At 30.8% G+C, this 136,826-nt stretch overlaps 21 protein-coding genes and 1 pseudogene across 43 annotated transcripts in view; 12 read left to right on the top strand and 10 right to left on the bottom strand.

The window, feature by feature from the left end:
* The window catches only part of LOC103482792 (respiratory burst oxidase homolog protein A), a 9,691-nt gene extending 3,590 nt beyond the window's left edge, over window positions 1–6,101 (bottom strand). The window contains exons 1-5 of the mRNA XM_008439126.3: window positions 5,206–6,101; window positions 4,924–5,083; window positions 4,680–4,728; window positions 2,999–3,112; window positions 233–655 (exon numbers count right to left, since the gene is read on the bottom strand). Of these exons, the coding sequence (XP_008437348.2) occupies window positions 233–655; window positions 2,999–3,112; window positions 4,680–4,728; window positions 4,924–5,083; window positions 5,206–5,827 (1,368 nt within the window). The 5' untranslated portion in view covers window positions 5,828–6,101. The remainder of the gene's footprint in view (window positions 1–232; window positions 656–2,998; window positions 3,113–4,679; window positions 4,729–4,923; window positions 5,084–5,205) is intronic.
* Window positions 6,102–18,297: 12,196 nt separating this feature from the next.
* Window positions 18,298–27,435, top strand: LOC103482791 (E4 SUMO-protein ligase PIAL2). Of its 2 annotated transcripts, none has more exons than XM_008439125.3 (16): window positions 18,298–18,635; window positions 19,609–19,687; window positions 20,271–20,336; window positions 22,022–22,087; window positions 22,288–22,364; window positions 22,614–22,665; window positions 22,768–22,839; window positions 23,230–23,297; window positions 23,405–23,453; window positions 23,543–23,627; window positions 23,724–23,825; window positions 24,122–24,173; window positions 24,569–24,620; window positions 24,904–25,020; window positions 25,119–25,967; window positions 26,386–27,435. In XM_008439125.3, exons 2-16 carry the CDS (start codon window positions 19,634–19,636, stop codon window positions 27,043–27,045), a joined length of 2,421 nt encoding a protein of 806 aa, XP_008437347.2. In that variant the 5' UTR covers window positions 18,298–18,635; window positions 19,609–19,633; the 3' UTR covers window positions 27,046–27,435. The 2 variants fall into 2 exon arrangements, with proteins under 2 accessions (XP_008437347.2, XP_008437346.2); XM_008439124.3 differs by lacking the exon at window positions 19,609–19,687 and adding an exon at window positions 19,536–19,608.
* Window positions 27,436–30,280: 2,845 nt separating this feature from the next.
* On the top strand, window positions 30,281–34,045 carry LOC103483071 (endoglucanase-like). Its single transcript, XM_008439502.3, has 8 exons — window positions 30,281–30,636; window positions 31,126–31,338; window positions 32,000–32,200; window positions 32,320–32,397; window positions 32,498–32,650; window positions 32,735–32,843; window positions 33,021–33,187; window positions 33,565–34,045. Exons 1-8 carry the CDS (start codon window positions 30,412–30,414, stop codon window positions 33,883–33,885), a joined length of 1,467 nt encoding a protein of 488 aa, XP_008437724.1. The 5' UTR covers window positions 30,281–30,411; the 3' UTR covers window positions 33,886–34,045.
* Window positions 34,046–34,406: 361 nt separating this feature from the next.
* Window positions 34,407–38,814, bottom strand: LOC103482790 (G-patch domain-containing protein 1). 2 transcript variants are annotated; one of them, XM_008439121.3, is made up of 11 exons: window positions 38,609–38,814; window positions 38,426–38,510; window positions 37,754–37,830; window positions 37,635–37,659; window positions 37,469–37,559; window positions 37,299–37,365; window positions 36,870–36,963; window positions 35,819–35,997; window positions 35,381–35,617; window positions 35,183–35,299; window positions 34,407–34,741 (listed from the first exon to the last, which is right to left on the bottom strand). In XM_008439121.3, the coding sequence occupies exons 1-11, from the start codon at window positions 38,684–38,686 to the stop codon at window positions 34,676–34,678; spliced, it is 1,116 nt and encodes a 371-aa protein (XP_008437343.1). In that variant the 5' UTR covers window positions 38,687–38,814; the 3' UTR covers window positions 34,407–34,675. The 2 variants fall into 2 exon arrangements, with proteins under 2 accessions (XP_008437343.1, XP_008437345.1); XM_008439123.3 differs by having other exon boundaries at window positions 37,469–37,553.
* A 386-nt stretch (window positions 38,815–39,200) lies between these two features.
* LOC103482788 (meiotic recombination protein SPO11-2) lies at window positions 39,201–43,101 on the top strand. Of its 6 annotated transcripts, none has more exons than XM_051089895.1 (13): window positions 39,201–39,615; window positions 40,123–40,181; window positions 40,353–40,477; window positions 40,560–40,643; window positions 40,738–40,867; window positions 40,974–41,111; window positions 41,201–41,289; window positions 41,550–41,678; window positions 41,792–41,886; window positions 41,977–42,039; window positions 42,115–42,191; window positions 42,271–42,398; window positions 42,479–43,101. In XM_051089895.1, exons 3-13 carry the CDS (start codon window positions 40,391–40,393, stop codon window positions 42,611–42,613), a joined length of 1,155 nt encoding a protein of 384 aa, XP_050945852.1. In that variant the 5' UTR covers window positions 39,201–39,615; window positions 40,123–40,181; window positions 40,353–40,390; the 3' UTR covers window positions 42,614–43,101. The 6 variants fall into 6 exon arrangements, with proteins under 6 accessions (XP_050945852.1, XP_050945851.1, XP_008437338.1 ...); XM_051089894.1 differs by having other exon boundaries at window positions 40,350–40,477; XM_008439116.3 differs by having other exon boundaries at window positions 40,120–40,181.
* Window positions 43,102–44,008: 907 nt separating this feature from the next.
* LOC103482787 (DET1- and DDB1-associated protein 1) lies at window positions 44,009–46,659 on the top strand. Of its 2 annotated transcripts, none has more exons than XM_008439113.3 (4): window positions 44,009–44,282; window positions 45,855–45,915; window positions 46,094–46,155; window positions 46,274–46,659. In XM_008439113.3, the coding sequence occupies exons 1-4, from the start codon at window positions 44,199–44,201 to the stop codon at window positions 46,361–46,363; spliced, it is 297 nt and encodes a 98-aa protein (XP_008437335.1). In that variant the 5' UTR covers window positions 44,009–44,198; the 3' UTR covers window positions 46,364–46,659. The 2 variants fall into 2 exon arrangements, with proteins under 2 accessions (XP_008437335.1, XP_008437336.1); XM_008439114.3 differs by having other exon boundaries at window positions 44,058–44,282; window positions 45,858–45,915.
* A 1,123-nt stretch (window positions 46,660–47,782) lies between these two features.
* On the bottom strand, window positions 47,783–48,980 carry LOC103482786 (heavy metal-associated isoprenylated plant protein 39-like). The gene is made up of 3 exons (XM_008439112.2): window positions 48,564–48,980; window positions 48,383–48,458; window positions 47,783–48,274 (listed from the first exon to the last, which is right to left on the bottom strand). The coding sequence occupies exons 1-3, from the start codon at window positions 48,567–48,569 to the stop codon at window positions 48,012–48,014; spliced, it is 345 nt and encodes a 114-aa protein (XP_008437334.1). The 5' UTR covers window positions 48,570–48,980; the 3' UTR covers window positions 47,783–48,011.
* A 1,734-nt stretch (window positions 48,981–50,714) lies between these two features.
* LOC103482785 (heavy metal-associated isoprenylated plant protein 39-like) lies at window positions 50,715–51,818 on the bottom strand. The gene is made up of 3 exons (XM_008439111.3): window positions 51,612–51,818; window positions 51,437–51,512; window positions 50,715–51,319 (listed from the first exon to the last, which is right to left on the bottom strand). The coding sequence occupies exons 1-3, from the start codon at window positions 51,615–51,617 to the stop codon at window positions 51,012–51,014; spliced, it is 390 nt and encodes a 129-aa protein (XP_008437333.1). The 5' UTR covers window positions 51,618–51,818; the 3' UTR covers window positions 50,715–51,011.
* Window positions 51,819–53,950: 2,132 nt separating this feature from the next.
* Window positions 53,951–55,060, bottom strand: LOC103482784 (heavy metal-associated isoprenylated plant protein 39). The gene is made up of 3 exons (XM_008439110.3): window positions 54,834–55,060; window positions 54,504–54,579; window positions 53,951–54,385 (listed from the first exon to the last, which is right to left on the bottom strand). The coding sequence occupies exons 1-3, from the start codon at window positions 54,837–54,839 to the stop codon at window positions 54,093–54,095; spliced, it is 375 nt and encodes a 124-aa protein (XP_008437332.1). The 5' UTR covers window positions 54,840–55,060; the 3' UTR covers window positions 53,951–54,092.
* Window positions 55,061–56,556: 1,496 nt separating this feature from the next.
* On the bottom strand, window positions 56,557–57,806 carry LOC103482783 (heavy metal-associated isoprenylated plant protein 39-like). The gene is made up of 3 exons (XM_008439108.3): window positions 57,641–57,806; window positions 57,453–57,528; window positions 56,557–57,210 (listed from the first exon to the last, which is right to left on the bottom strand). The coding sequence occupies exons 1-3, from the start codon at window positions 57,644–57,646 to the stop codon at window positions 56,954–56,956; spliced, it is 339 nt and encodes a 112-aa protein (XP_008437330.1). The 5' UTR covers window positions 57,647–57,806; the 3' UTR covers window positions 56,557–56,953.
* A 2,282-nt stretch (window positions 57,807–60,088) lies between these two features.
* Window positions 60,089–66,191, bottom strand: LOC103482782 (monodehydroascorbate reductase, chloroplastic/mitochondrial). The gene is made up of 17 exons (XM_008439107.3): window positions 65,959–66,191; window positions 65,702–65,882; window positions 65,509–65,608; window positions 65,312–65,389; window positions 65,101–65,172; window positions 64,374–64,492; window positions 64,174–64,258; window positions 64,007–64,096; window positions 63,086–63,187; window positions 62,894–62,983; window positions 62,358–62,438; window positions 61,838–61,909; window positions 61,654–61,748; window positions 61,460–61,548; window positions 61,315–61,377; window positions 61,178–61,218; window positions 60,089–60,551 (listed from the first exon to the last, which is right to left on the bottom strand). Exons 1-17 carry the CDS (start codon window positions 65,966–65,968, stop codon window positions 60,417–60,419), a joined length of 1,503 nt encoding a protein of 500 aa, XP_008437329.1. The 5' UTR covers window positions 65,969–66,191; the 3' UTR covers window positions 60,089–60,416.
* A 10,455-nt stretch (window positions 66,192–76,646) lies between these two features.
* Window positions 76,647–79,312, top strand: LOC107990318 (transcription factor MYB86). Its single transcript, XM_017048239.2, has 3 exons — window positions 76,647–76,864; window positions 76,992–77,121; window positions 78,184–79,312. The coding sequence occupies exons 1-3, from the start codon at window positions 76,732–76,734 to the stop codon at window positions 78,893–78,895; spliced, it is 975 nt and encodes a 324-aa protein (XP_016903728.2). The 5' UTR covers window positions 76,647–76,731; the 3' UTR covers window positions 78,896–79,312.
* A 2,255-nt stretch (window positions 79,313–81,567) lies between these two features.
* LOC103483069 (40S ribosomal protein S10-1) lies at window positions 81,568–83,279 on the top strand. Its single transcript, XM_017043398.2, has 5 exons — window positions 81,568–81,708; window positions 82,021–82,069; window positions 82,169–82,448; window positions 82,737–82,866; window positions 83,062–83,279. Exons 1-5 carry the CDS (start codon window positions 81,706–81,708, stop codon window positions 83,137–83,139), a joined length of 540 nt encoding a protein of 179 aa, XP_016898887.1. The 5' UTR covers window positions 81,568–81,705; the 3' UTR covers window positions 83,140–83,279.
* A 2,210-nt stretch (window positions 83,280–85,489) lies between these two features.
* LOC103482781 (mitogen-activated protein kinase 4-like) lies at window positions 85,490–89,809 on the top strand. Of its 2 annotated transcripts, XM_008439106.3 has the most exons (7): window positions 85,490–85,626; window positions 85,745–86,172; window positions 86,924–87,053; window positions 87,208–87,345; window positions 87,912–88,244; window positions 88,953–89,136; window positions 89,232–89,809. In XM_008439106.3, exons 2-7 carry the CDS (start codon window positions 86,000–86,002, stop codon window positions 89,423–89,425), a joined length of 1,152 nt encoding a protein of 383 aa, XP_008437328.1. In that variant the 5' UTR covers window positions 85,490–85,626; window positions 85,745–85,999; the 3' UTR covers window positions 89,426–89,809. The 2 variants fall into 2 exon arrangements, with proteins under 2 accessions (XP_008437328.1, XP_008437327.1); XM_008439105.3 differs by having other exon boundaries at window positions 85,514–86,172.
* A 744-nt stretch (window positions 89,810–90,553) lies between these two features.
* Window positions 90,554–93,459, top strand: LOC103482780 (beta-carotene hydroxylase 2, chloroplastic). 5 transcript variants are annotated; one of them, XM_008439103.3, is made up of 7 exons: window positions 90,560–90,985; window positions 92,044–92,103; window positions 92,190–92,261; window positions 92,338–92,472; window positions 92,753–92,878; window positions 93,074–93,130; window positions 93,239–93,459. In XM_008439103.3, the coding sequence occupies exons 1-7, from the start codon at window positions 90,650–90,652 to the stop codon at window positions 93,308–93,310; spliced, it is 858 nt and encodes a 285-aa protein (XP_008437325.1). In that variant the 5' UTR covers window positions 90,560–90,649; the 3' UTR covers window positions 93,311–93,459. The 5 variants fall into 5 exon arrangements, with proteins under 5 accessions (XP_008437326.1, XP_050945849.1, XP_016898855.1 ...); XM_008439104.3 differs by lacking the exon at window positions 92,338–92,472 and having other exon boundaries at window positions 90,554–90,985; XM_017043366.2 differs by lacking the exon at window positions 93,074–93,130 and having other exon boundaries at window positions 90,557–90,985.
* A 1,496-nt stretch (window positions 93,460–94,955) lies between these two features.
* LOC103482776 (uncharacterized) lies at window positions 94,956–96,185 on the top strand. Of its 2 annotated transcripts, none has more exons than XM_051089891.1 (2): window positions 94,956–95,117; window positions 95,609–96,185. In XM_051089891.1, the coding sequence occupies exons 1-2, from the start codon at window positions 95,045–95,047 to the stop codon at window positions 95,779–95,781; spliced, it is 246 nt and encodes an 81-aa protein (XP_050945848.1). In that variant the 5' UTR covers window positions 94,956–95,044; the 3' UTR covers window positions 95,782–96,185. The 2 variants fall into 2 exon arrangements, with proteins under 2 accessions (XP_050945848.1, XP_050945847.1); XM_051089890.1 differs by having other exon boundaries at window positions 95,591–96,185.
* Window positions 95,863–96,021, top strand: LOC127151071 (U2 spliceosomal RNA; annotated as a pseudogene).
* A 60-nt stretch (window positions 96,186–96,245) lies between the features above and the next one.
* LOC103482777 (uncharacterized) lies at window positions 96,246–100,320 on the bottom strand. Of its 3 annotated transcripts, none has more exons than XM_008439100.3 (6): window positions 97,428–97,935; window positions 97,235–97,349; window positions 97,068–97,146; window positions 96,927–96,978; window positions 96,704–96,758; window positions 96,246–96,612 (listed from the first exon to the last, which is right to left on the bottom strand). In XM_008439100.3, exons 1-6 carry the CDS (start codon window positions 97,770–97,772, stop codon window positions 96,434–96,436), a joined length of 825 nt encoding a protein of 274 aa, XP_008437322.1. In that variant the 5' UTR covers window positions 97,773–97,935; the 3' UTR covers window positions 96,246–96,433. The 3 variants fall into 3 exon arrangements, with proteins under 3 accessions (XP_008437322.1, XP_008437324.1, XP_050945846.1); XM_008439102.3 differs by lacking the exons at window positions 97,068–97,146; window positions 97,235–97,349; window positions 97,428–97,935 and adding exons at window positions 99,499–99,577; window positions 99,666–99,780; window positions 99,861–100,320 and having other exon boundaries at window positions 96,271–96,612; XM_051089889.1 differs by lacking the exons at window positions 97,235–97,349; window positions 97,428–97,935 and adding exons at window positions 99,666–99,780; window positions 99,861–100,320 and having other exon boundaries at window positions 96,271–96,612.
* A 4,780-nt stretch (window positions 100,321–105,100) lies between these two features.
* Window positions 105,101–108,301, top strand: LOC103482775 (uncharacterized). Its single transcript, XM_008439097.3, has 3 exons — window positions 105,101–106,249; window positions 107,370–107,915; window positions 108,010–108,301. Exons 1-3 carry the CDS (start codon window positions 105,359–105,361, stop codon window positions 108,109–108,111), a joined length of 1,539 nt encoding a protein of 512 aa, XP_008437319.1. The 5' UTR covers window positions 105,101–105,358; the 3' UTR covers window positions 108,112–108,301.
* Window positions 108,302–110,993: 2,692 nt separating this feature from the next.
* Window positions 110,994–115,771, bottom strand: LOC103482774 (homeobox protein BEL1 homolog). 4 transcript variants are annotated; one of them, XM_051089887.1, is made up of 6 exons: window positions 115,578–115,771; window positions 114,700–115,097; window positions 113,818–114,587; window positions 113,124–113,506; window positions 112,525–112,585; window positions 110,994–112,090 (listed from the first exon to the last, which is right to left on the bottom strand). In XM_051089887.1, exons 3-6 carry the CDS (start codon window positions 114,460–114,462, stop codon window positions 111,353–111,355), a joined length of 1,827 nt encoding a protein of 608 aa, XP_050945844.1. In that variant the 5' UTR covers window positions 114,463–114,587; window positions 114,700–115,097; window positions 115,578–115,771; the 3' UTR covers window positions 110,994–111,352. The 4 variants fall into 4 exon arrangements, with proteins under 4 accessions (XP_050945844.1, XP_050945843.1, XP_050945845.1 ...); XM_051089886.1 differs by having other exon boundaries at window positions 113,818–115,097; XM_051089888.1 differs by lacking the exon at window positions 114,700–115,097 and having other exon boundaries at window positions 115,578–115,743.
* A 13,276-nt stretch (window positions 115,772–129,047) lies between these two features.
* LOC103482772 (phosphoglycerate mutase-like protein AT74H) lies at window positions 129,048–130,950 on the top strand. The gene is made up of 5 exons (XM_008439092.3): window positions 129,048–129,557; window positions 129,995–130,114; window positions 130,241–130,454; window positions 130,581–130,661; window positions 130,758–130,950. The coding sequence occupies exons 1-5, from the start codon at window positions 129,134–129,136 to the stop codon at window positions 130,849–130,851; spliced, it is 933 nt and encodes a 310-aa protein (XP_008437314.1). The 5' UTR covers window positions 129,048–129,133; the 3' UTR covers window positions 130,852–130,950.
* Window positions 130,951–131,766: 816 nt separating this feature from the next.
* On the bottom strand, window positions 131,767–135,578 carry LOC103482773 (BTB/POZ domain-containing protein At1g63850). Of its 4 annotated transcripts, none has more exons than XR_001761844.2 (3): window positions 133,995–135,570; window positions 132,725–133,859; window positions 131,767–132,249 (listed from the first exon to the last, which is right to left on the bottom strand). XR_001761844.2 is itself a non-coding variant. In XM_008439095.3 (3 exons), exons 1-2 carry the CDS (start codon window positions 135,087–135,089, stop codon window positions 132,918–132,920), a joined length of 2,037 nt encoding a protein of 678 aa, XP_008437317.1. In that variant the 5' UTR covers window positions 135,090–135,570; the 3' UTR covers window positions 131,767–132,249; window positions 132,869–132,917. The 4 variants fall into 4 exon arrangements, 2 of the variants coding, with proteins under 2 accessions (XP_008437317.1, XP_008437316.1); XR_536509.3 differs by having other exon boundaries at window positions 132,760–133,859; XM_008439095.3 differs by having other exon boundaries at window positions 132,869–133,859.
* Between the last annotated feature and the right edge of the window lie 1,248 nt (window positions 135,579–136,826).

The raw sequence follows: 136,826 nt of genomic DNA, 5'->3' as shown, positions 1-136,826 counted from the left end.
TACTCTATCATCAAACTAGTTTTTCACGTGTCAAACTCTTCCTTTGTAAAATATTTTTTGAGTTTTTCTATCGTCATAGGGTAGTTGGGGTAAGATGAGTGACTATGCATGGTTAAATAATAATGCTTGATTCAAGAAACACACGAGGGTGACCACTATACTAAAAGTCTTCCTGAATAAAGCCAAGTAATTGTGAGGGAGTTTATAAGTGAGGAATCTGGTTAGTGTGTACCTTATGAAAATTGATATTGTCGTCGAATGGTACAAAAAATCCCAGCCTGGTCGACCTTATCCAAGTGATGGTATTTCTACATACGGGCAGCAAAATGATAGCCATGTTGAACTTCAGGGTCTCAGCCGCACCCTTAGCCGTTAGGAGACAGTAACCCATGACGTTGTAGGCTTGCTTATGCTTGTACTGGAAGAACTTCCACGTGAAAAGCCCAACCAATATCATGATCCATAACGTTAGCACCCATATTCTCCTCCAATTCTCCTGCAAATAGTAGAGCAGTTTTGTTCTTATCCTTGTTATGGGGCTTTTGTTCCTTAGTCCCTGTATGTTCTGGCTCAATGCTTGGCTAGTATAGCTGAGGGCTTGACTGTAGTTCAGATACGTATCCTTTTGTAGCAAAAGGGTTTCCAATTGCCACAGCTGCACCACCATGATCAACACAAAAATTGAAAATTCGTAAATATTTAAATTATATGATAAAAGGGGTATTTGAGATTATATGAATCTTGGACAAAACCCATTGTTATTAATGTTTCAAAGCGCCAAGTTTTGGTTTTGATCTGTAAACTATAGAGGGTATCTTGGCACCAATTGACAATATTGCAATATTATGGACTCACGTTCCTCAGTAAGTTAACCATCGTTTACCCATCAACCCTATGATTGCTGACAATATTCCATTTACAAGCCAAAAATAAAAAGAGTAACATTTGGGCACATCATAATAGACTACACCTACTAATTTTGTGCAGCCCACTTCAATAAAAAATAAAAAAATAAAAACTCAAAATATTTATAAAAAGAACAAAAACAAAGAGTTTGTCGCATGACAAACTGAAGTAAAGTAAGTTCAAGCTCTCACTGTTAACTCAAATTATTAGATTTTTCAATGTGTACAAGGGATTTAGGCAAGGCAACCAACTATGCTTTGAACTAATTCGTGTCAATAATCTGTGTTATAGGCTCCTAAAAAATGTTAATCTTGACCAAAGAGACACAAAGAATCATACTGTTCAGGTACCAAAAATACTCACGTAGAACAACCAACCTAATACATGTTAATGATCTCTTTTATAGGCTGCTAATGAATGTTAATGACTAAAAGATACAAAGAACCATACTGTTCACTCACGGGCACGATATGAGCATATTTGTCAACAACGAGAGAGTCAGATTATTATGCGGTGTGCTCTATCTACTTGATATTGTTGAAAGATGGTAAGGGCTCAAGAGTAGCACAGAAGACTTGGGTACTGTTTGAGAGTGCTTTTTGGAGAAACAGTTGTGTTGAAGAATTCTTTCAATTATTCAAGGATTATTGAGTACTTATTCTTATTACTTGTCCCCACTTATTTGTTGTTTTGATAGGCATTTGAATATTCTATTTCAAATCAAACGCAATTTTGAAATACAAAACCAATAAACAAAAGTTCAGCATCCAAACACGTCTTGTTGAAAAAATAAAATTCTGTTTTAAGAAGTCAACTATAATTGTGTTTACAGCATATTTGAACAGTCTGACATACACCAAGTCCATCAACAGGGTCGGTGGAAATATTTTTCTTTTCCTATGAGATAAATGGGGGTGTTTTTTAAACTAACGTTTTAAAAAAATATACTTCATCTGATAATATTTTTATATTTTTAAAGGAAAAAACTACTTTTTTTTTTTTTTTAAACAAAGAAATACTCAAAACACTTTTATAAACAGTGTCCAAGATGGTTTCACTCATGAACATAACTTAACAATTACGATACTTACAAGACTTTCTATGATCAAAAGTTTAAATCTAACTCCCACATCTTGTCCTTAAAAAGATAATAAATATTTTTTTTTATCTTTCACGCATTTATAGAAAGAAAATTGCAAAAATTTACTTGAACAATTTTTGGAAATTTTGAGTTATTTACAGATATTAATAAAGCGTATATGAAGTAGTTAAATGGGTCAAATCATTAATGCATCCATTAAGTTGGTTATTCATGCAATTCTAGACTCAAATTATTGTTTATTTAACTAGGTAGTTCTAAATTCTCTTTAAATGTACAAAAAAAAAAAAATAAACAGAGAAAAAAGAAAGAAAATTGAAGTCCATTTTAAATATATAGACATGTCAAGTCAAAAGGATGTGCATCTCAAATCAACAACCATAATTATCTTTGGCATATTTTTGGAAAAAAAATGTCAAAAGTATGACAAGTCAAATTTTTATTAAGAAAACTACTCTGCAAAAATATTCCTAAACGATTTTTTTAAAGAACAAATACTTGTCTTTGATATATTCTACAGTAGATATCTATATGCAATAATTAAAGATATTTCCAAAAGCATGAGGTTTCAAATATAAAAGCTTTAGAATTTATCAAATAATATATAATATAAATACTAACGTGTTACTATCCGTGTCTCTCAATGTCAATAAAAAGACACGAATAAATATTGAAAGAATTTATTAATTCTAAAATTTTAACATATTTATAAATATTTTTAGTAGTTTTATCGTCTAGAATAATATTTCCGTCTTTTTCTTTACTTAATTCTTTTTAATAATTTTTATAATATTTTGTAATACAAAAATCACTTTTAAAAGTGTAAGAGATTAAACTCAATTCAATATGAGAATTTGTTAAAAATAGAAAAATGACAAAAAATTTAACAAAAAATTTAAGAAAACTAAATGTAATGCACTTTTTTTTCTATAGAATGTAGATAGTTTTATTTTTTTTCTATTTTTTCTATTTTTTTTTGGATAAAACACCAACCTCAATATAGCCTAGCCTTTCGGGGTCCAACTCCTCCATGATGAGGGCCGCATATTCCTCTGCCTGTTCCTTCAACCTTGATAGCTTGTTTGCGGAAGCACTCAGCATAATAATCTAACAGAAAAAAATTAATTTATATATTAAAAAAAGTCCCTACCAACCCCACATAAAATTTTGAAATATTGGCTCTATTTGATGTTCTAAGTTGAATTATTTTTTAATACATTTTTTTTACATCCATAATTACTCTGAAAGTGTCTCTTTTTTACCATTAGGTCAATCAATGATGGTTAAAATGATTTATAATAATTTGAAGGTTATATACAAATTAAAATAGAAAAAAAAAATTCTATGAAAGATTCACAACACATTAAAAATTTCAATAATAAAAGCCTAGGAAGAGTAATGAAATAAGTATTCAACAATTACAATACTTCACTATACCATTGCATTATTTGGAGTGGTTTAATTTCGGAAATTTCAGAATTGAGATTACCAAATCCCCTCCTACCATTGATATTATTATAAGGAAAATGACATGCTGTTGGCCAAACCAAAAAGAATTAAGCTAAGGCAAATTATTATATATATGAAGGCCATTTTTTCTTTTTCCTTCCAATCAGGGAAAGAAAGTCAGCCATCTCCTTTTCTAAAAAGAAAATAGAATCATTTTCGGGAATCTTGACGTGGAGTAGGCCAATTCGTGTTAATAGATTAGGTTAATAATATTTAATTTAATCGCAGCATGTTGATTATGCTAAATCCATGCAATTTTTATATGCACACGGTAGATGACAAAAAAATGGAGGCAAAAACTTTTTTCACCCCACTAAATTAGAATATTAAAGTATAAACCTTATTTGGCAAGTGAACTTTTAAACACATTCCTCCGATCTCTACACTTTTTTAGTGCTATTTAAAAAATAAATAAATCAGAAAAAAGAAAGTTTAATTGTTTTTACGCTGTATATCTTCGTTCCTAATATATTATATAAAACTATAATTTTTAAATATAAAAATATTTACAAAATATAACAAAATTTTGATTATCATTAATCCAAATTTAGAATTTTGTTATATTTTATAAATATTTTAAACAATTTTTTCATTTATAATAATTCTCTTTATTTGATTAAATGATACTTAAACTTTAAAAAATATCTAATAAATTTTATAAACATAAACAATATGAAATAGGTTATTTAACTTTTGAATTTATGTCAAATAAGTCTTCAAAATATTTTTCAAACTTACTAAATTTGTTAAAATTAAAATTGATTGTGTTGTTTAACATGACATTAAACTTTTAATTTAATGTCTAAAAGATATGTAAATTTTAAAAAATGTATATCAAACTTATTAAGCATAAATTAAAATTTTGAACAGTTTAAATAACTATTAGATACATTGAAAATTCGATGGCTATACTTATTTACCTAAACTATAGGAATTAGAATATTTTTTATACAAAAAATACCGATAAAAACTATATATTATAGAGTCCAAGTAGTAACTAATTAATTAAAAAATAGAATTTTTTTTTCTATATAACTATGTAAGAAAAAAGGAGAAGCAAGGACAAGGGCACCTAATCATATGTCCCAATGAAGATACCAACCGGATTAAAAATAAATAAATAATAAAATTAAAACGAAAATCAACCGAGTTAAAGTAGATTTACCTCTTTCACTTCTTCTTCGGTAATTCGGCCGTCTTCGTTTTTGTCGACCCTGTTCACAGAATTCGTATCGGTAAAAAGGAATAATGAAAAAGAATGGCATCTACGAAAAGACATGAGTTTGTTTCATTTCTTGGTGGTGACGGTGTCGTTTTGGATTCTTGCTTTTCGGCTTAGTACAAAAATATAATTTCATTTCCATTAACTTGAGATTGAAGTAAAGAGAGATGGATAATAATGATTGTACATGTCAAAGAAGATCTGCAGCCGCGAATCGAAACTTTGATCGGTGATTTGTGACCAAAACTCGAACAGTTCTTCTTTACTGATTTTCTCGACCTTCAATCTCCGTCTTCGACTCAAAGCATCGAACAGTTCCAGAGCAAACTCCTTCGAATCTTTCATTCCTAGCAAACGGAACGGAGATTAAGAACTTGATGAGCCTCAAATTTTCCAGAGCAAAGAAAATTTTACGGACTGAGAGAGATTGAAGAGAAAGCGTTTCAGATTAAGTAATTAATGAACGAACCTATACATTGTGCAAAATCGGAGCGGTAGAGGAATCCATCCTTGGCGAGCTTATCGAAGTTGCTCTGTATTTCGTTCCAAGCATCAACGCCATTGCTCTTACTACTAATGAATCTCAAGCCGCGAAGCGCTTTATGAGCACCAGAACGAGTGCGATCAAGCTGAGCTTGTCGCTTCCTCAAAGCTCGAGCAGCCAAAGCGGAGTCAAATCCATTTCCACCACCAGAAGAATGTCCATGACTCCACGAAAACCGCTTCAACTCAGCCTTCAACTCCTGCGAGAACTGCCTCGCTTTAGCAACCGCTTCCGCTTTCAATTCCTGCGAAAATTGCCGCAACAGACTCGACGAACTCCGTTTAAACGTCGGCGATCTCGAAATCGAAGCAGACTTAGGAGTTTCAGAACCAACAGAAACAGCGTTATCAACGTTTATAACCGTAGCCGGCTCAACACTCCGCAAAATGATTCTATCGTCATCTTGTAGATCAAGAGTAACCTCAACAAACTCCTCCGCCGCACTGGATTCGGTTCCTGGAGATGATAATCCTGAGCTCATAATCTTGGCATTTCCAGGAACCGAATCGGACGCCCAGCGCCGTTCGTGTTTCGGCGCCGCTCTCATTGATGGAAAACTAGTATTCCACCAACAACAAGCATCTGCTGAGAAATGCAAATGATCAGAGTAAAGGGAAAGAGAAAAGGGGAGAGGGAGAGGTGTGTGATGGTGGTCGTTGATGAGTGAGTTTGTGGTGGATTTGTTTGGTTACGATTGGAGAAGGTTGATTGTGGCAGAACGCGGAATGGACTTTGGGGGTTCGAAAAAAGGTGAAGTGGTGGAGCCAAGGGGGAAAAGAAGAGGACGAAGCGAAGAAACGAGAATAGAAATGGAAATGAAAAAGGGAAAGGGAATATGTATTTATATATACACATATTATTTATATTTGTGAGTCTTTTGGAGAAGGAGAGTGGGACCCTATTCAGGTCAGGCTCGACCGCACAGATTTGTTCGTATTCGACTGAACTCGTAAATGTACTTCCCTTCCTCTAAGTCCTTTCTTTTCTTTTGCGACCGTGATTAAATTCACGATCTCTTAATTTGGTATTAAAACTATATCTTATTTTTTAATTTAAATAATATTGATATACGTGTTCTACCGTTAGTTTAATTTAGTTGATATTTGAAGAATATAATTGTTCTTTTGGTAGGTTGGTTACTTGAAAATAATTGTATCGTTTTCATCCAAGAATGATTTTATCAATTGAAGGCACGTTCCACACCTATTTTCGACCTATAATTCTTGATAACATTCCTTTGACAAAATATTTCTTGTTTTTTTAGGGCTAGGCACCAACTACCAAAATATCAAGAAATGGAAAATTGAGCTTTCATAAAAGCCAAGAAAATTATTTAAAAGAAATGGAAAAAAAAAAAAAAGGTTATAGCTTGTTTATAATAGAGAAGTGTATATATAACAAATGAAATAATTTTTATACATAGCAATAATAATAATAATAACTTTAATGAAATATTAATTTTTCTATAAGCATTTTCAAGAGATGTTTAAAAAAAAAGTATAGGTAATAATTTTTTTAAAAGGAAATTACTAATTTAAAGTGGGTGTTTGTAATAGTCTTAAAACAAACAAAAAATAAATAAATAAAATAATGCTTTAATATTTTAGGATTAATTTTAAAGTTAGTTTTAAATAACTTAAATAATGAACTAAAGTGATTAAATTATATTCAAAGCAAAAAAAAAAAAATAATTTAAAAATCAAACAAAATTATTAGAAAAATTAAATAAAAATAAAAATAAAAATGCATTAAACACATTATGAAGGAAATTTTGTTATAACAAGGGTTACAAAATTAATTTGAACATCATTAATGTAATAAAACATCCCTCACACCCTTTAGTGGCAAAGAACATCATCTTCATCTATATATATAGTATCTACAAAAATATATGAATTTCAAAAGTTACTCATCTTGATATTACGTTTAAGGAGGAAGATCGAGATGGATGAATATATTATTAAAGATATCTTTTATCCGTTTAAAATCTATAAAAGAGTTGTCTGCATTTTTTTTTAAACAACTTTCACTAATATGGTGAAAATGATGGAAACAATACAATTATTGATTTTCATGGTTAGATATCATTTACATCTATCATACATTTAATGACTAATTATAAAAGTGGTAGTTATATTGTTGTAACTAGCTTGAATATAATTTTTCTAAATTTAGACTATATTATATATGGCTATGGGATAAATTAAAGATTCCTATTGAAATTTTTGAATGTGAAATGGGCAGAAGGCAAATGGGTTAGGTTCTTCTATAGGAATTTTGAAAATAAATAATTATGTAGAAAGTTCAAAAACAAATATTTCTAGAAGAACAAGTGGGGTGTCATTTCAAATATGTTTATCTCATGAAATTTTCAAACACAAATATTTTTTAGAAAAATGCAACATTGGGTGATGAAGATTAGGTAAATTAATGCATCAAAAATGTTGAAAGCCAAATATAGCTTTTGGGGCCTCAAGAATGGTAATAATTACACAAATAATTACATTACAATTTTTAAAACTAAGTGAATAATAATAATAATAATAATACTAAGATTTAGACATTGCAACAAACTCCATCTCTTCTGCCCTCTAATTCTTAATGCTTTGATTCATTGGCTTTAGTTTGATAGCCTACTCCATATCATATATATAATAATTCTAAAGTTTGAAATTTGATAGACCACATATATATATATATATATATATATATATATATATATATATATATATATATACACACACAATGGTTTAATTAATTTCTTTAATATATATTGCGTTTGTTTATAAATCTCTATTTATAGAGATGTTTTTTAAATAAATTATTTGATAGAACATGGGAGATCTATGAGTTGTTATATGCTTGTCTTTTAGTTCAAGTTGAATGGATGGAAAATGAATAAATATATCTAATTAAAGTTGAAATCTTTCTTGAATTTCATTAGTTAAAATATATCTCAATTGGTCATGAGACCATAGGTTTCAATTTTGTTGAACTTAGTTAAAGATATTGATTCAAATAAATTATTAAAAAACGTCACATGTTTTTGTATTTGTTGATTTTCAATTTCTTCAAAGTTGATTTAATCTTTTTTTTCTACGGTATTTTCATCTCTCGAATTTAATTAAACTCCTCTGTTTAAAGAAGATTATTGTTATGAAAAGGTATTAATTAAATATAACCGTTTAAATTGTTTAAAATTTGTTTTGATGAAATTAAAACTTTAAAACTGATTAATAGAGTAATGTTATAAATTAAGTAGTGTAAGGCATAGGTATTATCTTTGATGTTATTGATTCGAACATAAAACTAACAGAATCAACAAAGTAATAAAACAAGAAATGATCATAATTTTTTTTTTTTTTTTTGTAGTTCATCTATACTTTACAACGATTATTGAATTTTTACAAATTTAGTAACCGTAGAGCTCATGAATATATTATAATGATGATCATTTATAGAATGAAATTTGGAACACAATATATACCAGCAATTTATGAAGAAGAATTAAACCTTCAACGTCTTCAAGTGCAATTGCTAGCCGATAATCATAATTACAAAAACCTTAAAGAAAAAACAAAAACAAAAAGTCGAACTTTTGAGTTTATAAGTCCAATAATAATACAAGATATCATTTGATAATTATAAAACATTTGTGGCAATGAGACCACTTTGTATCTGTTTTTGATCTATAATGTTTCTGTTTGTGATTTTTGGTTTCCAATCTTTTAGGGAAAAAAATAATTTTTAAACCTATGTTTCTAATTAGCTTACAATTTTAGAAAACCTAAAAAAAATTATTACAGAATGTTTGTGATTTTTCCCTTCTAATAAAAAAGGGCAAAAAAAAAAAAAAAAAGAAAAAAGAAAACGAAAACACCAATTGTCACATCCAATTATTCCATCATTCCATCTTTTTCTTAATGAAAATAGAGAGAAGAAAACAAAAAATTAATAAAACATAAAGAAAAGTATTAGGATTATTTTCAAAAAGTAAAAAGATGAATCAGAATATTAAAAAATACATTACTACGTATCTTTGATGATCACGTCACGATCACAACACAAATCTATCAATGCCGATTTGTAGTAGGTGTATGTCGTTATTTACATGATTCCATCAGCTTTCTTAACAAACATCTTAAAGGGTCGTTTAGCTCGAGGGTTATTACTATTGAGCTAGGTTATAGTCACCTAACTTTTGTTTGGGGGAAGGGTTATCATAATCCTTATTTTAGTGTTATCATAACCCCTCTTTCCTCTCTCTCTCCTTCTTTTTTAACATTTTTCAATTCTCTCATAAAACTATCTTTTTAAACCCCTCCCCCAAACACACCTTATCATAAAATCACTTTTTAAAACTTTTTCCAAAACACATGTTATGATAAAACTATGTTTATCGTAACACTAACCCTCCATAATCCAACTCTTCTTCCAAACAGCTCTTAAGTTTTTCCGAACCAAGACGTCCTGCTTACAAAACAACATTCAAAATGAATATATTAAAATTGACCGTTCAATTTTTCATGCGCGAATAGTGTTGTACTAAAGAAAAAACTACAAAAAAGAAAGGAAAAAAAAAAAGAATTAAAACTTATTGAAAGTAATAAAAAGGGAGGAGGGGGAAAAATGTGTGTTAAGAAAAAGATATAATTAAAAAGAGAAACGGGTAGCCGTTAAGCAGGCATGAAAAGAATATGGGAAAAGGAATATTAAAAATTGAAAGGAATTGTGGGCATTGGACAAACATCTCATCTTCACCAACCTCTAACTGAAAATAACATTCATTAATTAATTAATAAATATATATATATATATATATTCTATTTACTATAGATAAATAAATAAAATAAAATAAAATAAAATAATTGAAAAGAAAGATTAATAAATGAGTAAAATAAAAATTAAAAAGAAAAAGTCAACTCGACTTTAAAGCTGTTTGAGAGTAGAAGACGTAAAATTCACTCCTCCATTTAATTCACCAACTACGCCCTACGCATCATCAAGTTATCCAAAGAATTAAAAAGAAGAAGAAGAAGAATAGAAGCGAAAAAGAAAAAGAAAATCGAAAGTAAAAAGTTTTTGCTTTTATCGCCAAAATTCCTTCTTCCCCATTGTTTCGGTCAAACCACGCAAGAAAATTCCACGCTCCCAATTTTTACGTTTATGTTTAAATTAATTAGAGATAAAAATATTTTTTTTTTTAAAAAAAAATAGAAATAGGCATTGTCATTTAATTTATTTTAAAAAAATGTAATTAATTAATGGTAAAATTTTTAAAGAAAAATAGTAAAATTGAAAAAATATTTATTATTTACCATTAGTTTAAAAATTTTAATTTTAATTAGTTTTCACTCATTTTTAATCAACATTGAAAATTAACTATAATTTTCCTATAAGATATTGCGTTAAATAAATCAACCGAAAGCTGTCGACCAATATTAGTGAACATTAGTGAAATAGTCGAGGATTAAAGTGTAAAATGTTAAATTTTAACACTAAACGTAATCTAGACTCAAAACACAAAAGAATAAGATTTGAAACCATTGAAACTTAATCAACATCAAACTTTTTCTTAAAAAATAAAATTAAACCGATAAGAATTTAACATTTTAAAATGTAGAAGCAAAAATAATTTAACGGATTTTTTTCTATGAAAATTAATGTTATTTACAATCTAGAAGATAGACTCATTTGAAGATATATTAAAAATATATCGGGACTAAATTTAAATATTTGCAAATGCAATAAAAAGTGCCCTCAAAATTTGAATTTTAAGATTGTAATAACTTTGCTCGAGGAGTCTAAAGAAAGCAATAATAAAAAAAAAGTTATTGTAAATAACAAAAATATTAAAAATATTTATCAAATATAGCAAATTTCATCTTCTATCAATAATAGAAGAATATCGATATATATCAATAATATAGTTGAAATTTTACTATATTTAAAAAAACAACTCAGAATGATAATAATGCTAATTACTAAAAGAAAAGGTTACATTTGCTAAAGAAATTGAGTGAAGTGGAATGATTGAGGGGTTGTATGCCAAACAAGTGATTGCCTATTTGAAGAAAGAAAAGATTTAGAAGAGAATTGGTTGTGTGGAAAAGAAAAATGTTTCAGTTTCACCATGAAAGTCCAAGTTGATTGGTCTTGCCAATAACATCTTCAAATTATGTGAATTAATTGTAGACATTGTATATCAAAGACTCTTGCTTAAAATAGCTACATCAAATCAATTCAGCACTATATTCTAAAATTTCAATTCCTCGATTATAATTGTATTCAAAGGAAACATCATAATGGGGATTATATAATTACCCATTTCCGCGACACAATTGGAAAAAGATGTTAAAAACGATAACAACGAAAATAAAATTATTCTTTAATTTCACGAGATGATGTTATTGAAATTATTCGAAATGAGACTGTAAATATCAACGTCGACAAAAATATTACACTAATGAAACGTGGATGATATATCACGATGTCTTATTAATAATTTAAGGGAAAAAGTTAAATAGTTTAGGTAAAAAAAGTTATATAGTCTACGTAACTAACTAAGAAGTTATGAATTTAATTTTGATGATTGCTTAACTAATAATTAATCGTCTACGAGTTTTCTTTCTAGGATTATGGAAGTTGTCTTATAATAATAATCGGATTAACGCATAACTTGATCTTGACTCGAGCAAATATGAAAGGAGAAAAGAGGAAGAAAGAAGTGAGTAGGTGGGAACATAAAGACTTAGACTCGACTGGTTACATGTAGAATAATAAAAAGAAGTGGTAGAGTCAAGGAATGAAGAGTCACCGACCAACTAACTAACAAAGATAAACAATAGAGAAGTGTCAATGAAAGGAAAATTACCAAACAATTTCCCATGCAATAATGGCAGGTCAATGTGGAGAAATTTGGAAATCAATTTTATTTGTTGTTTATATATTATATATTATATATTATATATTATACATTATACATTATATATGTGTGGTATTTAATTATCTTTTTCCTATGGTTATTATTATCATTCCTTTATTAACCTTTCACTTCATAAGAACACATAAGTCAAAGTTGGTCATCCATCCATTACAAATGGCTCTCGCTCTCTGGATTTGACCACACCACATGTTAACTAGTCATGTATACCAATTCAGTTCTTTGCGTTTACTCAACGATATAGTTTAATTGGTTAGAATGTTATATTAACACAATTCAATATTTCAGTTACGAATCACGTTTAATATTTCGAGAATAGTCGAAGTTTTTTCAAGATATACAAAAAGAAATTATCCTACAAAATAAGGAAATTGTACATACTCTCGATCGGGTAGGTTTCAAAATGTCACTAAGTTTATCAGTAAATTTTAAGTTTTCTTCTGTAGAAAATAGAAAATTTATTATTTAAACGCCACTTAGTTCAATTAATACGATATTTGACCTTTCATATGTTAATTAGTGGAGTATACCAACTCAGTTTTATCTCTTTAATTACCTTCCTTTAACAATATAGTTCAATCGGTTAAAATGTTATATTAACACAATTCATTATTTTCAGCTACAAATCATGGGTATTACTAATATTTAAAGAATAGTTAGAGCTTTTTCAAAATATACAGAAGAACTTATCCTACAAAAAATGGAAACTATACACTCCCACATTTAGATCGTGTAGGTTTTAAAACGTCATCATGTTATCTTTAAATTTTAAGTTTTTCTTTAGAAAAAAAGTAAGTTATGACATGCAACCGATAATAATACATATAATAACTTTAATTAATTGCATCAATGCTTTAATATAAATAAAATAAAATTTACAAAATTGTAACATTTTAAAATCTAGTGACAACAAATTTAATACAGTGACGTTTAAACCATACCTCACAACGATTAGCATGCTCGATCTCACACGAGTCCTCGTGATATATATATATATATATATATATATAGTGACATATTAGTTAGAAGGAAAAAAAGAATAAAAAGATATATTGCATATTAGAAAGAAACGACAATATCTCAAATTAGCATGAAACTTTATAAAATATAAAAAAAATCATATCATAAATATAAAGTGGACAATATTCATGATTATATGAATATAGAATGAAAGACAAAATTAGCAACAGCAAAAAAGAAAAGAAAAGAAAAAAAAAAGAGTCAAAATTGCCCAATAAATCGCGAAATCGACCCTCCATGAAATTTTTAATGATGAGACTAAAAATGATTAGAGTTAGTGTAAAAATGTAATTAATTAATTATTAGTAATGGAGTTTGGTTTGTGGCTGAAAATTTGTTGATATTGGAAAGGCAATGAATGGCACCCAAAAAGATATATAAATGAAGAAAATTGAGGAAAAGACACGTGGAAATGGAAGTAATAATGGTGGTTGTAAAATAGGTAGGATGTAATGTATATGCAGCTTCTAGAAGGCCTTATTACGTATTAAAATAGCTCATAAACCCACCCGCCCCCACCCACACAAAATTTCCTCCCACCAACTCCCCCTTTACTCCCCCATTCACCATTCATTTCTTTCAAACAAAATATATCTTTCATCTATTCCAATATTCCCATTATATAAATAAAATTTTAAATTCCATTTTAATTTTATTCTTAAATTATAAACCTGACTGTAAATAAGGGTGATTTTTATTTTTCATTATTGTCATATGATTTAATTTTTATGGGAGGAAGTTAATGTACTCTTGCCAAACCTAGGATGAATGTTCACACCAAAATGTCTTTTGAGGGCTAGTTGGATTGGACTCATGATCAAAGTCTCTTCTAGTCTTGACATTGACTTAAACTTTTCTTAGGGTACCCTACTTTGAAATGACCTTCTGTCTTTAAGGGTCTCTTGACCCATTACCTCCAGGTTAAGATGCACGTTTGTTTTTATTGTAAGATATATCATATATGTGTAAAGATCATATCTATGCATGTTTTTGACATTGGAGTTCGGTACTTTTTTGTTGCAACTTTGTTCTTTTAGAAGTTTAGTTTAGAAATTGGGATCGAGGTAGCTAGGATAATTAAACCCGTTTGAGTTTGACAAGTAATTTTACTATTCACAACCCCTCGATCATTATTTCATTTTACTTTTGTCCTCAATAAAGTTGGTATATTGTAGTCTTGAGTCTTTCCATTATGTTTTCGTTAGATTTCTAAATTGAAATATAATCGATGATGTTATATAGTTTTCTTCCTTTATAATGTAGAGCTACGCTTCATTCTATTAACCAACTTGTTATTTTCACTTATTTGTGTTTAATCTAATTAACAATGATTCAACATATATTTGAGGAAACACGAGTTTGATGATGAAAATTATAAACATGAGTTAGAATATCTGTTTGGAATACAACTTCAAAAGGTATTTTTTAAAAGTAGTAGTTGTTAAAATACCTCGATTTAGGTTTTTTAAAATCAAACACTTTGGCTTCATTTGACGATTTGGGTTTTGAGTTTTTTTTTGTTTTTGAAAATTAAACCTATAAACTTTACTTTTTAACTCCAAATTTCTTCTTTTGTTATCGAGTCGTCGTCGGATTTCGAAATTAGTTAAACCTTTATTTAAAACTTAAATCCACTCATCAGTAATCACTTTTGCTCTATTATAACACACCATGGATGCATATCTTTTATATATATATATATATATATATATATAGATAGATGCTATATTAATTAGTGATGGCTAGTGACTTAGGGAGTATAGTTGACCATTCAATGTGGTCTAGGAGTAGACCTATATTTTTAAATTGGTAATTTCTTTACTGAAAGAAATTCATATATAAAGTTATTTTAATCAAATTTATCAACAGCATATTTAATTCAGTAATTTTAGGGCCGTTGGGTTAATTAGATATTATTCTTATAAAGTAATCACTATTTAAACTTTTTATAAATTAAACCAAACACATCCTTAATAGTTTAATTAAAATACCAACAACATCTGTGGTTTAACCTTAAGTTGTTATTAGTGTCGTAAACTAACACAAAGTTACACAAATTTATAGCAGTTTTTCTCTACACATCATTTAATGGAAAATAAAGTTAACAAATTGGGCCAATATTGCCACCAACTTCATTTTCTCACCAATTACAAACATATATGCCATTTTGATTTTCCAAATGGGGCTTTGGTCATTTCTGAAGCAAATACATTCATTCAATTTATGGTTTTGTTTTCTTTAATATTGATCATTACTTACTATAGGCCTAGTTTATAAATAATAACTGTGATTTTCTTCCTGATTTATACTAAAAGAAACACCATTAATTATTAATTGTGTTCTCGTGCTCTGCAAATAATTAATATCTAATGTAGATGATGATACATGCATGAAGAGTTAGGCAAGGACTAATTGTAAATACAAAAGGAAAAGTCTGTGTAGCCAAATTTCAAACTTGGGATTTTTATATTGTGTGCTAAAATTAGGTGATGAAATCCTAATATTTTCCTAGCATATTTCAAAGGGATGAGGTTTATAGTTTAGACTAAGACTAGAAGAAAATGAAAGATTACCCGAAGTTTGCAAAAAAAAATAAATTAAAGTTCTTTTGTTGATTTATTTTTAAGATAATTTGTGTACTAGTTATAGATGATCAACTCATGTTGTACCTTTCTTTTTTGTCTTTGTTTGTACTTTGAGATTATTTGATGTACATGTTGGAGACAAAGTGATCGAGTATAAGAGACTAAAACAAGAGCGGTGACTTGGAATAAAACGACCACATTGATGTGGGATAAGATGACTAATTTTGGTTTGGCCAAATTGAGTAATTGGGTCATTTTGTCCATAATTGTCTTGTTCTCATGGATTGGCTAGTTTATGGATTGAATTGTAGATCGAATTCACATTGGTGGTCATGCATCTTGAAGTTAGTTGATTTGATGCCCATTTTCCTTTAAGTTTCATCTTGGGGTGTTTTTCTTTTAATAGAGAAACAAACACGAAACTTAACCACGAAACAACAACCCTTTCTTCATACCATTGCTAAATGCATAAATAATCTGCTCATGTCCTTATTGCTAAAACTTGTAGACAATGAATTTGTAGGTTCAATAATTGTGCCCTCATTTATTACCATGCAAGCTCGGATAATGTGCTTGAGAGATATCGTCAAACTTAACGACTACACAAACATTTGATGATTAGGTGTTGGAATTATTCGACTCATTATTCCTATACACGAGTAGACAAGAAAAATAACTTCTTTACCACAAAAGGCCCAACGTTGCACCAATACATCTTCTCAAGTGTTGGAAACTAGAGTGAAGGTGGGACATTGAAAGAAAGTAAAATATATGAAGTCATGATATCGATTATTTTCTTCCCATCTTCCCCCTCGTGATTTAATGGTAAACATTTTTCTATTAAAACTTTAATTATTTACACATTTTTCAAACCACCCAATTTTTAGACGTATGAAAAGGTTTTTCAAAACAATTTGAAGACGAGAAGTATTTATAGATTATTCGTAACCGGTTGAATAGTCATATCTCTTTTTTACGTTGGTTAATTTTTAAAATATATGTTCATTTGTAAAACAATACAATCCTACATAAATGACCTTCCAACGCATATATTATTTTAGATTAAGACATATAATATTAAGCTAATTTTGGAAGAAATTGACAATTTTTAGGATCGTAATATTGGCTATATATGTTTATAAAATTTGCATACTCCATCTATATTAAATATTGAACGTGCACATAAATACTCATAATATATACCATATCAAATTGAACTTAACTCAACTGACATAAGAATGTTTTAGTTTAAATTTCCTCCGTCCCATTGGAAACTTTATTTCCAAAGTGATAAATTTTATAATTTAAATTAAATGACTCTGGAGGAATAATTAAGTATGAATTACTTAATTGGAATGAGGGTTGAAGGTTAATGATTTGACCTCCAACCAAACAAGGAGAAGAAGGGACTCCCATGTTATAATCAATTCAATTCACATTTTAATTATGCACACATTCATAGTTGGTAACATATATATATATATATATAAAACAAAATTTTGCAGACTAGCCTAATTAGAAAATTATTTTTCACAACTATCAAATTTTAATTTGTTATTTTTTTCTAATTTAAATTTTGAACATTCAAGGAGAGTTCATAGCCATCTCATTTTCCTTTGTTTTTCTAACAAGTTACCCTAAAATCCCTCTTTCAAGTCATAGTTTTCCTAATTTCTTATCTACATTTTAAATACGTCTTAAACAATAAAATCAAATTTAAAATGCTAGGAAAAAAACTTATTGAAAACGTGATTTTACTTTTCAAAATTTGTATCAATTTCAAATGTGTTTGTCCAAATGTAAAAATGTTTAGAATACTATGTTAAAAAAGACGTCATTTTTACAAATAGAAAATCAAAAAAAAGATTTATTATCCAAAGACATAATTTGCAACGGTGTCACATGTGTACACATAAATAAATACATATACATAAACACATTTAGGCCATTAAAATTAGAATAAATGAACCTAAAAATTAGGAAATTTTCTATTAGGATAGAATCTCAAATCAAATCCCTTGAAAAGTGCCTCTACCTCTCTAAATTCTAAATCAAATAAGATGTGAAAATGGAAAAAAAATAAATAACATTCCCTTTGATGGAAACAAATCTTTATTGATAAAATTTTTAAAATTAACTTCTAATATAAATGATGAGAGAAGTACGAGTAAAAAGAGAAAAATCCAACTTGAACCTAAACTCATCGATCATTTACCTAAAAAAAATCACATAATTCAGAATTAACTTTATCGTTAAACTATGTCGATTGATCTACTAATAAAAACAACGAACGAAATCTAACCTAAGGTAAAAGCTAACTTGGGTTTGGTTATTGAAGTTTTGAGGTGGGGTTTGAAGGCTACACTAAGAAATAGGTTTAGGTTAGTTTGTTGGAGTAATTTAATCAACCGTTAATTAAACAAAATTTAATTAAATTAAAAGAACGAACAGTTAATTGGAGTGTCTTTCCCACCGTTTAATTCAATTCCTCTGCAAAAGCCAAATAGCTTAGAAGAAAGGAACCCGGGAAAACAAAACCGCCCAATTACGGATTTTCCCTCCACTTCTCCCATCCTTGATCCGCACCCATCTCCGCAACTTTCAAAACCTTTTCTCACTGCCGGAGGATACGGGGGGTTTTTTTTTTTACTTCTCCGGTGACCCGCTGAAAAAATGGGGGCATCGGCGCAACAAGATACGAACTTGAATAAAATTATCGCATACATCGATGGCTTAACTTTGCTCATCAACCATGTCGCCCAAGTTGACCTAGCCCACTTATGCACTCTCTGCTTTTCCATTTCCAGGTTTTGATTTACTTACAAATCATCTAGGTTTCCAAGTTTGTTAATTGTTCTTTTCGTATTAACTTCGCTTTGTATGCTTTTTCTTGCAATGTTGTTAGTTGAGATGGTTTGAGACTGGTAAAACGAATGCATATTGTTGAGTAGTTTGTTTGGAAGATGGTGTGTGGCTGGAAGTTTTGTGTTTCATTGTTTGTTCATATTGTTTCTTTGATTTGGAAATTTCCTACGGATGGAATGTTGGGTGGGTTCATTTCAGATTTTTACTTAACTGTTATTAAATAATTGAAGAATCACATGGTTTTTCAGAGTCAAGAAGATGATTCTGAGAGTAGTTATTTTATTTTATTTATTTATTTATTTTTTTTGGGTAAGAAGAGATGCCTACAAATTTCGCTAATCAGTTTCTTCTTATGGAGCAAGACGTTTAAAGAAGTTGTTAAAAGATTTCTGCACACGTCCAGTAGTTTTGTTTTGAAAACTCAGTGGTCGCAAACAAAGGGAGTTAAAGTAACGTACTAAGTGAGCCCATCTATATTAAAACTGATTGGTTAAGGAGTACGGGTTATGGTGAGACAACTCAAAATAGATTTTTCCATTGTTCTTTAACAATTTGATCTCTTGTTCTATTCTAATGTCACTTAACGTCTTTAGCTACATGAGTATCATGTTAATTTTTAATTTCCTGCAGTGCAAGGTTACTACTGCAAATTCTTTTTCTTTGTTGATGATGTACTTTTGTTTTTTTCAAGTGTTTTTTGTAATTATTAGATCTTACTAGAGTGAACAAAATCGGTTTTTTTTTCCTCCTTAAATTTCTTTTATATGCGTGCTTTAGCTTCTGCTCATAACCATCAATTTATCATCTTCCTTGACTTTACTTGTTTAATGTTGATAATACAGAAGTATCGACTATGCAATTGCAAACAATGCCGTTCCATCTAAAGCTCACAGTTTACCCATTCTCTTTAAACAGGTACCGTCCTTTATTCTAGATATACATGAATTTCTGGTGTTTTAAATCTATTTGTCACTCAAGACACTCATTTCCAAAGGCAAGTACGTCATTTCCCATTTCCTTTAGAAAAAAAGTAGTTCATTTTCTATGTTTTTGGAAAAAAATCGATCAATTTGAGTAGCAATTTAGGATGATGTCATGATATGGCTCTGGCCAATTGAAGGCTTTTTGGGCATAATCTACATTATGATTAATTTCTTGCCCCCTAGAATGTCCAATTTCTATCACATCACACGTAGGTTTCATTTCTTGTTCTTGTACAATCACACAAAATGTTACTACCTTCCTAAAAAGTTCGACTGTGTCATCTTCAAATTATTTTGCATTCTTGTTTTGGTTCTAATCTATGCCTTAGAGATCTAGGAAGGACATTTGATAGGTTGGGAATGCAATGCCTATTAATTAGCTGAAACCTTTGAGTTTGTGGGATAAAGATGTTGGTCAAAGGCTTGATTGGATTTGGAAGATGAGTTGTTATCCCATATGTACAATATGTAGATCGGGTTGTGGTCTCATGTTAAATGATTTTATTCAGAATCTTGTATCTGGTTTGCTTGCAATGTCTTTTCTATTATAAGTTTGCTTTAGCATTAGTTCACATAGAATATCTTTTTGTCCAGTTATGTCAGCTGAAACATTCTCATCGCTCAAAAGCAGCACTCATGGTGCTCATGTTAACCATCAAGGTATGTTTTTCTCGCCTTTTACTTCACGTTTGTTTATGATATGACGTTTTCTTTTTATAAGACTCAAGGTTCGATTGAATCAAAATTTGTTTGACATGAGTGGTAATCTGTTAAAAGTAAGTACAACTTCAACAGTTTCTACTCCAAGAGATGGGAAGTTTGATAGTATTTAGGTGAGTAGGTCGCGAATGATGTTTATCTATGGGGTTGAGCAGCTGTAGTGTAGGAAGTATGATTTTTCCACTCAGTTTTTCTCTCGAGTCATGCAGCTTGAAGTTTAAATTGGAGTAGAAAAGGAAGTTTCATTCTTCTTACACCAGGTAGCAATGGCCCCTTTACCGCATAGGAAGAGGAAAGGATTGAATTAGGGACCTGCAGTTTGGAATTCTCATCACCAAACTAAGAACAATGATCGTCTTCGAAAAAAATTTAAACTTCTCTCAAATTTTTATCATCAGGAAGCTTATTTTCTATCGTGGACTGCAACTCTGAAAATATATGTACAAGGCTTGTTTCAAAAAATGAGTGATATGACTGGAACAAACCCATTATGTAGGTTAGAACTTCTAATTTTCTTCTACTGCTTAAAGATTGAATAGTGATTCTGGTAGGCAATTACAATCGAATGTTTGAGTTTGGATTTAATATCTTTTCTGATCAACAAAGGAGATCAAATTTTTCGGAATAGTATTGGAAGAGGATGGCATTCTCAGAATAAAAGAGGAGGAAGGAGCTGCAATAATTGTAATAAGCCACCGTGCTAATTGTGTAACAAGTATGGGCATACAATTTAAAATGTCATTTTCTATCTCATCCTTTATTTCATTGAATTGGTTATCAAAATGGAGGTTACAATGGTCAATGGGAGTAACAATAATCAACCTCAGGCTCAGATCATTGGACAGAATTCCCAAATGCAAGCCAGTGTGCCATCCAAATCTTGTAGATACAAATTGGTATCCACATAACCTCATGGAAATATTTTAAAAAAATTTCACTTATCACCTTTGTCAAAATGGAGGCCATATTCAGGCTGCAAGCAATGACTATTAGCCATTTTGGTTCTTCAACTCTTTCTACGCTGGATCAGAAATGAACTTTCCACTTTTATAATCTCCCTCACATGCCTAAAATTACAAAAAAATCTCTTTCATGTGCTAAATGAACTTTGGAATTGTAATTGCTTGCTTAATCGTTGATAGAGATCTAGCCGGATAAGATGTTCAAGTTGTGTATATGTTTGAAAATAAATGAAAGTTCATTGACAAATGAACCCTAAGTTTATAAATCTTCAGTCTTCATCTTCTGGTCAAGAGTTTACTTTATCGCATAAGGTAAGCATGAAATACAATTTTGGACTGTTCTACTATCTGATTGGATTTGATTGTCATTTTATTTAAAGATATAATTGAGGCTCAAAAAGCTAAAATACTGGGGAAGGTTTACTGCTTATGAAATATTAGACTTTTCTTTCTTTGGGGTGATATTGTCTCTGTCGCATAGGGATTGGGGTCAAACTTGTAATTGTCTTAATTTTATCTATAAGTCCCTAGAGTTGTTATTTTTTTTCCGTTGATGGTAACTTATGTAATTTATCTTCTTTTCTGTAAGCCTAACCTATTACGCAGGTAAAGATTCTCCTCTTTATACAATATCTTAGTTTTCTTCTATATTCTTCATGGTAGAATGCTTGCAAGGTGAGATGGTTTTCAGAAAAGGACGCAGAGGAACTCCAACGTCTAGCTAATGAGGTTTTTTCGAAGAACTTTTGTAACTATTCTATAGGCAACATTTTACTTAGTTGGTCCCCTTCCTTTAATGGGGTGGTTTTGTGGACTATTTTTTTTTTTTTTTTTTTGTGCGCCCCTATATTCTTTCATTTTTTTTATCAACGAAAGTTGTTTTCATAAAAAAAACATTTTATTTGCTGAGAAATTATTATGTTATGTAGATTGGTAACGATTTCTTTGGAGATATGAATATTGGACAGGCCAATTCCCTTACCACGATTACTACAGTTATGGAAAGGTCTGAATTTCATTCTTGGTTTATTTGGATTTCGTCATGTTTAATCTTCTTTCTGTAAAAGGAAGCATATCAATGAGAAGTTACAATGTTCAATAATCCAAATTTCAGAAAAAGGACCAGAACTCTGTCCAACCCCACTTTTTCTAACTCAAATTATTTATTACCATCGATTACCAACAGACTTATCCTTTAGTTACTAATATACCCCATAATTTGAGTTTTTTACTTTCTATTTGCATGTGCTCCCAGATATTTTCCTTGCTTGAAGCTGGGTCAGATTGTCGCATCTTTAGAAGTGAAGGTGGTTACTTATCTCTCTGCTGAACTCTTTCCTAAAGAGTTCTTTTTAACTTCTAAAACCATTTCTTGGATTCAAATGACATTTATGTTTTGCTCGTGCTAGCCTGGATATGGAGTGTATGCTCTTGATTTCAATATTTCAAGAACAATTCAATATGCACCGCAGGAGAAATTAGTAAGTTACTATGTACTCCAGAGGCTAGTGGAACTGGGAAAATTTTGTAACCACTGAGGGTTTTCTTAAATTATGTATTTAGTAGCTCGTGCTCTTTCATTTGACTGTCAGTATACATAAAGAGGAGCCTTATTTGTCTGAATTGTGGAATGGAAGATACCTTTGAGCCGAATAATATGTACTATAGTTTTTGGGATTCAAATGGATGTGACCATGTATGGCTTTAGTAGAATGAGAAGAGATGAGCTTAGTGACCGATATTTCTTGTTTACAGCACGTCACTGATAACTCTATCAAACTTCAAATATTTCTTATTGTTATTGATAAATGTAGTTTAACCGGTATTTTTCATCTCAAATTCTCTGTTTGCAAATTGATCTTCCATTGCAGCGACTGTTTGTGATTCAAAAAGATAACACTGAGACATCTGCATGCATGATCAGTCCTCCACAAGTTAAGTATGTCTAATACATAAATCCCTCCCCTTAAGATGGAATTAAGTTTCTCTATGCTAAGTAAATTCCTTTTTCTCTTTCTTAGTAATTATCATTTTTTTTATATATAGCTTCCTTGTCAACGGGAGGGGGGTCAACGGAAGGATAAATACACACATGGTTAGTTTAGATGCACTCAAGAAGCGATTGTTCAAGACTCCTCTATTAATTGAATCTTCTTACCAGCATCATTTCTTTTTTTAATAAAGGATACTGGACCACAGCTTCCAACAAATATAACTCATATGCTTAAATTAGGATCAAATCTTCTTCAAGCAATTGGTAGCTTCAATGGTAAGTTGAGGTCTAATTCCAAGTTTAAGCATCTTGTATTTACTATTTTAGTCTTTAGAATATATATCCCTAAAAGGGCCTTTAATCTTTGTTTAGGTCATTATGTTCTAGCAGTTGCCATCACTGGTACCGCACCATCGCCTAACTCCTCTGTTCTGCAAGATCATGTACAGCCAGTTGTTTCTACTTTGGATTCAGGTACAGCTACAAATCATGAAGGGCAGGTGGAAACTTCTTTTGTTCTTTGTTTTGTATTAAATTTATTTATCATTATAATTCGTCATTCAATTAGGATGGTATGTCTTAAATGCATTCACATTTCTTTATGCTATAGTTCTGAACGTTAGTAACTTATCTATCCTCTTGAAGATTATTGTACTTTTTACATTTGGTCTCCTTTCATTTTATTCACGAAAAGTTATGTTTCCTTTTTTAAGGGAAAAAATATTAATAATTCAGTGCTTTGCATAATATAATTTTACTTTTGTTTACAGATTCTGACATAATCGAGGGTCCATCACGAATATCCCTTAATTGCCCCATAAGGTTCTACATACAATTCTGATACTTCTAGCAACTGCAGTGCTTTAATTTATTAGTAAGCTATTTATATAATTTACTAGTAGCTATTTATATAAGAGCTATTTTTAAATATAGCAAAATGAATTAAAATATTTACAAAATATAGCAAAATATTACGATCTGTTTTTGATAGATCCAGATAAACACAGTAAACACCTATCTGTGTCTATCATATTTTATGTATGACAAAATACTAGTTTACTTGTTACTTGAATCTATACACACATGTATGTATCAATATATCTTCACTTCTACTTATACACACCAAACACCAGATGAAGTTTATGATAATTTTCAGTTTTTATGTATCCCAACTATTGACATGGTGATTGTTTCATCCTGTCCTCAATATAAAACAGCTATACACGAATCAAGATTCCTGTGAAAGGTTGTTCTTGTAAACATCTTCAGGTGAGTGTTCCCTACCTTGACATCTGAAAGGTGTGATGTACCTTGAATCATATCATGATCGTCTCAAGTCTTTTACAGACACTTATCTTTTTGTCAAGAATATGGGTCAACAATATTTTGTGCCAAGGCAACTGTACCATGCATCTTGGCTCTTGACATGAGTGCCTATTTGTTTTTTTAGTTAGACTATCTTGTAGTTCATATGAATTTACTGTATGTTATATGACATCTTTGTTAGTTTTCTTTTGGTTCAATATCGGTGTCTTTTTTTTGTATGCTGCAGTGCTTTGATTTTGACAACTTTATTGACATAAATTCAAGAAGGCCATCCTGGCGGTGCCCACATTGTAATCAGTACATTTGCTTTTTGGATATTCGTGTTGATCAAAATATGTTGAAGGCAAGTTTAGTGATGGCCTTTTCTAAATTTATTGTAGTATGTACTTGCAGATCTTTATTGTTTTGTAACATTGAATAAATCCATTGTATTTCCCTCAGGTCATTAGAGAAGTGGCTGAGAACGTTACTGAAGTGATTATCTCAGCAGATGGATCATGGAAGGCCATCCTTGAAAATGATAATGGGGATGGTCGGTCATTGGATGATTCTCTTAACCATCAGAATGAAAGAGCACAAGAGGAGTCTTCTGCCCCTTCTGATGTGTTAGATCTTACTGAGGTTGGTGATGATATGGACATCTTCGATTCAGAGATTGAAGACAGGAAACCTTGTCTTGGTAATAAAAACCAACCGGTTTCTTCAAGTTTAGATATGTCATCTGGAATGAACATGAATAGCTTCAGTCAAAATCTTTCTGCTGTCGTGGAGGATGACTTTTGGTCTAGACTCGATGGGGTTTTGATCTCGAGTGCTGGGCTAGATGCTCCAATGGTTAATAGCACTTATCCACCGGGTTTCACTAATATTATGCAATCTGCTGTCTTGACTGATGTTGTCCAACCTGTACTTAATCATGGTGTGGGTGTTTTAGGGCATGCCAACTTTTCATCTCCTGCATTCTATAATCAAAATAATATGCATATTCAAGTTTCAAATTCAAATGAAAATAGTCAGTATGGGAGGGTTACATCAATATCAATACCAGCAAGCAGGACGCCAATTGCAGTTCAAGCTCTTCCAGCTCAGTCCCATGCGGCAGGCCAGCAGTATAGTTCAAGAACTCCAATCATTTCCTCTCCTCAAGTTGGACAAAGCATTCCGATTAACAGAGATGGTTTAAATGCATTATCTCGTGATTTGGAAAGGAGACAACAATTTTCGAGACATCATGGTGATTCACATCATGCAACAAATCTAGCTTCATTTCACCACCCACAAACCGTGCAGGTGGTATTTTATTTTGTTTCCATGCTTTTCATCTGGTAATCTATTTGATGTTTTTCTTTCCAATGAACATGATTTCCGGTAGTGTGTCAACTTCTATTACGTTTAAAATCTTGGTGGATGCCAGGTGAAATTAAGTTCTCTAACACGATTTGGGATGAAATATTTGTTTTCATCATTGAGTCATGATCTTAGGAATTTAAATAGAAGCAACACATTTCTAAAGTTTTAGGCCTTTATCATTGGACCAACAACTTAGGAATATCTATTTACTTTTATAGTTCAATGGCCTTGGGGGAGGACCCACTTCTTTGTTTTTCATTCTCAATTTGTGTTCCACAGATCTCCGAGATGATATTATGTGCATGCTCTATTATTTTACTATGTATATTGACCTTTAATTTATCTGCTGAACTCCCAGAACCGGGATCCTCAAGATCGTTTCTTCACTACTGGTCAGTCTATTCAAACATCGAATGGTGCAAGGCCATCCACAGGGCTATTAACGGATTTTCAGAATCCTCACCTTCAGCAAGCTCTCAGTAGGATGCCGCACCTCCAGAATCAAAATTCGAGCAGCGTACGGCCATCTTTGTCATTCTCAAGGCCTATGAGTCAAGTAGGAGGTGGATATGGGGGTTCTACTTATACAACAGTAACACCTAATAGCCAACATTCAAGAATGATGGCTGCTTCCCAGCGAGCTGAGATGATGAGACAATCTCCATCCATGTCATTACAAAATCAAACTTCCAGATCCGCCCATTCTCTCCAAACTACTCCTGATGGACTTAGGAGACCATCTGGGGACCTGAGAAATGTTGGTGGAGTGTCTCAATCTGTTACCATAGCTGCGGGTTCAGTAGATTTGTCAGCAGAACAGAACTGGCAGCCCGCAGGCCGAATGCGTGGCAGTCTTTCCGGTCGAGTTTATTCTGATGCTTATGGTGTAATTATTCAGCCAACTCAAGCTGCACAGTCTGCTCGACCACCATCTAATTTGACACCCACTCAACCCATTGCACCATCCACGCAAGCTCAATGGTCCAGTGGATTGGATTCACACGTTTCAAGAACATAATATAATATTACACGTTGAAGATTTTCTTGCTCCTACAAGTATAGACCGGATGTACAGGTGCTCTTCCTTTTCCCATGGCTCCAAATTTTGTCCACTTCAGGTCAGTTACAGAGTTTTCGTTGTAATTAGCAAGTAGCCACCATTGTTTTATACAATCTGTCCTGTGTGGTGAGCTTTGTAATTGGATTTATTGCAAACAACCTGTGGCTCGGAATCCATGAAAGAAAATGAATCATGGAGAGTTTGCATGAATAGTTGCACAAAAAGAAATGTAGAAACTTTAGTCTAATCAGGTGTAGTTGAAATTCTAGTCCCACTACCTTGGAAGCAGCTAGTAATCTATGTTTTTCTTTCCCTTTTATAATATCTACCAGACCCCCATATTCTTTTTGTTTCCTAGTCTCAGTTTAGATTTGTTTGCTTCTTATAAATATCCATATTCTGTTCATTTTTAAAGAATGAAAACCATCTATATATATATATATATATTATGAAGAGAATAAGAATAGTTTTATTATCAAATGGTTTTTTAGGGGTGCATTTTTAAGCCTAAGTTGGGCATTTGCTTGTGATGTAAAAATATAAATGCTGAGAACAAAGTTCAATGAAAATAGAATTTTGGAGTTGGAGTTTAAAACATGGAATATTAGTTAGCCTCAACATTATAGTTCAATTGATACAAAACATGTGCCGATGGTTATAAAATTGGATGTTTGAATTCGAGCCCTTTTCACTTTTTGTTGGACTTAGAAAAACATAAAAGTTTGTCTTTTTTTATTTAACAAATTTAAAGTGAGGATATATTTAAAATATAAAAATGTTGTTATTAGTGTTTTCATTGTTAATAAACAGTTTTTAAAAAGCAAATCCAGCAAACACATATTTGATGAACTTCTAAATTTAAAATCATGTTTGTGTATTTAATCCAGCGAACACAGGTTTGAAAGTTCTTTGAAATTTAATGTTTGTGTATTCTTTGGAAGTAATATTTTGTTTTTATATCTGTCTATTTTAAATACCATGTCTATTTAATTTGGATAATTGTCAAAAATAATGAATCGTCATATAAAGAATCGATAAGTTGGAAAAAGAATCGAGAAAATTTGTCAAATGGTTTTAAAAAAAGAATGCTAGCTAGATTTGTAATGAAAATTCAACCGTGTTATTCATAATAATTTTCACTCTGCAAGAATATGTCTTTCTTTCACACACACAAATTCACATAATTTTCGAATGATTCACCCAAACAAAAAGTAAAAATAATAAAGAAACTTTCCACTAATGGAAAAAGTAAACAAATATTTTCATATGATCATAGAATGAAAACTCAAATAAGTGATCAGTGCAAAATCAACTAATTGTGTCCATTCTGTCTCTAAGTTACCTGTTTCATTTGTTTACTCAAATATATTTTGGAAATTACCAATTTCAATTTGCCATTCCAATCTCAGCAATTTGGCACACTAAGTTAAACATTTTATTTTATTACTTCTATTTTTTTACACTATGTTTCACCTAATTTTTAGGTAATTTGAGGTTGCTAAAAGTAGTTTTCACTGTCAAATCAAATTGATTTATGATTTTTTTTCAATATAGCTTAATAAGTAATTTAAATTTTTTAAAATCATTTTTATTGTTTACCCCCTTTTCAAAATGAGTTAGAGAAATTCTTTTAATCAATAAATTACATTTTAAAAAAAGTAAATATGTATTAAAGTAATTGCACAATTATTAAAAAAGGATGGTTTTTTTTTTAAATACAAAAAATTGACAAACTATTTACATCGAACAAAACCACTAAAATATAAAATTCATCATTGATTTTCCTATAAAGTGTAAACATTTTGTCAAATGAGTAAATATTTTGTTAAATATCCTATTTTTTACAAGTACTAAAGGTATTTTTATTTATTTAACTTCCCATTCCTTTTTAATAAATTCCAATTCCTTTTTTAATAATTAACTTTTAAAAATATAATATATATATATACACACAATATGTTGAATGAGTTGAGCGTGTTAATGTTAAGTTTTTTTTTTTGACAATATGTAAAGCAGGACAATCTAAACTTTGTGATTACTTTGAAATTGATAATATAAACACTATGTTAATTTTGCTACACAAATTTTTATACATACGTGTTGAACACATTAATATAATCACATATCTTAGATAGAACTACGTCAATACATAATTACACAATTAACTGTAAAATAACAATAAAAGTCAGATGATTATGTTTGTTGAAGTTAAGGAAATATTTTGAAAGTTTAACAGTAAGATTTCTTTTTAGTGTATATGGTTTACCTTCTACTCATTATCGTCATAATAATGCTTTCCCAACATACCCATTTTGGCATTATATGATCATTTTATTTTCGTCTTATCTCTTTCTTGTTCTTTTAATAAACTTAGATATATTTCCAATAGGTTTGTAGAGTTTTCGTTTGTATTTAGACAATGTATTGGAAATTAAATTTGTTAACATAGACCAACACAATCAATTTTTGAAGAGTTTTAGAAGCGAAACAAACGTTTGAATAATAGAAGGTCGGATCAAAATTGGATGGTTCGTTTCCAAAGACACATATGGATCAACATAGTAAAAAATTATCAGATAATAAAGTGGAAGTCTTCTTCCACTCACAGACAAACAGTGATTCTAATCCCAGAGATAGATTGAAGAATAGGAAAATAGAAACAAAACAAAAATGTGTTTTCTTTAAAGACATTGACTAATTAAGTTTAAAGTTTATTAAAAGAAATGTAATTTGAAGCTTGAAGACTGAAATAAAACATGTTTGAAAGTGTATATATGGACCAAATAAATAATATATACGTTACATACGATATTATTTTCATCCATCAACTTATGTTTTCGAAGTCAATCGGTGATTTGGTTTGCTTTGTAGTAAATTAGGTCTCATATATAAACATAGAAGTGAAAAGATTAAAGTGTTCGATGATATAATATTAAGTTTACCTTCACCTATTATATATTTGAGCTCTAGGTTATAGTAAAAAATAGTAGAAAAGTAGTAGAAAAATTGGCATAGAGTTGACATGATATGATGGATTAACATGGATGAGAAGACAATAAGATTACTACAATTAGAAAATTAGGTTTTTGTATATAGAAAATGGAAATGTATCTAAATGACGTTAAGGAAATGGCTTTGAAATTATGTATATACTCTCAAAATTCAAACATATCTTCATCATTCCCATCTAATCCCATGCCCTTCCCCTACACTTTCTTCACTATTCTCTATCCGATCTCAACCTTCTATAAATACTCTTCTTCCTTCTTTTATCTCTCTCAACTTCCTTCCTCCATTGACACTAATTATTATCTCTAAAACCCAATGGATCAGTCAGGTCGGTTAGTAATTTGGTGTACTTGGATCCTCTGTAATGTCGTCTTTACCACCTCTGATTGGGCTGCAGATCTCGATCGAACCTTCAACTATAGTGATGCCCTTGGCAAAGCTGTGTTGTTCTTTGAGGGACAACGGTCAGGGAAATTGCCTAAGACGCAACGAGTCAAGTGGCGGGGTGATTCTGCACTCTCTGATGGGAGCTATGAAAATGTATGAGAAAAACAAGTAATTTTTTTTTGTGGTGGTTTGTTTAATTATTAAGAGTATAAACAAATTATTTAACTTTTAAAAGTCAATGTTCTTTAATAAGAGCGTCATGGTAGAAAACTTGTGTTGAACTTTGCAAGACAATTGCATGGTGCATATTCTACGTTTAGGAATGTTAACAATTGGATTATATTGTACAAAGCTATGTTGTTTAATTATATGTTACGTTTTAGGAGATTATATTATTCTCGACCTTCACAAACAAAGTTAGCTTCTTAAGATCAAACATACCTAATTAAGTCGTCACTTAAACTGATCTAACCCCAAATATGGTGTCATGATCATGTGTCATTTCTTTTGATCCAAAACATTAATAAGTAACTAACAACATGTATAAATAAAAATGAGACAAAGCCATAGCTCATTAGTTTAAGATGAGAGATGGTAAAAGATGGCTTCTATTAAAATGTTTTGGAGTGTGGTCTTTGGCAGGTGAATCTGGTGGGAGGCTACTACGACGCTGGCGACAATGTGAAGTTCGGGTGGCCCATGGCGTTTACGGTGACATTGTTGAGTTGGACCACCGTGGAATATGAAAAAGAGATAAAATCTGTGATGCAGTTGGAACACCTCCGGAGCTCGGTCCGGTGGGGCGCCGACTTCATTTTACGAGCTCATGTTTCACCTACAACACTCTATACTCAGGTTTGCATCATATCATTGTTTCCTAATTTTAGTGCTCTATGTATATACACACACTTCAAATTTCTACTTGAAAGAAGAAAGGAAAAAGAAAAACAATTTTTTTAAAAAATAAATAATTTTGGTGAAGACACCTTGATCATAATCTTGTATACAATTTTTGTTTAGTAATACAACAAGGTTTAGAATTTTGAACATTTTGATTGGTTATATATATTCTAGTTGAGCTAAATTCATTTTGACAATCTTCATGTAATTAACGTCATAAAATATAACATGTCACTACATACAAGAATTAGGGTCTATCGAAGTAATTAACATCTTTACTTTAACACAATCTCTTACTTTTTAATTTAATCTTCTATGAAATTCGAAATATCCAATCATTTATTTTTTTAAAAAAAATTCAAAGATAATTTCTTAGCCTTAATTACATAACATAAAGTAGGTTTGTTTTCTTTTAATTTTTGAATTATGTAACATATGAATTTCTATCGAATTTAAAAAAAAAAAAAACTATATTTTTTTTTTTTAGTTTACATACACAACTTGTAGGAAAAATATAAAAATTTATAGATGAAATATTGTTTATAACTAAATTTTCAAAAACAAGAAACAAAATAACTTTTAAATGGAGCGTAAAATATTGCATGAAAACACACAGGTTGGAGATGCAAACGGCGATCATCAATGTTGGGAGCGGCCGGAGGACATGGACACCCCTCGAACGTTGTACAAGATAACGCCTGATTCACCCGGCACCGAAGCTGCCGCCGAGGCTGCAGCCGCACTCGCTGCTGCTTCCATCGTGTTCAACCATGTCAATACCAATTACTCAAGAAAGCTTCTTCAACACTCAAAATCTGTGAGAATTTTAATTCATAATCAATTAGGGTTACTTCATTAACGGCCACCCTAGCTAGTTATACTTTTAACTATTGTGTGTATATTAAAACGTTTTGTCGTTCTTTTGGCATTGGATAGCTCTTTGAGTTTGCCGACAAGTTTAGAGGATCTTACTCTGCTTCTTGTCCATTCTATTGTTCTTATTCTGGATATCAGGTAATTTATCAACTTCGCAGCATTATCACTAACCCCATCATTTGTAGATATGGGATCTGAGTTTAAAGTTGATTATTGATTGTTTTTTAATTTTTGGTAGGATGAGTTGTTGTGGGCAGCTGCTTGGTTATATAAAGCAAGTAGAAATATGAAATATTTGGGGTATGTTTTAAGCAATCAATGGTGGAGTCAACCCACATCTGAGTTTAGTTGGGACAACAAATTTGTTGGAGCTCAAACACTGTTAACAAAGGTTATTTTTAAGAACTATTTTTGTTTTTAAAACTATAGTTTAATTTCTCTTTTAATTCTAAAAGCTTTGAACGAAACTCTACAGGAATTCTATAAAGGAAAGAAAAATTTGAGCAAGTTTAAGAACGATGTAGAATCGTTCATTTGCAAGGTTATGCCTGATGGTGGCTCTTCTGAGATTCTGAGGACAAATGGTATGAATTACGTTACAACATGACATGACTGTGAATGAATTTAAATTGTTTAAAATAATTTATTTTTTCATTTTCAAAAATCTATCTAAACTGATATGCTTTTATAACATGTTTGGAAGTGATTTTAAAATAGTTAAAATGACAATCTCTATTGGAACACATGTTTCACTTTTGTAGGTGGACTTCTTTTCCTAAGAGATAGTAGTAATTTGCAATATGCATCGAGCTCTTCCATGGTGCTTTTCATGTATTCTAAACTCTTAAAACAAGCTGATATCCATGGAATTCATTGTGGATCCAAATATTTCTCTTCTTCTCGAATCAAAACCTTTGCTAAATCACAGGTAAGTTATATGAAGATTCTCGTTTGATTATTTTTCAATAATCGCTAAAAAAAATATGACTATAATGTGTGTAAAAACCTAGTTTAATTTATAACTATTTAACGAAACTATATGAAAATAGTGATTTTAACCAATATATATATATATATATATATATATATATATATATATATATATATATATATATATATATCACTATAAAAAAAAAAAACAATCGAGCATAATAAAGTACTATACTTTAATAATCTAAAGATACTAAAATTACTCTAAGATTTTATGAAATAAAGTTCACGAAGTGAAATCAAATGTCTAACTTGAAATTATAAAGTTTTAATGCGTCATAGTATTATTACTATCTAATTATTTCTTGTATATAGGTGGATTATATATTAGGGAAAAATCCGTTGAAGATGTCATACATGGTAGGATTTGGCAACAAATATCCGTTACAGTTACATCATAGAGCCTCATCCATCCCTTCAATAAAAGCACACTCAACAAAGGTTGGTTGTGACGATGGTCGCTCGAGCTATTTTTATTCGAAAGATCCGAATCCCAACATACATATTGGTTCAATAGTAGGAGGTCCTGATTTAAACGATCAATTCAGTGATTTGAGATCAGACTACTCTCATTCCGAGCCTACTACTTATATGAATGCTGCTTTTGTTGGTTCGGTAGCTGCATTAGTTGCATAAGGTGGAAACAATTACTAACATATATTACACATCATGTTTTAAGATTAGTAAGTCTTGCCTTTTGTAACATATATTTGAATAATTGTATTTGATTGTGTGTAGGGCACAAAGACCTCAAAATCTATTGTGGCCATATTGTTATGTTATATATTTGTGATCACGTGTTAATGAATTAAAAGATTTGTGTGTTATAGCTCCAAAATTTAAGAAAAAAATTATTGTCAAATTTAAATTATGAAAAATGATATAGGAATTGATTAGTTTGCAAGCAAATTAAAAATTATACTAAGAAAATAATGTTTCCCTGAGAAGCCTTATTTTTATTTTCCATATTTGAAGGACACATTATCACACGATTTTATACACGATTTTATTGATGAAAAATAGTAACTAATACAATTGTGATGTAAATGACGATGAAATATTTACAAAATATAGTAAAATTTCAAATTCTATCGATGATGGTCACTGATTTTATAAACTGTTCTTATATCGAATTTAACCTTTTCAACCTCTCAAGATGGGCAGAAAAAAAAATTCATATATGAATTAGAATCCAAGACCATAATTCAAAGAACATTACTAATACAAATAATCAAAGCTCTTTCTAACATAGCCTCTGCCTACTTTATAATCAGACGTAAGACGAGGCAGAAGAAATGAATAGTTGATGGGACAAAATTCGGTTTAGAAGAAAATACCACAAGAGAGCTTCATATATATGTTTGTCCTCTAATCTCTCTGCAATATACAGATCGCCATAGGTATTTCAGACTACACTACAAAATTGTCAACCACTCTTTGACCGCAGACTCACTCTTTTACCCTCTACCAAAAACTTCCCACTGCTCTCAAGCTGCAACCACAAACATGAAAAAGAAAATCAGTTTCCATGAACAATCACAGGAGAACTACCTATTTGATCCACCAGCTACATCTGGAAGGTTTCAGAATGTTACAATTTCACCTACGAGTTTAATTACCATGAGGTCTCTCCCTTAAGTGATAAATGGTTAGTTTTACCATTTGAGGGTTGAGATTAACTTCCACTTGTTCAAAACTTCCTGAGTTTTTGGTTAATACTCACACATTTGGTTTTTAGCCTTTACTATTCAAGGATTTGTGTAAACCTTGAAACTTAGGAATCAATTGTGTGATATTTTGGAACTTAAAAGATTAAATGGAAAACTGAACTTGAGTGAATGTATAATATTTTGAAACTTGGGGATGAAGAGATAATTATTCCCCCAAAAGTCAAGTATTGTCAAAATGCTTAGAAAAGGCACAAAAACCATACCTTCTGTTTCAAATAAGCAAGTGCATCTTTCTTAGATGAATAGTTGGCAAAAACTGAAGTGGTGCGTTCATCAATCAAAGCTTTCAGCTGTTTCAGCTTCAAAGATTCCCCAGTTACCTACACAATAACAAGATCACTCATGCCTTTAGAGAAACATATAAACAAGAAAAGAATCTCTTCCAACAATTAGTAACATACTTGGCCAAGAATTGTTTTACACAATTTTCTCAACTTCACTTTCTGCTGCCCATTGGGTTTTACTGTTCCTGTGCTGAAGGAGTCATCGTACTTCCGTTTCAAGGGAGGTGCAGCATCGCTGGTTTCTTCATCATCACTGTCATCAAAGGAAGTCTTTTTCCCTTCAAAGTAGCAGCCCGCTACTTTCTTTGGTCTACTCTTAATACCCAGTCCTTGCTTTCCAGTTGTAGATTTATCCTACAAAAGTTCCAAAATAGACAAGTTATTAGGTACCATCTATGAAAGAAATGCATAATCCATGATCAGAAGACAAAATTAACCATTGAACTCCAAAATTAACCATTGGATTTAGTCTCTGAAATATTACATCCAACTATAGTGTAATCATATGAATAATGATACCAAAAGTTCATTAAATAAAATTTGAAGACAACATACTTGGACAAGCTTGTAGAGATTCTCTTGATCATCTTCATGAAAGGCAATTCTCTCATGCACATTCTCCTTGCTTTTGGTTTGAAGGCCTTTTCTTCGTTTGGATTCAGCACCCAAATATCCTCCGGAAATAAATCCATACTTGTAGCCCCACCAATCAGAAGAAACACTAGCTTTGTTTTCTGTAAGATGCAGCAAGTCCTTTCAGAATATGATTTAACTTTCTTCAAGATAGGAAACAAACCAAAAATATTAGTTTTATACCAATTGCATCTAATATCTCCAAAACTAGCCCAGGACTAATTGCCTTAGAAATTAGTTTACAATTCAACGTGAGCATTTAAAGAAATTTAATGGGGTTTTCCTACTGTCGTACTCTGTGGCCACTTTTGCAAAGAGAAAAATGAGGGAAAAAAAAGATAGAAAGGTAAATAACTATATAACCCACAAATCAAGACTTCACAAACTTTCGCAGGTAAGATTAGAATTGAATACACAAATGTCAGGCCTATAAAGTATTAACAGGAAACTTTTAGAATAGAAATTGCACTTGTGGTAGGTCACTACACAGTTCCAAGTCCTAAAAATAGAACAAATAGTTCTGAAAATAACATACAACTAAAATTTAACAAAGGTGTAGCACTCGACACAGAACAGTAAACCATAATTTAGAAGTACATTAACAGTAACTGATAAATGGTAACCAAGAAAACAACCTCAATTACTAATTTACTCTCTTTATTAGGTAGCTTAAACTTCAAAAATACAAAATTGAGATTGCAACTACAGAAGGAAAAGAAAAAGAGTTAGTTCAATCCACCACTCTTCCACACCCTCCAAAAATGAAAATACAATATTATTTATCTTTTTTTAGTTCAACACATGGGGTAGGGGGAAACCATTACGGTACAAACCAAGATAGATATAATAATATTATGTTTAGCATTGGTGAACACATAAATACTTATTTCGAAAGAAGATACAAGTTTTAAGTAAATAAAATACAATTAGAAGACCAGGCCAAAATAGCATCACTTTCGAAAATTTAAAGTACCTTCAGTGAGAAGGTCAATTTCAGATTCCTCCGATGACTCCGGTTCCGTTTCTGCATTAGAACATGTTTGTGGTAACTCCTCCACCTTTTTTACCTGCATTGCAGATTTATTTTCAGATTTGTCCCACTACATTTGGACATTCATATAGAGAGAAGCTACAAATAATTTGACTGGCCTTCCACTATATCGATAAAGCTAGAAGAAATAATTATCTATGAATTAGTAAGCACCAACAGCAGAAAAGCTGCAATCCAAAAAGAGGTCTGGTAAAACTAAAAAGGACGATGAGGAAGAACAAAAGGGAAAATTCACCATTTCTATTTCAATGAACCAAAAAAAAAAAAAAAAAAAAAAAAGAAAGAAATACAAAAAAAACAAATGGGGAAAAAGATAATATGACGATTTTAGAGTTGAATTTCAACACTTACAAGGATCCCTTCAAGATCCTTAGAAGAGTATGCATTGACAAGCTTTCCCCTCTCTCTTCTCTTGTATCTGGCAAAAAAGAACATGCATCTCACATATCTAAATGGTCACAGGGAGGGAAAAAAAATCATGTTTTACAACCCATAGGTTAGCCAAATACAATGGGACCAACCTTCCTTGAGGTCGTGTTGCCTTAGTAGCCAGATCCCGATCATCAGTTGCATCATCCACAGTTTCCTTTGAAGTGTCATCTTTCTCTGCAGCTGAAAATCATCAACCCATAAACATCAGAAAATCCAAACTCTTGAAATACTGAAGCTATTTCCCAAAGTGATTACCTTCCTCACTGTTTTTTACTGCTTGCTGCAACAAAAAAGAAAAACTTTAAGCGACGCTCAAAACATACTCAAAACTAAAACAAAATAGGTTGAATTATAGAATGGAGAGAGGGAAATACCACTTTCAGTCTCTTCAAGATGTCGTCAAATTGTGTGGTATCAAAAGCCCAATTGTTCTGCTTCTCAGTGCCAATTCCTAATGGAAAATAACAAGTCAAAAAAATCTAAAACAAATTCATAAAACATCTGTGCCTGGGCCCAAGGCCTATGAAGACATCTACAGTTTTCCGTATGAAGCTCACCCAAACGGTAGGTGAGTAGCTCGACTCAGATGCAAACAACACTAGTACCTTGGATGGTTTAGACTTGACTTCTAGAGTTAGTTTTGACAAGAAAAATATAATCTGATCGTTGATGATTTAAAAGCAGGCTTTCAAAGCTTGATCATGTAATGTGAAGCCATTAGAGTCATTCCACAACCCTTTTCTTTTCAACTCTCCACCATTTCCAAATAACAAACTTGTCACCCAAAATCAAAAAACTATTTCAGTTCAAAATTATTTCTTGAAGACAAAAAAGTTAAAAAAAAAAAACAAGATTATAGTTAAACCAATTTAGCCGATTGATTGTCCACTAACATTGCACTAAATCCGAAAATCTAACAGAAATCAAAGTTCCTAACCCCAAAATTAGACATACAAATGTACAAAATCTACAATTTGATCGAGTAGAACAATAAAAAACTTGAATTAACGAAAAAAAAAAAAAGAAATAAAGAAGAGGGAACAAACCGGCAGTATCTTGTTTATTCTTAACTCTAACATGGCCTTTGATCCCTTGCTTGTCCTTGCCAAGTCCTTCTCCTTCTTCCCATCCCTAAAAACACATAAATTCAAAACACAGTTAATTCAACGTTGTAGAATGAAGAAAAATCCACGTTTTAAAGATTAGTGGAAAGAGAAGGAAGAAGTAACCATCTGCTTCATGAGGCGAAAAGCTGCGGATTGTCTAGCGACGCCGACGTAACAGAGCGGAGCTTCGGGAGCAGCCATAGCTTGTGGTTGGTCGTCTAGGAAGAAGATCCACGGCCGACTCTGTGTTTGTCTCCTGAGGTTGTGGAAGTGGAAGAGAAGAAGTTTGATCGATAAGCGCTCCCAAACCTAAAACAGGAGCGAAAATTTTACTACCCCGTTTTTTCTCATTTATATTTTCCACCCTTTTTTTAATATTATTATTATTTTTTTTTTCTTTTAAAGATCAATACATTAAGGTCTATTTAGTCATTTAACTGCCACGTTATTTCGTCGTTTGTTATCCGACGGTTTTAGTAATCTCATTAACTATCTAAAATCATTTTCCAAATTTCGAAGAAAAGTGTTTATTTTGAAATTCCAACTAAAATTATTTGATCAAAAGTAACTTCGAAGGAGATGAGATAACAAATTTTCATCTAGTCCGAAACATTTTTTCAGCCTTGTCCGTATTTTTATAATTCATCGATAAATTAGGAATCACGATCCCAATAAACATATGAGATATTCATATAAGTTATATTACAAAAATTGTAATTGCGTTAACGTTTACTTACCGGTAGAAATGGTGATCTCTAACGTGACGAAGGGTAAGCGCGGGATGCAACGGAATCGAAGGTCATCCGTAAGAAACCCGAGGTATAAATTAAAGGGGAGAGCCTCGCCTAGCCCAATGCTTTTTGCAACACTGTCCCATTTTTGGTTTGGAGGGAGTTGTGGACTTGATCATGAAATTGTATCATCAACGTACTCGCAAAAGAAAATGATCTTTACAATGGAACAATCTATAGGCGCTTTGATTTCTTCTTCTTCTTCTTCTTCTTCTTCTTTCTCTCTCTAGATTTCGAACAACCAACATATAATCAGCGGCATTTTCATTGGGTTTATGCACGGTGACCTGCCGTCACAACTTCAGCCAACTCCGCCTCTCCAGTCCTTCAACTCCTTCTGTAAGTGATCTGCTTTCTGTTGTTGTGTTGTCTTATGTGGAGTTAGGATTCTTGGAATTTTGGCATGTACATTCTTAATTTACCGGCGTTTGTAGAATACAATTGAGTTTCGCAATTTTGGAAATTCTTGTTGCATCCATTTTGGATATAAGACATGTAGCAAATAGTTTTTACATCGAAGCAAGATCATATCAAATTCTCCTCGTTATTGTGTGTACAAACTTGTGCTTATTTTGGATATATTACCCATCTTTAAATTGGTCTCATATCCGACACTTTCTGATGGGTGGCCATCCCTTGATAATTTTCCATGGATTTAGTGAACATGTTAATGGAAGGCTTTCGTTAAAAGTGTAACTGCGGTATAATGCAGCATATTTTTACTAGTGCAGTTGCTAGGTGCAAGAAGTAAAGTAGAACAAGCAAATGAGTTAACTATTTGTCAATGTAATGAACAAGTTCATGACGGAATTACTCTGCTAAGTTGGTTTTATTTTCATATAGGAGATGACTTCCTGCAATACATCATCTAACCCACAGTAGAACCCTTTCCCCAGCAGATTAGGGTAAGCATGTAAAGCAGTTTCTTCATTAGTCTACTGATAAATAAACTTGTTGTTTAAAGTATTTTTTTAGAAGAAAAAAGGTTTTGCTTAAATTAGACAGGTAATATATCCAAAGCGTTTTTTATACTAACATCCAACGTCCTCTTTTAATTTTGTTATTTGTTTAAGAAGCCACAAAAAGAATACAAGAGCAACGAAATTCAAGTTGAATGGAGCCGGCAGGTTTATTCGAATCCTCCATGAGATTTTTCTCTGATCAAGAACTCTGCTATGCTGATATCCTCACTCCTCAAGAGGTATGATGATATTCACTTCATCATACTTATCTTTAATCTTCAATTAGTGTTCCATTATATCTCAAGCATTGATTTTGAATAGGTCGTGGCTAGAATTCAAATAGCCGTCCTCAATTTTCTCAGAATTCTCAACTCCTCCTCTCCAGCCATCTCAAATCTTCCTTTGGTATGCTTCCTTAACTAAGAAATGAACATATATGATAGATGAACTTCAAATTTGGATACAGTTAGACGGTATTAGTGTGTTAATGATTGGACAGATTGATCGAAGATCGAGCAATAGCCGAGTGAGTCAAGGAATTTTGACAGATGATTCGTGGATATTCCTTTCGCATTCCTTTTGTACAAGGTCTTTGATGAGACCCAATGCTTCTAAGGCTTTTGTCAGAGGTATTGTAAATGGAGTCTAATCTTCTGACGGTCAGGTTTTTCGAATGATCACTTTGTTAGCCTCTGTTTTTGTCTACTTTTGAACTTCCCTTATTTTGTGATGTAGTTTGGAAGCTGATGGAGATGTGCTCTCAGATTTTGATTCAGGATAAGCGAGTGACACAGAGGGAGCTTTTCTACAAGCTGCTCTGTGATTCACCGGCTTATTTTTCAACTCAGTTGCATGTCAATAGGACAATTCAAGGTGATTTTGTTCAACGAAAACCAGTTTACTAGTTAAGAACCTAAAACTATATTAAGCATAATGATCAAAGTGGAGTAGTTTCATTGCAGATGTTGTAGCCTTACTTCAATGTAGCCGTTACAGCCTTGGAATTATGGCATCTAGTAGGGGACTTGTCGCGGGCCGTCTACTGTTGCAGGCACATTGCGCTGCTTTTCTTATCGGTTTGGTTATTTACGTTGCACATCACATATATACGCATGAAGTGATAACCGGCTTGTATTGACCCCTATTATTCTACTTTTGCATCACAACTACGTTGTGAATCCTTGAAATCAGGGTATTGATTTGATTATACATTGTTTTTTTGTTTCTGGCCAACATGCACTTTTAAGGTATCTTCTACTAAACCAAATTCTTGGACGTTATGGCCTTCCTGAACAATTTTGATTCCTATAGGAGCCTGAGCAAGAAGTTGTGGACTGCACTGCCTGTGGGTCTTCTGGATATCCCATTTCAGGTGACTTGGACTTGCTGAAGATGTTGACTCTGAAGACCGACGCTCGTTACATAATTGTAATTGAAAAGGTAACTTTTCTTAAATTATGACCTGCTTAATTATACTTTTGTGAAAACAATATTTCAAAAAATGCAGTCTATCATAATGTGTGCAAATGCATCAAACATTATTGGTTATGCAGCATGCGATATTCCAACGATTGGCAGATGATCGCGTTTTCAATCACATTCCTAGTATTCTTATCACAGCTAAAGGATATCCAGATTTAGCCACAAGGTAAGTTTGTTCAACAGTTGTATAAATTGTCATTCCTTGTTGCCTTCTTGGAAGTCGTAACTTAAATATATGTATGAACTGCCTTCTCAGGTACTTTCTTCACAAAATAGGCAAAACCTTTCCGCATCTGCCAATGTTCGGCCTTGTTGATTGGTATGAGATCCTCCTTTACATCAACTCAACAAACTTTAGAATTTTCTTCTCACTTCCAGCTTCTGGGTTCTAAAGGAACCCTGCGGGATTGGCCATTTTATGCACCTTCAAATACGGAAGTATAGGGATGGGCTTGGAGGCATACAGATATGGTAAGTCTCATTCGTTCATTTGTTCGATCTATTTCTAATTGCAAATCATAAAAACTGAAGAATCTCTTTAAATTACCAGCTTGCAATGTTAAATGGTTGGGAGTACGAGGAGATGATTTACAACTGATACCACAAGAATCTCTGGTTCCACTCAAGCCCCGGGACCTACAAATTGCCAAAAGCTTGATGTCCTCAAAAATATTACAGGTATCGTGCATAATTTTATACCTTTGATGCTATGGCATTTTAGGCTATCAAAATGCTTAAGAATATATCAAAACCAACAGGAGAACTATCGACAAGAGCTGACTTTAATGGTTGAGAGGGGGCAAAAGGCTGAACTTGAAGCTTTGTACCACAATGGATTCGATTATTTGGAGAAGTACATAGTCAAAAAGATTATTCAATTTAGTTACATCTGACATTATTTTCAACCTAGAGAAGTAAAGACATCTGCATAGTGTGAATAAAGGGCTACTTGCTAAAAAAACCTTACCTTCTTTTTCAAGTAAGCAAGTCCATCTTTCTTAGAAGAGTACTTCACAAAAACTGTAAGTGGCTCGTTCATCAATCAAAGTTTTCAGCTGCTTCAACTTTAAAGATTCCCCAGGCTCCTTTCCCCACGTTGCCATTCTACGACGTCATCTGAGTCTCCATGACATCAAAGGAAGTCTTTTTCCCTTGAAAGCTACTCTTAATACCCAACCCTTGCTTTCTCAGTTGTAGATTTATCCTATAAAGTTCCAAAGTAGAAAAACTATTAGGTGCCATCGTCTGTGAAAGAAATGTATGACCCATGAACAGAAGATTATCGAACCATTGAACTTCAATATTATTCACTATATCTCCCAAACATTTTGTTGAACAGGTTTGAATGTTGTAAATATATTTATATTTTTCTTGCTTTTAATCTTTTGGTCATAGATTAATTGTTCTTACACTTAAAATCTAACGCACAAGTGATGTAGTTTAAAGTACAAATTGAAAGATGCATGACTGAAGGGGTTTTTAAGATATGAATGATTTATAATTCCTTTCGATGTGATCAAAGTCAAACGACTTGCTCATTTTGTGCATTTCATGTTATAATTGAAACTAGATATTACTAAGAAAAGAAAATAAATTGAAACATTTATAGTAATAAAATTTAAATTAAAACTAAAATAAAGTTGGAATAAAAAATCAATACTTTTATTTTTAAAAAAACTTTTAAATCTGAAACGTTCAAGCAAGTAACATTTTAGTCTTCAAACTTTTGTTTATAGCGATTCATTTATTGTAATTTTAATTTTAAAATAATCTAACATCTGAACTTTTATATAACAATTTACTTATTTTATCCTCAAATTTATTTATAACAATTTTATTCCTGAAGTAAAAACAAATCAAATTTTGATGCCAATTTTTATTATTTTATGATGAAGGCTTTGTATTTTATAAAAATGAGTCTCTAATTTGTTTATCAATTTATTTATAATTTAACTAAGTTGTTACAAATTGAACATTAAAAGAGACTAATTTTTTTTTTATATATGATTTTGAATTTGTTTTATACCCATTCATTTTTAGTTTAAAAGAAAGGTGTGGCTTTCTTTTTTTTTAAAAAAAAAAAATCTCTTTTACCAATAATTTTCTTTTTCCTGGTTAACAATATGTTAAATTTAAATAAAATTTTAAAGAATTTTTTTTTAAATAAGAAAACTTTTGAAAATTTTTATAAATATATGTAATAATAGAGAGTTTTATTTTGTTATATTTGAAAAGATATATATAAATTTAAAAAATAAAAGGATAAATATTTAAATTTAAAAAAGGAAAAAAGTGTAGCGAGGCAGTGAGTATAAAAGTGTTTATAAACTGCACATCCACTAGTTGTAAATCCAATGGCGATGTGATTCCTAATGATACCCTTCTAGAAAAACCACTTCTTCTTCCTTTTTTTCTTCTTCATCTTCTTCTTTTCCTCTGTAGATTTCCAACAATCGTCTTATATTCAGCAGCATTTTCATGGGGTCTATGCTCGGTGACCTGCCGTCATATGACCCTCACAACTTCAGCCAACTCCGACCTTCTGATCCTTCAACTCCTTCTGTAAGTTCTCAATAACGGCCTAATCATCATACCCTTTCTTTCTCTTCTTCTAATTCATTTCTCTATTTCTTTAAACCCTTCGCTCCTTTTCTTGATCTTGGGTGTTTCCCTCCGTTTCGCATGATTGTTTGTTTCGTTTCTATTAATGGGAAGTTGCTCGACTTGAGGTCGGGTGTGAATTGTGATGGAATTCTGATTAATTTAAACTTCTCATGATCTTCTTTGCTCTTTCGTTGTTGGGGCTCAGCTAATTTTGGTTGGGATTATTGGCATTATTGATCTGTTTTCTCTTGTTATCTTATTTGGAGTTTCCCATTGCGTGATACTTGGAAATTCTTGAATTTTGGCATGTGGGTTCTTAGTTTAGGCATGCTTGTAGATGTGGGTTACAATTAAGTTCCGCATTCGACGTGTTTGAATGTCTATGAATTTTCCAATTGTTTCTCGTAGGTAGAAGTTGAAGTTTGCTGACCCCCCACCCCACACTTCCCACCCTGTTGGAACAAATGAATCAGTTGGTGTTTTTGTTTTAATTTTCACTCTCTCTAGGTATTATAATCTTGTAAAGTCAGTCCTCTGAAAGAAATGGTTCCATTAACCCAGTCGCAAAAAATTCGCTATATTATGATACGAAGGGGACAAAATCTGAAGGAACAATAGCACTGAGTTACTGTTTTTCCGGATAAACGATTCTATTTAATTCTCATAAGTAGGCCATCTTGAAGTTTCTAAATTTTATGATTAGGATGCCTAGTGCTTTTAGCCTTTGAATGGAGCAACCTGCAACCAATTTAAGTTACCTCTTCCTTTGAATATGATACGATTCATTGGGCCAAAATGAAAAGTCCTTGCATTGCAGTGTTACGAATTTCTTCTATACTGCGAATACTTATGCTATGTTCATTCTTCTGATTTCTTGAGTGGTTTACACTTTGCTTTCAAGGGTTTAAACTTAAACGTCCCAATTAAATACTTGATGTAAAGTTTGAAGTTGTTCAAACAGTACTCCTTTGAGCCACTTTAGTATTTTGCCTTTGTCCTTCTGGCCTGAATGGAAACATTTAGATAATGCAGAAGGATTAACAACTCTAAGAAACATTAGTGAGAACTGAGAAGCTGTTGACTGAAGAGATTCTAAAAGCATCTCAACTTAAGCTACCAGATGTGGTATCCCTTTTGGATATAAAGAAAGGTGGCAAATAGTTTATAGTTTCTACATTAAAGTAAGGTCAAATCAAATTCTCCTTGTAATTGTGTGTACAAACTTGTGCATCCTTTGGAATTATCTCCCATCTTTGAATTGATCTCAAATCCGACACCTCATGGGTGGCCATCACTTGTTAATTTGCGGTGGATTGAGTGAACATGTGAACGGAAGAGCTGCTGTCTGGATCAGCTAAAAGGCTTTCACTAAAAGCTTTATCTGCACTAGAATGAAACATATTTTTTTACTACTGTATTTTCTAGCTGCAAGAAGTAAAGTAGAACAAGAAGATGAACTAACTATTTTTCAATGTAAGGAATAAGTTGATGTTGGAATTACAATCCTAAGTTGGTTTTATTTTTATGTAGAAGATGATTCCTGCGACCTATCATCCAACCCACAGTAGGACCCTTCCCCCACCAGATCAAGGTAAGCAAGAAAAGTTGTTTTTTCACTAATCACTGCTCTTCCGATAACTTTGTATCTTGATCGGCAAACAGTATTCTTTAGTCAGTAGTTTTCCACTGTTTGCTTTAGTTTCCATCTTTCTTCTGCCTTTTACTCTCAAAAGAGCTCGGTTGTTGATCGTCGCTGATTTTTACTGCAGTTATAAATACTGAGGCCAAAAATATACTTATACGACACATTTATCAGCATACAGAAGAAAAGGTTGGTAAAAGAAATCTGTTATGCTTTGATCTGAAATACAATCTATACATGTAGTAAGCTAGCTTGTGAGACCACTCACACATTCCCTGTGGACTTTCCGTGGTCTTTGTAATGGCAGTCAAGAACAAAGAGACCTGCAGCCGAGCATCCCATGCCCGAGCACGGAAGCAAGCAACCAAGAGCATCTACTACCAACACTTCAAATTGAGCTTAGGAGGACATTTCCTTCCAACAAAGTTAAAGCTATTCATGTTGTGATAGATGAGTCCTGTATAATGAGAGTGAATTGCTTGCTCACTGAAGAAGAAACGGCTCGGCCCGACATTTACATGTTGTATATAGATTTTACTTCTTGTAAGATTGCCCTAAACTCAACCACATCAAATTGTTGTGAAAATCATAAAACTCAGTTGAAGAATTGTAACTATATGCGTGTGCTTCCAAACAATATTATTGGAGGCCTCCTTCCTATAAAGCAAAAGATCCTCACCTTGTTCTTTTTCCTATTTTGAATCATTTAGTTTGTTTAAGGCTGTTTGATTCTTGTAATGTCTGTCTTAAGAGATTCTAGTTATGTTTTTTTAGTATGAGTTTAAATCTATGGAATGGAGTGGAAATCAGACAGGGAAGCTTGAGAATTGATAGAGTTGCTCCAAAATGAAAACATTCCATATTCCAACAAGTTTGTACCCTCCCCCTGGACTTTGGTTCCATTCAAACAAATTGCACAAGGATTAGGACTCTCTTGAGTCTCTTATACACTATATAGACATGATCTTTAGTACTGCAGCAGCAGCATTAAATCTCATTTTGTTGTCTAAATGTTCAACTTTAATGTTGTATTTTGGTTATTGTAATTTGAGGATGATCATTTTGGTCGTTTTAGTGAAAGTGATATGGATTTATAATAATGCTCATTTTTTAGCTTTTTAGTTACTTGATATCCTCTATTGGAGTTTCAAAATTGGTTTTTAAAAAGATTTCAAAACTTTTCTAAGATTTTAAAAACAGTTTTGTTCAAGTCACTTTTAAAAGAAATATCAGGGCTATACTTCTATGGTAAAATGTACTTGATTCAATAGTAATTGATATATACTTCTTGATTCAATAGTAATTGATATATACTTCTTAAATAGTAATTGGCTGGACTTCTTACTTTGACTTACTTCAAAGTCAACTGTTTAAATTTTTATATATCCACCTATTATACTAAACAAATAAGTCAAATCTCGATTAGAAAGAAGATAACATGGCAACCATGTGTACAATTTCACAATCATTAAAATTGATATGGACAATAAAAATTCATTTAGTCTTTTTATATATGAAGCTATAATGATATATATATTTATAGGTGAACTGATGTTCATCCTAATCCTAAACAAGTTAGGATTAAATCTGATTAATATGCTTTGTCATAAAATTTGAATTCATCTAAATACAATTTGATTTTTTGTCAACTTTGAATACACTTGAACACAATTAATCTTAATTTTTTGATCTACTTTTTTGACAAACACATTTCTATTTCTTTATATATTTATCTTTCGCTATGATCATATAGGGTAAATGACCAACCCGTCAAACTTATGAGATGATAATGAATGTATAAGTTGAACAAAGACAATAAAAAACCTACACCACTCTCGTAATATAATTTTCCTTTCAGAAAAAACATTCACTCTATAATGTGTTTATTCCAACACATAAACTGACAGATGCGATCTTTAAAAATGTTTTGAATCAAAAGCTTAATGCATACAATAGTCGAATGTACATTTAATTACCAATTGGTATTCAAGCTGAAAATGGAATGATATAATTCTAAGAAATGACATAAGAATTAGGATTCTCCTCTACACTACACACACCGCAACTACGAGCTCCATAAGGAATGTAGCCATAGCTTTTGTACAATTTAAGAATGTTTCAGTTTTTCCACTTTCACCCTTTTCCTTTGGCTTTGTCTCTTGTGTTGCATTCTTCTCTTCTTTTGCCGGGCCGACGATATCGGCGTTCGGCCAATGCTTTCGAACCTTTGCAACTACATCAACTGGATCCACATCCCCAATTACTGTTAGCTTCTTGTCCTTCATGTCCACGGCGATCGATTCAATTCCTTCAGAAAAGAACAAAAATTTTATTTAATTACTCAGTTAATTCACTCTCGATAAAGGGAAAAAAAAATGAAGGGAATTTGAAAAAGGGTTGTTGAGTAATGGATTACCTTGAAGAACAGAGACAGCTTTTAAAGCCTTTTGTTTCCCTTTATCATCATGCAAGTCCAATTTCACCACAACTTTCTGCAGAAGGAAAACAGTGGAAGTAAGTTAAGTAAGTTAAAGTAAGAAAACAGAGAGATTAAAGAAAACCCATTGAAAACAGAGGGAAAATAAACTGAAACTCACCCTCATATTGAAATTGAAAGGTTGAAGAAGAAGAAGAAGAAGAAGAAGAATGGTTTAGTCTGACGAAAGGTTGGAAGGTTTGAGGACTAAATAAGAAACGAAAATGTTTGAAGTTTGAATACTAAGAGGAAGGGAAAAGGAAAAAGAGTATTGAACTTCCTCGTAGGCTACACTTCATTGACTTGGCCAAACCAAAGTCTTAGTCTTCGCTAACACAGTCGTAGTTTGAGTGAATTGCGAACATTTTGACTGACACCAACGTTTTTAGAGACAATTGAAGGACTTATAAATAATGCAAATGATATCAAGAAGTGCATTCTTTAGTCAGTAGTTTTCCTCTGTTGCCTTTAGCTTCCATCTTTCTTCTGCTTCTTACTCACCAAAGAGCTCGGTTGTTGATCATCACTGATTCTTACTGCCCAGTTATAAACACCGAGGCCAAAAATATATACTTAATACCACACATTCATCAGCATACACAATTTATCCCATAAAGCTTATGTCAAAATTTGTACAAGAAAAATTTAGTGGACCTTCTCATATGAAACTATAATGATATATTTATAGGTGAATTAAAGCAACGAAGAGATCGTCCTAATCCTAAACAAGTTAGTATTAAATCTATAAGTCTATTCTTTTTAATTTTGAACTATTTTTCTTAATCTTTCCTTTACGTTGACCTTTTAGTTTCCAATTCATCTGGGCACAATTAATCTTAAAATTTTCAATCTATACTATTTTCACCGATACATTTCTATTTTCTTTTTTTTTTCTTTTTTTTGCTACGGGCGAATGATCAACTCGTCAAATTTACGAGATGATAATAAATTTGTAATCAACTGATGTATAATTGACTATATCCTATCTATAAATTATTAATATTTGTAAAGCATGTTCTTTTTTTCTTTTCCCACCATTTGTTCTTTTTATTTTGTTTGACACTTTTAATTACTTTCTAACCTTATTTTTGTATTTGTCTTTAAAAAGACATAACAACTAAAAATTATTTTTTAGTTTGGACTTCAAAAATTTCAGATTTTGTTATATTTATAAAAAATATTACTATACACTTAATTGTTTTGAGTTTAATTGTTATATTTATAATTAACATTTTTTAAATTAATTCATATAAAATAATTTTAATTACTATATTTATAATTATCTTCATTTTAAGTTGTTCATCTAAAATGATTTTAGGGTAATTAGAATGGATAGCAATTGTTAGAATAATTATTAACTATGTAGCAACATTTTAAAAAAATTGCAAATATAGCAAAATCTATCGGTGATAGACTTCTATCGTTGATAGACTCCTATGGTTTATCAATGATAGACCAACATTTGCTACATGGTCTATCGCTGATACATTTCTATCATTGATAGATTTTGACAAATTTTGCTATATTTGCAATTTTTTTAAAATGTTGCTATATACTTAATTATTTTGAATATAATTGCTACATTTGCAAGTATCCCATGATTTTAAATGGCAGGAAAGGTTTATCTGTCTATATTGATGTTAATTAAATAACATTTTTGACATTTTAATGTTTTTTTATTTCACTTATTCACACAGAGGTTGAATTAACAATAAATTATGGTAGTAAATTAATTCATGATTTTTAATTATCAACACTTGATCGATGAAATTTAAAATGTCTTTCAAATCTAAAGTTTTTTTAGGTAATATTCAATAATTGAATTAAAGTTTTAGAATTCAAATAATTTTGTATTTACGTTGATTTGGTATGATTTTGTTTGATGTTTAATACATGATTTCATTTGAACGCTTAATAGAAGTGGACATGCTAGATATTCTATTCCTACTATAACAGTCCAATAAACAAGTAGTATAAAAATTGAAAATGATAAATTAGAAATACTTTATCCCATTAAATATCTATAATCAACATTCATTTTCAAAAATAAACTATAGGGGTATCCACAATATTACTTGAGAATGACATCTTTATAATTGGTTTGTCTGTTAATGATTTAATCCTTTGATTTGACACATGTTTTTACTAATCACTATAGTAATTGAGTGGATGATCAAAGTTAATAGTATGATAATTAATTTAATTTAATAATATTCAAAATTTCCATCCTTATCTATGGGAATGAAAAATTGAGCCATATGGACAAATGATAGAACTAACAAACATCACAAACACATAATTTTATAAAATATGTTTTTGCATTTTTCCTTTTTTGTTGAGGACAACTCACCCTTTCAAGATTTGTCTTCTTCTAACTCTTTTTGTACTGCTCAAATAGCCTTATCACAAATTAAATCCAACTTTATACAATAATATGATCTAAGGTTTCCAAGACCTCATATATGTGTATGAACATACATATATCATGGAGTTGATCTTGAAAATGTTTGTGATTAGGATGCTTAATACATATATTATATACGAGTTGAATCAAACATATTTAATTGATCTAAGAAATGACACAAGAATTAGGATTCTCCTCTACACTATACACACGGTAATTAGGAGCTGATCCATAAGGAATATAACCATGGCTTTTGTACCATATAAGAAGATCTTCAAGTTTTTCACTTTCACTCTTTTCCTTTGGCTTTGTCTCTTTTGGTGGTGCCTTCTTCTCTTCTTTCGCCGGGCCGACGCTGACGATATCGGCGTTCCGCCAATGCTTTCGAACCTTTTCAACTACATCAACTGGATCCACATCCCCAATTACTGTTAGCTTCTTGTCCTTCATGTCCATGGCGATCGATTCAATTCCTTCAGAAAAGAATAAAAATTTTATTTTAATCAATTACTCAGTTAATTCACTCACTCTCGATAAAGGAAAAAAAAATGAAGGGAAATTTGAAAAAGGGTTGTTCAGTAATGGATTACCTTGAACAACAGAGACAGATTTTAAAGCCTTTTGTTTCCCTTTATCATCATGTAAGTCCAATTTCATCACAACTTTCTGCAGATGGCCAGAAAACAGTGGATGTAAGTTAAGTAAGAAAATAGAGAGATTAAAGAAAACCCATTAAAGAAAGAGAGAAAATAAAATGAAACTCACCATCATATTGAAATCGAAAGGTTGAAGAAGAAGAAGAAGAAGAATGGTTTAATTTGAAGAAAGGTTGGAGGTTTCGAGGATTAAATAAGAAACAAAAATGTTTGAATACTAAGAGGAAAGGAAAAGGAAAAGAGTATTGAACTTCCTTGGAGGCCACGCTTCAATGACTCGGCGAAACCAAAGTCTTCGCTTACGTATCAAAGTCGTCGTCTCACTCAGTTGTGATTCATACAATTTTTTCATTATTTTTATTTTATAACAAAGTGGAAGTTAACAAAATCAAATCTTTGTCCTCAAAGTCGATTCTACAAGTAACCTAGTTTTAAACCCTCGAACCTATTGAATTACCTAGTTTTGAACCTTCCAACCTATTGGATTATTTAGAGTTATCACGTAAGTGAATCTATACTCATTTTATACAGAAAAACTTGTAGATATAATAGCAATATTTAGTCCAATTCGACTAGTAGTAATTTAATTATTAACGATACAACCTATTTAATAAAAGTCGACCAATGTTGGAATAATTTTGCTATATCTATAATTTATTTAAATTTTTTGCTATATTTGCAATCAATGTTTAATTATTTGTTTTTTTTTTAATGTTTGAATTTGATTTCAATTGAATTCCGAGGTTTCAGAAAATAATTTTAAAAAATTGATTAGACCTTGAGAGGTACATTACTTATTTTAAAAAGTTCTCGAATATTTAATCCTTTGAATACTTTTAAATAAGAGGAGTTTTAAATAATGTAAATGATATCAAAAGAATGTATTCTTTAAAGAAAGAAAGTAGTCTAAGCAAATTATTATTTACAATTCTTAGAAAATCTACTAATGAATGATGTAATGTTGTGATAATTGTATACATAATTATCTTCTAAATAGAAAATGACAGTATACTCAAAATGCAAAAGAAAAGAAAAAGGAAGCATTCTTTTTAAAAACATTGTAACGATGAAATGACCAATCTAACCTTTCATGTTCCCTTTGTCGAGTTCTTAAATTTTTAGAAATTATTATAAATAAAAAAGTTATAAAAAAATATATACAAATGATAAATTTATCGATTTCTATATCAACTTCATCGATGGAAGTTTATTAGTGTCTAGGTAATTGATATAATATATGAAATTTTGTAAATGTTACGGTTTATTTATATAAAAGAAAATCTTTGCAATTTAAATTATATATGGAGGAGGTGTATGCTATTAAGTCATGTGGACAATTAATGGTATTATTTAAGGATGATTGATGGGTTAGTTGGGGTTCCATTCACATCTTCTTTTAGTATTGGAATCTCACCCTCAGGTATTAACAAAACTAATTAATACACACAATTGTAAAATTAGTTTAGAAATTAAACCCAACAGAATTTTGATGAATTAATAAAATAAACGATTGAGAAATGGGAATTCCTTGACCCAATGTATAAGAAAAGAAAAAAAAAAAAAAGTTGATTGATTAAGACATAGAAAGCAAAGTGAGTAAATTAAAAGAAAAGAAAAAAAAGGTGATTTAGAAAAATATGTGTTGATATCACATCCATAAATTCCCACTTGATTAATAGATGATTAAGAGCCACTTTTTTGTAATTTGATATTTACGTTAAAAAATATGTTATATTAATAATATTTTGTTATATTTATAAATATTTTAATTTATTTAATTATATTTTAAAATAATTTATATATATTAGAAGTTGGAATCTTTTTCCACCAATATATATTATTGAACTATAAAAATAGGAATTTTATTATTATTATTATTATTATTATTAAAAAAGAGTTTGTAGGAAGCATTTATTGATAATCAAATCCTTCTAATTTAGAAAGATGAACTATACAAAAGAAATAGTTAAAGCATAATATCTTTTTTTAAAAAAAAAAAAAAAAAAAAAAAAAAGATTTCTATGGGGGTGTTTTACTATTTTTCCAATAATTGATGTGATAAAATACTGTAAATTTGCTTTTAGCTTTATTCTATTAAGGACAACCTTTCAACCTTATCATAATTGAAAGGAGTAGAAATCAATGGATGTCATATATACATTCACTCAATAAACAACCAATATTGTCCTGTTTTTCCAATCATTGATGTTCTAATACATACATACATACATATATATATATATATATATATATATATATATATATATATATATATATATATAAATATATATCAAATGTTCCAAAATATTTATCAAATTTAAAGAATTAATAGACGTCTATAATTCAATACGATTAGATTAAAATTAGAAAATTGTATTTATAAAAAATTATAAGTATTGAGTAAATTCCATTAATAACTAATAGAGAATCACTAGTTAAACCCTCAAATTAAAAATAAAACATAGGTAGCTAATTATTATGTAGTTTAACAATATGTGAAATTGAGAGCATTCCAATTCCTACTGATCTTAACTTAAAAAAGACATAATATACTAAGTAAGTTTGAACTATATACTATATGAGTTAAATTCTAACTTATGACACAAGGGTTATTAGAATTCTCCTCCACACCATACAAATCGTAATTAACAGCAAAGCCATGTTGATGATCATAGCTTTTGTACAATTTAAGTAGCTCTTCCATCTTTTGATCATTTTGATTCTTTTGCTCTTCCTTCTTCTTCTCTTCCTTTGCCGGGCCGATGCTGACGATGTCGGCGTCCGGCCAATGCTTTCGAACCTTCGCAACGACGTCAACTGGGTCTACATCTCCAATCACTGTTAACTTTTTGTCTTTCATGTCCATGGCGATCAATTCAATTCCTAATTAAGTATGAATTTTGGTGTTCATCATTATCTCTCCAAAAGAAAGGGAGAAAAAAAAAAGATGTTTTGGTAAAAAAATTGTAAGAGGCTAGCTAATAGAGTTTTAATTGATTACCTTGAAGAACAGATACTGATTTCAAGGCTTTTTGCTTTTCTCTATCACCATGTAATTCCAATTTCAATACCACTTTCTGCGCATAGAAGATTATGTTAATTAAATTTTGTTACCTAATTCAAATCTTCCGAAGGAAAAAGGCTGCAAAAACAAGAAGAAGAAGAAGAAGAAAAGGGCACATAACACATAAAATTTTCAAATATACACTTAACGATGATTATTATAAGACGATATTTTTCACTGAATTCGGACAATTTTGAGCACAATGAGTTTTTCTTTAGCGGAAGTCAAATAATAAATAGTAAAGTAGAGTAATGAAGAAAGTCTCACTCTCATTTTTGAGTTTGATAAGATGATATGATGAATTGGGGAGTGATGGAGGGTTGAGAGGTGGGGAGGGGAAATTTTTATGAAGATGAGAAAGGAGAAGGGAAGTTCTTAGTTGTTTTTGTGGAAGTGGTAAGTGGGAAGATGAGTGGACTAAGTTTCAAATAAGGAATAAGAGGAGAGAGGAAATTGGAAGGTTGAAATGTAGATATCCTTCTAATGCTAATTTGACGTTAACTTGGCCTTTTAGATTAAGATATTGTTATATGACAAATTGTGTACCAGAAAAGCTTAGGATCCGTTTCTATTAATCTAAAAAAAAATGGTTCATTTTCAAAAAATTGTCTGAAACACACCTAAAAAATAACTCTCATTTTTCTTCTAAATAACTTATTTTCTAAATTAAAGATTGATAATGTAATCGAAATATACCATTAGTCTAATCTTCTTGTGGTTTAAGTTAGCTCATAATATGGAGCAGTAGAATTGGCATAAATAAGAAAATTTAAAAAGTAAAGAGTTCATTTTCATCTCGTATTGATAATTTCTTTTTTTCTTTTCAGATTGAATCTCTTTAAAATACATTTTATTTTAAATCACCGAATACTTACGTATTATTTAGTTTCTATTGGATTCTTACGTTATTTTTATTCTTAAACTTTCAATTTATTTATTTTATAGTTACTCCATAGTAATGAATGGCTTACCTTGGGATCTTGATAGTAAGTTTCAATTAATTGATTAAATTTAAAATATTTATGATATAATTTTTTTTAGTTAATTTTAGTAGTGACTTGAAATTAGTGAAAACTAATTTAATTATAATTAATTTAATGGTTATAAATTAATTAATAAAAAAAACTAATACCAATAATTAAAAGTGGTGAAAACTAACTAATTTAATTACAATTAATTTAATGGTTATAAATTAATTAATAAAAAAATTAGTAATGAAAATTTCAAGGTTAAGTTTCAAATGATATATAAGGTAATATGTTTATATTAAAATTGGAAGATTTAAATTTTCGATAAAGAGATTGAATCTTATTAAATTTATAATTTAAAAGTTAATTAAGAGACCAAATAATTTAAAAACTAAAATATTATACTAATTATCTATTAAAAAAACATAGTTTAATTAACATAAATGCTTGTCAAGTGAAGTTTTGATTAATCATTCTATATATTGTGTATATAATTACAATTACCAACTAACCTTCCAAATACCTTTTTTTTTCTTTAATGAGTATTTTTGCTCAATATTACTTCATTTACAAAGAAAAGCAAGAAGAATGAATTTAAATTTCTTTATATATATATATATATATATATATATATATATATATATATATATATATATATAATTTCACACGACTCCTTCTTTTTTCATAATGTGTGGTCAGTTTCGTTGTTTGTCCTTAAGAACTTTAATGATTTAAATTGATTAATGGTTATGAATACTAATTAATATCATTATACATATACATAATAAATTGGGGACCCATGAGTCTTTTATCTAATGCTTTTAGAAAGTTGATTAATGTTACATTACATTAACTATATATATATATTAGCATATACCAACCCCTTGATTAACCTAACTACCTATATATATATTTAATTATTCATTTAGTGGTTGTTTTTGTGATATTTTACTCAAATCAACAACTTGAATAATAATATAGAGTATAATAAGCAGTACGTTTTCCCACACAACCAACACATATTTTATTCAAAACTTTCAAAAAAGTGATTTCTTTTTCATCACATATAATAATCCATATATCCTCTATTAATAATCATCAACTTAAACATAAACAAACAGCTTAATATTTACTTCAACATTGACCACACCACGTACTCAGAAAAAGAATTATAGCCTTGACCTCTATAGCTAATATATATATGTATATATTATGTGAATTTAGAAAAGTATTCGGAGAGGTCACCACAATGTGAACATAACAGATTTCCACCATCAGATCATGGTGGATTTAGATTGATGTTTGTCTTCTAATAACCCACTACTTAATTATCCTATAGAACTTGGAAGTACGGATATTACTCTCTCGCCATACGTCCCAACCTCTGGAGTAACTTAGGAGATAACACAACCATTTGGTTTATACATATAGTCGTTCTTGATATGGATAATAGTAATGAGATGTAGGGTAAGAATAGAAGGTTGTGTAAGCCTTAGCCCAATCAATTTGCTCTATTTTGGGTTGAGATTCTTCTTTCTTTGCATCTTCTTTCTCTTGTCCAACACTGATGATATTAGCTGTTGGCCAAACCTTTCTTACTTTCTTAACAATCTTAATTGGATCTGTAGTTCCAATCACTGTGATCTTGTTCTCTTCTGTTGCCACTGATACAACACCTGCAAGTTCAGTTTTTCCCAAAACTCGCATCAATATATACTGATTAAAAAAAAACATTTTAAGCTTTTTAAAACAATAATATGTTTAGTATTTGTATTATATCTTCACATTCATGACATGATTTTGTCAATATAATTTTTTTCCGAGCTTTATTGTTTTTTTTTAAGATACAACAAAATTGTTTATTATGTCAGAAAAACTTAGATGAATAGTTTTATATAATATAGTTTGTGGAAGTTACCTAAAAGACCAGAAACAGCACCCAACACCTTTTTCTTTGTCTTTGAATCCCTCATTTCAACGTTCAATACAACCTTCTGCAGATTTAAAAAGAGAAACCCATTAATAAAAACTCAGAATCTGAGAAAATTAAAGAAGAAAATGAAGAAAGGTTAAGAGGAAAATAATAATTAATTAATTAATTCTTACCATCATTTTTAATTAACGCTGGTAAATCAGTTGTGGGTTTTGAAAGAATTAGAATAGTAGGAGTACTGAAAAACAATTACAAGAGATTGGAGGGTAAGTTAATTATTGAGATGATCAGAAGGTAAGTTGGAAGATAGAGAAAGAGGTAGGGGAGAGTGTTTAATTTATAGAGATGGAAAAGAGGATGGAGTTAATTAGGAATAATTTATAAGAAAATGACTTGAACTTTACATTACAAACCAAAAAACAAGTGTGTGTTTTTCCTTTTTGGGTTATGAATTATGAACGTTCCTTCTAATACCAAAACGTAGTCGTCAAAAAGAAAAATTCAAACTCCCTTTTCATATCTCAAATAAGTTATGAGTAAAATTGTTTGATGTTGGGAAGTATGAGTTTATTGATTTGTTTCATAGGCAATTTTTTCTTTTTCTTGTATTGGGTTATTCATCATTTTTCGTATGTTTTAGACTTTAGATGGATTTTTTTATTATTATTATTTTGGAATTTATTGTGATTTTATGTTTTATTTGAAGTTTTGGTTTCTATTTTGGTCATTGGAGTAAGAATGGAACATATAAGAGACGAAGATTATATAAAACTATAATAACTATTTCGTATTACAATTAATAATATTTAAAAGTCTAAACACTATTACAAAACTTTTAATTTGTTATAGTATAATTTATTACTTGTTACAATTTTTACTTATTCCTTATCCCAAACTATTTAAGAATATTTCTTTTTATACTTTTGAAAAGTTTGTGAGTTTTTTCTAAATGAAACGCACTGATAATTTTATCTAAAATTGACGATAACGATATTTTTAGCTTGTTAGGAAAATTTTAGAGAGATTTTTTTTCTTTTATTTTACTTATGAAAGTTTAAGATAGGTGGACAAAATTTACAAAGTTTAAAACCAATTTTTATAATTTAACTTGAACTTTATTAAAGAAGACTTAGATTGTCTTTTTTTTCTAAAATATTTACAAAGAAAAATTATTTTATTTATTTATGGATTGGGTAAACTAAAATTGATGAAGGATCCAACTGCATTCGCACCTCTGCCTTTTGTCCGTTCAGATCTTTTAAAAATTTGTAATTATTAAAGATATATATATATATGTATATATATATATATATATATGACTTTGACTTCAACTTTTCTATTAAAGAAAATAGATTTTGAATTTAAAGTCTTCATAAACCGTCTTCTACTCCGATGCCAAAAAATAAAACCGAGATTGACCATTTCATGCTCTTATTGTTTATCTCAGTCAGTGTTCCGTGTTCGTACTTTTAATAAATCTTAAATTTTATCATTTTAAATTATTTTTTACTTAGTCATAAAATTAAACACCTAAAACTAAAATTGGTTAGAATTTTAGATTATACGATTCAAATAGGTATTTTAATATTAAAAATATATTAACGGAGACAAATTTTTAAGATAAGAAAATAATATATGATACTAGATCTTTCCTCAATTAGAGAGTTTATTATTGTTGATGTTATTGTTGTTATTTTTAAATTTTGGAGGATAGAGTTTTGTGTTTACTTTTCTTCCAACTTGTTCTTTTGGAAAGTGCATTGCGTGGAATGCTCTTTTGATCACTAATTGGAATTTGGATGAATCGTGGAAATAAGTGACTTTCAAAGCTTTTCAATCTTCTGTCTAACTATTGTTATTATTATTATAGAGAAACAATTGGGTTGGTTACAACGATATGATCTCAAATACAAACAAGAAAAAGAATATATCTTTTAAGAAAAACAAAAGAAACAAGTGTTTGTCACATAAGTACATTCTAGTTCGTCCACTTAGTTCAACGGTACGAAAATGGATGAGATGCAGTCCTAAATGCGTGTAAATATATTTTCTTTTAAAATCTCTATTCTTAAAATAAATGGATGGATTGTAAGGAAGAACCTTGTAGACGTAGATGAGATTAAGATGGTTTTGTGAGTGTACTTTGGTCTATGTGGAATGATAGGAACACTGTTATTCGGATGTTTATTTGAAATATTCAAACAACTCTTCCTAGGCTTGATTCTCAATTATTTGAAATGTTCAAAATAAGAGCTAATTAGAATAGTAAAGAATTGTTTTTGCTAAATAAATTTTGAGCAAAAAGTTGGTATGACGATTAAAATCGATGTCAATTGATAAACGTGTATCAAACTACGAGTCAAATTAAACATGCTTTAATAAATAATGATTACCTTTTAGAAAGAAAGAATTATCAATATTTTAAATTCTCTCCTCTCCCAAAGTACTTCCCTAAACCCTTTTAAGATCCTATGGGACACCAACTTTTAGTTGGTGAGGTGAGTTGTTATATCTCACTCCCTGTAGCAATAGGGGTGTGTAAAACTATTTAGTAAATACTATTTTTCAATCTCTTTTCTTTGTGACGGTATTTAGTATTTTCTATTCTAACAAAAATAATCTACATCTTAAATAAAAATTATTATAATCAACTAGCTATAATATCATCATCATCCAGTCAGTCAACCGACAACCCCAAAAAGGCTCGACCACGAGTAAGCTTATACTTTTCCCAGTAATTATATCCGTAGGTGGCTGTTATTTCCTTACCCTTATGACAAGCACCTTGAGAAAAATATCACAGCAGGAGGAATAAAATAGCGTCTACAATGGATCGAAGGAAAGAGAATAACCAAAATGCCCAAGGAAAAATGAAAATTCAATAATAACCCAAAACATTTTATTGCTAATCGAACTTGCAAAGTTGAAACACCTTTTTTTTATTCTAAATTAAACCGCAGCTCCAACCTGTTGCAAAGATGCACGGGCAATATCCAGTGCTTCCTCGACTGAAGATGCATTTTGAAGTTTAGATTTATCAACCGAAGGCTGGAACCTTGCGAGTTTAGGAAGAAGTTCAAATTCCTACCATCAAAATATATCAAGGTTAGTTTGCTGACGATGAGGTAAAATGTTCCATGTTGGACGCGAAAAGGCTAAGGCTGTTTAGATTGACTTTTTAAGTGTTTAAAAACATTTTTTTTACACCTAGAAACACTTGTTTAAGCACTAAACACACTCAAAGGTAAGATATAAAATGGAAGTAGTTAGACATTATTCTTTAAACATTGTTATTTCTGTTTATTTGGTTTGTGAACAGTAGATTTCCGATCCATTTAAAGAAGTTTTAGTTTTAGTTTTGACCTAAACAAACCATGATTTGTTTCGAACCAACACAAAAAAGTAGATTTGACAGGATAAAATAAGACAAAGTTTGGCTAAAAAAATCTTTAAGGTAAGTAGACAAATACATTTTAAGTCAGTCTTTTGGCCTAAAAAGTAACAACTCTTGTTTTATTGACCTGTTCTCTTGTACTTGTATTTTAAGTACATTTGTTAGTTCAACCTCATTGACCAAAAATTAATAAGAATTAAAGTTGAACGCTAAACTTAATTAAGACTTTTCAAGGTTAGGAACTAACTGACATGGCCATTCAAAAAAGAAAATAAATAAATAAAACCTAGAAGTTAAAACTTCAAAGTGAAATTACCTCAGGACTTCCGCTTTCAAGAAGAACCCCTTTTAATTTACCTGTAGCCCACATCAGAGTAGCCTTGTCATCAACGTGATGTTCAATTTATAGAGAAAAAAGAAGGGTATATAGGTAGAATGAGAGCGATATATTACCAGAATCAATCCAAAAAGTAGCGATCTTAGGATCAAAGTTCCCAATTTCAACTGTCTCACCAACTGCAAAGCAAAGGATTAAGAGTCAGAAGACATAATGATTTAGGAAAGACACAACCGCATACTTTACGGGGGAGCATCATACCATTATCCCCAAAAAATTGCCACCATATTTTCCTAGGGCTCCCTTCGTATTCAAACACCCTTGAGTAGAAGTATGGAAGATAATCGTATCTGTAAGATAATGTAAAGGATGAGTTTACACCATTGAATGACTAGTGAATAAAAGAAACAATGTTTAAGAATCAAATGACGGTCCAAGAAAATTATCCAATTTACGTTTGAGTTTGAGCAGTTAGCAATGCTTTGACACAATGCTGAGCTGACCGACGAGCATGATCCACATGTTCGACCCGAGCTACACGATCATACAGCTGTTTTATTTGGATTGCAGTCATTGTTCAGTTGAAAAGGAGATGTAGGATTATTAAGGGGAAAAATAAAAAGAAAAAAGGAAAAACACCTTTAATGGGAATGCTGCCACATCCCCAACTGCGAAAATTCCTGGAACTTTTGTTCTGAACAGGCCATCAACCTAGGTACAAAATGTACAGCTTAGCTTCTTTTCACATGGAAAACTAATCATTTCCTTGGATATTTTTATGATTATATGAAACAATTTATTATTGTCAATTTAAGGGAAACATTATCTGCTATTAGGTTCCGGAAAGTTTTCATGACCTCACATGAGAGAACAAGAATGAACAAACCTAAATATGATACACAAACCAAAGTGATATCCCTAGACCACCCCTAATGGCCTAGCGAGGGATGTGTTGACAGAAGTATCTCTTACCTAGGAAAAAATAGCCATCCCAACCAGCATAGGGTCGCATTTTCAATTCAGTACAAAATCTGGCTTAGTTAAATAACTACTGTAGTACAACATCAAAATGCTAAGATTACAAACAAAGGGTGATATTCCTTTAGGTTTTGGGATGAGTAAAAAGAATGAAAATCTCCTTCACACTACATTAGTTTACCTGTATACCGCCAACAGTGCTATTCAATCCCACTTGCTCAAACGGACCGACCGCAGGCTTTGCACCAATGCCTATTACTACCTGGGAAAATGTTAAATGAATTATGACCACATCAATGCGCCAGGTTTCCTAATTAACATGAGCAGTTAAAAGCTGCAAGAATTTACAAAGTTTATCAAACGCGTAGGCATTGAGAGATAAATACCACTTTAGCATTTTCAATGACTAGCCTAGCCTACTGATTAGTGATTACTAGAAATGACAGGTGAAAACACAATAATGAGAAAAACTTTCCATTGTAGTCTGATTTTGATTATTGGCTACAATTGCATATATGACTCTCTAAGTAGGAATAAAAACGTCTACCTCTTCTTATTTAGACAATGAAAAAACAGGTTGACTGCAGCATTTTGCTTGAAGGTAGTGGTCACTCTAAAATCGCAGACATTCATTGCAAATGATAGATAAATGGTGGTACACTATATCCGCTTGAAGTTTAGAATAGACATTAAAGATAATTAAACAAACATAAATACCGTGTCTGCTTCAATGGAGGATCCATCCGCAAGTCTAACAGAAGTGACCCGACCATTTGCACCAGCTTCCAAATTTTTTATGGAGGCCCCCTGATTAATGGTTAAACATAGTAATGAAGACAATGCGCTATTTAAATTCTGCAAGGTTGTACAAGTGATACATAAGAGAGAGAGAGAGAAAGAGATGGAAACCTTTAAGAATTTAACACCATTCTCCTGGTAAAATTCTTCATATTTCTTGGCCAGCGAAGGAGTAAAAAGTCTTTGCAATAGATGATTCTCGGGAAATATGATCTACGGTGTTTTATAACCAGGTGGAGAGGAGTTAAAGAAAACATAAAAAATATTTAAAATTTGACCCCTGAACAGGGAACGATGATTAAATTATAAGAATGAAAAAAGTAAAACATCACAGTTCTTGATACTTCCACAATCTTTATTCACAATTTTGCAAAGTTATTCAATCATTTCCAATGAAATGCAGAAAATACTTCTAGATGGTGTAAAACCAGTGAATTAAACTTTAATTTTTCATCAAAAGCCCAAGTAGGACTCTAGATCATGCATAATTGTACATGCCCACCTAAGTACTTGAGTCATAGACAAAGGGTATGACCTTGTGGGATATAAGAATTAAGCACTAAGATTAAAGTAACTATGAAGCAACATATGTTACAAATTTATATAATGTCAGCGAAGGCATTTGCCCGTTTGGAGAAACAATTACAAAAAGCTTGAAGAGCCATTTGTTTGACCCAGATTGTAGAATGAATGTGTGAATTTCAGCCACCCTTTTTGTCTCAAGGTTTAGCATCTAATTCCCTGGAAACAGATGCCCTGTACAACTTTTAACAAGCCTACATACATTATTTTGCCACATCTCGTGAGACTTTGAACATAACAAGTAATAAGATAAGAATAAATCAAATACCAATCATTCTGTCTCAAAACAAAATAATTCTACTTCTATATCACTAATATAACTTCAATCAAATGAAATAATGGTGCAATAGATGAGGATTTAATTAGGTGCGGGAACACATAATTTCAAATCTTATCCCAAAGAACAAGCTACTACAGTGAACAAAATTCAAGCTATAAAAGAGTCCATACTGTTGTATCAAGTTTCCAACCAACAGCAGCTGCAGCGACCTCCATACCAATATAACCACCACCAACAACCACCACCTTTTTTGCTTTCTCCTGGAAAGGAAATGGAAGTCAATTGGAGTTGCAAAAAGTAAGTGAATGTGCACTGCATGCAGAAAACAGTGTATTACCAATGAGGAAATTAGTGAATCTGCATCTGCAACATCTCGGATGTAGTGAACACCAGGTAGCCCACCACCGATCTTATCAGGAAATCTGAGAACAAGAGAGAAGAGATAGTGGAGCTTTTATCTATTTCTATAGAAATAGCACTTATCAAGAACAATATGTTCTTGAAGAGCAGTAATAGAAAAAGAAAGAATTGAAGCACCTTGAGGCTGTACACCCTGTTGCTATTAAAAGGGCTCCATACTTGAGCAGTTTGCCTGAATTAGTTCTCAGGGTTTGGTTTTTTATATCAATTCCCATAACTGGATCTTGATAAAACGTCTGAAAGGCAAATAAGATTGGATACGCAAAGCATTTACTACAAAGTGGACTGTCTTAGAGACACAATTTAAAAAATAGATGAAAACTTTCAATTGCAAGCTTTGCAAATTAGGGAAAATCAACCAAAACTTACAGATGAACAAAAACATACGCTCATCATGTATAAGTATAAATTTTACTCAGTCCACGCCTACAATTCCAGAAAATTAATCTAAAGATAAATCTATAATGACCCTAGTTTGGCAACTGCCATATTTCATATCTGGCAAGAGAATAATGTAGTCGGTAACATAACTTTTCATCACTTTTAGCAGGATAAGAGATCTCCAATCTCAAGGAAAATAGTACATTTGAATTACCCCTAAGCTAGAATAATGAGCTAAACTCACATTGGTAGTCAGGAACAGCCTTAACCATTTAAAAATAATACAAAATCGTTCACAATGATATATCACAACAGTTATAACATTATTATTAGCTTTAATAACATGTTGACAACATTTATATCTAGTGTTCCAGAGTTTCAGTAAAATTATCATGAAAGCTATAACGTATATAAACGAAAGGTACTGAACACATAAATGTTAAAAACGTATAATGAAAATTACCTCAATACCTTTATCCTTGTACCATTCTGGTGTTTGCCTTTCCCCACCAGATCCAACACAAGTATGAAACCCCTAAAACAAAAGGAAAATCGAATGTGCTTAAGATTTGAACTCAAGTTACATAATCCAAACACAGAAGTGAAGAATTTCACTTAACAATCTGCCCTTAATAAATTCTATGCAATCATCTCAAAGAGTAATAATATCTTACAGGCAAGCGAGCTGGTTTTTTATCAAGAGGAAACAAGTAACCTTTTGTCAAAGCCGGACGCTCGTACGGTGCAAACGCCTGGAATGCAATAGAATCAGTCCCAAAAAGATAAGAAATAGGTAAAACAATCGAATTGAATACCTTCATCATCTAAATTATATAATTTATACTAGCACAAAATTATAAAACTAAATCACCTCCTTAGATACTATACAAAGCCGCCCATCCGCCATCCCGTGTTCAACGAAAGTACGAGCAGCATAACCAGCAGCATTTCCACCACCAACAATCACAAACCTTAAAAGACAGAATCCACAAGATTCATCAAAATCTAGAAGAAACAAAACGAGAAAAAAAAAAAGAAAGAAAGAAAGAAAGAAAGACACGAACTCTCTATTGTCGTTGGCGAAATCCGTGGAGGCAGAAACGTAGCTTCTCCGGAAACCTCTGAAGGCAACAGAAGAAGGCTGTTGATGATGTACGGAAAAGGAAGTAGAGTGCGGGCACCAGAGAGAGAGGCCGTGTTTCAGGGAGAGAGAGTTCGATGCAGTCGCCATGATGAATCTACGAACTGCAAAAGCGATCGGCGATGAAAGATGAATGAAAAAAATAAAAAATTGAAGAGGGATTGAGTGAAGAGTGCAAACCTGAGGACATGGAAATTGGTGAGAGTGACAGCGTTAGTTATATAATGGATTGGAATTCAATTAATTATTGGGAAAAGGGAGGATGAAGAAGATGGTGGCTGGCTCTAGGGGAGTTCCAAGGGTCGTGATCGTAAATGTGTTATGAGAAATTGCTGCGCTCCATAATGGCTCGCGCTCGGCTACATGCCCCCGCCATTTCCATTCCTGCAGTTCCGCTGACCATTTTTTTGATTCTGTTCTCACGTCAATCTGATTGTTGAGCCTTTCTAAACGACGCCGTTTCTCCATGAGAGGGAGCTGGTGGTTCCAAAATTGATTTCACCAAGGTGAAAGGTAATGCATTAATGTAAAAAATCACTTTTCTTAGTTGTTTGTTTGTTTTACCCCATCCTAATTAGTTGTTAGGTTTGGCTTAAATCCCTAACATAATTTAATTGAACAATGTCCATGTTTAATTTAGTAAAACGTGACAGATTAATAAGTTTAGATAAAAACGATATTACAATTAAAAAGCATTTGATCTCTTTTTTACGAGGTCTTCTAGCAATTTAACAAAATTATTCGCATTCTTCTTTATTTCTCTAACTTCACATTTTCTTTCTTTCTTTCTTCTCTTTTCCTTCCTTTTCTCATCTACGTATTTTATTCTTATTCCTTTTCTTCTATGGCGAGCAATTAGATCAAACGAGTTTCTCTCCCATGTTGCAGTTTACATTGTAGTACAAGACTAAGTACTAAAGAATAAGAGAGGAAAGAGGAGGGCACGAAAGAAAAGCAAATCCGGGATTTCATTTTCAATAGGTCCTAGAGAGGAGAGCATGTTTTAGAGTTTCATTTTTGTAATTTCACTACTATATTTGACATTGGAAAAAGGTGAAAAAAATAGTTTTTAAAGACAAAACTAATTTTCTCCACAATTTGTGAGTCAATCTATAAATTTATCTTTAGACAATTATAACAAGTAACAATTTAACAACATTTTAAAAAATCTTTAAGTATAGTAAAATCTATTAGTAATAGACTTTTATTGCTTATAAACTCTTATTTAAACCAACAAACCAATATTTTTACCGTGATCGAGCGTAAGAGTAAGAATTCTATTTATAGAATTTTCAGTAGGCTCTATCTGCACTTGGACCTATTTATATTTTGGGCTTAAAGGTTAGCTTGGGCTAAAGTTGGGCTTCAGCCCCATATTTCAATATGCAAAAAGAAAAAAAAACAAACAAAAAAGTATATCAATAATTTTGACATACAAAATATGATGTGATTATAGTAAACCCTAAAAAATTAGGAAATCGAACACTGAATGGAACAAAAAAGAAATATTTCTACCATTTAATCATTTTTAACTATTCGTAATTATAGTAAACCAAGATGTGATATTTTTATCTTAAAAATATCGGTTAAAGTCGAGAAAAAATAAAGAAAAATAGTGTAAGAAATGTAAGAAAAAAATGGTTACAAGTTGAACTATTCAGAGTAAAACCGAAAAATAAAAGCAATCGATATATTTTTGGGACTACTTTAAATGTGTATGTTTAGATGACCTACTTTATGTATCTTGAAATTATTCGATGGTATGTGTATAGTATATCAAGATTAAAATCGAACAATAACAATAACATGTCACAATATTTATACAAAAAAATACTTAGATATATACGTAATTCCATAAGTACTAATGAGTGAATTAAACCTATAGTTATCTATATCCACCTAAAAATATATATCTATAAAATTCATGTTAAATAATAAAGAAAATGTAAATGTGAAGAATAATTCTAACCTTCAACCCTAAGAAATGTAATAAATATTTTCTTTTGCTAAGTTTTACTTGAATTGTCATCATATATCACTATTAATATATTTATCTTCAAGATTATGTATTGCAATTTCAAAAAAGTTTCTCAAGTAATACAACTTAAATTAAACATTATTTAGATCAACATTGTTCAACAACTAATTAACACATTCATAAATTTATGAATTAAATTAATCAATTACAATGGGATGACTTAGGAATTATACAAAATATTTAATCATGATAGAGTATTTGGTTAGTAACCAAAACATACTCTTATTTAACTAAAACTAGTGAAATAAATAATCTTCTAATCTTCGATAATTTATCGTTCTTTATTTAAATATCATCGACATTAGATCTTATACAAACAAATCAAAAGTTCAAATTTCGATTTTACAAGTTGTTGACTTTCTAATCTAAAACTTGATCTTGCTTTACTATGTTGCGGTAAGACATCTCATTATCTATACTAACCTTTAAATCGATGATATTAGACTTTTGTGAAGTATTGAAATTTCTATATATCATGAGGTCTGTTCCATCGATAATCCATATTAAAATAAAAGTGGTGGAAGTTAGAGGAGTATTTTAGAAAGAAATGGAAATGACTTCCATTGATGGAAAGTGGCAATAACTAAAAACATAAGCAAAAAGAAGAAACACCACCAAAGAAGGAAACTTTGGGTCCACAAATGAAAAGGTTTGTCGAGGGAGTAGCCAAAAGAAACTAAATTAAGCCCATCATAATGACATTAATTAATTATAATTAATGCAATAATATTAACAATTTAATTTTTTTTTTATCTTCACTCTACTTTAGTTTATTCATTCTTAAATCATTTAATGATGTTTAGTTTTATACTTGTCTTTTTTTTCTTTTAGTTATAAGCTTAAGGTTACATGTATTATCTACTAAGATGTTAGAAGTTTGAATTGCGATATATTTGTATGTCGTTAAATTAGAAAAAAAAAAAGACCGTAAAAATCGAATCATTATAACTTTTGAGATAAATCACTTAGCATGAAGATCGAAAAGGTTCCACTCTCTCTTTTTCTAAATTAAATGCTTTAATTAATTAGAATTACCCCCTAAACACAATCATCCTCCAATGGTAGGGTCCAAATCCCACTCCATTGCTCCTTCTTAAAGCTAACCATAATCATTCTTCTCCTTTTTTCACTCTCCCACGTACGCACACTCTCTCTCTCGTTTATTTATATATATACACTCTATCTTTTTATCAATATTAAATCAGAAAATTTTTCGTCGACAAAAACATAGCTCAATAGTAGTTGGCGTTTCTCTCAAAATTACTATTTGAGAAACTACCACACACTATTATGGTACTTAAAAAACTCGTGTCAATTTGAATTTGAATAATGTCGATTGATCACAACTTGAGCATATAGTTCTAGTAATTAATTAAGACATTAATGTACTTTCAACTGAGAGATTAGATATGATCGATTTCTCTCCACTACCAAATGTCATTGTTGATCTTGTTTAGACTTTTTGTATAATATTAAATTTACCTTTAGTGATATTTTACATTATATATCAGAGCACGTGGATGTTTAGAAGGTTATGTATTAAAATCCTTACAATGCATGTTATTTTCTTCCAAATTAATATTGACTTTTACTTAATGGATTTTCTACACATGCATCAACTCAAACTTTTTGATCAATCGTAAAAATATTTACTGACGTAGATATTTTATCAATATCTTGAACGTAAGACCTTTGATTTTCATTTCATAGTTTTCCACTTAAATTCCAAATTAAAGGTGGAGGATTAAAATATTTATTCAATTCATCAAATATAGCTTTAATTTTTTTTTTTTAAATCAAGAGATTTAGTTTCTAAGCCAATATGAACCCTAATATATATATATATATATATATATATATATGGTTTTTGAAGAGTTAAATTTAATAATAAATTATATGAGAATTTCCATTAAAAGAATGGGGTTGCGATGCATAGAAGCAAGAGTCACTTTGGTTAGTGTTTTGTAATTTACATCAAATATGGTGAGGTTATTTGCATCAATCAAACATATCATAATCATCACCTTTCACTTTCATTATTATATCATCGTGTCTTTTATTCATATTCATATAGCTATTTTATCGCCTTCATACATGTATAAACGTTAACAATATGCCAAATTTTTTATGTAATCATATCATATAATATTAAATTTAACCTATAGTTTAAAGAAATTAATTAATTAATTATATATATATATATATATATACTCCCCTAATTAATTAAGTTTCCTTTTTTCTAACTAATCTCTCTTTCGATTATTATTATTATATTGGAGACATGATAGAAAATGACCTTTGTTTCTCTTCCACGTTTTGAAATTTATACATTTATTTACACATACACATGATTTAAGTTTGAGATCCCTTTGTTTTGAGCAATACCCTATATTTGATTTAGACAATGATATGTAGCATGCATTATCTTACTTTTTATATAAACTTGTTTCTATAGTCTTTTCATTAAAGAAAAGAAAAAAAAAAGTATATTAATGCTAATTATTACCTTTCTAGGCTACTGCTTCTTTTGGTAATTAAGAAGGCTTTTGAATGATGGAGTGTATGTGATTATAAATTATCTTATTAATCTCTAATTAATTGTTGTTATTATACTAATAATAATAACTTTTATTATTGTTATTTAATGTTGTAGCCTTGTTTATAAAGCTTAAATATCATTAAGAAAAACTTGTAAGTGTAACTCGATCTATGATCACTGACTAAATCTTAATAGAAAACACGTGTCGTCGATCAAAAGATCAAAGAGATATTTAAATTTTCCACATCAGACTATGTGTTTCTATTGCTCTTTTATATTCAAAATTATTTTAAAATATATTTAAATTCTAAAACAAATTTTGATGGGATGAAAATAGATGAAAGTGTCATTCAAAGGATAAATTCAATATTAAGTTAATTTTGGGGATTAATTATGAAAATTTATATAATTTTGTTACAAAATAATAGAAAATTAAAGAAATGCAAAAAAGAAAAAAAAGTAAATAATAGAGAAATCAATAAATACTGATTCATGTTGTTTACCAGTAGGATATGTTAATTATATTTACATATGAATAGGAGAGATTATTGTTATTGAAGAACGAATATCATATTACATATTACATCATATTCAGATGTGTCTAACAGTATTTGATCATTCTCGAAGTGTCAAATTAAATAACATATTTAAAGTTATTCGAATTTTAATTTCTAAGTGAAAGAGTTAAAAAGTGGATGTTTTTCTGAAAAAAGATAAATAAACAAATCTTAATGATTATATACTAAATTTCAAGATATAAATTTAAGTATAATTATTATCTTGAGAATAATACTCAAAAATCACAAATATCATTCCATTCCCTAATTGGTTCAAGAGAGAGGATCCTATTAGACAGTATTCATTACACTAAATGAAATTGATATAAAAAGTAAGATACCTACCTCTCGAGTTAATTGTCTCAATATTTATTTCTGACATCTTTTACAAATATTAGTACGTACTTAGCTATTGAAAAGTGTGAACAAAGTTATCCCATGAAAAAAAGAAATTAGGTTTTTTTTTCCTAAAAATACCTCATATTAATGAGATATTAAGTTCTCATTTATGAAATAATGAATGATCATTATTACTACTTCAAACTTATTATATGATCGTAATATTTTTTTTTTTATTGCACATTTATGATCAAAATCTTAAGAATATTTAGTTGATCATATACTTATTGATTAATTAGCTTATTTGTTTCAAAATAATTTACTAGTCAATGATGGATCCCTCACATGATCATGAATGAAATTAATCATATCCTTTTTATATAGGCTTTATTAAGTAGATATGGAAATTTAGAAACAAATAAAGAAAGGCGGCTATCAATTAAAAGAGGGGAACAAACCAAGAAATAGAGATTGACAACTTAGCTACTAGGGTTAGAAAATTATCACAACTTTTGAACCTTTACTTCAAAACAAAATTTTGTTTATGACAATGAAGAAACATCCTAAATAGCTGATGTAACGGATTTATTTAGATATTAGGCTAAATCTATAATCAAATAAAGAAAAATGAAATCAGAAAACTCTCGAAGAATGTAAAGTTCAATATTAAGGTGGATATTCGATTTTTTTTTTTTTTTTTTTTTTGTTATTACCTTAAATCATAATTATAAGAGAATTTAACTAATTAAATAATAATTAATATAAATTAATTAACAACTAGCTGGCCTAAATATGAAACTGAAATATATATATTAATTAATCATTCTATAGTATTGATCGATGAAATTAAAATATTTAATGTTCAAATTTGACTCAATTGGATTAGTTTAGGATCAAAATAATTATTCATCTCAATCACAATTTAACCTTTAAGAAAAGTCAAATATATCACCCTCTATTATTACTTTTTTGTTTGCTATTCCAAAGGATGCTACTTTGTGCAATTTTCAAAGAGTTGGCCAATGGAACATGTCCCATTGATATGAACATGTCCATATGTTCCCTAGAAGGTTTGGTGCCAAAAGGAGTTTAGTCGATGTGTGTCCCAACCAATATAATTTTGATGGAATATATGTGGAAATTATGGTTTTTCTAAACATAAATTGAAATGGTAGAAAAGAAAATATGAGGCCACATAGGATAGGGGTATAGCATTTCCATTTTTTGAAAATTTGAGGCAATTAGATATATATATAAATAATGATTGAGTTCAAGATTTTTCTTTTCTAATTATTATTTGTGTTGAAAAATTAAGTAAATATATAGTATGAGGTTTTGCTTTTGATGAGTTTTACTTACTTTAAAGTTTGAAGGGAAAAATTAAATTTCATCTCCATTTTTCATGTCTCTAATTATTTAGCAAATTAATAAATGGTAAAAGAAAAAAATGTGTTTACTAATTTAATTTATTCATTATTTTCTTGAAATTATAAGACAAATATTCTTTTTATTTATTCAAATTAAAAAAAAAACGATCTTTTAATTTAAAACTTATAGTAAAAACTTTATAGAAGGATGACTAATAACCTCAATATCATTTTGCAAGTGCTAGAAAAATATATATAAGAAAACAAGACATTTATATATCAAATTAGACCATTGTGACAATGTTATGAATACAATTGAAAGACATCTTCTCCGATTAATTCAAATTATAGTTTTGGTTATACATTATTAGAAATTATTTATCTTTATTATTTATATACGATTGTTTTCAAATATAAATCAAGATATTTATAAATATAAAAACATATTATCGATAAATATTAATAATAATTATTATTGTTATTATGAATGTGATGATTTTCAAATATGGTTTGTTGACGTTTTTCCTACTTCTAGATAAATTATAATTATATAAATTAATTAGATATTGCCATCGTTGTTTCTTGTCTATTAAGTGAAAGCCACTTCCCAAACACACATTAACACTCTTTAGTCTCTTCTTCTTTGCTTTCTCCTCCATAATTACATTATTGATTATTGCGGCTAATTCAATTGATTATATCTACATCAATTTCTTAGGCTTAATTAATTCTTCTTCCTTCATTTTACTATTTCAACAATTAATTAGTTATGTGTATATATAGTTCTTTATGCAAAATTACTCAATGGGAAGTATATATGGGATGTTTAATTAAAAACATAAAACGTATTAAATGTTTGATCACTTATATTATGCTAATTAGGTTGAAATGTGTCATCGTGTATAACTTTTATATTTGTCAAATTTAAACATTTCCATCTCAAAAAATGTAATGAAATTTTACTATGGAATTCAAACTTACTTTGAAGTCAATTGATAGAAATTGAAACTGAAACGAAACACACTAAACGTGTTACAAAGTTTTGTAAATTAATTATGATTAGTGTAATTAGGTTAAACAAAAAAAAATATTTTGTGATAATTACAATTGATTACTTATTATTCATTCGGATTAATTTTAATTAGCTATATCAAGGGATTTTAAAGGATTTTTCTAACATTTCTTATTAACTTACATTATAAATTTTGTTCTCTTTTTCTTACGTTAATTTGTGTGTATTTGTTTGTTTTAACATATTTCTTTTATGTTTTATTTAATTAAAATGAAAGTTTTAATTAATAGTATTTAAATCAAGACAAGAAGGATCAAAGAATGTACCAAGACATCTCAACTATCCTCATCACGCTCTAAGACTAAAAACGATAATATTGATCACCGAAAAGGTGCAAAATAACCTAGAGAGGAGCTCGAAGAGTCTACAAGAAAAAAGACCTATTAATTAGATTTTTAAAATGAAATGGGAAAATGCCTTTTATTAAAATTAAATGATAATAAATTTTACCAAACATACACTCAGAACTGTTAAACTATAAATTTGTAAAAATATTAGAACTTAGGATAAACAACAAAATAGACTTAAACGTTATGACTAAAGTATTTATACCTAACTATTAATTTTATTAGCTCAACATGTTTGAAAAATGCAACCTAAATAAACATCATTGTTTATTTATTTATTTGTTTGTTTGTTTTTATATAATTTAGAAATATTAATTTAGTATTTAAATTAAAACTAGAGGAGTGGTCTTCAGAAACCTATTGCTATTTCAAGATTAATGGAAAATAATTTAAAGAATAGATGACAGTATATATTTATATTTATATTTATATATATATATATATATATATATATATATATATATATATAATTAGTTAAAAAGTAAACCCAAAATATTTTAATTTAGGTAAACTATGTATTTAATTAGCTTCTATTTTTAATCAACTTTCATTTTCACCTACATTTAAACTTTTCTATTGTTCTTGAATTTATTATTAGTTTTAAACTCCCATAATTGAAAGAGGGAAACAAAATAATTTAAGATATAATTAATATGTAGCTTAGTCTATAGTTATTAAGCAAAAATATAAATAAAATAAATGCTTGATATAATTAAGAAAAAGTAGGCTATCCTAAAAAAAAATAAATATATAAAATCAAAAGACTTGGCTTAAGTTACCTTTGATTATATACTATTCTTTTTTTGATAATATGTGTTAATTAATTAAAAGTTGTTGATATGACAACCATATGATCCCATAGATTATATTCAATAATATTGTTTAATATTACCTAATTAAATTAGATGCATAAACTAGTGTGTAGTTAGAAATTATATATTGTAGGCTTTAAAATAATCGATAGTTAATCATGTTTAAAAAAAGCTCTAAAATAAAATAAGAGAAATAATGTTATTAGAGATGTTCATAGGTGGAGACAGAGACGGAGACACCATCCCGTCTCACAAAATTTTTCTTGAAAATTTATATCTAAACTTTTATAGTTATATCAATTAAAATTTTGAACCAATTACAAGTAAATTTAGAGGTATGTAAATTGAGTTTTTTCTAATTTAGTTTGGTTTACTATTTTTCCATATTTAGTCATTCATTAAGGGAAATAATTAAGTACCTTAATAATTAACATTAAAGGATTCTTTAGGAAGCCATGAGGAAATGAAATGACAACACAAAACATTGATTGGAGTGGAAGTTCGTATTCATGAAATTACATCATTCAATCGTCACCATGTTTATTCTCCAAATATCTTCTTTTTTTTTCTTCTTCTTCTAATAATTAATAAATAAAAAAATTCCCACTTTATTAATTAATGCATCATAACATAATTAAATGTATAAAGGAAGTAAAAATAAATAATTGAAGCGATGTATCATTTTCATAAGATCTTCAAAGTGTTCCTTCCATCCTCCATATGAGATTATATCATTATTACTTCTGTTATAAACTTGGTATTTCTAACAAGTTGATGATCTTTAACATATCATCTCCCAAATTTAGAATAATATCAATTTTTTCAATTCAATATAACCTTTTAATAACAACAATATATATGTGGGTGAGATTCTACTTTCAATCAAGATAAAAGAATAGCAATTTAATTAAATTACCATCGAAATTATTAAAGTTTTCAGTGCCAATCAAATAATTAGGTAGATTTTAGTAATAATTTGATGTATTACTAGTTTTAACTATATGATTGATAATATATTTTAATAAATTAATCTCTTCTTAGTACGATTGATGCAAAAGAGTTGAGATGAAATCGTGGACAAGTTATGCTTTGGAGGGATAAATTTTAAAACGTACCGTGGACTTTTTAGATTAGACTATAGTCTATCCGTTTCATAATAAACATAAAATAACATATCATGTTAGTTAAGTAATACTTGCTTTGGTAGCAAAGATTATTTTAACATATGGTAACATATCGGGAGTCTATCACCTTCTTTAACATTCTCGACGTAGAACAACTATCCTTCTAATTGCCGGTAAAAAACAGTAGAAGAAAAGAATGTAATGCCAATAAACTTCTTTTAGGTTATTACATAATTATTATAGATGCGTGCGTGTGGTATATGTTCTTAATTTGGCCTCGTTTCGCAATTATGTTTGATGTGTTGCAATGTCATTGTAAAGAAAATTAAAGAAAAAACATTTAATTCAAACAGAGAGAGAGAGAGAGAGAGAGATTTTAGGGTTTCTAAGACATAGTCTGTGGAACCACCGGCAAGACCAAAAAAAGTTGGTAATTACGTAATACAATTCTACGTAGAAATAATAAAAAAAAAAAACCCACCAAGAAAGAGAGCAAAAAATCGATTGATAGAATGTCATTTTAGGGTTAGATGGGAAGAAGAAAGGGTCCCACCTCCATGAAAATGGACCCCGCTTTCAAGTTTTCATTGTCGGCCGTCCGATCTTCCCATTGCCGATCTCTTAAAGAGATAAAAGAGACTTTTAGAGAGAAAAAATATTCAGTGGCAAAGCTAAACCCAGCAGCCATTTTCTCTTCTCATATTGTAACTTATTGTTTTTTTTTTTTTTTCCTTTTATACTTTTAAGTTCTTAGAGATATGGGTCATCATTCTTGTTGCAATCAACAAAAGGTTAAGCGTGGCCTATGGTCGCCGGAGGAGGACGAGAAGCTCATCCGCTACATAACTACTCATGGTTACGGTTGCTGGAGTGAAGTCCCCGAGAAAGCAGGTAGGATATTGATAGGGCAAAAATTGGTTAGAACTTTTTTGTCGTGAGAGTTTCTGTCCACCGAAAGTTGGAATGTAAAATTTTATATATGTTTGGATATGAAAATTGAATTTGTGGATTAATTTAGGGTTACAAAGATGTGGGAAGAGTTGTCGTTTAAGGTGGATAAATTATTTGAGACCGGACATTAGAAGAGGGAGATTTACACCTGAAGAGGAGAAATTGATCATCAGCCTTCATGGGGTTGTCGGAAACAGGTTTTTATGAATTTTTAAGTACATATTTTAACTGTTTTATTGTGGAAAAATGGAAATATTTTGTTCTTTTTTTTTTTCTTCTTTTAATCTTAAGGAATTGGATTTATTGATTGTATAAAAAAACCTAATAAAACCCTAAGAAAGGGGAGTATTTAGGAAATGAGAAATAATTTTAGTTATGAATATAATAAAAAGGTGTATATATGATGTTTTTCACCTACATTTAATTAGGGTAAAGGGTGTTAACATGGCAACTTCAAAGTTTGGAATGCCTGTAATTTTCAACTTCAATTTCATAGTTATATATATAACTATATATATATATCAATGTCATAATTTTTTTTTATTTAGTTTTGGTTGTTAATTGGCTTTTATCTATTGAGATGGTTTTGGTTCCATTTTTCATGTGGATGACTAATTTAAAATTGGTAAAATAATAGTAATAATAATCTAATAGTATGTTATGTTAATGTTGTTAACAATCATTTGTGATTAAAAAACAAGAGTGATGCAATTAATTAGATTTTGATTGAGAGACCTAGTAAGTACATTACTTGTTGAAATCATGAAAAAAAAAATAGATCCTTAAAAAATATATTTGAAATTTGTTAAAATTTTTATTTTGAAAGTTAAAAGGAAACTTGATTTATAACCATTTTTGTAACTTATTTAAGAAAATAAACCCTTTTTTTCTTTTTTTTTTTTACCAACCATCACTATTGTTTTATTTCAAAGCAATTGTGAGACTATTAAGAAAATTTGGGACTTTCTCTTAAAAAGTAACACATGTATTACTTTTTTTTTTTTGGAATGATTAATCACTATGCTTTGGTAGATTTGAGAATCTTATAGTTAGAAATATATATTTTAATTTTTTTATTATGAATCATTTTACTTGTTTACTCAAAATTATTGGGAGATCGTATAACATGAGCTACATATCCAAATATTACTTGATTACTAATTAAATTACTCCAAACAATTACTTCAATATCAATATCAAAATAGACAAGAAAAATACATACATACAAATGTTAATTATTATACATTGTGTTTTTGTAGATGGGCCCACATAGCAAGTCATCTGCCGGGAAGAACAGACAACGAGATAAAAAACTATTGGAACTCGTGGATTAAGAAAAAGATTCGAAAGCCCAACTCTACGACTCCAACCATATCTGCTACCACCACAGTCACCTCCACCACGAACACCACCGAGCAAATCCAACTAAGTTCGAATCCCCACCAACTCAACTTCCTCACTCAAGACCTAACAACCAAACAACTCTCCCTTCATCAAGAAACCCTATTTCCAGCCCTTTCATGTCCTCTCTTTATGTTTGACACATCCTCTCAAGAACTATTCCACGATTATTCACTTAGTCTCAACTCAGATACTACTTGGCACATGAACCACCACAACCACCCGTTTCCCACGGCGGTGCTTAGCCCTCAAATGGGGTTGACCACTGCATCGACCACAGTTATGAATAACACAAATAACTATTTGCCACCATTGATAGAGAATATTGAAAGCTTGGTGACAATGGAGGATGAAGGAGAGATGGCATTGCAGTGCTTGCAAAGGCAAGAGCTGAACGAGTGGGTGGTTGAGTCAACAACTCAGCCACAGAACTCTAATTTTCTATTTTGGGAAAATGTTGAAGGATCTCTAGGTGGGGAAGAAATTATTGCACCATCTTCAAATGCTACCATTGGAGGAGGAGGAGGAGCTAATACTTTATCATCTTCTAATTTCCCTACATCTCTATAAAAAAAAAATATATATATATATATATATATATATATATATATAATTTTTATTTATCCAAAACGGGAAAAAAAAAGAAAAAAGATTAAAAAAAAAAAGAGACTAAATTTTAAGTTTCTTTTTTTTTTCTTATTACTATTGGAAGAGATTTTTTGTGGGTTTGTTTTTCTTCTCTCTCTTCTTTTTTTGCTTGATTGTTTGCTGTGTAAATAATAACATATATGAAAAGGGGGTGAAAAGGTTTGTTCATTTGAGGGTTTGGAAAATAGTAGCTAGAGAGAGTGAAGAAAAAGAAAAAAAAAAGTTGAGAATAAAAGCAATATTGTGAGAATGGGGTTTGATTTAATTATATGATACATATATATGTGTCTAGAGATATATTATTAATTATGTATATCAATTTAATTGTTTGATCCTTAACTTTATTCAGATTACTGAATGCTACTTCTATGTACTATCTCTTGTTCGTGCATATCTTTTCATATTTGTTGGTTAATTATTGTTTGTTATAATATGTATGTACAGAAATTAGTGGGTATGGAGAAATAATACATAAGAAATTGATATATAAATATGATACAATTAAAATTCAATAAGTTAATTAGTTTAGGGTTAGATTTTTTTTTTTTATATATAAACAAAATAGTTTGTGGTTTTTGTAACTAAAGATATAGAATAGGAAAATTTATGTTAATAATCACCTCTAAATTGATTTGAAATATAAGTGATTATTCCATTTTGTATATGAAGCAATTGTCTTAACTAATGGTATATATCCTAAAATTGTATAAATTACTGTTGAGGTAAATATATATGTATGTGTGTAATAATGAATGATTATTATGTGCTAGATTTCTTTAAGAAAATGGTAAATGTTCCTAATGATTGCTTTAAAAACAAAAAGTATAGTCAATAGTTGCTTCCCAAGTCATGTTAGATGCCCGATGAATTTTTGCAAGTAATTCCTTTTAATTCATTTATACGCATTTACCTAATCATGTTTGGTTAGCTTAATATTATGCCAATACTCGAAATGACAAATTCATAAAGAAAAACTATTATATTTGTTGTTATTTTTACACGAACAAGAAAAGTATATTAATCTTCTAAAGTTATTTAAAACTTGATGAGATAAGTTTTGTTTGTATGTTGTCTCTTCTTTCTTTCTCGAGTTTAAAATTATATATCAATGTGATGATCGTTACATGAATGATGAATAAATTTTTTTTCTATTTGTTTGGTAAATAAATACTAAATTATAATAATTTAAATATAATAAATAAAATGAAACCAATATTATTTTTTTATAATATGTAAAATTGAAAATTAAATTTGATTAAAAAGTATGAAAATTTTAAAGGGTGCATTAGGGAGGATGAAGGTGCATTTTAGGAGTGATATTTTTTAATGGATTTAATCACAAATATTTTTATAATAATTTTGATCACTTGTAGAATCAACCCCTAGATTATCCTAAATATACTTGGTAACCTATAGGGAGGTAACTTAATTGGGTACTTAGCATAATTAATAGATTATAATTAGGCTAATTATTGTGAGGGCATCCCTAAATATTAAGTTGGAAAATGATGCATAAACCACTGAGTTATATATGCATATTGCAGCTGCAATATCAATGTCATATTATATACATTCATATATATATATAACTCCAAATTTAAAACTTAATCTATACAAATTATGTATGAAATTATTATTGTTGTTGTGAAATCTGAAATGGATTTGGACACTTCCTTCTTGGATGCACATGAAAAATTTGGCCTAATTAAACAATTAAACATCTATCTATGTATATATTTATATATCAAAACTCAAATAATAATAATAATAATAATAATAATAATAATAATAATAATAATTCACTTTAAAAAATGCGATAGAAATATCTATTAAAATCTTTTCACCATACCTAAGAACAGATCTCTTAAAAAATATAAGAGACCAAAACAGTCGTTACACATAATTTTGTGATTGCTAGTATGTTGAAATTGTTGCATATTTAGACCCATATTAACTTCAAAATCACCCCTCCCATCACAAACGACCTTACACTAGTTAAATTGACCAAGTCTACACCTTCAACAATTGCACCGCATCGCAATCATACTATCAAACTCCATAATGTCTAAGATTTATTAATAGGTGATAGCCTTCCACAAGTCATCAACTATTCTCCAAACTTCCAACATCAGAGATCATACTCTTCCTATACATGCATATATCCGACCGTGGTTACTAGATGAGAAGTTAGTCAATGGTAAGATGATTTAGATCAAATTTAAAATTCTTTTCAACACAACAAAATTTAGATCGAGCACTCAAAGTTTGTTATTCAATCATTAATAAAATTATTAGTGATAAACTATATCGTAATATTTTGCTATGGTTACAATTTTTTTTTTAAATAGGTTGTTATATATTTAATTATTAGCACTAAAAATGTTATCCAGCTAAACTCAAAATCGATAAACGCCAAAGAGTCCATTTTCGACACCGATTTAGAATCAAAACTGACTCCGTTCGACAAATGTTCACCCTAACCTTCGAATTACCCAAAAAGTAATTTAGAACATTTGCTGCTTTCATCTCTATGATTGGGCCGAGACCCGTAACCGATTATAAAAAAACCAATGGGCCGAAAAGCCCATAAGTAATCCATTCATTCGATGGTTTATAAAGTTAATGTTTCAGAGATTTAGGGCTTTACGCTGTGAAGGAAGATTGTGAAAGGGTTTCTCTCTTAGCTGCCGCTTCTTCCTGCCGCCGCCGTCGTCACCGATCACTTCGTCAAAATGGTACGTCCTTTTTCCTGTCTCCACACATTTTAGGCTATAACTTATTCGTTTGTTGAAATAGACACCAAAGGAAAATGTTAGTGAAAATTGAATCAGCGATAAGTAGTTGTTAATCCCGTTGAAAGCTCGTTGATTTGAGCCGTTTATCAATGTGTTTGGTTGGATTTGCACGAGGAGTGAGATCTGGATGCAACTAGTCTTACTGACCTGAACTCTGAAATGTGAAATGTTCTAATTTTGTTGTATATGATCTTAATCGACCCTCGACTGGGAGTAAGTTTGTTTAAACGATATGAATGTTTCTCTTTTTAGATCATTCCAGAGAAGAATCGCAAAGAAATTTCCAAGTACCTCTTTCAAGGTAGTGAATTTTACTGTCGTCTGTGTTTGTTGTTTTTCGGGTTTTTTTTTTGTTCATCTTCGTCCGGTTTTTGATTGTTGGTTTGTTGTTTCGTATCAGAGGGAGTTTGCTATGCCAAGAAGGACTACAATCTGGCCAAGCACCCGGAAATCGATGTGCCAAATTTGCAAGTGATTAAGCTGATGCAGAGCTTCAAATCTAAGGAGTATGTTCGCGAGACGTTTGCGTGGATGCATTACTACTGGTACCTCACAAACGATGGCATTGAGTTTTTGAGGACTTACCTGAATCTCCCTTCAGAAATTGTCCCGGCTACCTTGAAGAAACAAGCCAAGCCCGCTGGTCGACCATTTGGTGGCCCATCTGGAGACCGCCCACGGTAAATCTTCTGCTCTTCTTATGATGATTTGCTCCCCTTTGCTTATTGGTTTTTGCTGGGTTTTACTTTTAGCTTGTTGAGTTTACTTTGTATTAATGCTTTCATGTTGTATAATTGTCAGTTCTAAAAGTAGTCTATAACTGCTACGACTAGATTGGATTCATAAATTTATCTTTTTACATTGATATTACCGTACTACTGATTCTACACTCTGCTGGTCTCTGAGTTGGTTTGTAGTTTCATTCTGATTGTTCATTGATCTTTATTCTATTGTATTGCTCTTTCTAGTGGTCCTTCAAGATTTGATGGAGAAAGAAGATTTGGTGACCGAGATGGCTACCGTGGAGGTTCTCGTGGGCCTGGTGGTGATTTCGGTGATAAGGGTGGAGCCCCTGCTGATTACAGACCTTCATTCGGGGTATGCAATTTTACCACTCCAACTATTTTCGTGCTATTGTTATTCATATGTTCGAATTAGATTTGTACAATGCAACTACTGGGGGTATTGTTTGATCTTTACATTTCTAATATTAGTTACAGTTTTCTCTCCCAGTTGAAGATAGCAAAATTAATGGCTTTTCAATTGATCTATGTTCATTCTTCAATATTGTAGGGTCCTGGCGGAAGGCCTGGCTTTGGCCGTGGAGCTGGTGGTTATGGGGGAGCACCTGCACCGTCAAATCTTGAATGAACGAACAACATAGGTGTATGGGAGTGTTTTTGTTAGTTTTAGTTTCTAAGCAAATTGAATCAAAGATGTTGAATTAAAACTCATGAGATCTTATCAGTTTTGTTTGCCTATAATTAATTGTTGGATCTTTGGTTACTGAACTCTGTTTGATGCCTTCTTTTACAGATTCCTATAATCCTCTTCACACTTCTTTTATATTATGGAATTCATTAACTTATTTCTGAAGCATTCTAGCCTCATTTTCAATCTTGTCTGTTCTAGATACTTTCATTAATAGTTCGTTTGTACCTGTTTAGATCCCCAAATTTGTCTAACAAAGAAGATAAATCCTCTCTTGCATGTAGGTTAGTGAATGTCAAATGAACATTGTACTTGAATGATACTAATAACATCAATAACTGTGGGAAGATGAGAAACCCACATGTGAAATCTCCATAGGCTCTCTCCTTGGTGTCTAAATGTGCTTTTCACACACACAAGTTGCTGAACAGTGATCGTGTACCTTTGTTAAGGAATGCGACTTCTCAATACAATTGCAATTTGCAACGTAAATGATGAATCTGTTTGTGCTTGGTACGTTGTATTATTGTATTGTACGGTTCATTGATGAAGAGATGACATCGTAGTTTTCCATTATTGAAATGCTTCTTTTTATGATATTTTTGAGCCAAAATTGAAGTTTTCAATCATTCACGTGAATTGCTTACAATGGATGAGCTGATCCATGTAGTAGTACCCATAAAGAGGGTTTGTTCAAAGTTAATATGTTTGGCTGTCAAAGAGTCGACCAAGAAGAGAAGGTTCTAACTCAACAGGCAGGTCTCTCGTGAAACATTAACCACCATATCTTCAAAAGGAAGTTGAAAAAAGTGCTTCTGCTTTCTCTTAAACTTTGAGGGAGTTTACACTTTCATCTATCCTAAACTTTCTAGTTCTAGTCACTTTTTTTTAGTTTTATATCCTTTTGTTGTGACTTAACCTCCTACCTATTATCTCGAGTTTTAGGTCTAACTAGTCTATAGCTAATGACTAAATGACGCCTGTGGGAATTGATGATCTTGGATCTATGTGAGCAATTCATGCAAGGCTTATTGGGTCTGTGTTGTTGGCAATTCATGCAAAGGTTAATTTTGAGTGTTTGATTTATTGTTGTCTTCTTATTGTTAGGTTTAGTTCAAATTGGTTTGAAATTACTTGGATATTGATTGTTGGAATGTTTGGCAAAAGAAGGTGTAAACAAGTTTCCCCAATATAGAAAGCACAACAACTGAACCCTATTCAAACTAAATTGATTTGATAATATAAACTTACGTCAATTGAGCTATTTTGAATGAATACTTTTAGTTAAGAAACTAGAGTTAGAAAATACGTAAAATCTACTAAAAAAAATGCTCAAAATATTTGAAAAAGAAAGAAAAAGAGAACATGAATATATTGTGAAAACTTTTGGGGACTGATGGGGAAATCTTGGAGGAAGTGAATTTAATGCATTGGGGGGGACAAATCACAACACTTTGTTATTAATTTTAAAGACAACTACAGAGGGTAACCTTTGCTGGAGAATGGGCTAAGATCTTATTTCATCTAAACTATAAAGGCTTTTCTGCAATTTCCCAAATAAATATCAATTATTTTTAGGGGCCCTTGTTATTTATAAGTCTCAACTATATTTACTTCTTTTGTATAGTTCTGATTTCTTGTATACTGCAACACAATTATATATATATACATGAGACAACCCCTTTTGTTTTAATTAATTATGTTTGTCTGTAGTCAACAATTCAATTCCTCTCCGCCCACTATAATCGAATTGAAAAATATAATCTTTTTCTAATAATTTTTTTAATAAAAATATAGAATCTTCGTGTAATTAATCTTATAAAAAAAAAAAGAAGAAACAAAAGATTATCGTTGTACAAGGGACAATTGTCAAAAATAGAACATTTAACAAAATTTTCTATTTTTGAAAAAAACCCTAATACAAACCGTAATTTCAAACCAAATAAGGTAAAAATGAATCATGGGCTATTGAAAAATAAAAATGATTGGTTTTTTTTAAGATGAAAATAAATAGTTTAGAGAGTAGAATAAGTTTTGAATTAAAAAAAATCGTTAAATAAATAATATTTTGAACTAATTTATGTTCACTTTCATTAATTTTCGCTACTTATTATCTTTCATTTTATCAAACTCACCTGGTTGACTATGGACCAATTCATTCATGATAGTTAGATTTAGAATTTACCAATTTTTTTTAAAGCAATTGACAATTCCGTCTTTTTTTAATTAATGAATTCTAATCGTTGAACAACAAGCAACCGTATTTTCTTTTTAAATAGAAAGGAGGAGATTTTAAGGATGTTGGATAAGGAGGAAAATTTAAAAATAAGGAACTTGAAAGAGCAAATTTCTTAAAGTAGGGCTGAGCCGACCCAACTGCAACAGCAACGTTGTGTATGTAATCGATTTAAAGAAGAAAAAAATAGGGTAAGAAATTGCATTAATGGTGGTTTTAATTACATCTTATTGGAGTAGAGAAGAGCGTTTGTTTTTGGTGGAGGGAAAAAAGTCAGCTCTGATTCACGGATTTTCAAACCATTTTCAGATCAAAAAAGAAGAACACATAAGCCAAGCAATCAAGCAATCGCCATTGCCAATCGCTCTTCACATTTTTCAGACCTTACTTTTTCAAAAAGCCCCAAAATTTCACCTTTTTTCAGAAACCCCATTTCTCATTTCTCTTCCAATGCTTCCCCAAATATAGTATTCGTTTTAGAAATCAGTAACTAAGAACAAACAAAGTTTCCCCAGTTGCTGATTCCCTTTGAAACCGCTTCTGGGTTTTCTTTCTATTCCTAAAATGGCTACTAAAGAATCGAGTTCTACCACTGCCACTGAAGGCAAGATTAAAGGGGTTCTTACTCATGGTGGGCGATATGTGCAGTATAATGTGTACGGTAACTTGTTTGAGGTTTCAGCCAAGTATGTTCCTCCTTTACGACCTATTGGTAGAGGTGCTTATGGTCTTGTTTGGTAAGATTTCTTTTTTGTTTGTTTGTTTGTTTTTGTTTATGTTATTAGCATCGAGTTTTAAATGGTGGGGTTGTTCTTGTTTTGATGATTTTTTATATCTAAACTGCTGTTCTTCTCTTCTTTAGTTATTTTCTGAAAAGTTTGTGGAAGTTTTGGCGATCCTCCTCCTGATCTGCTTCATGGTAGTTTACTTGTTTGGTGAAATCATATGTTCTGTTTCCAGTTTGGTTTGTTAATGCTTTGAATGAGGAATTTTTTTTTGGGGGGTCTTCAGAGTTTGAATCACCCAGTAATGAATCGTATAAGATGATTTCTATTGGCTAATTTAGTATTTTCAGTGTTGCTTGTGATAATTTGAACATGGTTGGCAACAACAAGATGAGGGATTTGAATCTTTAATCTCTTGGTCGAAGGTATATATATGTTTCGATGAGTTGAGCTTGTGCTCAGGTTGATACATGGTTGGCTAAGCTTGGAAACCATGATTTGATCAAACCTAGTTAAATTGGAGATTCACTAAAGGAAACTAACATTTTGGAACTTAGAAGTTCAGTAGAAGGTGTAGTTCTATTAAGGCTTGCCTTTTCTCAATCATAGTATGTTGCTGCTACTTGTAAATGTTTTCTTTCCTGTGAAACTTACCTGTAAATCATGGTTGTAAATTGTTCATTCAGTTGGAAGTTTCGTGTAATATTGTAATGATTTCAATAATCAAACTATGTCCTGTGTCGCATAATTTCTTTCCCTGCAGTGCTGCTGTAAATTCAGAGACACATGAAGAGGTTGCCATCAAGAAAATTGGAAATGCCTTTGATAACATAATCGACGCCAAAAGGACTTTGAGAGAAATTAAGCTTCTTTGCCATATGGAACATGAAAATGTATGGTTTGTTTTAAAGAAGTTATAGTCTTCATTTTTATCTTATATTCCCTACTTTCAATTAGCTTCAAGTATTATTAGTAAGAGAAAGATGGGGTGAGTGTTGGTTTTTGTGCTTCACTCTTTCTAACGACTCAATTTTTAACCATTCACAGATTATCGCTATTAGAGACATCATTAGGCCGCCAAAAAGAGAGGTTTTTAATGATGTGTATATTGTTTACGAATTGATGGACACTGATCTTCATCAAATAATTCGTTCTGACCAACCACTGACGGATGATCATTGCCAGGTTTGATGCTGCAATTTTGTCTTTAATCTTTCTCTACTCTGGCGATCTTTCTATAAAATAGGTCTTCATGATAGCTATAGTTGACAAATTCTTCCTTTATTTTAGCAAGTTCGAGGCTTCGAGCCAAGCCCACCAAGAAAAGAAGTAAAAAATATAAAGTTTGAAGTTGGTTATTTATTATAGCTGACTCAAGAAAAGTTCTCTGGTGAATGGGTGCTAATACATTCAAAATGAAAACTTTTTTACCATTCTGTAATGAACTGATCCCTACCAATTACCAATACCAGGGATGTTAATATATGTGTTACTATTCATAATCGATCATTGTGAATGCCAACGAATGAATTTTTTGTTGGGATTTTGTCCTCATAAGCTATTTTAGTACATCAAGTTTTTGCATTCTGGTATGGCGATACATTTAGGAATGGATGAGGATCTAAATACCAAGACTAAGACCATGTTACCTTACATTTAAATTATACTATACCTTTTCTCTCTCCCACGATATTCTTATCGGAATTTTATAACTTTCTTAGCCAATAAACTGACATGGTATGCCCTTGCAGTACTTTTTATATCAGTTATTGCGTGGGCTGAAATATGTACACTCAGCTAAGGTCCTGCACCGTGATCTCAAGCCTAGCAACCTGCTTCTGAATGCAAATTGCGACCTTAAAATTGGAGACTTTGGGTTGGCAAGGACAACTTCTGAAACCGACTTCATGACTGAATACGTGGTTACTCGCTGGTACCGAGCACCGGAATTGCTCCTCAATTGTTCAGAGTACACTGCTGCTATTGATGTTTGGTCTGTAGGATGCATACTTGGTGAGATAATGACTAGAGAACCTCTCTTCCCTGGCAAAGATTATGTTCATCAACTCAGACTTATAACTGAGGTACAACTTTTTAAGCCTACAAGAGTTCCTGCGTTCAACTCTTTTTATATTTTCAAAATCAATTACTACGTCATTTGCCCTGCTGTCTACAGACCTTTAGAAGGGTAAAAACTGCTTTTTTGCCAATTTAGATCACTTTCTAGCGTTAGGGGATCTGAATGTTCATCCTGAATTCACTAGAAGTCTAAGCAACACATACAGAGGCTTAGGGTAGAATAAGAGAGTTCAGATGTTCTGGGTCTTACGTGCTCCGCGCACAAAATTAGGAATGTTGTAAAAGTGAAGAATAGAAAATAGAGAACAAGAAACATTTTCAAAGTTCTTTTAGAGAGGGATTGGTCAATCTGTCAAAAAAAGATGAGGAGACAACAAAAGTCCCAACTCAAATCAATTCTGTTTAATTCTGAGATGGTATGAGTTTCAATGGTGGTGGTGCTAACTGGCGATCCTGTATGTTTGACATCTTACGTACATGAAAAGCTGTTTTGCTGACTGTTGAGAAGTTCCCCTACATTACATTCTTATATCTCGATTCTCGCCATTTCTTTTCTTAGAGTACAACGTTTTCAGAAGTACTTTTGCCCTTCATTCCTGCTGACTAAAGAAGAAAAAAGATGCATATTTCTTCAATTTCCTTTGAATTAATCTGATCATTTACATTGTTTCTTTCTTCTTTTTTTTTTTTTTTTTTCTTTTCCAATGTTAAAGCTACTAGGATCACCAGATGATGCCAGCCTAGGATTTCTCCGAAGTGATAATGCTCGAAGATATGTCAAGCAGCTTCCACAATACAGAAAACAACAATTCTCAGCTAGATTTCCCAACATGTCTCCATCTGCCCTTGATCTTCTCGAAAAGATGCTCGTATTTGATCCCAACAAACGCATTACAGGTGTGCAAAAAACCTTTCATACTTTAACCACAACAAGCCCTCAATCTTTGCTTATTCATCAAAATCAAATATGATAACTCTGTACCCTTTTGCAGTGGAGGAAGCACTTTGTCACCCATACTTGCAATCTCTTCACGACATCAACGACGAGCCAGTCTGTGCCAGGCCTTTCAATTTTGATTTTGAGCAACCGTCGTGCACTGAAGAGCATATTAAAGAACTGATCTGGAAAGAATCTGTCAGGTTCAATCCCGACGAATCCGCTAGGAGGACGACTCTTTGCGTTTGACATGATCTAGATGGCTGGATTTGAGCACTTGTTTTCTTTTTCCTGACTAGGATTTTACTCTCATGATCAAGTAGATAAGAACAGCAGTAAAAATTTGTATGCTTACCCATATAAATTGGAGTCCTCTCTATTGTACAAGGAGCTGATGCTGATTTCTGTGAGGGAATTGGGAGGTTCCCAGAATCTTGTCAAACCCCAATAATTTAGGCTTTGTATGACTGAACGAATTCGAAGAAACTAAGAACAAAAAACAACCCAAAAACCGAATCGAAAACAGGGCAGAGTATTAGGTATTGGGAGATTTTGGAGGAAAGATTGTGGATGTTTGTACTTTCCATGGATCTAATGAACTAAGAAATAAAGTGAAGGGTGTAATGTTAGAGATGTTCTCTTTGTATTTGCTTCCATGTTTTTCGATCAATTTGCATACTATTTTACTCTTAATTATAACTTTTCAACTCCATGTGATATTTTATGTTTGTGTTTGAAAATTTGTGATTTTTGTGTTTGGTCAAAGAGTGATGAAGGTTTCTAATTAGAATGCAACTAAATTTACAGTATCATTATGAAACTACCACTTGAAGTTATAAATTCAAATCTTTCTATCTCATCATTCTACCATACAAATTCGTTGTAGCAATATGTGGGGTGAAAATGAATTAAATCTCTAACTTCATGGTTGAACAACATGTACGATAATAGAAGTGACAAAATTTTTATCATTAGGAAGTTATCGTAGGATAATTTATATTCTATAGTGATTAACTAACCAAATGAAACATAACTTTTTGAAATTGGAAATGATAACCATAAATAACGTATACTTGAAATCTTACGAACCAAGAGTGTAAATTAAAACAAAAAGAACGTTAGAGTAAATACACGGAAGCAATAATGTACAACCACCGGGGGGACGGTATAAGGGTATTTCCGTAACTTCACTAGAAAAAGATGAAAAGTAAGATTAATGACAAAAGTTGGAAAGTGCAACATTAGATGAAGATGAACAAAACTAACAAAACACAATAGCACATAACACAAACAAAACCAATAACTTACCTTAAATAATATAAGAAGTGTAAGGTTCTTTTAGTAACTTCACCATTATACCAAAAATGACAATTCTTCATTAACTAATTGGCCCATTCACATTCAGTACGCAGCCTCCAATTTAAACCGATCCTAAATTTTTTTTTTTTTTCCTCTCGAATTCCATTTCCTTTCATGGCGACGGTGATTTCGGCCGTTGCAACCGCCGGGCAGTACCGTTATGATTACGGGAGGTTGTTTCAACGCCCGGCGGGAGCTCCGAGTCGAGGTTTTCCGTGGCGGTGTTTTGCGAAACAGAGGTGGAGAAGATTGATGGTTATGAAGATGAAGAAGAAGAAAAGTGAAGAAGATGAAATGGTTAAGAAATTGAAAATGAGTGTGGAGGAGAAAATGAGGAAGAAGAAAGCAGAAAGAGAGGGTTATTTGATAGCTGCAATTGTTTCGAGCTTTGGGATCACTTCAATGGCCGCCATCGCTGTTTATTACCGATTCTCTTCCCAAATAATGGAGGTACTCTGTTTTCATCATCATCTTCTTCTTCTTTTTCTTTTAATTAAATCTCGTTAATATCTCGATCTATTAGATAAATGCGACATTGAAATAGTGATGTTATTAAGTTATTTTCTATCGACTTATAAATTAATACCGAGTGTCATCCGTAGATTTATCGAAGATTCGAGTTTTCCTCAATTTGATATTCGTTGGTAGTGTGTATATATATCATAAAGTATTCTTTTAGATCTTTTAAACTTTGAATCAAGTTCCATTCTTTATATTTTTATTCATTTTATATTTTTACTGAATTACAAAATCCCGTCAACAAAACTTAAATATAGATGTACAGTCGAATCTTTCCTAAAACTAATGTTATTTCGTTTTGTTTATGAGTTTCTATTTAAGAGTTCTTTGGAAAGCTGAAATATAATTAAGATTGTTGAGATTTAGAAGAGTTGAAATAAAAATGAAATAGTAAAGCGAGAAATAATGAAAATAAAAAATAATTATAACAAAATGCTAATTCCGAACAAGAATTTTGAATTACATTATATTATAAATCAATTTCAGTACAAGTCATCAGAGAATTTCTCGAGGTATTTTGTTGGAAAATGAAATTTGATATATATGGTTAATATTCTATGCAATGTGACATATTTTTATAGGAAAGAAAATGGTATGCAATAAATGTGGTGAGAAATCTTTTTTTAGCATTATGTTGGTATATACCTTACCATTTCTTTTCACAATTTGACAAGTTATGTGTTAATGACAAGTTTGAGAATTTTGTGTTCTGTTTTGGGAGTTTCTCTTCTTTCCTCTTTCAACAAATATGATGGATTATGCTCTTTTCTTCTGCTTCATGTTCTTTTTTCTACTTTAGTTTCATCATATGACATCCAACACTTAGTAAAATGTTTTTAGGTATGAAAATTCTACTATTACTCGTGTATTCGAATAGATTAATAAAGTGACATAAACGAAAAGTTTGAGAATTTTAAATTGTAGATACGTTTATTCATGTATGTTTCGAGTAAAAAAGAAAGAGCTGAGTTTTATTATCTATTTTGCAGGGCGGAGAATTTCCAATTTTAGAAATGTTCGGCACTTTTGTACTATCTATTGGTTCTAGTGTGAGCTACTTTGTTTAAATTTTAAAATTGAAAAACTTTAAAAAGTCATTCCAACGTGTTCTTGAACCATTTTTGATCGATGATAGGTGGGAATGGAATTTTGGGCAAGATGGGCTCACAAAGAGCTATGGCATGCATCGTTATGGGATATGCACGAGGTAATTAATAATATAATTAGGTGAATATAATAAAGTTGAAAAGCATATAGTAAAAATTATTATTGTTTTTGAGTAGTCTCATCACAAGCCGAGGGTTGGAGCATTTGAAAAGAACGATGTGTTTGCGATTATAAACGCAATTCCAGCCATTGCCCTTCTTTCTTTCGGCCTCTTCAATCATGGCTTCTTTCCCGGCCTTTGTTTTGGTGCCGTACGTCTCTTTCTCTCTCTCTCTCTTTCTCTGAATTTCATACTCAATTTATGATATTGAGTATCAAATAGATTAGATATTTTTCTTTTTTTCTCTTATAAATATGAAGAACCGATACTTAAAGTATTTCCTCCTAATTTTATGAACATTAATGGACGATTCATACTTTCCAACTTTAGAATCCTTCCAACCCAACTTAGTAAAGTGGTGAGGGAAGTTGAAATCCAAGTCAGCAATTTCTTTTGTATGACGTGGGTCTCCATGATTGGCTAATGTACAGGGTTTGGGAATTACGGTGTTTGGGATGGCCTACATGTTCGTCCACGATGGCCTCGTTCATCGTCGTTTCCCCGTGGGTCCCATTGCCGCTGTCCCCTACTTACGACGTGTCGCTGCTGCCCATCATGTACGCTTCGACTCGTCGTTACTTTTTTTTTTTTGCATAATTATCTTTAATATTTAATATAATAAAAGATTATTTAAAATAATAATAAAATATAACAAAATTTAGTATAAAAATATATGAAAAATTTATATTACTATATAATTTTGTTATATTTCGTAAATATTTTAAATATATATATTTTTAAATTTGGTGAAGATCCATCACACGGATAAATTCGACGGAGTTCCGTACGGGTTGTTTTTAGGACCCAAGGTTAGTTTCGTCGTTTTACTCGCAAACTATCTAATTATTCAGAGGGATTAAGTTAAAAATTTATTATGTGTGTATTAATTGCTCTAAAACGACGACGTTCGTTTTCAGGAACTGGAAGAAGTGGATGGCGAGGAAGAGCTGCAGAAGGAAATTAGGAGGAGAAATGTTTACAGAAATTAAATTAACTTTTCTTATAATGTTATAATTATTTACATTAAAATTACAAGTAGTAAAAAGAAAAGAAAAGAAAAAACACCACTCTCTTTTCTTGTATATCTTTTTTTTATTTTTCTTAAGGGAAAATTAAAAGAAGGAAGTGCTTATTACCATATTTGATTTTGGAGACCACTAATACGCTTTTCTGTACTTTTAATTTTATGTTTAATATAAATGTAGAAATTTTATGAACTTGCTAAACATGAATTATCAATAATAACTCAACTCAATTGTCCTAAAACCGAGGAGTTTCATGTTAAAATCTTTCAACTCTAATCGTACATTTTTTTCTAAACAGAAAATTAAGTTTTTAAATTTTCTGTCTAAATTCTAGTTTTAGGATTTTAAGGGAATGAGTATAAATTTTATATCTAATTAAATTTAAATTTAGTGTCAACGTATAGTTTACACTTTTAAAAATATATGAGAATCAATTAAACATAAATTTTAAGGATTCTATTCATTAAGACTATTCATTCTTTTAGATGCGGTTTGAAGAGTATAATGTGAAACTTCCAATTATATATTGTTTATAGCATAATATTTATCCAAATAAAATAAAATAGTGCAAATAGAATGGTCTAATTAGATATATATTTTTTTGTTGAAAAATAAAACCAAAGTTGAAAAAAAGAAGTGTAAGGTTTGGTTTCTAAAAAGAGAAGACGTGTAAGCAAAAGAAAGTTACACATCTACTCAACTCTTTTTGGTTTGTTTTTCAAAATTATACACGTCCTTTTCCTGCCGACGTGTCGTTCTTTCTTGGACTACTTGTCGCCCAATTTCCAAGACAAACAAAACCTCAACCATCTTTGGAAACATCATTTTTATTTCCTTCCCCCCAGCTTTTCTTTTTATTAAATTAAAATATATGAAAATATTATAATTTCAAAACTTTTTTCTCTGCTGTTGAATTTAATTACGAAATGTTACAATTTATTACTCTTATTATTATGCTTTCAATTTTGTTTTTATTTGATTTTAAATATATATTTTTCACTAAATAATCATTCTAATATTTGCATTAATGTTTATTTTCAAAATAATTATAATATGACGTAGAAGATTCTAAAATTGGAGACTCATTTTATTTGTAAGTGTTAAACCATTTGATGTCAAAATCATTTGAAACGGACTACGTAAAACCGATTCCGACCGACCGATATCAATAAGTAATAAAACTTTAATAATTTTTCTAATAGTCTAACATCGTATAGAAAGTTTGGATCTTGGGCCGAAACCCAACGGGCCAATTTTGGTGGGCTTGAAAGAATGAAAGCCCTATAAATAAAGCCACGTAATGTAGTCCACGAAGTTCCCGAAAGTTCCACTCCCCAAGCCGACTCCAAAACTCTCAGCTTCGATATAAAAGCCAATCTTGTTCAACACCGGAATGACGTCGATTGCATAACATCGGAGTGCGGACACTCTCATCTTGCGCTTCTCGTACCTTCTAAAACCCATATCTCATGTAACTCTTCATATTTTTCCTCCCTCGCAACAATCTTTGTTAATCTGTGCTTAAACTTTCGTCTCTTTTCCTTTATATTACTTTTTTTTTTTTGAAGTTCTTGATCCTAAGTTTTGTTATTTTTCATATTATGATCAGATTGAATATACAATCTCTGCTTCTGTGATATTCAACTCATTGGCCTCTGAGTTTGCGGAAGCTTAACTGCTGAAAGTTGTAAAATACATATGCGTGGTGCAGCTGCCTTATTGACTGTAAAGAACAAACCTAAACTGATCCATCCTACGAAAGGATCATGGGGTATTGTCCCTTCTCTTTGATTGATTTAATCTTTCCATTTTTTTTTGGTAAATTACAAGATTGGCTCCTAAGAATTCGGAGTTTTGTCGATTTAGTCTTTGTACCTTAAAAAATTCTTTCTGAACTTCTAAAGTTAACTCCCTGTGTTTTAAAATGTTTTTTAATTGATCTCGCAATCTCAATTTTGTATCGAATGGGTTAGGCTGTGAATTTGTGAAACACTTGCATGACACTCATTTTTAAGGGTCTCTTAGTAGGTTGATTTTAGGTCTAAGAGTTGAACAATAAAATTAGTGAGAATAAGTTTAGTGATTTGTTGAGTACGAAATTGAAAGTTCAAAGAACTTATTAAGGTATATTAGTTAAACTTATAATTCAACCATACAAATTTTGCTATCTATTTGAAGCTTTTTAGTTTCTCAAGTACAAAGATTATGTAGACAAAAGTTAATGTTGGACTGCAATTTGATTAGGTAGTCTGACTTCCACAGTACAAAGGCAAGGAATGAAGAATGATTCTGAGGGAGAGTCTGTGGTTACAAAAGAGAAAGCTGACCCAATTGCAGCGTTCAGCAAGCCTCCACCACTCCCCCCTCTTCTTGGTCCATTGGCTGTTCTTTCATTGTTAGAAACATATTTGAGTCCTGATGGAAACGATGACTAGAAGGGGATGTTTTGTAATACCTTTCTCGGCCATCTGGCTAAGGTCAAGTGTAGTATCTATTCTAGAAGGGGATGTTTTGTTATACCTTTCTCGGCCTTTTGGCTAAGATCAAGTTGTAGTGTCTGTTCTAGAAGGGGATGTTTTGTATGTTCACAAACTCTACCATGTCCATGACCCCGCTGTGGTTATGTTTGATATTTTCTTTATTTGTGAAATGAAGTAAAATAAAGAGTACATATAAAAAAGTGGAGACCCAAAACGTGTAAGGGTTATAAAGATTAGAATCTTTGTATAGGGCTTGCAAATGCTCCAGATCTTTTTTGTTATACACGAGATTCTATTAGTCAAGGATGTGTAAGAACTGCGTTTCAGTGTTTGTACCTTATAAAGTTGGAATTTATGAAGTTATCTCCCACATTTACTTCATGTATTATAGAATGTTTTGAATTATATTTGAATCTTAATTCTATATCTAAAACGTACCGGCCGTGAATTTGTTTAACACTTATATGATATACATACATATTTGAGTCGTGGTGGAAAAGACGACTAGAAGGGGATATTTTGTATGTTCACAATCTTTTCCATTCCCGCGAACGGAATAAATTTATATGTGTTTATATGATGTATATGTGTTTATATGATGTGTCCTTTACTTGAAACACTCTATAACATAACATAAAAAATTGAGTACATGACTATATAGTTGAGTCCCAAGATGTATGAAGGTTAGATAGCTCTTCAAAAAGTTGTCCAAGAGATGTTTGAAGAGAAATATACAGATCTTTGATATCCTCTTTACCCAACGTTGTTGAGAAACTTTTGTCAACCCTACATGAGACATAGTTTATGTATCTTTAATGTTTAGTGAGAAGCTTTGGCTCACGAAGATCTATGGCATAAGGTATTAAATTTGACTTACATTCCAAGATTGCTGGATGCTTTGCAAGCAATAAAGTCACAAGTTTCATTATAGCCTGATATTAGTTATAGAGAACAAAGCCTTATCAGACCAACAAATTGAGCATGTGTCAATACACTCAAGTTAGTTTGATTGCAATTGAATGAGCATTGAACGATTTTTACTCATTTCAAAATGTTGAATGTTTTGAAATTGTTGAAAATGATGGTTTTTTTGTACTTACCAAGAATAGATGTCCTGCTTTTAATTGTGATTCAGTTATAATTTGTACCATCCTGTAAAAGAGTTGCATTTTAATATGAGCAAGATCTTATTTTTCCAATATGATTGAAAGCATCAGATATTAAGTTTATTTATGGTTAACTGTATAGTTTTTCTTTCTTCATCTCTGATGTCAATGAAGGTGCAACCCTTGGTTAAGGGAATCTCCATGTTCCTCCACTCTGCCAAATGATAATTAGGTTTGTCAATGTTTTGGAATGGTAGAATATATGATTATGGATGGATGAACTTGATAGAACTATGAACTACCCAAATGCCAGATTGCTCCTGCCATGGAAGGGCGTCTTTCGTATACTGTACGAATTCTAAACTTCACATCTGGACCCATGCTTTCAGTTAGTTTTTCGATGAAACTCATAGCTGCCTGCAGGTAGGTTCCATGGACATACATGTTCTATGAATGAGGACAGGAATACAGATATGTTTAATATAGCTCATTTACCTTCTTCCCTTTAAATTTTTCAATGAACAAGGAGTCTTCAATGAGGCAGTCTTCTGAGATGTAAGTGTTCATTTTCTTTAAGTTCTTTTCATTGATGCATTTGTAGAACATCTCAATCATTTCTCCTGGAGAATTTGAACTTGAACTTGAGTAGGAAAAGGAATCATCCATTAAACATGATGAGACTAGTCTGACGTTTGTTTTTCTCTTGTTGTAGTTGCCGTAGTTCTTCTTTTGTTGAAATATACATGAAGTTCTTTTATTCAAGAACAATGTATAAGAAAATCTTCTAAATGATGGGGAGCCCCCAAAGTTGACAGCTTGAGGACTCGTAATAAGGGACATTACTATTATTATTATTAGTTCACCGCAGAAAGGAGGAATGAGTGGGGGTTTTTTATGAAGACAAAGATGCAAGAGCCAAGAGAATGTGAAAAAAGGTTCGAAAGATGATGCTTATTTGTTGGAATTAGGTTTGGAATATCGGTGATTCTGCCTTGTGTTGCAGGTAAGGAAGCTTTCTCCTATGGTTTAGTTAACTTGGAAGCATAACTATTCTGTTCTCTATTTAGTTAACTTGAATGATTTTACTCATATCTGAATGTTGAGTGATCGAAATTGTTGGAAATGGATCCATAGGTCTTTTTACTCTTTGTATATTCCTCTTGTTTCTCATTTTAAAAAAAAATTGTTGGAAATGATGGCTTGAGTACTTACCAAGATTAGATGTCCCGCTCTTACCGGTGGTTCAATCATAATTTGTGCCTTCTAGTGAAAGAGTTGCATTTGACGTAAGTAAGATTTTATTTTTCTAATACAATTGAAATTATCAGGTAGTGGGATTATGCTTGGTTAACTGTATAGTTTTTCCTTCTTCTTCATTCATGATGTCAATGAAAGTGCTACCCTTGGTGAAGGGAATCTCCATGTTCTTCCAATATGTCAAGCTGCTTGTTTTACCTTCTTCCATATAAATGGTTCATCGAACAAGGAGTCATCAATGAGGCAGGCTTCTGAAATGTAATTGTTCAATTCCTTCAAGTTTTGTTCATTGATGCATTTGTAAAAACTCTCAAGCATTTCTGTTGGAGAATTTGAATTTGAATCTAAGTGGGAAAGAGAATCGTCCTTTAAGCATGATGACTTGAGATGGAGCTTGAGCTTTACGTCGTTGTTAATCTGTTTGTTTTTCTCTTGTTGTAGTTGTCATAGATCTTTTGTTGTAATATACGAGATTCTATTAGTCAAGGATGTGTAGGAAACGCGTTTCAGTGATTGGGAGCCTCCCACATTCGAGCCTGAGGACTTACAACAGTGGCCATTATTATTATTAATTCACTGTAGCAGGAGAAATTTGTGGGGGCCTTTTATGAAGACAAAGATGCAAGAGCCAAAGAAACATAAATAGTTTTGAAACATTGTGCTTGTGCTTATTTGTTGGAAATGGGCAAGGAATATCGGTGATTTTGCCTTGGGCTGTGGGCAACGAAGCTTTCTCTTATGATTTAGTTAGCTTGGAATCAGAAGTATACTGTTCTTCCCCTTTCACACGACAGTTTTATCTTTGTGGAAACTATGTTAATTTCTTTCAATTATTGTTCGTAAAAGACCTTAAATTTCTTTCTGGACAAATGGTAAAAACTACCTTAGACTATGATAGTAGTTGTCAATATTTAAAATTTGACTCTCAAACTTATATAGTTATGAAAATTGGATTTGATATTTTAGTGATAGACAATCAAATTCTCTCAATTTGTAAATGAGTTGAATTTTGATCCTTAAACACTCCCTTTTAAAAATTAAATTCAATTAGTGATATAATTTTTAAAATCATACAATTTCACTTTGAACTTAATCGTTCACAATTTGTCGACACCTTTAGCCAAATGTGGAAGGCTGAGATGAAACATTCATAAGAGTAGAATTTAGGAGTTGATAGAACTTCGGGTAATAAGAAAAGTTACTTCAAAATAGGGTTGGTAGAAGTTGTGTCAATGTCTTTGTACCGTATAAAGTTGGAACTTATGAAGTTTATCTCCCACATTTACTTCATGTATTATAGAATGTTAACTGTATAGTTTTTCTTTCTTCATCTCTGATGTCAATGAAGGTGCAACCCTTGGTTAAGGGAATCTCCATGTTCCTCCACTCTGCCAAATGATAATTAGGTTTGTCAATGTTTTGGAATGGTAGAATATATGATTATGGATGGATGAACTTGATAGAACTATGAACTACCTAAATGCCAGATTGCTCTTGCCGTGGAAGGGCGTCTTTCGTATACTTTACGGATTCTAAACTTCATATCTGGACCCATGCTTTCAGTCAGTTTTTCGATGAAACTCATAGCTGCCTGCAGGTAGGTTTCATGGACATACATGTTCTATGAATGAGGACATGAATACATATATGTTTAATATAGCTCATTTTTACCTTCTTCCCTTTAAATTTTTCACTGAACAAGGTGTCTTCAATGAGGCAGTCTTCTGAGATGTAAGTGCTCATTTCCTTTAAGTTCTTTTCATTGATGCATTTGTAGAATATCTCGATCATTTCTCCTGGAGAATTTGAACTTGAACCTGAGCAGGAAAAGGAATCATCCATTAAACATGATGAGACTAGTCTGACGTTTGTTTTCCTCTTGTTGTAGTTGCCATAGTTCTTCTTTTGTTGAAATATGCATGAAGTTCTATTATTCAAGAATAATGTATAAGAAAAATAAGAAAATAGAAAATCTTCTAAATGTTGGGGAACCCCCAAAGTTGACAACTTGAGGACTCGTAATAAGGGACATTACTATTATTATTATTAGTTCACTACAGAAAGGAGGAATGAGTGAGGGGCTTTTTATGAAGACAAAGATGCAAGAGCCAAGAAAATATGAAAAAGGGTCTGAAAGATGATGCTTATTTGTTGGAATTAGGCTTGGAATATCAGTGATTCTGCCTTGTGTTGCAGGTAAGGAAGCTTCCTCCTATGGTTTAATTAACTTGGAAGCATAACTATTCTGTTCTCTATTTTGTCTCCATGGAAACTATGCTGCTAATGTCGATGGGAAATGGTTGCCTTTATGGTCTGAGATTGTTGGATGAATCCAACGATCATGTGTTCGTTGTCTCTTGGGAGTAGCGGTTTGTGAAGGGGTGTGAAGAGGTCAACCAATGTCTACTCTCTTAGACACATTTGCGAATCCCAATGCATTCAATTGGGTCCTTCCTATCATTAAAATTAAATTCATATTTGTTGTCAAATGCGCAATTAATTAAGTTTCTAATACTTATAATAAATGTGGGTTAATTGAAAATTAAATCAATGTAATTTTTAATTTTGAAAAGGAACGTATGGACAAAGAGAGTGGAAGTCGGATGATATCATTTTTTAATGCTGCAAAGTTATACAATTACAAATTTTAAATCAATAATCATAAAGAATTAAGTAAGATTATACTAACGTGTATAATTTAATAATAATATGAGATGTTGAATTACAAAAGTGGCAAACATTAAATTTTGCATTTGTCACTGCGTGGATGACAATAGGAATCTTAGAAGAAAAATTGTCGAGTTTCCTTAAATTTTGTTGTTTTATTTGTATTTTTCTTCACTCTCAAATTTTTATATTAAAAAAGAAAAGAAAATCCATAGCGTATTCCATAATTTTTAATCTATCCAGAGGATAATAAAATTCATATAATATGATCATTTTCTTAAAGAATATATCTTGTCTCGTTTTCAATAGGATATTGTGGTATATACATGTTAACTTATAAGTTTGTAAGTCAAGTTTATATAATTGTCGGGGTCGAAGTTGTCTTAGTAAAAGTTGTTAGAAGGAGAATCGAACTCCTATCTTTGGTAGTGGTAGTTAATTTCAATGTTAGATATGTAGTTAATGCACACGTTGCTATCAAAGGCATGAAGCCATGAACATCGTCTTAGAATAAATAATAATGTAGGTTCTTTCATTTTCCTAGTGTACTTACGTCACGATATCAAATTTGAAGAGATCCATTGATGTTGAACATTGAGTCCTACTAGTAAGTTAGACCCAACTAACAAGACATATATATATATATATATATATATATATATATATATATATATATATATATATATATATATATATATATATATATATATATATATATATATATATGATCCTCCATGCTATTATTTAATGTATTTTCACTTATTATAACATTATTCTAATTCATCAATTATTACAATTGTCGCGATGGGAGTAAAATGATTTAATATACTATATGCTCGAAAGTAATTTCTGAATGGGTAGAATTATTTTAAAACATGCATGTTTTCTGGTTAAAATGAAAAATCTAGTGAATTTTAGTATTATGTTGGTTTTTTATGATAAAATGCATGTTTTAGAGTGATTTTGAAAGGGGTAAAGTTATTTTTGTCGTGTTTAAAAATACTTAAAAACAAAAATTTAATCGCTCACAATCAATTCATGGTTTTATATTTTTAGTTGTTTTTTTTTTCTACCATTAGAACGACTTTTAAATGATTTTAACTATTTTAGAATCACTTCTAAACATGTTCTGTAGACGTGTTTTCAAGAGCAATATTAAACAATCGCTATCTCAAACATGTTAGATGTAATTACACGGAATTTAGTGGACGTCATACTTACTTCCAACACATTTTCTTCTACGGTTATGTTTTGACCATCCTCATTGCCTAGTGAGAAATGAAATTTCTTGAATGTTTTGGAAGCAAACTCATTGGTGTAAAACTTGATTTATTGGTCAATTTAAAGTTTGGAGTAAATGTAGATTAAAATAAATTTAAAATTATATTTATTGTCGTTTTTCTTTCCTTAAAACTAATACTTTAGTCTCAATTCAATGTGATTAAAAGTTAATATCTACAAAATGTTCTTTTCTTATCGTTTATTACTACACGATGAATGAATCGATATTTTCTAACAATAAAATGTCACTAATATAAACTATACATATTCCAACTTATTATAAAAAAAAAATTACAAAATAATAATTTATTAATTCAACCATTTTCTTTTATTTTTAATGATTGTGATCTAAAAACATTAGTAGATATAACATTAAAATCTCAATATTTCCACGTAACAATAAACAAAACTAGACAAAATCCAAAAAATTTTACATAATGATACAAATAATTTTATTTTGTTTCTAAATATCATTTGGAAAAAATGAACCAAAACAACAAATTGGTTTTGTCTCTTTTTAAGAAATTCAAAGAATTAGGAAAATTATAAAGTCAAAAGTTGAAAAAATGTAGCCTATGATGCCTCAAAGTAAACTCTTCATATTTTGATTCCCATAAACACCAAATATTTTATGAACCCTCAGTGTGCGCCACGTGTACGTACTCTTTTTTTAAGAAAAAAAAGTATGAAAGTTTAAGACTTTTTTAGTTAACTTTAATATATTTTTCTAAATAATCAACTTAGTTATTCCTAATTGTGTTTTTATCTCTTTTTATATATACATGAGTGGCATTTAAGTATATAATCCTAAAACCTAAATTGACTATGATTTTCAATAAAATAAATTTAAGAAAAAGTGTAATTAAATTAGAAGATTAAAATAGGATTTTTGTGTTGTAAATAAAAAAGTCGAAAAGATTAAGAAAGATTTTGTCAAAGTACAAATTCACTAAAAATATTTTCAAAGGTAGCAAAATACATTTATCGTTGTTATAATAGATACCAATAGATATTTAAATATTTATCATTGTTTATTGTGATAGAAAATAAAATTTTACTATATTTGAATATATTTCTACTCGTTTTTTCCTTTATACCAATGATTCAATCCTAAAAAATTTTCTATCAACAAAACTTAGACCATCACCGATATGTTAAAATTAACCGTTTGATGATAAATGATTTGTAAAGATTAATAAACTTTAGATTATTATTTTCATAAATAATCATTTAAACTCTAATGATTAATTTAATGTCATATCTGATTTCAATTAATTAACTAAAAATATGTAAGAAAAAAAAAATAATTCATTGAAAGCATAATCATTAATTCCCCATCATAAGTCTTGCGTAAACCTTAGATTAACCACCCATTAATATATTAATTTTACATTTATCTAAAACATTAAAATGAAATGTATATTCCCATTAGTTAATATTTGGATTTATTGTAGATTTTTTTAGAATTGATTAAATTTTAAAATTTAGATAAAATAAAAAGAGACTCCAAAATAACAATAATAAGCCAAGAAAATCCACTTTTTAGCTGTCTCATTAATAAAGTATTATAAAGCTTAAACATATCTTAATTCTCTTTAATTTTTTTTTTCTTTTTGCAATACAAATTTATTCTCAAATTTTAGCTTTTCAAAATTCAAAGAAGCAATTAATTTTTAAATAAAATGTGTACTTAAATTGGACTAAATTTGCACGTACATTTTTAAAAAAATGTAAAATGAATTTTTTTGGAGAAAAAATATTTCCTAATTTTATGAGAAAAATCTCCAACAAAATATGAATTGAGTTTGATTAAAAGAAATCAAGTACTTTGATTAAAATTAGTGATTGAAATATCTAAATGTTTAATTCATGTGGCCGACTAGGGGTCATCTAAACATATTTAAATAATTAATGATTACATATTCTTTCTAAATCTTAAATAAATAATAACAATAAAAGAAAGACCTAATATTTATTTTTTTTAAAAGAAATTAAAAAAATAAAGAAAAATTTTGAGATCCTACTTATAATATTATATAGAATTTTGAGTAGAAAAAGAAAATTTTCAAAAATAATACCTAAGAAAATTTTTAATCTTTTTTGCAATTTAAGATCTTAATAATAATTTAACTTATTTAGTTTATATCCAACTATTTACTATCTCACCGAAACCAAGATTACGTAATTTTCTTCCAAAATCTTGGATGTGTTTGGCAGACAATTAAAAATGAAAAATTATAATTCTAAATATTTTTTTTATATATTTAATATAATTTTATTTTTTTATAATATAAAATTCAAATTTGAATACTATGAAAATATATACTAAAAAAATTGTTTTAATTCGAAAAATTAGTAAAAAAACATTAAAAAGAAAAAAAAAAGGAAGAATATTAATTGTCTAAATATATGTCGAACAATTTAAAAACATAAAACAAATCCGAATTAAGTTTCCATCTATAAATATTTAAAATATTTATGATAACTTTTTTTTTTTTTTTATATATAAAATACAATATCTCTAATATCAATGACAAATCAAATTGGTTCATTAGGATAATTTTGATGGGAATATAATTGATATTTGATGAATTTTTTAAAAATAAAATTAAAAAAAAATCACAAGAGCAATTAAATTAACAACTCCTCCATCCTCTCTCCACATCGTTTTTTATCTTTGTATTTTGTAAAACATTTTATCACATATTTTAAAGTTAATTGACATGAGATTGACCTTTATTTAATACATTCCTTAACATAGTATAACCCTAACAAATCCTCGTATTTAACTAAATAAAAAAACTAAAAACATTATATTTCATAAAATCTTTACTATAAAAAAATAATTAAATTGAATAAATAATTAAAGAGTAAGTTTAATAGAAATAAAAGCCCCCAGGAGAGGACTCTCCCAAGTAAACCCAGCCCAGTACAAACTTATCCTCTACATCCCTCTCTTCGTACTCCCCTCCATCCTCCATCCTCCACCGTCCCTTTTTCCCTACCTGGCCCCCTTCAATCATCTCAACCCTTCAATTTTACGATATCCCTTCGCCCCCTCTGTTACTCACAAGAACGCTCTCCTCCTTCGCCTTTACTCTTTTCTCTCCAAATCTCTTCATCTTCTTCCCGCATTGTTTAAAGGTTCCGATTTTAGATTTATGATCTCCCATTTTTTTCTTCCCTACAAATCGAAGATTCTTTGTGGGTATTCATAAATAATGAAAGATTCAGAGAAAGTTTTCTGGGATTCGATGAAAAATCCCGCCGGAAACCACCACATTACTGCCGCTTTCAATTCTCAGTCCAGAACTTCCTCTAAGCTTCTCTTATGTCTCATCTTCTTCATCTCTTTCACTTACCTCATTTACTCTCTTAAACTTCTCTCCTCTCCCCGTCTCTGTTCTGACTCACAGCCATTTTCCTCTTCCGTAGATCCACTCCACAATCTCACCGCCACTGCCGCAATTTCACTCTCGACCTCGTCGCAAGGGGGATTACCCACTACGAATCAGACGGAGCTCCGGCATGTTGTTTTCGGAATCGCGGCGTCGGCGAAGCTGTGGGAACAGAGGAAGAACTACATCAAGCTCTGGTTTAAACCGGAGGAGATGAGGGGGACGGTTTGGTTGGACCGGAAGGTGAAAATCGATGAAGATTCCGATGAACTCCCGCCGATTAGAATCTCCGGGGACACGTCGAAGTTCGCGTACAAGAACCGACAGGGGCATCGTTCGGCGATTCGGATCTCAAGAATCGTGTCGGAGACTTTCCGGCTGGGTTTGAAGGATGTGCGGTGGTTTGTAATGGGCGACGACGACACCGTTTTTGTGACCGATAATTTGCTTAGGGTTTTGAGAAAGTATGATCATACTCAGTATTACTATATCGGAAGCTTGTCGGAGAGCCATTTACAAAACATTTATTTTTCGTATTCGATGGCCTACGGCGGTGGTGGGTTTGCGATTAGCTACCCATTGGCGGAGGCTTTAGTGAAAATGCAGGATCGGTGTATTCAAAGATATCCCGGATTGTACGGCTCCGATGACCGAATGCAGGCTTGCATGGCGGAGCTGGGCGTTCCGCTCACCAAGGAACTCGGATTTCACCAGGTTTGTTAATGTAATCTCAACCTTATTTTACTCTAATATTTTATTACTTTTACCTTTACGTTTTTTTTTTAGGTTAAATGGTAAATTTGCTTTAAAAAGGTTAGAATCTAAAACCATATTCAAATGGTGACTAAATTTTGTACTTCTTCCACCTTGATATGGACTAAATTTGTTTTCCATATCTTTTCTTTCAATAATGATCCAATTTTTTTTTGGTTAAAAACCAAAATGTAGTTTAAAAATCAGTACACTTACTAAGCATTAGTGATATGACTAAAAGATTATTCTTCACTATTTTCATAGCTTTAGGCAAATGATCTTTTTTTACCGTAACTACCGCCTATGAATTAATATCATAAATTTGAACTGAAATGTTAGGATTAGGTGGATTGTTAAAAGTAACACATACATTTTTACCTAACAATTAAATTAGGTAGGTAGTAAAAAAGAAGTGTACGAAGGGATGGTTTCTTACTTGTCGGTGATGATTAGGGGAGTTTTGTTGGTTCATATGGAAAAAATGGGCACTGTTTATGGCAGAAATGTGGTTTTCGTTACCGACATTGTCTTGAACCAAAATTATTGGTGTGTTTGGGCCGAGTTAGGCCGAGTCTTTTCCGAGTTATCTCTTTTTTTTTTATTATTATTTTTTAAAATATTTTACATCTGACATAATGCATCTTTTAATGGTGGACAAAGTTCAGAGAGGCCTTGGGAGTTGGGGAATTTGGAATTCTGCTAAAATAAATTGAATTCAGTATTTAAAAACTTCATTTTTAATTTTATATTATCACAATTTCTACACTCCAATGCAAGAAAAAAAAAATCAAAATTGTTTTGGGGTCAAATTTGATAATATAAAAAGGAACTCAAAAAGTCACTGAAAATCTACTATTTGTTTGTCTGCATTTATGTTTGTTGGTATTGATAGGACCCACCTTGTCGTATTGACAAGCCATGTCATAATAGCCTCGACACGTGTCCTTCATTTCTCGTGCTCCCCACGTGACAAAACATTATATCTAATAGTTTTATATATGTCTACTTTAATGTTTTATAATCTTTGAATTTTTCTTTCTTTATGCGTGTAATTAAATTGATAATACTTGCGTTGTTACAGTACGATGTCTATGGAAATCTATTCGGCCTACTCGCAGCTCACCCGATCGCACCATTCGTATCGCTGCACCATCTCGACATTGTGGAGCCGATCTTCCCCAATGTCACGCGCCTCCAGGCCCTTGACCGTCTCAAAATTCCAATGAAGCTAGACTCGGCAGGGCTAATGCAACAGTCCATTTGCTACTACAAATCCAACACTTGGACCATCTCTGTCTCGTGGGGTTATGCCATCCAAATCTTCCGTGGTATCCTATCGCCCCGTGAAGTCGAAATGCCATCCAGAACGTTCCTTAATTGGTATCGTCGTGCCGATTACACCGCTTATGCATTCAACACTCGACCTGTCAGTCGAAATCCCTGCCAGAAGGCATTTGTGTTTTACTTATCCAATGCCTTACTGACGAATTCGACGACGGGAGAGACGGTTAGTAAATACATTCGACATCGAGCACCACAACCGGCGTGCAAGTGGAAGAGTCCGAGCCCCAGTATCATCGATTTTGTTAAGGTGATCAAGAAGACAGATCCGAAGTTGTGGGAAAGAGTAAGTTGTGATTAATTTGAACGAAAAGTATGAAAATTATATGATGTTTAAAACACGATTAATGAGTGAATTTGTTTGTTTGTGTAATAAACAGTCACCAAGGAGGAATTGTTGCCGAGTGATGAAATCAAAGGAGAAGAAGACATTAATGGTGGAAGTTGGAATGTGCAAAGAAGGTGAAATCAGTGAAGTTTAATTTAATTAATTGAGATTCATCCTCTTCCTGATTTTTATTTTTTTTTATTTTTTTTATTTAATGTTCTAAATTCTTGGATTTGAAGGTAGAAATTAAGGTTGTATTTAATTACTTTATTTATAAATATATATATATATATAATAGGGTCTAAAATTAAAATCGCTTGAAAATTAATGATTTTTAACCATCTAAAACGCTTGAAAATTAATGTAAGTTATTGATGGATGACAATTTAGTATTTAAATTAAATAATTACTAATTTGTTATAATCAATAAATTTAACTAAATTAATCATTATAGGAAGAAAGTAGTTGAGCTACAACATCTTTGTTTGAAAAAAACTAAAGAAAACTAGAAAGCAATTGCTTGAAGAAGATGTGGGTTCAACTATTCCAGTGGCATTAAAAACCAACTTATAATAATAATAACAACAATGCAAAAGCTTTCAAACTACCAAAGTAGACTCTTTGGATTCGACGGTTTAACATGTTCAACTTTAGTCTATATATATACTTCTATCAAAGTGGCTCTAGAATAATGATAGGCCCCATTCAATATACAAAGGTAAACTCAACCTAGTCTAAAAAATCGGATTGGATTGGCGGTTTTTTTTCTTTTTTTTTTCATTTCTCCCTAATTTAGACAATTTTTCATTTTGTCTTTCAACATGCAAGGTGATATATATATTCAAATTCCTCAAAGTCTACAATGTCTATTCACGAGGAGATTTACTTTTAGGTATATAGATAATCAAATTGGACCGGGTCAACCCGACTCCTTACTTGTGCTACTCGGCTCAACTTTTTTTTCTTCAATTTTTTAACTAAACCCAAACTGCGTTTAGATTGGTCGGGTTACCGGTTCAAAATGCAGACAAATTGTGAAGCACTTGTAGCATTTTATTTGTTATTTGGATTGGGGTTTTGTATGGATGATAGAGCCCTTTTGTTTAATTGAGAACATGGTTGGAGATGCTGCATATGTGGATTCAACTCATTTGGGCCTATTTATTTGACAAACAAAGGCCCAAGTATAATATTTTACTTTTATTTTATAAATATTTTGGGTTTCATTTTAATAATATTTGAAATTAGCCCAGAAAAATAATGGTAAATATTTGGTTAATAAAAATAGTTCTTTTTTAATACTCATATTCTAATGATGTATTTGTAAATTCCGAGACAAAAGCATTGAGATGAACACAACTACTTGTAGATTCCCTACAATAATTGTGGGGAATTAATTATTTGGACCTTAATCAACCTATCACTTTTTTATTTTTTATTTTATTGTTAATTGACACACTTATTCAAGTTTGTCGTTTAAATTGGTGAGATTGAAAATAATAATAAGGGTAAATGACAAATTTCTATAAACTCGAAATTGTGTTTAACATAGATTTTCGTTTCTATGATCTTATATAGGTCATTAAGTTCAAGGATCTATGCTTTCGGTAACGTTGAAATTTTAGAGGATGTTAAACGCTTTTAAATAACATTCGACACAACACTAGTTTTTCTTTCTTGCCAATATGTGGTATGGAAACCAAAACTCTGACATTAAAGTTTACGGTACATATTTTATGCAAATTGAATTATTCTAACTTTTTCATGTTAGAACTTAGAACACAACACTTAGTCACAACCATTTCGATTTATAATTCAGATTTTAACTTAATGATAACAATATCTTCTTACCCAATGAGTTAAGACTTAAATTGCTCTTGTTGTAAACGAAAATAAATAAATTTAAGGACATTACTTAATACTTAAAACTTTACTTGATGTTTATATCGGAAAAAAAATCAAGAAAAATTATAAAATATAATTTAACACATTTTGTTGGATGAGTTATATTCTTTTATTCTTGATAGTAAATTAAATCTCTCGACGTTTTTAAAGCATCAATAGAATTATTACTACAATATTTTTAGCACAATCTTTGTAGTAACGTACACAATTGCAATGAAACAAAGGAATCCTAAGAATGTTCAATAGAACAATTATGTAAGGTAGATATAAAAAGGAGAACAATAATAATGTAAACTCACGAGGAACACGTATTAGTATATATATAATAATATATATTCGCATAAAGGGGAGAACAAGTGTTCTTCTTTGTCGATGAAAACATTATTTAAAAAAGCTACCACATAATGACTAACCGTTTAATACGTATTCTTAAGAAAGGTAAATATTACGTCAATTTTCAAACTCATACTCTAGAAGTTAACGATATATACACTAATCTTTACTAGAACCTAACTATATATATATATATATTCTTAAATAACACACTTAAAGTCAATGTTGTTGAATTAGAAATCTATGAATTAAATTATTATATTATAAGTAATTAGCTATGATATTGATAAACTTTCTAAGGCTCAAAAACAAACAAGAAAAAAGGGATCTTTTTTCAACCACATAACAAGAGGGTGTGGATGCTAAAGGGGCATCAAATGTGAAAGAATTTCAAAGAGCTAATGCAGCCCCAATTTGCTTTGTATGAACAATCATACTCATTTGCCAAAGTAATATGGTCCACACCACACCCTCTTTCAAGAGTTCATTCACATCACACGTCTAAATAAATAAAAACTGTGTAAACATTTACTCGATTTGTCTCGTTCAATCTTTTAAAACCCAGTTGCTTTATTATTCAAATCTAAAACCTATATCTCTCTTTAGCATAATAATTGATACCTTATTTATGGAACTATCGTCTAAATTTTTGTTGTCTTTTTTTATGAGTATATTGATATATAAGCCTTTGAAGGGCTTTCTGAATAATATTCAATTCCAACTCTCATCCACAAATGGATCAATCCCATTTTCAAACCACACATTCAAAATATTGAATAGAGAAACAAATCATAAATATATGTACCAATCACAACCATCCATTTGTATATTTCTAGTTCAATATCATCATCTCATCATCATCATTCCTTCCAAATTCAATAGGGTAAAAACCAATCTTTGAAGCTGTGAAGAAGATGGAGAAAAAAGAGTTGAATAAGTAGATGGGTTTAAAGGAGAAAGAGAAAAAGAAAGAAAAAAAGAAGAAGAAGCAAATTGATCTACCATAGCTATATATAATTAATAATCTAACCCTCCCCCAAAGTATATAAAAAAGCTTTTATGTATATTATGTATTGGAGTATTTGAAGCTATTGAGTTATCTATACCTAAAAAAACTAAAGTATTTTCCCAGCTGACTCTGATCATTTCATATATTATCATCCAGCCAAATCATGAAGCAATTGAGCACCCATCAAATTTCTATAAGGAAGATTCTGAGTTTCTCCATCTAAAAGGGAATATTGAACTGGTTGGCATTCTTCCATGTGATCTCTTGTGAAGAAAAGGGAGTTTTGCCCCACCGCCGGTCCTGCTGAAGCGAAGGCAATGCTCACACCTCCGTTTCCATTCCCCCCGGCTGCGGCATGCTGTTGTAACCCTAATGTCAACGACACGCCTCCACCACTGCCGTTGTTGAAATGTTGACTGTTGTTGTTGTTGCTGCTGTTATGGTACGAAACTCCACCACTACCTGTATGGTGGTTGTAGGACGAGAAGTCGAGTTCTACAGTGCCAAATGCATCCCCCACTACTCGTCCGAAGGTGTGGTTGTGGTTTCCGTGGAGTTGGTGGTGTCCGTGGTGGTTTTGCATCGTTTTAATTGTTCTTGAATGATCATTCTTCTCCGAGTTGCTAGAGATGATTGAAGAGAGACATTCCGAGTCTATTCTTAAGAGTTGATCTGGTGTCGGTTTTTGATCCTCTAGTCGTGTGGCAATCGATCGATGACCGTCAATGTCGTCATTGAAATCCGTCACCCCATCAAAAGAGTTGTTGGCATTGTTGTTGAAACTGTTATCAATCTCTTCCTCTTGTTCCTTTGTTTCTTCCAAATACATCTCCTCTACCATTGGCTTCCACAGCCTCACCCTTGCATTAATGAACCAATTTGACACCTAACCATAAACAAAACACATTAAAAGTTCCAATATATAACAACAAATGTAAACATACAAATGGCAAAACTAACCTATCTTTCGATTCCTCCCTTTTATGTAATTAAAACAAGACAAACATACAAACACAACAAAATTTAAAAAAAAAAATAAAAAATCAAGAATTTACTTCTCATGTGAACCAAAACCCTATAAATCAGACATCTTTTAATTCATTAAAAAAGTACACATTTCATGAAAATGGAGGTTCAAATGTCTAAAATTCTTCAAATCATTAAATAGAATAATGTGGGGTTTGATTATATTTAAATAAAACAGTGGATTCTCTGAGAAGATATGAAAAATGTAAACTTGAATTAAATAAGAAAGTGGTTGAATGAAATTGTATTTTTATTATTTAGGGTTTTTTTTTTCTTTTCTTTTCTTGGACTTGCCTGGCTTCTGGAGAGACCAGTTTGGCGAGCTAAAATATGTTTATCCACATCGCTAGGGTACCTGCAAAAGATTTTAACAACATTTTCAAACTCTTGGCACAAAATTTTAAAAAATAATAATAATAAAACAATTTTTTTTTTTTTTTTGGGTTTATGGAGAGAAAATAAGAACCACGGAAGAACAAGAGAGAGAAAGTAATTAAATGATTGAAAGCTATAGGGGCAAGAAAAACAAAGGAATCTAATATGTGTGTTGCAAGAAAAATCAATGATTGAGCCTTAGCCATTAAATTACTACTTCAACTCTTTTGGTTTCTCTTTGGTTACAAGTAAAAAAAAAAAAATCAAAACTTATTGTAAAAACAAAAAGTAAATCGTGAGTAAAAAAAGACCATGATCACGTTGATTCTAAATCCTCTTTGGAAAAGGTCAAAACAATGCGGATGACGATTCCATACTGTTCCATGTTAGAAGGGACGACAACTATGACTATGTTGAGTGAGTTAACAAAGGCATCTAAAAGTTTTTGTTAGTACTCCATTGAGCACAAGAACTTCAGATAACGAAAACGATGGAAGGGAAGAGTGAGAGGGTTATACGGGTGAAGAAAGTGTTCGAAAAGCCAAGCACGAAGAACGGAAACAGAACGCTCAGGGAGGCCACGTTGAGGACGCCATGGATGGCTTTCCATGATGCTGATTTGATGGAAAGCTCTTTGTTGCCTTAAAGCTTGATCAATCACTCTAAGTCTTGGGGTTTCTCCTCTTGTGGTACCAGGTGCAATTGGATCCTTTTCTCCCATTGCCTTTCTTGTGGCTTGAATTTGTCCCACAATCCCATCTTTTAGGCTCCTAAAATGCCTCGACATCGCCTTCGACGCCAACGCCGAGTACACCCTCGCCGCCCCACTCCCCGCTACTGCTTCGAACGATGCCACTACCGCCTTCATTTGCTCACAATAATGCCTATACCTTCTTTCAACCTACAAAGATCAAACCTCTTTATGTTAATTTGTATGTATATATGTGTATGGGAGGGTTTCAGAAATAGTTATGATTGTGGGCAAGAGCATTTAATGAAAAGAAAAAGGAAAAAAAAAAGACCCCCACAATCCCACATCAAGGGGAAATTTAAAGTTGGGAACTTTATATGAATTTCTTGTTAAAGTTTTGATTTTTACTCCTACCCATTTGAAATAAAGAAGAGAAGTTTTAGTTTTAACCCAAGTTTGAGAGGAAAATATGTGACGTTAAGCAAAGGAAAAAAAAAAGTGTAATTAAATAAAATTTTTACCTCTTCAAGCATGGAAAAAAGCTTGGTTTTCCTCTTTTGCAACTCCATGAAGTCAAGTGAGTGAAGAGAGAAATTGGTTGAAGAAGAAGAAGGATGTTTGTGTTTTGGTGAAGAAGAAGAATGATTGGTGATTCCAAGACTACAAAACTCATAAAGAAGTTCTTGAGTTGGGGCCAAAAACTTTGAGTTTCTAAGATGAAAAATGGGGAAAGATGATTGGTTTTGTTGTTGTTGATGTTGTTGTCTTAGTTCAAAAGATTGTAAGCCAATAGAAGAAGGATTAGAAGAACTAAGAGACAAAGAAAGGCCTTGGCTTGGTCTTTCATTTGGTTCACATGGAAACACACATCTTAAAGAAGAATCCGTCGTCGCCATAGTCGTAGCCGTCGTCCCCCACGGTCCAACCACCATCATATTTTGGGGAAACGACTCATCATCATCGCCGCCATCACCGCCACCGCCACTCGACTCGTTGTTGAACATCTCCACCACGGCAGGTTCGGTGGTGGAACCGAACCCGGTTTGGATCTGATTTGTGAATTGATTAGGGATGTTGTTTGAATTCGAATTGGAATTGTAATAAAACTCTCCTCCAACTACCATCTCGTTCGATTTTCCTTCCCCTTCACAAAGCTCACCAGCCATCAACTAAAAAAGATAGATCTTATTTTCCCTTTCTTTATAGTACAATCTATGATCAATCTTCAAATCCAAGAGCTTCTTCTTATTCTTTTTTGTTGAGATTTCAATTCCATCAACCTTGATCTAATCTGCAAAGTAAAAAAACACACACACACACACAATTCATTACATATTGAATGGTTTTGAGTAAGAGATAAAAAGCTTGAATTTTGATAGAGTAAGGAGTGAAAGAAGAGTAACCCCCAGGTAAGAGAGGGTGGAGGGTAGAGGAGGAGGAGACGGCGGCGATGGTGGAGGAATCTTTGCGATGGGGTAATTTTGATGGGTTTTTAAGGGAAAGGAATAAAAATATAGAAAAGGGAATGAGATATAATGAATTAAAATTGGGAGAGAAATATAGAGGAGGATGATGATGATGAGCTTTAGGTGGTGGAAGCTATAAAAGTAATCATCATCTCATGTACTACTCTTTAAACATTTCTCTCTCTTCTGTTCTGCACAACTACAACAACAACATAAAGAAAAAAAAGTACTGTTTTTTTTTCTGTTTTTCTTTTTTTTTTTTTGGGTGTGAGCTTCTTCTTTCTCTCTTTAATGGGTCAATGCAAAAAGGGATAAATCTGTCCAAAATGGGCTTCCTAGAAACAAAGAGAAAAAAGGGAATCAGAAAATTTTTTTTTTTACAAAAAAGAAAAATAATAATAATAAACCAATACCAATCCCTATCCCAATCCCAACTCAATTATTTTGGTACCAACTTTTTTTATTATTATTAAATATACACAAAAACCAAAAGATTATTTATTTACTTTACTCTATTAATTTTAAAATAATAAACTCAGAGAAAAAAAATATATTAGAATTGAAAAGGCAGTGATGAACAAAATTAAAGCAGAATATTTTTTTTGTAGACAATATCACAAACAACAGCAGCCGCCATATCACTTCTCTTCTAACTTCTTATTCTTCTCTCTATTTCTTTTATGTTTTGAATTTCATGGATTCAATCCAAGAAATTACTGAAGAAAAAGAGAAAAAAAAGGAATCCCAAGTGGGAGTTGTGGGCAGGCTTTTTCAGTGGAAGAAAAGAGAGAGAGAGATATGAGTTTATAGTGGACCTGATCTTTCTTTCTTCTTCTTCCTCTTCCTCTTATTGGCCTTTTTTTTTTTTTTTTTTTTTTTTTTTTGGTTGCTGAAATCCAAAAAGGGGAAAAATGGGAGAAAAGAAATGACTGATTTTCGTTTTTGGGGAGATGGGAATGGGAGAGAATTAGAGAGGGAAAATAAAAAAGATGCCATAAAAAAAGGGAGGGATGAGGTGGTCCAAATGGAAATGGGTATGGCCATCTAATTCTCATATTAATTGCTCTATTAAAATCCTTCCCACCCAATTCCTCTTCACAAATATATATATACACACACATACATATACACTAACTCACGCGCTCCACAAATTCATCTTTTCTTTCTTTTTTTATTGCCTTTTTATATTTGTATCTAAGCCCGATCATCGGTCAATAGAAGTCGATACTTTTGACAAAATCGCCACCAAACTAACCATAGTCGGTTTACTAAAAGTTCAAACCGATCTCAACATCGATGAGTAAGGGTCGACCTCGATTTAACAATTAGAAACACTTTTTGGAAATTCTCGATTCGAAACTTTCTTAAACCAACCCTAACCGATCCCTCTCGTTTTCTTATCCACTAACTGGCTCGGCTTTTCGGTATATCATGCTCACCTCTACTTGTGTTTATTTGATGAATTAAGCCTACATGCCTTTGCCTACTCGAACTCGACTGAAAGATTATTCTCGTGGACTAACAACAGGTTGTTTTAGAAAGATTCTCAGGATTTGATTATTTGATATAATATTGCTTTGAGCCAAGACAACGCTTAATTGTGTAGAGTTATTGTGACATTGAACAGAAAAAATGTGCGTCTTATTAATGTAGGTAGATGATTATTTATTCCTTTTGACTTATCTAAATTAGGGTTTTATAGTCTTACTATATCTTCTTATTCTTTGAACGTAGAATCGATTCTTCCATATATATGTATGTATGTATCTATATATACACGAATGGAGCATTACAAATATCACGTATAAATATATATTGAATATATATCTAATATAAATAACTTAGTTTTAAACCTAAGGTAAGTTTTAATTTGTAGTTTGAGATGCTAAATTCACATGAAAATTAGATAGAATATTTTTTTGGAGGGAGATGTAACGTTTATTATATATTTGACAAATACATTAAAGTTAACATTATTTCATTTATCTCTTTTTTTTGTAGCTGTTTCATTTAAGGTTAAATGTGAGTTTTTGGACCATATACTTATAAGAACATTACATGTTGAGTCTCTTTTGAAACTATAATGATTGAAAATTTTATAACATGATACAAAAATACACTTTATTTAACTCTGCATATTATATTTTCATTAATTACAACCAACACCAAATGTTTCTTTTTTTCTTTTTTCTTTCTCTCTTTCCTAAAATAATGTTAAATTTATTTAACTTTAATTTTTGAAATTTTAATCGTCCAATTTTAATCTTTTTAAAGTTATTCAAATTTATCTAAAGAATAGTAATATCTTTTGTAGAATCAAATATGTGAATATGTTGTTAAATTTTATAGTAAAAGTGAATAAAATTTAATTCACATACATATATACATATATATAGACTTTATCTAAGGGACATACAAACATAATCCAATAAAGAGATCTTGGGTATATTGGTTCAACAAACAATCGTCTATAGTACCAAAAAAGAAGAAGATATATATATATATATATATAATTTTGTTAGATTAAGCTTGAAAGTAAATATGTCATGTAGCCTTAAATATAAAATAAATAATATGGTCCTATCATGCAAAAGACAAAAAAACTTGTTCCATTACATAAAATTCCTTTCAAACCAATGTTAACTTTTTTTTTTTAGTAGTTTGAGTTTGATTACATTTTATTCCCAATATTTTGTAATATCTAATTTTAGTCCTTTTACTTAAAACATATAAGGTGTTAGAACTTTTTTCTTTCTAAAAAAATTGAGTGTCGTTTTTATAGGAAAAGTATTTTAAATGTTAACCGTTGAAAAATATTTATAAATACGACAAAATATCATAGTCTATCTATGATATATTTGTAGATAATTTGGTTCATTTTACTACATTTGAAAAAAAAATTGTTTAAAAAGATAAACTATTAAGAGTAGATTAAATTTGTTATTTATTATTCAAAGTATAGAATCAATCTTTTTTAGGAAAATTACATAAAATGACAAAAAAAATTAGAAAAAAGGATTATCAGATGGCTTGCAAAACGTTATCCACTTTTAAATTTACTATTTTTACAATTTAAAAAAATACAAGGACGTGAACTCTATAAATTTTTTCTGCTACTTTTACAAAAGAACCGTTTTCTTATCTTACTTATAGAAAAGAATAATCAAACCATAGTAAAGTTGAAATATAAATTTTAAGTTAGTTGAGTGGGTGTATATATATGTATACACACACACACGTACTCATTTTAGGTAGAATTTAAAAGATAAAACTTAGAGAATTAGAAAAATATGATGAAAAATGGTATTATATTGTATTTGACGATAGAGATTGAATATTTATATTGGCCCTTGTTATGGTTTGTTACTTTTATTACATTCATTTATGAGCATATAATAAATTTGTTGTGGGAACAAATGTCTGCCACATCATAATGTGAACTACCACTTGGATGTTGGTCATACATTATATATATTTACAATTGTCTCAATACCAACAATATTCAAAAAGTGAATAATTCTCTTCTTCTTCTTCTTCTTCTTCTTTTTTAATAATAATATTTATGGATAACTTTGATTTTACCATATTCTATGATTTTCCCATTTGTCATATATGTTATATGACTATGATTCTTCTCCATGTATATATTTATTAATACATCTTCATCCACATAACACATCCATATGTTGTTATATTTAATACTATTTACTAATGATGGGGATTATTTCACCCTAATCACCTTCAATTTGGATAATTGTTGGTGTAATTAAATTCAAATGTTATTTTTATATTTATCATATCAACAAAACACACTTTTCTTCTCTCATATTCAAATTTGATAAAATTAATACGTGGAGAAAAATAATCTACATCTATATATGATCAGAATAATAAAGGGATAAATATTTAGGCTCAACAATTTTTTTGATTAGATATTATTATCGATTGAGTAGTTGATCAAAACAAATCTGGTGACATTTATTTCCTAATAAATAACATTTAAAACCAATCTTCTATTTGAGGTCTAATAACTGGTGTAACAATTAAAGAGATGTACACTGAGATTAAATTTTTGAACTTCAAATAAGAGAGTACATATCAATTACCATTAGAACTAAACTTAACCTCAATTTATAAGATCAATAATAAAAAATCTATGTTAACCATTATATATATATATATATATATATATATATATATATATATATATAATTAGTACTAAAATAATTTGATTGGATGGGAATTGAATCCACATGATTGATTGATGTTAGAAGCTTAATTTAGTTTAGTTTTGTTAATAATGAGATTGAAAATGGTAAAACATGTCAACTAATTAAATCATGTACACCCATCTTAAGGTCAACACAATAATATATGTTCCTATAAAAGGTCATTTAAGCCATTAATGTTGAATCAAGTAACTCAAACATTAATTAGTGATCAATAAGAAATGTGAAAATAAAATGTTTAATTAAAGATGGTAAATTAAAGACTTTCAAATATATTATATATTTTTTCAGATCCTTGTTCGGTATGTATTTTACAATATGTAATGTTAACGATTGTGCAACCAAACTAAGTTGATTATCGTGCATCTCTTTTATTAGTACGTCTCTTTTTATACCATTTCATTTTAACTAAAGGATGGCTCGTTTCTATAAATATATATATATATAATGTTTCTTCTGATTATAACAAATTAATTAGAAGATAAAAAAATCGAAAGAACGTTGAAGTTTGAATTTGTGTTATGAAGAGCGTGGTGTAGACGCGGGGATGGGGAGAGTGGGGAAGGAATAAAGAATGGTTTTAGGGTTAAAAAGAAAGAAAAAGAAAAAGGGTGGTCCCACCTTATGTATCAAAACCAAAGCTTTCTCCGCCGTTTACTAATTTCTTCCTCTGCCCATTACGTCATCACTTCCCTTACTAACCTACGCCCCCATCCCTCCTTCCCGCTTAACTTAGAAATATCCCTTCTCCTTCTCCTTCTCCTTCTCTTCCTCCTCCTCCTCCTCCTCCTCCTCCAACAACACTCTACCATTTTAACCCTTACCTAACTTTCCTTTACATTTTATTAATCACCATCTCCATCCTCTTACTAATTTACATTCATCACCATCTACACTTTTTCTTGTCTATTCATGCTTGTTATCTATATATATGTTTAGTAGAAATGTACGTATTCGTTGATTGTGTGGAGGTGATTCTATGTTTTGATGGAGAAGATGAGAATTGGATTTACTGTAGTCAAATTGATGACAATGATGGTACTTTGTTGATTCAATTACCCTTAACTACTTCCTGGAGGTTGTTGTTCATCACATTAAAAGAACATAAAATTAGAGAAAATATCAAGATAGAAGCTTTATTGAAATCTATACATTCTTGAGAACTAGAAGACATTATACTCTATATACATTTAAAAAAAAATAGAGAAAATCAAATATCGAAATGAGAAAATATAGAATTGTTGTCACACCGTACATAGCCCACCTTTTCGTATCAAAGTGGGAAAAGCAAAAAAAAAAAAGAATTGGAATCTCCACCTTCCAAAAGGTAACATTGTACGGAAGGATCTTCAACTAAACTACTTCTTATATTTATATTCTATATATTATTATCATTAAAAAGAAAAATAAGTGAATGAACCCAATATCACTTCCAAATGACAAATTAATAAGGTGTTTTTTTATGATTCAATGTTTAGCTTGAAGCAATCTTATGTTAGATGATGCCTCCCTATAAAATTTCTTATGGTGTGTATGTATGTGAGAATGAAATATTTTGTATAGAGACAAATTTTACTGAGACAAGTAAACTGGAGAATAGGAAAGACATTAGATATCATTTTGAGAAGCATTAAGGTGATTTATGTCATTACAGTAAAGTATAAATGAAAGTAGTTGAAGGTAAGAACATATACATATAATAATATAAGAAGAGAATAGAAGAATTAGAACATTAGTTATTGTATATATAAAGATATCGATAGAATTTCTAAATTGTAATAAAACTAAAAGCTGGAAATTGAGACATAGAACATCATATTATTACAATCAGGAGAGGGGGAAAAGGAGGAGGGTTAGAATGGTGTGTCGTAGTGTAGCATATATAATAATACTGACACAGAAAACAAAAGAAAAGAGAAAAAGTGAAACACACACATACATACAAACATACATACATACACACACACTTTTCCCTTCACCAAATTGAAACTTGTAACTACCTACGATAACTATACTAGATTGGTCCTACCCATTCCCTTTTCTTTTCTTTTCTTTTCTTTTCACACCATTTTATTATTATTTTCTTCATTTTTTATTATTAAATTTCAAAAAAGAAATTATTATTATTATTATTATTATTATTATTATTATTATTATTATTTATTCTGTAATGGACCATTCTATTATTCTACTTTACCTATACAACAAGAGGCCTGCCACCTTTTTCTCTAAACACACCCTTCATTCATTTCTTTTTTATTCTGCCCCAGGAGCTCCATTTTTGGACCAACTTAAATTATATATATATATATCATATTTTTTTATTATTATTTCAATCCATTTAATTTTGTTTAATTTCATACAACCTTTTCAATTACTAACCCATACTGCTCATTAGGGCATCATTAAAACTCCATCCTATTCCCTTTTACCATAATGCGTCTACTTAATTCTTCGACTGAACTTAGTTTAGTTTATGTTATTGATCAACCTTATAATATAATTAAAGTGGACAATTAATATATACAAAATATAATATAGATGGCTGCATAAGTGGATGCATTTTGTTACTTCGATAATGTCAAATGGCGTCATTTATTATTAAAGAGAAATATAGTGCAAGAAACCTTTGTCAACATGTAGTTTTGTAAGTTTTTTAGATTTTCAAAGTTACGTAATTATAGATATTTTTAATGTTTTCATTAATACTCAGTCTTGTATATATTTGAAACTAAAAAAAATCATAAGTAAATATCATTAACATAATCTCTTTTTTTTTTTTTTTCCTTTTTTAATTTAAAATTAATTAATTAGTTTAAGAAGTAAAATTATTAGAACCTATTGTTTGTTATATTAGAGAGGTTAATTATTATTTGTATGAAATGGTTTAATTTTTTTTTATCCATTTAATTATTGATATTGTTGGTGGTTTTCTTATTAATTTTTTTTAATATTATAAGAAATTAGATTTATAAGTGATAAAAATTAAATATATATAACTATGTAATTTAAAAAGTTTAATTTGGCTCATTTAATTATTAAAATTGATAGTCGGAGGGTTTTTGCCATTTACCCTAAAAATATATATATAACTACTTGGTCTAGGTTATACTCTTTTTAATCAATTTTTTTCAAAGTAATTTTAATACATTTAGTTATGCTAATGTGGATAATCTCTAAGTTATTATTAGCAAAATTTTACTACAAATTAAGCATTTTCTTCTATTGAAGTAATTGGCTTAAATCTCACTCCAAAATTAATAATAAATAAATAAATAACCTTTTTCCATAAATATGATAGCAATAGAGAATTAAATTCAACACTATATCCTCTTAGCTATATTTAAAATGAACTGTCTATAATTAACATATAATTTTCAGCTTATCATCATCCTATTCCTAACCTAAAGTTTAATAAATTACTATATTAGGGTTTTTATGGAGGAAATAAATTGACATATTATATTAAATGCTCTTACCGTTAACAACAAAAGAGACTAATTAATATTAAATCCATATCATCATCATTAAGCCATACTAATCACTAACTTAATCATTGTTTCTTATGCTAAGTGACTTAATGTCTTATTTAATTCATTTTAAATCCTCTACTTGAATTTTCATTAATGATAGCAACGTTTCGTTTCCTAATTATAATTTTGGAGCTATAAGTATTTGATTGATGATTTAACCAATAAACTTAGGGTAATATATATATATATATCTAAATTTTACTCTATTTTTGTTCTAAACTATTTTTTTTTAATATAAAGTGGGAGAATCGAATATCAAGATTTGAAATTCACAATATGGTATTTTTATATCAGTCGAGATATCATCATTTAATTTCGTATAGGGTTTTATATAACCTAAACCTATCAAATTGATTTTCTTTGGTTTGAATTTAATTTAAATTCAAGTTCACTAGATGGCTATAGGGTTAGGGATGGACAAGTGAAACAAAGGAAAAAAGAAGAAGAAAGAAACAAATTGGGTTTTTTTCAAGTTGTAGGAATTTAAATTTAAAACTTTTAGACCTATAGGGAATCAAATTGAGAATTTAAGAGTTGTTTGGATTCCATTTGTATACCTTTGGATTTTTCTTTTATTTATTGTTTGTTTCATGTTTTTTCTTTTTTATTTCTTGCTTATTTATCTTAGTAAATAAAATATAACCATCTTTTTAATCTCTACTTAATAAACAAATATATACCCGACAACACACGTTAAATTTTGTACTTCTGATTTTACCGTCGTTTTTAAATATAAGAAAACGAGTTAACTTATTTATTATATAGTAAAAAATGATCTAGAAAACTTAATTATTTACAAAAAAAAAAAAAACATGAAAACTACATCAATTAATGATCAATAGTTATTTTTTTCTAAAATTTCTACGTCATTTTGAAAATTTTCTTAAAAATCAATAGATAATCATAAATATAACTAATATATTAATTTCGACGTTAAATTAGGTTATTCTTTCTAACAATACCTAGCATAGAAAAATCAAAACTTTAACTTAAAAATGAATATTATTATAAATTTTATGTCGGTGTTAGTTGAGTTAATTAAAGATATTATATGTATAAAAGAAGTTTCATTTTTAGTATGTATATATATGAAGTGAAGTGATATGGGAAGAAATAAAAGGTGGATTTAGAACAAAAGAGCTCCACTAATACAACCATAAAAGACGGCAAACGAATAGAAAATTATGTTTTGGTGGACCAATCTAATTTCCTTTTTGTTTTCTTTAATAATCACATATTAATTATTTACAAGAAAAAGTAGTATTTAAAAATAACTAAATAAATGGGACTTTTCTTTTTTAATTGAAACCCTAAGTTTAATTAAAATTAATTTAATTGTGTTTATTGATTATGGAACTGTCAAGTATTAGAATTTTCAATTTTAATTATTGGGGGATTTTTAATTAATTTTAATTAATTAATAAATCGACCTCAAAATTTAAAAACAAAACTTTAATATTTTAAAAAATTCAATTTTAATTAAATCAACATGCATGAGGACAAAAATATATTTTTCATTAGAATGAAAGACAAAAAAAAAAAAAAAAACATGCTTAGAAAAAATAAAATAAAAAAGAAGAAAAACACATCTGTCAAATCAACGGTGGAGATCTATCAAATCACAAACTTCTAAATATATATATAATATCAAATTATGGATTAAGAACCAAATATATATATTAAGATATTTATTTGTGGAGTTTCCTAATTTAATAACCAAATACCAAAATTTCGAAAGTTTCCTTTTTCCTTTTACATCTTTTCTAGAAAAAGAAGTAATTTAACATTCATATTTTTTTGGAAATTCAAATTACAAAGTCATGTTATTAGTTGTCCTAACAAAATAGGACTAATCCTAATTATATTTTGTACTTTTCAATCAAAACAATGCTTTACAACTTGAGTACTATTATTTAATTTCATACTTTTCAACTCATGTAATTTGTCAAAACTTCCACATTACTAAGAATGATGGTTTGTACTTTGAAGTTTCAATTAATTCATCTTCATATTAATGGCGAAGATAATGGCCTTGCAATTTTTATTTAAATATTAAGAATTATTGATGAAATATATTTAGAATGAATGGAGCGTACCATTATAGTTTAAATCATGTTCGGGATTCCTATTATAACAATCGGAGTTTCATGTATTATAACCCGTTAGGGTTTTATTTTACTAATTTCATCAAAAAAATTTAAAAGGAAGACATTTCTTTTTCTTCAAATTTTGGTCATCCTCAATGCCACGAACCCCGCAAACTTCTAAAAAAGACAAAAGGAAGAATAATGTTGACTTACCCTAATTTTAGGTTTAAATTCTTAGACTTTGTTTTTTATTATATTTTGATACTCAAATTTTTAAAAATGTTTAATTTAGTTTTTGAATTTAAGGGAAAAAAATACAAAACAAACATCTTAGTGAATTTTTTAGAGAAAAAAAGAATAAAAATAATTCTTTATTTAGATTTATTTGATTCAAATATGTCGATTATGTTTCGCTATTGACAATAAAAATTATAGAATAAAATAGCAAGGTTTACGAGTATTTTATCGATTTAAATTTTATTCTTTGAATTAATGCAATATTTTGACTGGGTCTGACACGTCATCACATTCACTCACAGAATTTATTAGTGAGTCCCCACCCCATGAGATTATCCTGTAAAATCAACGGCCTATATTCGTCGGATCCCTCACGTTTGTGTTTCGACTTTTTGGATGTCATCCAATGTTTTGTTTTCTTTTTCTTAAAATCATCCTTTTCGTTTATTGTCTTTCTCTTCTTTCCCTCCCAAAATGTATTTATTTATTTTATTTTATTTTATTTAATACAAAATATTTTCATCAATCCACTTCTCAAAAATAAATAAATAAATAGAAACATATGCATTTAAAAATTATCTCAGCTGTATTTACTAAATATCTATTTCTTTGGAACAACATATTTAATAAACATAAAGCATGCACATCTCTAACGATAGCTAGGTGATCATTCAATTTTTTCTTCTTTCAAAAAAATATATTATTCAATTACTAAATTTTGGGGAGATTCGTCTTTGTTCAACATTAGCTATTTTAATTATGTTAAATCTTTGTTAGATTATACGATGTTTAAAAGATAAATATTGTTAAGTAATTTCACTTTTTATTCTACTTATCTATGTTTCTATCACAATTATATCTTATTAATAATTATGTATTTTATACTTTAAATATTTTTACGATACTTTAAATTTAGGATTCGTTTAATATCGTTTTTTGTTTTTCGTTTCTTATTTATTTTTTTAGAACAAGAAACGGAGCTATATTTGATAACTAGTTATTCTCGTTCTCTATTTTTTAAAAAAGAATAAAAATATAAAAAAAGAAAAGAAAAGAAAATTGTGTGATAATTGTTTCTAATTTCTTGTGTTATTTTACCTAACTTTTTCATTAAATTCAATTTTCTTAAATTGATTTGAAATATTATTTTTCATTCAATTCAATTTTCTTAAATGATGTTAATTAAACTTCAACTTAGTTATATTATTATGTAAATATCGGTTTTTAAAATATTAAAAATAACCTAAATTATTATTCTAGTTAAAAAATTCATATAAAGTAAATTTTAAATAATTTTGATCATACTAAAAATAATAAATTTAAATTTAAAATAACATGCACATTCTAAAATTTGAGATTTGAAATTTATATTTTAAAATTTATTTAAATAAACCTATATCGATCAAGATAATTTATAAATTTAAATATTTAGCCATTTAAGAATCAAAATTAAATTAAATATATAAATATAAAATAAATACAGCTAAATAGGAAAAAAAATTAAAATTAGATTTTAAAACTTAAAATAAAATAATATATTAATCTAAATATTAAAAATTAAAAATTAAAAATTAAATTAACATATAATTATAAAAAAAGAATGAAGAGAAGGTAAAAATGAAACCAAATTAGAAAAATACTAAAAATGTGAAATGTTAATAAAGGAAGGGAAAAGAAATAAATTAAGAAACATCAAACATACATATAGATATGAAAAATTAACAAAGGAAGAAAAAATGAAATAAGAAAAAGAAAGAAGTAAAGAAAATGATTAAGTTTTTTGAAAAGGCTATGTATGTATGAAGAGAGGGATCACAGAGGAGTAGACAAAAGTTGTTACTTTTAAATATTGATTTGATCCCAAACCTTTGTTCATAATTTATTTAGAGTGAGACCCATCTATTAAAACAGACGAAGAAAAATGAAAATAAAGAAATACACGTGTGAGAAATAAAATAATAATAATTTACAGAGAAGAAAGAATGGAAGAGTTAGGTGAAGAATGAACTAAATATGAAATTATTGTAAATACAAAAATTGCTCAAATAATATTTACAAATTCAATAAACAAATTTCAAATTATTTGTAAATAGAAAAATAGTTGTAATATGAAAATTTGATATATTAAAAAAATAAAGGGAAAAAATAAAAAAGATCTCAGCAAAGCTCCCAAGAAAGGTGAGTCACCGACACCACAAAAGTCAAAGCAAATGACAAAAACCCCAACATAAACAAACGTTTCCCTTTGAGAAAAGCAATGTTTTCTTAATGTCTCTTCTTACGTGGATTTAATTATTATTTTTCACTCTCCATTATTATTATTATTATTATTATTATTATTATTATTATTATTATTTTGTTTATCTCATTAGGGTTTCATTTAATTTGCTATACATTATTCAATAGTCCTTTTTATTCTCTTCAAATGTTCTCAAGTTTTAAAATCACAATCAACCTAGTAGTATAGTATAGTAAAGAAATAGATTTCTAAATACATGTTTTAGGAGGTTGGAATTTTCATATTTTTAAAAAAATTAAGTTTACTAAAGTCAATACATGAAAAACGAAAAAAGAAAAAAGCAAAAAAAAAACAACATTTTCTCTTCTAGCCTAATAATCAAAATAGATTCTCTCTCAAATCAAAAAATTTGAAACTAAGGCCTATAAAATTTGATACACATTTTTTTTTCAATACCTAATCAAGGAAAAAAGAAAGCTAATATTTTAGATTATATTTGATAATCTTTTTTTTTTCGTTTTTGAAAATTAAATCGATCAACCCTATTTTTACTTCTAATTTTCTAACGTTCTTCATTTATTATACGTTCTTTTACTAATGGTCTAAGGCAAGCCGAAAAAGAATAGACAAAAAAAAAGTAGTTTGTGAATTTTTTGTTTTAGTTAGAATCTTGTTAAAAAAAAAAAAAGAGGGGGCTTTAAATAGTGTATGAGTTAATTAATTAAAAATTCTAACACCTCCAAAGATTTAGATGCATATGATTTGTTTGGTTTAATTTGGAAAATACCCAAAAGAAATTGACTGAGGACATTTCTTTTATTTGATTTGAAATTGATTTTGACTAAAGTGATGTGTATTAAAAATGGTGTTACAATTTAAGAAACACACCCATAACAATTATTATTATGATTTTTATTTTCTCAAATTTATTTTCCCCCACTTTGTTGTATAGGAAAAAAGTGAAATACAAAAGGCTTCAATTTATCCATTGTTTTCCCCCAAAAATTCTTTGAATCCAAACATAAATATAATTCAACTCTCATGGGATATAAACACTTAGTAGATTTGTGTGATTAGAATCTTCCTCGTATATATTGTTGAATAAAAAATAGCATACTTAGTATTTTTATTTATATTTAATAATACGTTTCTTATTAAAAAATGTCTTTATTATACATCTCTAGGTCATAAATTCAAACATTTCTCCCTTTTATATTTTTTAACAAAAGAAAAAAAAGAGAGAGAGAGAAAAGAAAGAGAAGTAAAAGAATAATAAAACGAGGCTTAATTTTCACTTTCTTTTTGGTCCTAATTAATTTCTTCTTTTTTCAAAAATTGCAAAGGTAAAAGGAAGTTAAAACATGGGCCCGCCTGGTTGATAGTACTTGACTCACCTAGGCCCAATTGTAAACATAGAAAAAGCCCATCTTGATCTTTAATGGGCCTTCTAACATTTCCATACGAAAGAATCAATTCTGTACTTAGGAACTATTTCTCTATTTCTTTAAATACATTTTAATAAATATTCATAGATTTTTAAAGTTCTACATATACATCACTCAAATATTTCTTATAGCTGCTGATGATTTTGAAATGGAGTGGAGATTGATTTATCTAAGTAAAGCAACCAAGACCCTTGTTAATAGAACTGTGTGTGTTAATTTTTATTTTTTTTCTCTAGAGATGTTTGCAGGGATTCTTTGATTCCATCCTATCTTCATTTTGGAAAAAGAAATTCATTCATTCTTCACACTTTGTGCTTCATTATCCATTTAAAATGAAAATTTATTGTCCCGTCCGAAACGAACCCGACAAGTGAAATGAATATCGATAGTTGCAATCCTTTTCGGCTAACATTACTACGTAGTAAGGACATAGCTTCATAGATAGAGAGAATCAAAATTGTAACTAAACCTTCATGTGTTAGTGTGATTATATGATTGGATGACAACAAAAATAGATATTTTTATTTTTGAACTCTTAAAAGAAAAAGCGAGAGAGAGAGAGAGAGAGATATTTTTAAATTTGAAATCTGGCCCTAAAACAATGGCCACAATTTTGTTCCCAAAATCCGTAGTTCTTCCAATCCGTTGCACCACCGAAGGAGAGCAACCAAAATCCATCAACAACAACAATGGCTACTCGTTATTCGGAGTCCGGCCGCCGAGACCACGCCGGATCATACTGGTCCGGCACGGCGAGAGCGAAGGGAACGTGGACGAGAGCGCCTACACAAGAATCGCCGATCCCAGAATCGGATTGACGGAGAAGGGAATGAAGGAGGCGGAGGAATGTGGGAGGAATATCAAGAAAATGATAGACGGCGATGGAGTTGAAGATTGGAGTGTTTATTTCTATGTTTCTCCTTACAAAAGAACTCGCCAGACTCTTCAGCATTTGGCCACTTCCTTCCACCGCCGTCGTATCGCCGGTATGAGAGAAGAGCCCAGATTGCGAGAGCAAGATTTTGGTACTTTCTCTTCGCCTTTCCTACTTTTACTCTAATTTTACTTTAAGTTCCATATTTTTTTGAAAAAATAATAAATTAAATGCAACTTTACTAATTCAAATATTTAATGGATACAAATTGTTGTTTTCTTAGACATTTGTAAAATTCAATATTCTATTGAACACATAACTAATTGAAAGTTCAAATTGTTTTTAGGTATTTCATAATTTTTAAACATCTATTGAAAACAATATTGAAAGTTTTGACATCTTTAAAAGTATGTGTATGGAACTTATAAATTAATCGTAAAATGTATAAGATATTGTTACTATAAACGTTAATGTCACAATCTTTGCATAGAAATAAGTATAATAAAAACTAACAAAATTTAACCCAACAATACAGGTCTAAAGTGTCACTAAGCAAGGTTTGTGTTTGTGTTTATATGTATAAAAAAGGAAACTTTCAAGATAGAGAGAAAATGAGAGTTGAGAAAGCTGTGAGAATGCTATATGGTAGATTTTTCTATCGCTTCCCCAATGGAGAATCTGCTGCAGATGTTTATGATAGAATCACAGGTACAATAAAAACAACTTTTTCTTGTGTTTTTACTGTCTCGAGAGATTCTTTGTTTTTTTTTTTTTTTTTTTTTTTATATATATATATAGTTTTGTAACTGAAACCAAATAGAAAAACACAAACAGGATTTAGAGAAACATTGAAATCAGACATTGATGTTGGAAGGTTTCAACCACCAGGCCAAAGAAATCCCAACATGAACTTGGTTCTTGTCTCCCATGGCCTCACTCTTAGAGTCTTCCTCATGAGATGGTACAAATGGACTGTTGATCAATATGAAAGACTCAACAATTTGGGAAATGGAAAAATGATTGTCATGGAGAAAGGCTTTGGTGGAAGGTAGTAAAATCGCCTTTCCGAATGACTGTATATATATGCTATGCCTACCTGTTTTTGACTTTGATGATTGTCGTTTAAGTTGACGATGATGGCTTACGGTTGTGATTTGAAACGGTTTCGTCGCAGGTACACTTTGCTGTTACACCATACAGAGAAAGAGTTGAGACAATTTGGACTTACGGATGAGATGTTGATTGATCAAGAATGGTAAGCTTTTTCTTTTCTTTTTGTGTGTGTGTTTTCTTCTTTCTTATTAGCAGCCTTGAGATTGGTTTGAGTTTGAGATAATTGTTGTGTTTTCAGGCAAAAACATGCAAAAATAGGAGAGTTGAACTATGATTGTGCAATGATGAATTCCTTCTTCACACATTTTGATGATGAATGTACTGTTACCTAAATCAAACAAACAAACAAAACAGAACTGTTTCTAAATCAGCTTTTGTACAGTTGAGTTAACAACATATATGTTAGTAAAAGTCAAATTAATCTTTGTTCATACACTGAACAAATTCTTTTTGCTTTGTTACGTTTTACTATTTCTTGATTACAAAAATTGGGTAACAAATGATTTAATTGATCTCCAAACCAATGATCAACGATTTAACATTGGTACTAGTTATGGAATTGACAAAGGAAGAAAACAATAAAAAATCAATACGTAGACTTGTGCAGTTCACTAATAGTATGCTAACTACATCCGTGAGTAAAGAGAAATTATCATATTATATATTCAAAAGTGTTTGTGCACTTCTCTAAAACCTTGGACCAAAATCATACATAACGTAAATACAAATACATATTAGATTTTAAAATGTCAAATAACATATTCTAGACATTCTCTTAATGATAAAATTCTTCTAACGGTAGTCGTATATACAATAATTTAAACTTCTCAACTACTTTGTAGTTTGTCCATTTCCTAAATTGTGGAATCCTATCCCCACCAAATACACTCGAGCATCTCACCAAATCACAAAGGAGGCAATCCTATAATAACACCATACTCCAAAGAATATTCTGTCAAAATAAGAAAAGAGAAGCACTAAACTCCATAATCCTCCCCTTGAACAAACCAGCATTATATTCCATCTCAATCACGAGATGAAAAAAGAACAGCAACCATGTCAATAATCGAGAGGTTGTCATTTCCTTCACAAAGAAGTTCAATTAGAAGCCAATAAACCCATCCCCTCAAACTAACAACAAAGGAGGTTTAAAGCTTCAATGAGGAGTTATAAGAAACTCTCTCACTTACTCTCACTCCATTAAAGCAAGAAAACCTGCATCTAAGCAATACCTTTCTTGTCTGTGATGAGATGTAAATATGATTCCAAATGGAATATTATTCATTGAATACTTTAAGGAAGCAAACTTTTTGGCAGAATGGGAAAGGAACAATCAACGCAATGTTCTTTCACCAAACGTGCTGCAAAGAACATCATTCCAAACTAAAAAGTCAAAAAAAAAAAAAAAAAAAAAAAAAAGCCAAAACATATACAACTTATGATTCTCAAACAAACCAAACCAGATTTCAACTTCCAACTATCTATATCTATTCCAACCACTGTTAAGTTTGATTGCAACTTGCAACTCATAAACATCACTCACACTTGTTTCTCTCCCTTTCTCTTCTTGCAACATATCAAATGACAAGGCAGAGGACAAACATGGATTGGTTGATCAAATCTTCGCTCATCGTATTTAACAATATGAGTTTCGGTATCATCCGTTGTACACTCCTCTTGGGAATTGCCTTGCCGATGACATCTGTTTCATTTCGTTTTGTTACGTGTGACTGCAAGAGTAAAGCTTCAAGTGAGATAACGTTTCACTAGCAAATCTCTACTAGAATTAAAGAGTCAACAACCTAAAGAAAACATTTGATCGATAACGCATTTAGATCTCTCCAACTAAGTTTTTAAAACATTTGATTGGTAAACTAATTCTTTTTTTTTTTCTTTTCCATAAACGGTATCTAGATCCAAGATTATTAAAGAGAATAATAAGATGAAGTCAACTCAAAGACCCTTGCAAAGTCAAACCAATAATAAAACAGAACAGAACAATCTACACCCATTGGACTTGATCTTCAATACAGATAAACAAGAGCTTTCAACGGTAACTCAATGACTGTTCCGCTATGACTTTTGAATCTCCACAGATTATTCTAAAACTCACAGATACCAGAGATTCAGAAACACGAGTGGTGAAACTGAAACGAATGTCAAGCTCATTTCAAAGAGAAAGAAGGTAAAGATAAGAGAAATTACAATATATAGCATTTATTATCTTCTTCCAACCTAACCTCAGGTACATTGGGTCTTCCATAGGATGCTCCTGGTTTAGGAAGGAAGAAGATCCTAACTAACCAATACCAAGGAATGAGGCCTCCAGTGATCAGAGAAAGAACAAACCCATTAGTTATTATGAACTAAGCTATATGTCCTTTGAAACAAGAGCGCTTCACGAATTCTCTGTCGATGGGGTGGCAATTCGAATTGGTCGAGGTCGTTCTTGTTCACCACTGCGTCTCCAGAAGGCCCTTCTCCACCAGACTTCGAACCCTCGTTGTATATTAGGACAATCTTCACCTGAATTCATGAATCTATTGAACCAAGCTAGCAATATGTCTTGTTGCCAAGCTAATGGTAGAGTGAGAATTGTATTGCTAAGACCATCCTCAATGAGGTGGCGATCGAGGCCTCTCGATGCTCTCCTCATCCAACCAAAATCATCATAAAATGGCACCAACCAGGTCTGCAAAAGCTGATATCTCACATCTTTAGGAGCCAGGAGTTGGCCTTTTCCGATACCAACAAATAACCGAGCTGTAACTCGACTGATCTCAAATCTGTGAACGGCAGGCACCTTAGAGTGTGCAGCTGACAATTCAGATTGAGATGCCCAGGTTTTTAAAAAATCTTCAGCAATCTGTCTATCAATCAAGATATCTAAAATCCAATGCAAATTATCAGCTTGCTTAGCAATCTCCCCAACACCATGAAAATCCGACCCTACCGCTCGCATAAATTGATTGCGGAGCAACTGCAGACAACCATCACAAGCTGAATACAAGGATTCTTTTCGAAGGTCATTTTGCGAGGAACTCTCACGAAGCATCTTTGAAACTAATCCTTTCATCTCCCGTCTTGCCTTCTCGTCTTTTCCTTCAAGAACTACATGTAGAAGCTTCAGTAACACTTCTTCATTGTCGTTGCCATCTTCAGGTCCATTGGTAACTTCAACCGAGACCCTCTTTAGAACTTCCCCTGCTGCAACACCTTCAAGGTGCAGCTCAGATAAGAGTGAAGCCACCTTCTCTTCTTCATCCTCGGCCCATGGGGCGGCTTCCAAGTACTCCAAACAAGATAAAACACCCGCATCAAATCCAATAGCAGCCGAGACCTAAAATGCCAATGCCACCATCATATCAATTATCATACATTGCAAATTTAGGTGGGGATCTAACAAAGCAGAGATTCGGTAATGAAGCGCCAAAAGCACATTGATAACTTTCTAGAATTCCTAAAAGACTCATACCTTCAGAATTCCAAGAACTCTGGGAACGTCTTCCTTCATCAGCCTCTTCCTCAGATCTCTACAATACATCAATTTCAAGGTTTCAATGTACACTTCAACATCATCACAGTCAGCAATCTCCACAATGTATGGAGACGGAGACCGCTGTTGTTTCGCCCACCGTTCCGAGAGCTTCAATGCGAAAAACCGACTATGAGCAACAAGAATTTGCCGGTGAACACTCATCGATACACTGATCCCATCTCTAGAACTCAATGTGAGCTTAATGTCACTGCTAGAAGCGTCATTGAACTGATTTCCAGGGCTCCGAGATCCCAAAATCTCAGAAATCCTCTGCATCATCAACGCCTGCTTGTCCTGAATAGGAACTTGATTCTTATGAACCGAAACAGAGGCAACCTGGGGAGGGATCTGAGAAGTTCTAGGGTGAATATCAGGCTCACTAGCCATCATTTCAAAAAGGGTCGGACTCGATCGGGTTTTATCAGTAGACGGCGGCGGCGACATTGGGTTCAAAAGCCCGGCGGTCAGAGCGGAGTTGAACTTCGAAAACCCAGAAGGGAAAGAGTCATGACTCGATCCAGAATGACCATTAAACGCAGCACCGGAAGAAGACGTCGTGAAATCCATTACCGGAGAAAGAGTTCCAGGAGAAAACCGTATCCGGAAAGCAGACGGTGAATCAGAAGGCGATATTACCGAATCCGATGTTCGATTCCCGTTAGTGGGTGTGGGAGAAGTAACCCTTCGATGAGAATCCGACGGAGGCGGAGGTGGGGGCGGCGGAGGAGGAGGAAGAGGAAGAGCAGGAGGGGTTGAAGAGGGTTTAGAAGCAGGACAACACCAAGAATTCTCTGAAGGAACAATGACAACAGGGCGATCAAGCTTTCGATGAGAAAATCCTTGTAACCCAGATGAGGAATTGGAAGAAGAAGATGAAAACGAGTCAGATTTAGCGGAAACAGTGATATCTCGACACTTTCGACGCTTAAGCTTAGTGGGTTGATTAGGAATAGAAGAAGAAGAAGAAGAAGAAATGGAATTAGTAGAAGCGTTGGTGGTGGTAGTTGTGGTTGTAGATGCGGGCACAGCCATTGATAAGTACCCAATGGGGTTTAATGTTAAAAAAAATTGTCCTTTAGCTCAAACCATAAGCTTTCAGCGAATTAATCAAAGAAAAGGGGAAATGGGTTAATGGGGTTTTTGGAATTCACGATTAAACATAGAGAAAATTAGGAATTAAAAATGGCGGTGGAAACGAGACAGATAAGAAAAAGACAGAAGAACACAGGAAAGAAGGAAGTGCAATAAATACAACACAACACAAGAGAAAACCTATATAGGGAATTTAAGACTTAAAGAAGAAGATGAAGATGAAGAAGAAGATGAAGAAGAAGAAGATGAAGAAGAAGAAGACGATGATGAGAAGGAAAAGCTAAATCTCCATTATAATGGCAGAGAGTCCCCACAAGGTTCTTCAATGGCTTTGTTAAAGGAGGGGATTTGATAATGTTGTCTTGGTTTGTTCATGTAATGATTGAAGGAATTGAATCGAATGTTGTTGTTCGTTTTCTAATTTATGGGATTCAAACGTAGAATTGAATTAATTTTGATGGGGAGTTTGTTCTAAAGTTTTTGGGTGAAGGAGGATTTAATAATAATAATAATAATAATAACAACAACAACAACTTGTCAATTCTTCATGTCATGTTTTTAATTTAAAATTATTGTTGACATAAATTCTTTTCTTTAAAGTGGAAGTGCAAATTCTTGTATTAAAAAGTTGAAGGTTGCTAGAAAAAGAACACCAAGAAAGAGGTTTATTACACCCAATGAGAAATACTTTCTTTTGGTGGGAAGATCGAAACTTAGTATAAGATTGGTATTATCACTCTGATTAAGATAATAAATATTATTAGTGACTACGCAACAAAACAAATAAACTCATAATTGAAAGTTTTAGAGAAAAAAAATCACATGGGATATGATCCATCCTAATTTAAAATAGAAAAGTTATGTTTATTATACTAACTTGGCATAGGCACAACTACTAGGTAGTGATGGAATCGGACTCAATCAAATTTATCAAACTTTTGAATAGTGAGAATGCTCACTTTTGAGAGTTATTTTTTCCCTTCTAAAGTGGCTCTTAGCTTTATCGTGCGCTTCGTTAGTTGATGTTTCTAATTTTTGTAAAACTCTAAAGAGGAAAATAAAGATATCTATAATCCACCAACTTTTACATCTTCTCTATATCTTAACTTTATCGTAGGCGGTTGATTAGTTATTCTATAATCAATTGGTTTTGAAATAAATATTCATTAAGTTACTACGTTGAGTTGAATAATTTATGTTTAAAAACAAACGACATGTTATTTATTTATTTATATCAACTTACTATTTGAGTGTATAACTTCTCTATAGATATAAAATTGTTCTATTATTTTCTTTTGTTAAGATATTGATATTATTGTTGTTTCTTTGTTGAAACAAAAATAGTGTTTGCCATTAGGACTTATCCCCCACCAAAAAGCTTATTTTATTGTTATTGAATATTATTACAATTTTGTAAAAAAAAATGAATGAATTTAATATGAAAAATTAGGTACATTAGTTTTATTTTATTTGTGGTTTGATGTCAAAACATTCCCAAGAGAAAGAAAAAAATGAATCGATAGTTTCATTTACGAATGAGAGTTGGTAAGTGTAGTTATTTACAATTGTCGAGTAATAACGTGTAAATTGGTTAATTAACTTTGAGTTATCTTTGATATATACTGTGACGATGTTTTTATTCAAAGACTCTCACAGAGTAACTAACCTATAAATAAT

Source organism: Cucumis melo, chromosome 9 (assembly GCF_025177605.1).
Source record: "Cucumis melo cultivar AY chromosome 9, USDA_Cmelo_AY_1.0, whole genome shotgun sequence".
Lineage (NCBI taxonomy): Eukaryota > Viridiplantae > Streptophyta > Magnoliopsida > Cucurbitales > Cucurbitaceae > Cucumis > Cucumis melo.
Note: the sequence above shows the minus strand (reverse complement) of the source record. Positions and strands in the feature narration are given on the sequence as shown.

What these genes read in the sequence shown, in the direction of transcription:
- LOC107990318 (XM_017048239.2), top strand. Translation starts at nt 76,732, where the DNA reads ATGGGTCATCATTCTTGTTGCAATCAACAAAAGGTTAAGCGTGGCCTA. An exon ending in TGAAGTCCCCGAGAAAGCAG is followed by an intron (nt 76,865 to 76,991) that starts GTAGGATATTGA and finishes GGATTAATTTAG; the next exon opens with GGTTACAAAGATGTGGGAAG. An exon ending in CATGGGGTTGTCGGAAACAG is followed by an intron (nt 77,122 to 78,183) that starts GTTTTTATGAAT and finishes GTGTTTTTGTAG; the next exon opens with ATGGGCCCACATAGCAAGTC.
- LOC103482777 (XM_008439100.3), bottom strand. Translation starts at nt 97,772, where the DNA reads ATGTCCCTTATTACGAGTCCTCAAGCTGTCAACTTTGGGGGCTCCCCA. An exon ending in AGGAGCAATCTGGCATTTGG is followed by an intron (nt 97,147 to 97,234) that starts GTAGTTCATAGT and finishes ATCATTTGGCAG; the next exon opens with AGTGGAGGAACATGGAGATT. An exon ending in GAAGAAAGAAAAACTATACA is followed by an intron (nt 96,979 to 97,067) that starts GTTAACCATAAA and finishes ACTCTTTTACAG; the next exon opens with GATGGTACAAATTATAACTG.
- LOC103482783 (XM_008439108.3), bottom strand. An exon ending in TGCTGTTTCTGGTCTTTTAG is followed by an intron (nt 57,211 to 57,452) that starts GTAACTTCCACA and finishes CTGAACTTGCAG; the next exon opens with GTGTTGTATCAGTGGCAACA.
- LOC103482786 (XM_008439112.2), bottom strand. An exon ending in AGCTGTCTCTGTTCTTCAAG is followed by an intron (nt 48,275 to 48,382) that starts GTAATCCATTAC and finishes TCTTTTCTGAAG; the next exon opens with GAATTGAATCGATCGCCGTG.
- LOC103482787 (XM_008439113.3), top strand. Translation starts at nt 44,199, where the DNA reads ATGGGGTCTATGCTCGGTGACCTGCCGTCATATGACCCTCACAACTTC. An exon ending in CTGATCCTTCAACTCCTTCT is followed by an intron (nt 44,283 to 45,854) that starts GTAAGTTCTCAA and finishes ATTTTTATGTAG; the next exon opens with AAGATGATTCCTGCGACCTA. An exon ending in ATCAGCATACAGAAGAAAAG is followed by an intron (nt 46,156 to 46,273) that starts GTTGGTAAAAGA and finishes TTGTAATGGCAG; the next exon opens with TCAAGAACAAAGAGACCTGC.
- LOC103482782 (XM_008439107.3), bottom strand. An exon ending in ACAGGGTGTACAGCCTCAAG is followed by an intron (nt 64,259 to 64,373) that starts GTGCTTCAATTC and finishes TCTTGTTCTCAG; the next exon opens with ATTTCCTGATAAGATCGGTG. An exon ending in CTAACTGCTCAAACTCAAAC is followed by an intron (nt 61,549 to 61,653) that starts GTAAATTGGATA and finishes ATTATCTTACAG; the next exon opens with ATACGATTATCTTCCATACT.
- LOC103482784 (XM_008439110.3), bottom strand. An exon ending in ATCAGTATCTGTTCTTCAAG is followed by an intron (nt 54,386 to 54,503) that starts GTAATCAATTAA and finishes ATACTTAATTAG; the next exon opens with GAATTGAATTGATCGCCATG.
- LOC103482773 (XM_008439094.3), bottom strand. Translation starts at nt 135,089, where the DNA reads ATGGCTGTGCCCGCATCTACAACCACAACTACCACCACCAACGCTTCT. An exon ending in GAGTTCTTGGAATTCTGAAG is followed by an intron (nt 133,860 to 133,994) that starts GTATGAGTCTTT and finishes TTGGCATTTTAG; the next exon opens with GTCTCGGCTGCTATTGGATT.
- LOC103482781 (XM_008439106.3), top strand. Translation starts at nt 86,000, where the DNA reads ATGGCTACTAAAGAATCGAGTTCTACCACTGCCACTGAAGGCAAGATT. An exon ending in AACTCAGACTTATAACTGAG is followed by an intron (nt 88,245 to 88,952) that starts GTACAACTTTTT and finishes CCAATGTTAAAG; the next exon opens with CTACTAGGATCACCAGATGA. An exon ending in TCCCAACAAACGCATTACAG is followed by an intron (nt 89,137 to 89,231) that starts GTGTGCAAAAAA and finishes ACCCTTTTGCAG; the next exon opens with TGGAGGAAGCACTTTGTCAC.
- LOC103483069 (XM_017043398.2), top strand. An exon ending in CCATCTGGAGACCGCCCACG is followed by an intron (nt 82,449 to 82,736) that starts GTAAATCTTCTG and finishes TGCTCTTTCTAG; the next exon opens with TGGTCCTTCAAGATTTGATG. An exon ending in ATTACAGACCTTCATTCGGG is followed by an intron (nt 82,867 to 83,061) that starts GTATGCAATTTT and finishes TCAATATTGTAG; the next exon opens with GGTCCTGGCGGAAGGCCTGG.
- LOC103482780 (XM_008439103.3), top strand. Translation starts at nt 90,650, where the DNA reads ATGGCGACGGTGATTTCGGCCGTTGCAACCGCCGGGCAGTACCGTTAT. An exon ending in TCTCTTCCCAAATAATGGAG is followed by an intron (nt 90,986 to 92,043) that starts GTACTCTGTTTT and finishes TCTATTTTGCAG; the next exon opens with GGCGGAGAATTTCCAATTTT. An exon ending in GGTTGTTTTTAGGACCCAAG is followed by an intron (nt 93,131 to 93,238) that starts GTTAGTTTCGTC and finishes GTTCGTTTTCAG; the next exon opens with GAACTGGAAGAAGTGGATGG.
- LOC103482775 (XM_008439097.3), top strand. Translation starts at nt 105,359, where the DNA reads ATGAAAGATTCAGAGAAAGTTTTCTGGGATTCGATGAAAAATCCCGCC. An exon ending in AGGAACTCGGATTTCACCAG is followed by an intron (nt 106,250 to 107,369) that starts GTTTGTTAATGT and finishes GCGTTGTTACAG; the next exon opens with TACGATGTCTATGGAAATCT. An exon ending in ATCCGAAGTTGTGGGAAAGA is followed by an intron (nt 107,916 to 108,009) that starts GTAAGTTGTGAT and finishes TGTAATAAACAG; the next exon opens with TCACCAAGGAGGAATTGTTG.
- LOC103482774 (XM_051089886.1), bottom strand. Translation starts at nt 114,462, where the DNA reads ATGGCTGGTGAGCTTTGTGAAGGGGAAGGAAAATCGAACGAGATGGTA. An exon ending in TTCGAACACTTTCTTCACCC is followed by an intron (nt 112,586 to 113,123) that starts GTATAACCCTCT and finishes AATCTTTTGCAG; the next exon opens with GTACCCTAGCGATGTGGATA. An exon ending in CTGGTCTCTCCAGAAGCCAG is followed by an intron (nt 112,091 to 112,524) that starts GCAAGTCCAAGA and finishes GTTTATGGTTAG; the next exon opens with GTGTCAAATTGGTTCATTAA.
- LOC103482790 (XM_008439121.3), bottom strand. Translation starts at nt 38,686, where the DNA reads ATGGCTGCTCCCGAAGCTCCGCTCTGTTACGTCGGCGTCGCTAGACAA. An exon ending in AGTAAAAAACAGTGAGGAAG is followed by an intron (nt 37,560 to 37,634) that starts GTAATCACTTTG and finishes GATGATTTTCAG; the next exon opens with CTGCAGAGAAAGATGACACT. An exon ending in AGGATCTTGAAGGGATCCTT is followed by an intron (nt 36,964 to 37,298) that starts GTAAGTGTTGAA and finishes TCTGCAATGCAG; the next exon opens with GTAAAAAAGGTGGAGGAGTT.
- LOC103482785 (XM_008439111.3), bottom strand. An exon ending in ATCTGTCTCTGTTGTTCAAG is followed by an intron (nt 51,320 to 51,436) that starts GTAATCCATTAC and finishes TCTTTTCTGAAG; the next exon opens with GAATTGAATCGATCGCCATG.
- LOC103482788 (XM_008439120.3), top strand. Translation starts at nt 40,391, where the DNA reads ATGGAGCCGGCAGGTTTATTCGAATCCTCCATGAGATTTTTCTCTGAT. An exon ending in ATATCCTCACTCCTCAAGAG is followed by an intron (nt 40,478 to 40,559) that starts GTATGATGATAT and finishes GATTTTGAATAG; the next exon opens with GTCGTGGCTAGAATTCAAAT. An exon ending in TATCCAGATTTAGCCACAAG is followed by an intron (nt 41,887 to 41,976) that starts GTAAGTTTGTTC and finishes CTGCCTTCTCAG; the next exon opens with GTACTTTCTTCACAAAATAG.
- LOC103482776 (XM_051089890.1), top strand. Translation starts at nt 95,045, where the DNA reads ATGCGTGGTGCAGCTGCCTTATTGACTGTAAAGAACAAACCTAAACTG. An exon ending in TCCTACGAAAGGATCATGGG is followed by an intron (nt 95,118 to 95,590) that starts GTATTGTCCCTT and finishes CAATTTGATTAG; the next exon opens with GTAGTCTGACTTCCACAGTA.
- LOC103483071 (XM_008439502.3), top strand. Translation starts at nt 30,412, where the DNA reads ATGGATCAGTCAGGTCGGTTAGTAATTTGGTGTACTTGGATCCTCTGT. An exon ending in CTGATGGGAGCTATGAAAAT is followed by an intron (nt 30,637 to 31,125) that starts GTATGAGAAAAA and finishes GGTCTTTGGCAG; the next exon opens with GTGAATCTGGTGGGAGGCTA. An exon ending in CTCAAACACTGTTAACAAAG is followed by an intron (nt 32,651 to 32,734) that starts GTTATTTTTAAG and finishes GAAACTCTACAG; the next exon opens with GAATTCTATAAAGGAAAGAA.
- LOC103482791 (XM_008439124.3), top strand. Translation starts at nt 18,502, where the DNA reads ATGGGGGCATCGGCGCAACAAGATACGAACTTGAATAAAATTATCGCA. An exon ending in TCGCATCTTTAGAAGTGAAG is followed by an intron (nt 22,666 to 22,767) that starts GTGGTTACTTAT and finishes TGCTCGTGCTAG; the next exon opens with CCTGGATATGGAGTGTATGC. An exon ending in ACCACCCACAAACCGTGCAG is followed by an intron (nt 25,968 to 26,385) that starts GTGGTATTTTAT and finishes CTGAACTCCCAG; the next exon opens with AACCGGGATCCTCAAGATCG.
- LOC103482772 (XM_008439092.3), top strand. Translation starts at nt 129,134, where the DNA reads ATGGCCACAATTTTGTTCCCAAAATCCGTAGTTCTTCCAATCCGTTGC. An exon ending in ATTGCGAGAGCAAGATTTTG is followed by an intron (nt 129,558 to 129,994) that starts GTACTTTCTCTT and finishes TGTATAAAAAAG; the next exon opens with GAAACTTTCAAGATAGAGAG. An exon ending in GAGAAAGGCTTTGGTGGAAG is followed by an intron (nt 130,455 to 130,580) that starts GTAGTAAAATCG and finishes GTTTCGTCGCAG; the next exon opens with GTACACTTTGCTGTTACACC.